This window comes from Perca fluviatilis, chromosome 4 (assembly GCF_010015445.1).
Source record: "Perca fluviatilis chromosome 4, GENO_Pfluv_1.0, whole genome shotgun sequence".
In the NCBI taxonomy this organism is placed as follows: Eukaryota; Metazoa; Chordata; class Actinopteri; order Perciformes; family Percidae; genus Perca; species Perca fluviatilis.
In genome coordinates, this window is record NC_053115.1 from 17,168,005 (window position 1) to 17,278,004 (window position 110,000).

The 110,000-nt window shown below is 40.4% G+C and overlaps 11 protein-coding genes and 1 long non-coding RNA gene across 20 annotated transcripts in view; 6 read left to right on the plus strand and 6 right to left on the minus strand.

Annotated features, from left to right (window-relative positions):
• The window catches only part of strip1 (striatin interacting protein 1), a 10,386-nt gene extending 9,989 nt beyond the window's left edge, over positions 1–397 (minus strand). The window contains 1 exon segment of the mRNA XM_039798078.1: positions 251–397. Coding sequence (XP_039654012.1) covers positions 251–358 — 108 coding nt within the window. The 5' untranslated portion in view covers positions 359–397.
• A 3,856-nt stretch (positions 398–4,253) lies between these two features.
• LOC120557589 (S-adenosylhomocysteine hydrolase-like protein 1) lies at positions 4,254–18,952 on the minus strand. The gene is made up of 17 exons (XM_039798080.1): positions 18,468–18,952; positions 15,433–15,544; positions 14,695–14,838; positions 14,198–14,298; positions 12,153–12,255; positions 11,210–11,304; positions 10,234–10,340; positions 10,025–10,141; positions 8,954–9,017; positions 8,489–8,577; positions 7,569–7,639; positions 6,983–7,077; positions 6,729–6,827; positions 5,151–5,219; positions 4,900–4,978; positions 4,575–4,695; positions 4,254–4,455 (listed from the first exon to the last, which is right to left on the minus strand). The coding sequence occupies exons 1-17, from the start codon at positions 18,645–18,647 to the stop codon at positions 4,449–4,451; spliced, it is 1,653 nt and encodes a 550-aa protein (XP_039654014.1). The 5' UTR covers positions 18,648–18,952; the 3' UTR covers positions 4,254–4,448.
• A 6,194-nt stretch (positions 18,953–25,146) lies between these two features.
• On the plus strand, positions 25,147–29,745 carry srsf3b (serine and arginine rich splicing factor 3b). 3 transcript variants are annotated; one of them, XM_039798081.1, is made up of 6 exons: positions 25,147–25,298; positions 26,565–26,775; positions 26,881–27,021; positions 28,757–28,795; positions 29,073–29,159; positions 29,647–29,745. In XM_039798081.1, the coding sequence occupies exons 2-6, from the start codon at positions 26,573–26,575 to the stop codon at positions 29,672–29,674; spliced, it is 498 nt and encodes a 165-aa protein (XP_039654015.1). In that variant the 5' UTR covers positions 25,147–25,298; positions 26,565–26,572; the 3' UTR covers positions 29,675–29,745. The 3 variants fall into 3 exon arrangements, with proteins under 3 accessions (XP_039654015.1, XP_039654017.1, XP_039654016.1); XM_039798082.1 differs by having other exon boundaries at positions 25,148–25,279; XM_039798083.1 differs by lacking the exons at positions 28,757–28,795; positions 29,073–29,159; positions 29,647–29,745 and adding an exon at positions 27,582–28,036.
• Positions 29,746–35,646: 5,901 nt separating this feature from the next.
• On the plus strand, positions 35,647–40,655 carry cdkn1a (cyclin-dependent kinase inhibitor 1A). 2 transcript variants are annotated; one of them, XM_039798085.1, is made up of 3 exons: positions 35,647–35,950; positions 38,612–39,059; positions 39,174–40,655. In XM_039798085.1, the coding sequence occupies exons 2-3, from the start codon at positions 38,621–38,623 to the stop codon at positions 39,227–39,229; spliced, it is 495 nt and encodes a 164-aa protein (XP_039654019.1). In that variant the 5' UTR covers positions 35,647–35,950; positions 38,612–38,620; the 3' UTR covers positions 39,230–40,655. The 2 variants fall into 2 exon arrangements, with proteins under 2 accessions (XP_039654019.1, XP_039654018.1); XM_039798084.1 differs by lacking the exon at positions 35,647–35,950 and adding an exon at positions 38,145–38,225.
• Positions 40,656–41,895: 1,240 nt separating this feature from the next.
• Positions 41,896–48,153, plus strand: tmcc2 (transmembrane and coiled-coil domain family 2). 4 transcript variants are annotated; one of them, XM_039798113.1, is made up of 5 exons: positions 41,896–42,551; positions 44,238–44,648; positions 44,971–45,593; positions 46,242–46,377; positions 46,667–48,153. In XM_039798113.1, the coding sequence occupies exons 2-5, from the start codon at positions 44,355–44,357 to the stop codon at positions 46,964–46,966; spliced, it is 1,353 nt and encodes a 450-aa protein (XP_039654047.1). In that variant the 5' UTR covers positions 41,896–42,551; positions 44,238–44,354; the 3' UTR covers positions 46,967–48,153. The 4 variants fall into 4 exon arrangements, with proteins under 4 accessions (XP_039654047.1, XP_039654046.1, XP_039654048.1 ...); XM_039798112.1 differs by having other exon boundaries at positions 41,896–42,274; XM_039798114.1 differs by having other exon boundaries at positions 41,896–42,269.
• Positions 48,154–49,258: 1,105 nt separating this feature from the next.
• On the minus strand, positions 49,259–57,543 carry usp49 (ubiquitin specific peptidase 49). The gene is made up of 7 exons (XM_039798106.1): positions 57,317–57,543; positions 54,789–54,902; positions 53,188–54,659; positions 52,507–52,714; positions 51,410–51,518; positions 51,023–51,228; positions 49,259–50,936 (listed from the first exon to the last, which is right to left on the minus strand). The coding sequence occupies exons 3-7, from the start codon at positions 54,592–54,594 to the stop codon at positions 50,833–50,835; spliced, it is 2,034 nt and encodes a 677-aa protein (XP_039654040.1). The 5' UTR covers positions 54,595–54,659; positions 54,789–54,902; positions 57,317–57,543; the 3' UTR covers positions 49,259–50,832.
• Positions 57,544–58,321: 778 nt separating this feature from the next.
• med20 (mediator complex subunit 20) lies at positions 58,322–61,523 on the minus strand. 3 transcript variants are annotated; one of them, XM_039798151.1, is made up of 5 exons: positions 61,363–61,523; positions 61,143–61,219; positions 60,908–61,053; positions 58,942–59,195; positions 58,327–58,856 (listed from the first exon to the last, which is right to left on the minus strand). In XM_039798151.1, exons 3-5 carry the CDS (start codon positions 60,996–60,998, stop codon positions 58,635–58,637), a joined length of 567 nt encoding a protein of 188 aa, XP_039654085.1. In that variant the 5' UTR covers positions 60,999–61,053; positions 61,143–61,219; positions 61,363–61,523; the 3' UTR covers positions 58,327–58,634. The 3 variants fall into 3 exon arrangements, with proteins under 3 accessions (XP_039654084.1, XP_039654085.1, XP_039654083.1); XM_039798150.1 differs by lacking the exon at positions 61,363–61,523 and having other exon boundaries at positions 58,322–58,856; positions 61,143–61,356; XM_039798149.1 differs by lacking the exon at positions 61,143–61,219.
• Positions 61,524–61,635: 112 nt separating this feature from the next.
• On the plus strand, positions 61,636–66,754 carry bysl (bystin-like). The gene is made up of 7 exons (XM_039798122.1): positions 61,636–62,036; positions 62,524–62,680; positions 62,809–62,947; positions 63,060–63,193; positions 63,278–63,438; positions 65,824–65,926; positions 66,107–66,754. The coding sequence occupies exons 1-7, from the start codon at positions 61,769–61,771 to the stop codon at positions 66,459–66,461; spliced, it is 1,317 nt and encodes a 438-aa protein (XP_039654056.1). The 5' UTR covers positions 61,636–61,768; the 3' UTR covers positions 66,462–66,754.
• Positions 66,755–67,215: 461 nt separating this feature from the next.
• Positions 67,216–71,900, plus strand: ccnd3 (cyclin D3). Its single transcript, XM_039798139.1, has 5 exons — positions 67,216–67,798; positions 67,870–68,085; positions 69,717–69,879; positions 70,755–70,897; positions 71,160–71,900. The coding sequence occupies exons 1-5, from the start codon at positions 67,580–67,582 to the stop codon at positions 71,355–71,357; spliced, it is 939 nt and encodes a 312-aa protein (XP_039654073.1). The 5' UTR covers positions 67,216–67,579; the 3' UTR covers positions 71,358–71,900.
• A 7-nt stretch (positions 71,901–71,907) lies between these two features.
• On the minus strand, positions 71,908–83,011 carry nuak2 (NUAK family, SNF1-like kinase, 2). The gene is made up of 6 exons (XM_039798111.1): positions 82,470–83,011; positions 77,765–77,885; positions 77,034–77,185; positions 75,776–75,841; positions 75,173–75,425; positions 71,908–75,036 (listed from the first exon to the last, which is right to left on the minus strand). Exons 1-6 carry the CDS (start codon positions 82,704–82,706, stop codon positions 73,991–73,993), a joined length of 1,875 nt encoding a protein of 624 aa, XP_039654045.1. The 5' UTR covers positions 82,707–83,011; the 3' UTR covers positions 71,908–73,990.
• Positions 83,012–85,137: 2,126 nt separating this feature from the next.
• On the minus strand, positions 85,138–88,351 carry LOC120557638. Its single transcript, XR_005638987.1, has 5 exons — positions 88,163–88,351; positions 86,935–86,998; positions 86,670–86,743; positions 86,405–86,554; positions 85,138–86,020 (listed from the first exon to the last, which is right to left on the minus strand). It is a non-coding gene; the product is annotated as an uncharacterized LOC120557638 (long non-coding RNA).
• Positions 88,352–90,186: 1,835 nt separating this feature from the next.
• Positions 90,187–110,000, plus strand: part of dstyk (dual serine/threonine and tyrosine protein kinase) — a 26,102-nt gene continuing 6,288 nt past the window's right edge. The window contains exons 1-7 of the mRNA XM_039798096.1: positions 90,187–91,449; positions 93,243–93,652; positions 99,185–99,694; positions 99,862–100,057; positions 103,663–103,901; positions 104,303–104,386; positions 104,482–104,658. Coding sequence (XP_039654030.1) covers positions 91,233–91,449; positions 93,243–93,652; positions 99,185–99,694; positions 99,862–100,057; positions 103,663–103,901; positions 104,303–104,386; positions 104,482–104,658 — 1,833 coding nt within the window. The 5' untranslated portion in view covers positions 90,187–91,232. The remainder of the gene's footprint in view (positions 91,450–93,242; positions 93,653–99,184; positions 99,695–99,861; positions 100,058–103,662; positions 103,902–104,302; positions 104,387–104,481; positions 104,659–110,000) is intronic.

Here is a 110,000-nt window from a genome sequence, read left to right on the forward strand (position 1 = left end):
CAAGTAATTACATTACATCAGCACAGCTATAGAAAAGAAAGAAATATAGGTTAATCACTTTAACCCTTTTTAAGAACCTCAGCTGCTGCGGTTAGTTAACGTCGCCGAGTAATGTCAGAAATAATAGTTAAGCTAGCCTGACAGAGCTAGCTAGCTAACGTTATGTGTTAACGTACAGCAGCAGCAGAGAAGACCTCGTCAGTGTATGACTGGTCGGCTGAAAAGTAATAACAAACTTCTGTTTACGTACCTCTGAATCTTTTCTTGGGTTTCGGGTAAATTCGACCCTGCTTTTGTTAGGCAACATAGCTCTCTGTTTATTGTTTACAGGAAGCCCACTGTTCCCACCGACTTCCATTTTTTGGGCGCAGTGTCCTCTCGCGAGACTAGTTGATCTACGAGAGTTGGACTGTATTCTGTCGGTATTCTGTCATACTTCATCACAATGTAACTACTGCTTTAAATAGGATGGAAACGTGATATATGCCCTCTATTTTATTTGGTATTCAATTCAATTCAATGTGAATTGAGGGTTTTAGGGGCCCCTGGGGGTCTGAGGCCCTGGAGCAGTTGCCCACATTGCCCAGTTGGTGGTATCAAATACTTAGCTATCCCTATGACATGTGTAATGTATCTGTGAAATGATGTATCAGAGCCATTTTCAAATTTAAACAGCAGTTTATTAGGGGAACTGTGCACAGAAATGTAACCGGGTGGTATACTGCTGAAATTATGTTCTTCAAACTAAACTACAAAGTGTTGAAAATAGGCCTACTTTATAGCTAATCATTTACAGAACTTTGTCTCCACATCAAAAACATAAAACCAGCAACAGTGTACAACTGCCAAATCACAGTGGTATTCTTATTTATTTCAATTTGACATAAGTAAAACTGTTTGCTCCAGTAATAACACATTCATTTGTCTCTATATTAGAGTTAAAATAAGGGTAAAATTACTTATCTCTTAAAACAAAAGAAATTCAAAAGTGCTATTATAAAAAGGACCACTGTAAGTAATTTAAATGTCTGATTGTTACAAGAAATTAAACTGGGATGAAACATATACATTAAAATCGATGCAAAAAGTACAACAGAATGTAAAAACGTTACCCACTAATAAGTTAGTTATTCATCATGTTAGTCATCTTACAGTAATGCATATTTTTTGAGTAATGTAAAAAGCACTGATTTTACAACTCTCCACCATTGCAGGAATAAAATACAGAAGAAAATTGAGTGTGTTTTGCTGCATAGCTATCACTGGATATTGCAGAATAACAACCATGTTTCAAAAACCATAATGGGAGAAACACAGTTGTACATGTGAATATAAATAACTAAGTGAGTCACAAGGCACTGTCCATTGACCAATAACCATGGTTACAGCGCTCTTTTTTTGCTGACAATGACGCCCTCACTGAATCTGTGCAGTGCAAATATGAAAGCACTTCATAGTAGCATCCTGTAGACTACTATACAATTAAACAGCAGGAGTAAGTGACACAAATCTAAAAAATATAAATTGAAATTACTGCAAAAATGAAATACAGGAATTACCTGTGGCTCTGCAGATTAAGTTTGACGTTTTGTGAAGGGTGATGCAACAGGATACTGAGTAAATACATGTGGAGCAACACTTCAACAAGGTAAAAGGTGCCGAACCCTCTACAGGGACAGAACCGCTGTCAAATGTTTGGAGCATGATATACAGCATGTTAAAATGTGTTGATAAGCCTTAAATTCAGCAAGATACAACTACTAACTGCACATTATATAGTTTGTATTACAAAAGAATACAGAGAAGTAAAGGTGGCATAATAAGTTGTGCATTTAGCCTCATAAAACTGTGCTAAAACCTTTTGAGCAATGAAAAGCGAAACAAAACACAATATTGTGTTATTAGAATAGCTATAATAATGGCAATAATAAAGAAGTTAAAACACGTGTCGAGGCAAATGTGTTGACAACAAAGCTTATCCATGCCTGAGCCCAGAGCATTTGTGGATTTAAGTTTACTTTTCTGTTGAAAAAGACATGCTCTAGTTAACACAAGATCAAAGTCCTGTGACAAATCAAACAGTAAACTCAATGTTGCACATTAGCAAATACCATAATGAGATTGGCTGATCATTATATACAGCATATACAGCATAAACATACTTTATGGAACACTGTACAACATGTAGTCTGTGACTTGTGTTAGCTTTACACAGAGCATACATAGCTGCAATAGTAAATTAACTCTGAACATTGAGTATCAAAATCTCTAAACCTATTTTACAGTTCTACTGTAAGTAATAATTTCATGAGGACAGTGAGACTAGACGTGGACACTAAGGTCAAACAGTGCTGATCTGGTAAAAATACATTTACAAATAATTTCAGATATTCGAATGCCCTGAGGTGCAGATACTATTCTTATCAGACACCAACAACTCATTAATTGGCTTGGTTTTTTTTTTTCAAGATAATAAATGCCAAGCTCTCATCCTATGTTTGCTATAGTTGCCCAGATGTGCTGATGTTTAGCAGTAATGTGGATGACACTACAGAGAACAGGACCTTTCTTTTGTATGTTGTGGATGGAATGTATGAAGTAAGCAAGCGCTGCCACATCGAAACAGAGAGAAAACTTTAAAGCTTTTAAAGTTTTTTGACCACTGGGAGGCAAAAACAAATTCTTAAAAAGTTCCCAGTCGAAAATTTCAACTGGAACGCCCCCTGAAGTCAGATTTCAGACTCGGAAAGTCGAGAGAACCTCAACAACCCCGACATCACAATTCAACATGGCTGCTCTGTGCATCATCAGTAGTGAAAGCTCTATGAATATACAATATACGTCGTTCACACAGTACTGTGCATCTTCTATCTGTGGACATATTGCTACCATGTTTGTACAACCCAAATACCACATAGTGTGTTATCAACTGGTATTGCTAACAATGGCTAACCTGGTTTGAGTCACCCCACCCCATTAAACATAATGGTTTTCCGACTTGTTACTGGAACGCGGTCAACTCGGGTGAGACGTCATTCCCAGCTCCGACTTCCGAGGTAAATGGAATGCAGCAACAGCCTGATTTACAATCAGATTAGCACTTTGTTATGGCTCATTTGTCAGAAAATAATTGCCTACTTAAACATCCAGCAGACACACAGTAAAACCTAAATGGGAATCAAATTTCTGGCCACCTGGTCAATTTAAGCTGATTTGGTTCACATACTGCAGAGAGAAATATTTGGAACTTGACTTTCTTCACCAGCCAGGAGTTTACATGAAGCGCGCTGATGTTTTATGTAAGGCTAGGCTTGTATAAGCATTTTTTTCTGGAAATGGCCAGTTTCATACGGGAGGTTGATGAGAGAGCCAAAACAAGGAGCTAACAGCAGCTAAAAAGTTCAGTGAGCTTTAGTTTTATGGGTTTGGAATTTCAAGCATTAACTGAAGGAATTGAATACGTTTATATCAAATGTATCGCTTAGTGCAGGTTTAACTGATTTCACAACTAACCATTAACATTTCACAACAACTGTAACCCTATCCCATCACAAACATTTGGCACAATATTTTGAAATATTATTACATTTTTCTATCAGAACTCTGAAATAACCTATGAGCCAGCAGGTATGGAAACAGATGAACCAGAAAATAATCTCACAGAACAGCAGATATAGGTGTTGTGGTCACACTGATGTTTCATAGCCTGCTGGGTGCCATGTGCAGTTCTGTAGAAAGCAGCAAGTGAAGCTAAACTAGCTGTGGTCAGTGAAATACAACTAAATATAAGCTGTGTATCCTCTGAAGCACGTGTCAAACTCAAGGCCCGCGGGCCAAATCGAGGCCCCTCGCTAATTCTGATCCGGCCCGCATATCAATCTAGGTTCACAATATATTTTGGCCCATTCTAGTTGTGCACCAAACCAAAAACATGGGAAACTGTTTTTCAACTTACAATTACGCGACACTTTGCCGACTTTGAGAGTCAGAAATTCCCACGGAACCAGAGTTTGTATATTCCTGCTGTGAAAAAGCTTGTTGTGAGTCAGCTGTGTGGTAGCCTACTTCAAAAATGTAATCGTTTTTGCTTGATTTGCTCAATTCCAGGATGGCTTTGGAACTTTTTTGCTCACTTTTTCAGGGCTTTATGTGGACCAAACTCTAAGTGAGAAGACTATATGAGACATGCAACAATTGAGTCAAAGATATTTGACTCTTTCGATGAAATAAAAGCATGTCAATAAACTATACGTGTCTGGCCCTTGATGAGATTCTCGTTTTCCAGTGTGGCCCTTAGCGAAATTGAGTTTGACACCCCTGCTCTGAAGAGTATAAAATACAATATAGCCATAATATATACAGTACATCAATCTTTCGTTTGTCTTAGGAATAGGTGATGTTTGGTAGCGTTCACATTTAGGTGTGCTGAGGTGTGGTTCCCCTGCAGGCTAATACCTGTGGATACCAAGAACAGGTTTAGTTAGGAAATGCTTAATAGCAAAATGTCAACAGCGATTGCTATACTTATTTTATAGATTTTAGTTTCATAGTTGCAACATATTACAGAATTGTACCTGTAGTAGTTGGGTTTAAAAGGGCCATTCTTATTCAGGCCCAGGTATTTTGCCTGCTCATCAGAAAGCTCTGTCAGGTGGGCATCAAAAGTGGTCAGATGCAGACTCGCAACATATTCATCTGAAATACACGAAAATGGTTCAGTAAGAAAGAGATACATACACATGCACAAGACTCACATGTACTCTCACAATTGAAATTCAAAGCAGACGGACATATAGATTAATTCACTCCAGTGCTACAGCCCAGCCACGAGTAATGTTACTTTTAAATTTTAAACACTTCAATACTGCAGGTCAGGGTTATGTATCTATATATTCTCACCCATCTTCTTGGGAAGCAAGTAAACATCCTGCTTGTATCGTCCCTCAGGAGCGTTGTACAACTCTATAAGGGCCAGTGCCTGAACACAAACATGGATTAATAAGACTGTTGAAAATGGATGCACATTGTGAATTGAATGAAGAGCAATAAATGTAACCATTAACTTTTGAGTGGACGGCAGCAATAACTACTGTGTGTCTTTAGCTGATGTATAGCTTATTGCAGGCTGTCTGGTAGTATCAACATGTTACCTGAGTGGTGGCTGTGATGGACAAGACAAAGGTAGGGACAGTAGAGCAGCTGAGGTTAAGGAGACGTCCCTGTGGAAGAAAACACCATGTGATCAAGAACATAGGTTTTACAAAACAATTAAGTTTAAGAATATTGCTGCGCCAACATTATGAAACCTTCCATATCAGCTTGGGTTGTCACCATTCTCCAAATACACGATTCGTTTTTGACGTTCGATTTAAGGAAGGATACTTTCCAACAATAGTTTGAGTTTCTCAGTTTACAAGGTGCAATTGAATGCACCATTAGTTTAACAAGGTGAACCTGAATGCACAATGGAGTCCCCTGGGAGCCAACATGCTTTACCATTGTTGTTTGTTACATACCTCGCTCATAGGGAAGGCAAAATATTGCCACACCGATGGCTTCTCCAACTCCGGCAGTGGCCATGGTGTCTGGAAAGGTCAAGCTGCAGTCTACCGGTAAACTAGTCTGGATCAACAGAATTACATTTCCTGGATAATTGCCTGACATATGATGTCCCTCCCTTCCGCTCTCTGTGTTGCCGTTCTCAAATTCTGTTCGCTTCAGGAAACAACAAAACTTCGAGCTAGCAGGCTACACGCTGAAAATGGCAAGATTGCTAGGGATTGCTGTGGACAAAGTACACACGGAAATACACTGGTAAAAGCAAATGAGGTTTGACCATGTATCCAGCTAATTTAAATAGCCCACGTTACTGTATTGTGTGAACAGTTAACTTAATTTAATAACGTATGTGGCATTTTTTTTGCGGGGTGCAAATGTTCCACCAAAACAAGGTCCTTTTCCAGAGACCATTTTGCAGAGCCATAGTTGCTGCGTCCAGATCTTAGCGCCACCCAAGAGGATTGTGATTGGTTTAAAAAAATGCTAATAACCCAGAGCGTTGTTTTTCTCCTATCCCAGAATGTATGTGTTATGTAGCCAGACCTTACTCCACAGTGCTAGGGAGATAGGTGGCAATGCAAGACTACCAGTAAGATAACGTTACACGTGTCTTTAGCTGCTACCAGCCGGTAAACTACACTGTGTCTGTTGTATTTTTCTTCGAACGAGCGTAAGTAGGCAGGGGTGAAGAGAGAAAAAAATACTGGGGGAATCGCCAATCCTACCTTTGATTTCAATAGTTGAAAACCAAAGCTAATTTCAACTGATTTTCAATTCAAAATCAACATGTTGCTGTGTTCTTGACAAGCCAGAAATTGAGACTGATCAGTCACTGCAAAAGACTTCAATAGGTCTGTAGTGGGTAATATGGATGGGTCCTTGGAACTTTTTCTACAAACTGGGGGTCACTGTATGTTGTATAAATAGTGTCTCTGTCTATATCATAATACATTATATATTATGCGTTATATTCATTGTTGTTTTTGTGTTTCAGTTGCTTAGAATTGCTATTACATCAAGCAAAATAATATACAGTATGTTCTCCACAAATGAGACTAACACAGATTAATGAGGAAGTTTAAAACATGAAATCACATTCATCACATGCCATGTATGTATGTCTGTATTTATCACATATGGTTGCATGACGTCCAGGTATAGCCAATTACCTCAGCCAAAAGAATGACTCTCTTGCCATCAGGCCAAATGACGTGATCCACCTGAGAGCGCACTCTCTCCCAGGTCAGCTCAGGGGTCCGAAGACTTGCCTGCAAGGGATGAGAATATCAGTCACCCTTAAGTTCTTTATGATAGTTCAACACGACGTGACTGACCCACCTCTTCGGACACTTAGATTTATGCAAATATACATTAACCCAGACTGTAGGATAGATTTAAACTTTTATCATAAGCACTAGTTTACCACATCAATCTCAGTATTGGAGTGGCCCATGTTGCAGACAATAGAGCCATTTTTCATTCGGTCCAGCTGGTCTCTGGTCACCACATTCTTGTTCCCTACAGAAAAACACAATAAGTGTTTTTACTTTCAAAGCAGTAATTGGGGTATTACCCAGTTATTATGGAATAACCGGGTAATGCCAGTTTTCCCCGTACACATGAGCGGGAAAGAATGGGAAGAATTACGAGAGTAACTCTACCTCCGTTACAGTAGGTGGCACTCTGCCAACGTACAACTGGTCAGAATAAGGCTTTTTCTTGGCCACTTTTTCTTCCGCTGGCCCACTGCTGATTCGGCCAACGCTGTTTTGTTTCTTAGGGGTTAGGTGTTTACATGGCGTTTGAGAAACCGGGGTATTGCCTTAACCCAATATAATTATTTTTTAAACTGCATGTAAACGCACACATTCACCTTTAATCCGTGTACATCGTCTGCCCCACAGGACAAAATTAGCACACGAACAGTGCAAAAGAACCATGAAACAAAAGGCATTTATTATGTCATCAGACAGGTATAGATTGAAAGGCTATAAAAATGAAGGAGTTACCAGTGCATGTGATGATGACATCAACCTGGCGAATGACCTCATTCAGCTTAACCACCCTGAATCCATCCATGCTGATAAAGAAAGAAGAGCTTCAGCATTCAGCCTCAGTGAGGAAACTATCTATTATTTACTGAAAAACAATTCAATTCAGCTGAAGGGCTGGAGTCCCTGTTAGGTCAAAGTAGTGTTTAATTTAAGCTAAACATTAGTCATCTCACAATATGTTTGTTAAATAAATAACAAAACATTATCATTCCATCCCCTTTTTCTAGAGGGTTAGGGGTGGTGGACAGGGGATGTTTACGGGCTGATAGCAGGTCGCAGAAGATTCCACATAGAAGTGGTATACAGCATTTGAAAGCTGGGAACCAGCAAATAAAAATTACTTGACTAATGAATTAAATACTTAAAATAAATTGTGAAAGTGTATTGGGTTTTAGTACATTATGACATGAGTTTATGATGGCCATTCTCATGCTCACTTATGTCACATAAGTGGTTGCAGCAGTTTTTGGTTTGATACTATTTGTTAAACAGATTTTTAGCACAATTTACCCATTTTCGACCACTCAAGAATTGATACAAATTGTCAAAAATACCATATTAAGACCCCAAAGCCTAACTTTGGAGCATTATTTTGCCACCTTCCTGACATAGCTAGCATGGTTGGTACCACTGGATTCTTTAGAGATCGTCTTGTTTCATATGATACCAATATCTTCAAACTAGCTCCAAATCTGAGCCTGCTACAGCCTCCAGAAGACAAAAAGTCGGCTAGGGCCTTCTGGCAGGCTGTTGGAATGGCAAGGGGTTGGCTCGCTATGCTAGGTTATGTTATCCATACCGCTGTCTGTTCTATTCATATATTTTTGACATTCAACACATTCAGTTTGCATAATCATTCCACTTGTTTTCCTCACCAGGCCTGCAGGGCACAGATGGGATCAATCTCTGTAATAGAGACGACGGCTCCCAGAGCTTTCAGAGCAGCACAACAACCTTTTCCAACCTGCAAAGACAAGATGTTATACAGCGTGACCAGCAGAGTTACATATGCCAATTATTACCATGACCTTAATAAAGAAATTACACTTGCATGTATCAGTATTTAAACACAAGCCATCTTAGTACAAAACCAGGCTCTAGATATTTAACATGACAAGCCTACTAATCTCCTAGTCCTGCAGACTTTGATTCTCTAACATCATCTAGACTCAGTCAGACACGTAAACACTGTCCAATGAAATGTGATGAGCTGTTGTGTGAGGAGTCCATGGCCTGTGGTGTCTGAGGTTTTAGCATTGCAATGTATCATCATGAATGTTTTCACCGCTACATGATAAAGATTAGTATGTGGCATGTTAACGTTAACGGAAGTATCTCACCTCACCGTACCCACAAACGACCATCTGTTTGCCTCCAAACATGACATCTGTGGTTCTCTTCAAGCTAGAGAGGTTTGAGGCACACAGTTAGCACTTTTATGTGGAATTGAGAAACTGCCAATATGTATTTGCACGACTCCAAAATCTTTATACTGATGATATACAGTTAAAAGTTGTGTGACAGTTTAACTTTCTACAGTTCTGGATAATATGAAGTTTGTTTGAATAAAAGCTCTTTACAAAACAGATCATTGGTTTCCATCCCAGTGCAATAAATCTAAAGGTCTGATGATGCCGATATGTAGTGTCACAACTCGCAATGAAACACTTGCTCCAAGACATCAGTGTACCTTGTAGATTATTAATCAGAAGGAACCAGAAAAAGCGCCAACAAAGAGTCAATGAAAGAGTAGCGTAATAAGAATTAGTTTACCTGCAGTTTCGTGTTGAGCAGAGTCATCAGAAGAGCATTACAAGGGCAACAGCTGATCAAAAAAAGCTATTGAGGTAATATGCAAATTTGTTCTCTATCGACCAGGTGATGGCAGCAATGTTTCCTGACCTTTACGTCACTCCAGTGTTACAGTAATGAAAGGTCTGACGTGGCAGCTGACGACACACTCAGGAGTGAAGGAAAAGTAATGTGCCGTTTTCTTTGAACAGCTGAACTAGACTGTGGATTGCAAAACCGGTTTGTTTTGCATGCTTAAGAATTTACTGTAATGACATAACAAAGTAATTGATGCAAACTGATGAGCTTTTCTCATTTATCACTCGGGGGAAAAAACGCTACTACGACTTGAATGGGTTGGCGAGTTCACAGCTGAGCCGATGTTTCCCAGTCGGAGGGAGTAGGCAGGCATTGTTTGATTTGAACCCTCATCTCATCGTTTTTTGAGTGTATTAAACTCCAGATTGTTTTCACTATACAAACAAGGCCCTTCGTTGTGATGTATTTCTTTCCAACCCAAAATCAAGCTATCCAATGAACAAACTGCACTAGTGTTTCAACAACAGTTTGACTTATTCAGTCTTGCAACAACCAAACACCTCAAAGTCAAGCTTACTCACCCATCCAGGATTGACTCTCTGCAGCAGTACAGGTTGTCGAACTTCTGCTTCGTCACGGAGTCATTTACATTCATAGCCGGTACACACAGCTTCCCAGCTTTAGACAGCTGATACAACCTAGAGAGAGGCAAGAGTAAGGTAGTTGTGTGTTGCTGTGGGTGTGTCACGAAATATTTTAAAGGAAACCTATCTATTAAGCATTAAATCACCTGTGAACCCCAGTGACACTCTCCTCTACAATGCCCCTGATCTTCTTGAATACATTGGGGTATTTCTTGTACATCCAGTGTGTCAAGTCTCCTCCATCATCAAGGATCTAACGGATAAGAAAAAGCTGAATAAATGAATTGCGAGGCAAATATTTACACATAAATAGCTATTAATTGAAATAACGTGAAAATAATAGCTGCTCCTGTGGCGGTTTTAACATATTCAGCAAAATTAATGGACAAAGCGATGTCGTTAGACTTCCACAGAGACCAGTGAAGTCTATTAGAAGCACTTTTCCGGGGATGGCTGAGCATTACTGCTCAGATGTGACGTGTGCAACCTGTCTGAAAGTTGTAAGTCTTCTGGTAGCTGTGCCAAGAGAAATCTCAATCATTCCGAATCTTGCAGAGACGGAGAGCGTAGGTATATGTAAGGAAATAACATGGGCACAGGCTAATTATTGCTAACTAAAATGCTAGATACCATTAGTAATTAAACTTAAACAGCTAATGTAAGTCAAAACTGCCTGCGAGCTTTTCCTGACTATACGGTAATTTGTCTACTATGCCACAGAAAGTTGCGTGGTTATGACACAATCGTTAGCCTATTTTTACAAAAATGGCTGCTACGGGGCCATAACGTGAGAAACAAGGTAATGGAGTCTTTTATACATTGTCGTGTTTCTTTAGAATTTAAACAATGGACAAACAGAGTCTTTAAACGCTTCAGATGTAAAGTTATTCGCTGTCAAAGTGACGCCAAAATGAATGGCAGTCAATGGAATGCTAATGGCAGATGATGGCTTGTTAGCATCAAAATGGCTCCATAGGAGGTACGCTTTGCAGATGCTCGCTTACCCCCTTGGTTTTTAATGGCTATTTGAGGCATTTGTTTGTATAGATCATTCACATAACAGTCTACTGCTACATAAACTATCCCCTTCACAAAAGGTAGAAAACAAGCTTTTCCTTGTACCATGTTAGGCTGCCAACCCTCATTGTTGACACAGCGGTCAATGCACCACCAGAAGTCATCCTCAGACTCCCCTTTCCAGGCAAACACAGCCACACCTGAAACATAACAGATGAGGCACATCTTGAAGAATCTTACATCAACGATCCTGTGTGTGGCTATAAGCTGCCATCAAACAAACATTTTCTCAAGCTGCACATATGGCAGCGAATGAGGGCAAAGTTACAGTATTGACTCTGTGAGGGTGAATTATATAGAACCTAATTATTTAATAATTAATTATCAGCACCTAATAATTCTGCATTACATATTGGTCATTTCTTATAGCTACAAAGAGACGATGTGAATATCATTATTGGGTGTAAGAGCAAGCTGGAGAACTGTTCAACAGAGGCAGACCTTTACGCTTTCTAATTGCCCTATAGCTGAATGAAAATGTAGGTTTTTTTCCACATAAAAACAGCACAGCATGCAGTAGCCTATGTACAGCAATAACTTACTGAACACATACTCAACCCCCATGATCCTGCATGATCTCCACTGAGTGCCTCCTAAATCTGTTGTAAACCCCCCCTCCTAAATCTGTTGTAACCCCCCCCACACACACACACACACACACTTAAACTACTTAAACCATCACATAGCAACTGCAGATAAAGGGCTTTACCAAATGGCAAATCTTAAGTGTTCCCATTATCTCTGCAGGGCTGATATTTCAAGAGTTAATTAAACAATTCCAAACAGTATCCTTGGTTATAAAAGGTGGCAAAGCACACCTGTGCTCATAAGAAAACACCTTATTGTTTGTAATCGAGTGCAATTTAAACATATGTGATTTTCACACCTCTGTGCTGGCAACTTTATCACCAACACTGATTACGGGTAAAAGTGAATCTGGGTGTTTGAGCTCCAAAACGAAATGTTCTTCACCTTCTCTACTGCTTACCAGTCTCTGACAGAGCAGCAGCCACTTCATTCTGTGTAGAGTAAATGTTGCATGCAGTCCAGCGGCACTGAGCGCCAAGAGCCACTAGAGTCTCGATCAGGACCTAAAAACAGAGGAAGAAAATGGTCAAATGAGAAAAACTATTACTACTATACTGGTCACAAACACAAACACAACAGACGGCAAATCAATCATTTTATTAGTTTATTTTGTGTATTACTCCATAACAATGAAGGTTACAATGAACCAGGGGGCTTTTGCACAAAACCAGGATAAGGGATTAAGCCGGGATATTCCAGTTATCCTGGAAGAATTTAGGCTTGCCTTGGTTGCACAAAAGCAGAGGCACCTAAGTTAGCATGGAGATTTATTCTGCATTCTGTGCAGCTAGCCTGCTCCTGACCAGGCTAAAAGCCAGGATTTATTAATCCTGGGGACTTTTCTGTTCACTCAGCAGTGGCTTATTATTATTATTAGCCTGCATTAAAATACAACAGGTGCATAATGCTGTTCAGTTAAGCACTGTTATTATTTTAACATTGTGACCATTATTTAAAAAAAATATTCATTGTTATTGTTACTGTTAGATAGATGCTGTTCATATTGTTGTTAGAAGTTTGATGAATATGTTATGGCAGTTGTTGAGATGATTAGAAAAGGCTGATACAGTTGCATATGTGTTTTAAATTAAGTCTGTGATGAAGGATAATATATAAAGTGCTATACATATGTTAGTGGTTCTAACAATGGCAGACTGGTCAGAGACCAATACACCTTTCATTATTTTAGTTGCTTTATTTCTTTTTGTATTCTTTAACAATAAAGGATCATGTATGTTCCTCTTCCATGTGCATTTTATCTGCCATAGCACACACTTTGTGTTCTCTCCAGTAAACTGGGACTATAATTTGGGAGGATTGTACGATTATAAAAACCTATCCTAATTGTACAATCCTCCTTAATTATAGTCTGAGCTCACTTGACCAGTATCTATATCGTGTAGGCTACTGTACATTCATTAAACAACAGGGAGAGGACATCTCAATGGTTTCTGACCTTATATTTAGCTGGGGGGAAATAACTGATGAATACTCGGTTAAGTCATGATTACAGTGTGCATTGGGTTTATTACTTAATTATCTTCATAGTAGTGGCAGAAGCGGACCGACTGAATGATCTAAAAATATACATTTTCGAACAACTGCTCTCAAATGAAACCATTCAAGAAGTTAGGCTAATTATTTCCACAAACTAACTATTGTACACTTTGCTTGAAAAGCCAGCAGTGGAAGTTAATGTTACTTAGGGAATTTATATTTTAGCCCATACAAGAGAGAGGGAGAGACAGAGTGAGAGAGATATTTACGCATCATAGGCCTATTCTAGCATTGTATATTACTGGTTGTAATTGATCTTAATGGTCAATTTCCTGAGTAACATTATGCTGTCTTCTGCTCACTTTTAAAAAGGCAATGACTACGAGTGTTCATTTTCACAACGCGTTTTCTCCATTTTAGCATCAGTAAATCTGTGATCGACCTTGCGGTCTGTTTAAGAAAGCCGTGAACGCGCATCTATCCGAATTACTATCCTGGCTCGAACTAGTCGCTCCTTTTCAGCCTGGCTTGGCCTTCGTGAAACGCACCAAGCCAGGCTGCACAGATTAGACAAGATCAAGCCTCGCTTTATCAGTTATCCTGGATTTATAAATTCTGCTTTTGTGCAATAGCCCTCTGGTCCTTAATATGTCTGCCACCTCGTTGCATACTTTATTTGGCTCAGTGGGATCAGCTGGTTGTTGATAGCTGATGAGTTGTCCATGAAACACAGCCAATTGTGTACTTTATTGAAATACAGAAAACTCCACAGCACTTTATTCATTCAAGACTCCGGTAATACGAGAGTTGGCATTGGTTTTCTAGACAGTTAAGTAGTGCAGAAACTGAATTAAATTGACACAGAACCCTATCTGGATTAAGAGGCATCACACTGCACACACAGCCTTTGCTTGGGCATTGAAGCTCAAAGTCAGAGAGAAATCTTACCGCAGTCTGGGCAGTGATGTGAGTGCAGCCCACAATTTTGGCACCTGCCAACGGTTTCTCACTCTGTGCTCTTTTCCTGAGTGAGATCAGCGCTGACATATCTGAAAACGAGAGAACATAAAAGAAGGATAAGTAGGAACAGCAGATGATCTCCCAAAACTCAAATTCCCAATCTCTATCCATAGAAAATATAGCTGTATAAAGTTTATTACTGTATAACGTAATCTTAAATGTGTGGTGATGTGGTGTAATTGGTAGTCAGGTTTTATTTCTTTAAATAGATCAAATGAAATCAGTCAGATCAGAAAATCTTAAGGGACACTAGCTACTAATCAGTAGACAACATTACAAATTACATTTCTTAAATCTGAATAATGATTGGTTTAACATACCATATCATGACAGATGTCTTTTAGATTAATTAGACAACATTCAAGAATAAAAACAACATTTAAGAATAAAAATGGTGAAGTGACTTTGTCCCTGCTGTGACTTACCTTGTTCTGCGATCTCAATCTCACGTCGGCCAAATTCAGCCTGTTTGATGTTCTTCACACAGAAGTCGCTGCTGCCTTTGGAGTTGACCTGAGTTTTGTCCCGCGGTGAGGACTCGTCGTCAGAGCTATCCGTATAGGACGCAGCTGTAAAGGAAAGGCTTTTAAAGAACTTGCTTAATTAAAGCCACAGAAGGAGTAAAAATCGTTCCATCAATTTAGAGCTCCATATTCACCATCTCCCTTTACCACGCTAAAGTTCAGTAAAAGGTGCTCTAAGCATTTTTGGGCCCCCCCATTTTTTTCACCCCCCCCCCCACCCCCCCCCCCCCCCCCCCCCCCCCCCCCCCCCCACCCCAAAACAAAAAACACGGTCTCTGTAGACAGCCCAGGCTCCACAAACGGCAACAAAAACAAACTGCGCCAACCTGCACCACGAAACATAACAAACAGTCTTCCAGCAAATAACTGACAAGAAGGATTTGGGGGTTGGGGGAGTTGGTGCGCGGAAGCACGGAAGGGGACGGGATGAGGAGGGAGGGGCGAGCTAGCCTCCGTTTTATTTGACAATACTTGAATATAATAATACTGAATGTCAACAAGAAGTGCCGTCACCCAACATCACTTAGAGCACGACAGTTTTGTTTTAATCAAAGACATTCATAAACTCATGCAAAATAATATACTGCAGACAAATAGAACATTGGTGCACACGTGTATCTGGCTGCCTCTCTTTCTTACCGGAGCTGTAGCTGTCTGTGGATGACTGAGAGATGGAGCGGGACAGGGAGCGACGGCCTGCCTTGGTGGGGAACCTGCTGAACTCCTGCTTGTCCTCCACAAACTGGATTTGCTGATATACAATAAAAAATAAATAAAAGTCATGTTACACACTGTATGCTTTCATAGATGTCTGAACTGAAGCTTTTTCAAATGGATACAAATCTAGTCGTAAAACAAATGGAAATGAGAGTTGAACTGTTTTTGTTTGTTGTCTTGGTTGAGGTCTTGTTTATAGCCTTGGCCAGATGTGTATGGAGTGGAATTAAGGAAAATAAAGTTCTTTGCTAAAAAAATAAAAAATAAATAAATAACAATAACTCATGGCAATATGATAAGCCTACTCAAAAACTAGTGAGCTTATTTTGTCGTACTGCCAAAAATAGATGTCTGGCTACAAACCAACAGTCATTGTACCAACAAGACGATGGCCACATCTGACTCATGCTTGTGTAATCATTGTGAATGTTGTGGTTTGAAAGTGATTGGCGTGCGCATCTAAATTCTAACTGTCGATTAATTACAACAATTATTAGACTGGCCTACTACCCTATTTAGATCCAGCTTGTTGCAGTCTCATCTGCTGGTTATAATTTATTTTTCTGCATCCATACGAGTAGTTAATCTATGCTCAGGCAAAGCAGAGTGTGTGTGTGTGTGTGTGTGTGTGTGTGTGTGTGTGTGTGTGTGTGTGTGTGTGTGTGTGTGTGTGTGTGTGTGTGTGTGTGTGTGTGTGTGGAAGTGGGTGAAATTGGTGTTTTTGTTGTGTGTTCCTAGCTTTATGTCTGGTCAGCTAACTTTTTTCCACAGCTCTAACCAGATTTTTTTTTTTTTTGACAGGGATTTTGCATGCATCGAAGCAACATTTGAGAAAAACATCCACTCGGTAACATTATCGAGTCCAGGTATGGAGAAGCGGACAAATGTTTTTGGGTTGTTGTTTTTTTCGCCATGCCAGCTGAGATTGTTAACTCTTTTTTTTTTTGGTCTCAGCAAAAAAAAAAAAAAAAAAAAAAAAAAAAGGTCTGAGATACAAAGAATCAGAGCATGGGGAAAATACCGTTAATAGAGACTACAGTGTGTCCCAGCCTCATTCTTGTCATTGAATGAGAATCAGGTTCTTCATCCTGATACGGTCGGTCTCTAGTTTCTAGGTTTAGGCCTGGTACTGAAAAGCTTCCACATACCATTGAAAATAACATGGCAACAAGGCGACAAGACACTAAATATTTCCCCCCGGACAGGATGGTGTTGGTTACAGGGTCCCAAAGCCTGACTGATACTGACTGATTGATTGTGGCTCCCTCAGATCTAATTATTTAAGAGCCACATTAAAGATTGTCTGTATTCACTGCATTACAAAATGCTTCTTCTAGACTTCAAGGGATGGTGGTGATGTTGTTATAACTACTGATGATTGGGTTGAATTGGCTGGATGTACTATAAGTTTAATGTTATGCTGTCACTTGATGTACATTATTTTATGTGAGCTGGTTTAAGCATTTAACATATTTTTACATTATGTTTTATGTATATACATTATGCTCAATGTATCCTATGTTTAAGTTGATGTGTATTTTATGTTTATGTATGTTTTATGTCACCTGGCTGAAAGAGTTGAAGTTGACTAATCTTCCATCTTATTTCCTTGCATAATCATCTGTAAGCTTGCAACTTAACTTAACCGTCAATACCTAAATATTAACTACAGAACATTAACAGAGGGTACATACAAAATAACATGTGAATTACATTAACTGTATTACCATGACTTGATTTGTTTTATTATTCAACACTGGATCATGCCCGTTGTTACTTGACCTTGTGTTAAAGTTTCCATACCCTATCTACCAAGTGAGCACGACTGATTACATTCCAGCAGTTTAACTAACCTCAACTGTTCCATTTGAGATCTAAAAATGTGCAAGCCAATTTCTGAAACATCAGGTTCCTCCCAGAAAGAGAATGAGGATATGAAACTATTCTATAATGAGGCTGCCAGGCTGACTAGTCAATCTTCAGCGTTGAGTTTTTGCATTTGACAGAGTTATGTGTTATATGTTAGCTCAATGTAAAAACATACATTATAGTTAGCATTTTGTCTATAACTGGTATTCATTTGTCCACTCCAATTTAAATAAGGTGTGCAAATACTTTCCACGCTAAAGTACCCAGGAATTCACGGTGCACCTTTTCTTTGTTCCATGAAAGTGTCAGTTAACATTTTTCTTTTGTGAGTGTTACAATGAGCAAATCATTCAGTTGTTTCCTCGAGTTGGCTGTTGTAAGGAAGTCAAGCAATTCACGTGAAACGTAAGAAAACTGCGAAGACCAAGAAGATGAATTCATCTGGTCCTTTTGTTTAAGAAGCACAATGGTGAGGATTAAAACAAACTTATAGTATACATGTCGACAGTGGTAATATGACAGAGGTGACTTTTCAGTGGCGATCTCCTTTTACTTTATAATACCTTAAAGCACAAACAATCTGCCAAAACTGTCTCGTCTTACTACTTCACAATCTGGGGTAAGAAAATCCAACTTTTAACATCCCATAATGTCTAATGATGTACCACATGTATAAATCACATACAATAGTAATCTGCCTGTTTCTGCAGTGCACCACTTTCTTGTGTAGGTATAGGATTTATTCTGCAACACAGATTTAGAGACAATCCATGTGTGAATCATAATTAGTGTATTTTTTGCTTTAATGTAACATTTCTTGTGTTAAACATGTAATGTAAAATGCATTAACCAAGCAAGTGGAGGGTTAAGATATAGGCTATTCCTTTTATTTACCCAACTACATTTATTCAGTTGGCAGGCAGTATGACCTGCTGTGTGTGAACCCAATTTCTTAAGGTACAACTGACCCTGTGCACCCAAATGATTACCAGTCAAATGAGGTAGCTACATTAGCTACAAATATTTTGACAAAACTGTATAGCTACATTTTTGCCAAACTGTATAGAGGAACGGCTGAACGGTCTTACCTTTTTAACTGGTTTGTGAGTGGGCACAGCGCTGAAGGCGGATGACAGCTCTCCCATGTTCATTTCGCTATTCTTGCTTACGGTCATGGCTGAATATTTTTCCGCTACGTTTTCGCTCTCTTTCACCTCTTTGCTCGCCTGTTTCACTTCCAGCTTCACCTCCCCGGCCGGATCCGACATGTTGACAATGTCTGTCTAAAACGTGACCGGTCACAAATACAACCGTAGAGTCCTCTCTGGCAGTAGTGTCAGAGAAGCTAACGTTAATGATATCGCGCTGCTAGCTAACTACTGTGCAACAACGAGCGTAAGAGAGGCTTTGAAATTACGTACATATAAAAACAGAAAATGAATGTGTGTCCTTCGCAATTATTTGGTGCTGACAGACGTCCTTATGTTGTACGTTATGTTGCGTAGAGTGCAGCCGTAGCGAGTTCCTGCTGGCTCAGCTGTCACCTGGCTGAGTAACTTTGCTATGATGAGGGCGGTAACCGTTCTCACGTAACCAACAGACTGAGGGGGGCGGGGCGTTATATATACATATACAGCTGCGTTCAGGGGGAGTGGGACAAGAAAGATGTTTTATGTAATTTATTGAATATAATGTTTCTGTTTCGGCTAAATTTAACATGCACATTTTCACTCTAGCACCGTATCTCGATTAATGTGAACTGTTCTAAAAGCAGCCATACATATGAAACTTTATTTTAATTGCTTTATCCACTTGCAATCTAATCAGGAAATTTCTAACAATCTCATTTGCATAATATGCTGTTTTGGCAGTTAGTCTACCTACTAGACTGAATAAAAAGATGTACTGTCATTATATATCTTTGGTCATTGACCAGTAGGCTACTAAGTACGTTCCATTTGTACTTGGACGTCGGAAATTAATATTAACAATCAATGGTTCTAAGCACAGACTGTTAATATTAAGGTTCTAAGTCGGACACTCGCCCCCCTGAAGTTGGATTTCCGACTTTTGTCACCAACTATTGCTAACAATGGCTAACCTGGGGCACGTTCAGTCTAAAAACAGTGTGCACCGTTTTGCTACAGGTTCCTGGTTGAATGATATGTTTCCTCGGAACAGTGTGAAATGGTGTGCAACTGCTTTGAGATATGTTTTCTCTCGTTTGGTGGGTGTGTCTCTCGTTTAATGGCTGTGTCACAGACAGGGGCGTTGGACTGGGGGGGGGACTGAGTACCCAGAAAAATGCTAGAATGACTAGCTGTGGATGCGGGGAGGGGCCCATAGAAAATGCCTTTCTACAGGGCCCAGAATTGTGTGCTACGCCCCTGCATGGTCACAGGTGATACCCAATCTGCAAAGACTGTCTGGAAACTCGTGGTAATACGGTTTTTCTCTTGCTAAGACACATTTCTTGAAACCCTCACCCATTTTCTCAAAACTGTAAACACAAAACCAAATTCTCAATTTATATTCACAAAACACCTGACTCTGCTGGCAAAATCAAACAATGCTTTCAGATCAGACACACAGCCAGTCAATAACTATACACTAGGCCTCAGAGCATTCATTAGACATTACCTCAACACAGTGTCCAGGGCATGTTACAGTAAACATGTTTATTTATACAGTAAACACATTTTGAAATGAAAAAAAAAGTATATCACTTGTACAGTGAATATCTTGTACTGCAAGTAGAAGAGTAATACAATATTAAATGTCTGTTTACAGCATTAGGCACTTGTAGAACAGTAGTCCAACTGCAAAAGGCAAATAAAAATATTGGAAAATAAAAACTACTATCACTATGTAACTGTGGAAGTAGATTTATTTTTTCATACACTTGTTTTTAGTGACATTCGTTAACACTGTGGTTTCCGCCCAGTGGGAGTCTTACTCGTCCTTACTGAGCCTCAAAAGCTCTGCAGACCTTGGAAGGAACAAACAGCATGGTGCGCCACTGTATAATACCTGACTGAAAGGAGCATAATGCATGCCAAGGAAAACTCCTCATCCCCATGGATGAATTGAAGTAAATACCTCAAACCAAACTGAAAACAATGCAGACATGTTTAGTGAGCAACATCAGTTGTTTCTGAGGTGCATGAAGTAAAAATGTGTTGCACGAATGTTGCATGGTGCAGCAACCTGCAGCAAACCCAAAAGTGAAAGAGAGTTGGAGTTAGTTGGGCTGACCAAGATAAGCTTGCAAATGAAATTCAGGGTATGATAGGATGAGTAGAAATTACACAGATCATCCTTTATCCTACTCAACTGGCAAAACCACTCAACTCTGGGATGCGTTATTATGGAACCCACGTCACTTCTAGTAAATGCCTCTGGGATGCACTCAACTTACTCAAAACAAGAAGCCCTTACTCATGGAGTGAGGTGAGGACAGGTAAATTTGCATTAACAAACATTGAATTGGTGTGCCTGTTTTGTTTACATCCAAATGCACAAGCACAACCAGGATTTAGCTGTAACATTCCATAACTTTATTCTACATATGCATAGTCAGATTTCAGGGATATACTTACAAGAAGAGCAAAGAATACACCTAACAGAATCAGATTAACAGAATCGGCTTTAATGGCAAAGTAAGAGTGTGCACATCCCTATGGTACACATAAAAGGAATCATCAGCTAAAAACAAGGACAATAAAGATGATCAAGGTAAAATATAAACATTTGACTAATATAAAGCTTTGTAGAAACTCACCAGCTGCTCAGCGGTAATTTAAAATTAGCCCCACCTTTAACAGTGGCAAAATTAAGGTGATGTACAAATAAATAATCAAAAATTATAATCTAATAATATAATATACTGTACAGGCCAAAAGTTTGGACACACCTTCTCATTCAATGCGTTTCCTTTATTTTCATCACTATTTATATTATAGATTCTCTGAGAAAGGTGAACTGTACTCAAAAAGATGCTAGAATGAATAGCTGTGGATGTGGGCAGGGCCCCTAGAGAACGCCTACATACAGGGCCCAGAATGTTGTGCTACTGCCACTCATGGCAACTGTTTGGGTTTGTGAGTAACAGGAAAGTGGAAAAACACGCATACGGTAATCAATCTTATAATTACCCTTAGCTGAGTTTCATATAGCCTACATAAATGTAGGCCTATATCACCAGCAAGAGACTATTCATTCTTTTATCCATGAAGATTGTCAGCATTCAAAACATCCATCTATAAATTGCAGGAAAGTCTGTCTGTCTCTGTGTCTGTGTTTTATGCGCATACTGTATCTCTCGAACCGTGGATGGATTTCAAACTTGACAGGTGTCTTGCTATGGGCACGAGTAAGTGCAGTGGCAGGTCTGACATTGTTAAGATTAGAAATACAAAATATATCGTATATATCGGTAAAAGAAGCACACATTGGCTTTTGCCGCTCTAGCCGTTGGCCACTCCCCCTCTTGCACTGCACACTGAGTGAAGAAAGCAGCGGAGCTTTGGCAGCTAAAATGTGACATACACCTCAGACCCACAAAGGAAGGTAACCTGCACGCCACACACAGACACCACATGCAGGGAGGGGAATAGCTGAAAGGAATAAGTGGAATAAGGAATAAGTGGAATAATAAGTGTGGAATAAGGTTGGCGAAAAAAGGCCCTATGCTTTTCTGTGTCTATTTCTTCGCTAAGAGGAAACTCAAGAAAAAGCCATTTGCCAACACTAAATATCAAACAAAAGCCAGACACTATATAGTATTAAGTTGCTGTGAGCTCTAGCCTACATTCACCACTTCTAAACAGAGGCAGAATATAAAGTAATCTCGGAGATTATTACTTCACAGCGCTGTGCAATGCGAGAAAATCTCAGAGCTGAACCGGACAGACACATCACTTTTCATCAGACTCACCCTGGGTTAATTAAGTCTACTGCTAACTAATAACATTACCGTCGCCAAAATCCCCTCGCGAATCAAATCCCCTACTTCAATGTTAGCTGTCAAGCCACTAGACCTGTATGGAAATGAACACCTCTGCTGAAGTATTAAATTCGTTAACGGTCATAGACAAGAGACAACACCCCCTCTCTCTCTCTCTCTCTCTCTCTCTCTCTCTCTCTCTCTCTCTGTGCACACACAGTCCGGTTCTGGTGTTTGATTAACGCAGATAGGTGGTGATTAGCTCTCATAACGGGCCAGGTGGGTAGCGCACTGCCATGAGTCCATGACACTAATGTCTGATTACTCCACATTTTCAGGTAAATCAGTAAGTTAGTAGTTGTTGTATACAGGGGAGTTGCATATGAAGTGATTTTGGGTCCTTCTGTAAGTCATTTTGGGGTACAATTTGGTTTTGATGACTTCTACAAGCAGCAATAACACAGGCCAAGCAATCAGCCCGTTCCAAACAGGCACATTTTCAATGGGCACTGCACTAGTTGAGACAATTAGCCTATAGCCTACTTGCGCTTAACGTTAATGTGAAAGCTGGATATTAAATGAGTATATTGCTTTTGTTTATTTTTAGTTGTGTTATTTTATCATGTATTCATTTTAGCCTACTTATATCATTTGTTCTAGGCAGTGCCCCTTAGAACCTAGAACCAACTCTCTCCCAAGGGTGCTGGTTCTAGGTAACGTTACATTGCAAAAATGTTATCACAACCTATGTTCTTCTACATATTTCATTCTTATTTTTCTGTACCCCTTTTTTCAAACTTCAACTCCTTCCACATTTTTCAACATATAAACTTCATTCAAACATCAAAACCTTCAGCTTGATTCAGAATGGCCCGCTTCTATACAGAATATTTATAACTTTCATAATTACAAATTTGCCCCATTAGAGTGGATGGACGGAATGTTCAAATTTGACACAAATGCATACATTTTCATACATGTTCAACTGCTATTTACTCATTCATACATTCACCGAGAAACTCCATTCAAACTTTAAAATGTTTCACATCTTTCATACATTTAGGGTAGTATTCAACTTTCAAATCACATCAGTACTTTTAAAAATATTCAACCTTGTTTGAGGCTTAGAAAAAATGCCCTTCTGACATTTTTACATTAGTGTGTATTGGATGGAATGGTCAGATTCAGAGTGCAGAACCCAACTGACAGAGTGACGAGCAGCCGATGCAAAATGCTCTGTACTTTGCCATCCACAATTTTAACTCTTCATACATTAATGTTACATCACAATGTAGGGAATGTTGTGCCCTTTCTAACAATGTACTTAGGGAAGCAAAGAGACTTTCACATGAGGCACAGTGAGCTTCCAAGAAAAGAAGTGTCAAGCAACAGTCGCACTGCCTCCTGTATTAAAAAGGTCTCGCTTTGCCAGACCCTCCTCCAAAGCGCGATGAATGAGGGTCTGGCTACTCCACATAGCATTCGGGGATGGGAGGAAAACGTGCTCTGGTTTAATGGCATTTCTTTAAAATCAGAATCGGCATGGGCGGTGCTAAACTCCGCACAGAGCCGCTGCAAAATTGTCGTGTGAGAGAAAACTCAGATTGGACAGATAGTCTAGCTAGCTGTCTCAGAGATGTGATGAGGAGAAGTCAACAATAGTCCTCATAAATCCACCGAATTTAAAATTCCAACACAAAGAAAGCGGAAGAAAACGGAAAATACATGCATCCGGCGGAATTTCCTGCAGCACCGGAGCAATCCCGGAAGTGAAATGCAAAGGATATAGACTAGTATTAAATCATACCAGAAATACCAGGAGGAGAGCAGAAACAGGCTGTTTTCGGACAGCTACTGTCCTCACATATTTTACCCTACACACCATTCTTGCACAGGATGTTCAGCAGGGTGTCATATCTCTCACAGTATTAAACATTAAGCAATAGGTGTTAGGGTTTTTGAGCTAGAAGCAGGACTATCAAAGATGCACCAGACCCTCGTCTCATTGAGAAGAACCCTCTGAGACAGGTGTCATCATGGCAACCTTTAACTGCACAGTTGGTGATGTGAGCCAGGTACCATTTCATCTGATCCCTGACATGATGACCTGTTGGTGTTGAGGCCTGAAGTCAGTTAGGAGTCAGTTGGTCAGTTAGTCCATCATGAAATCATGTTAACTGACAAATAACTCCTCTCCTCTTCTCCTCCTCCCCTCTTCTCCTCCTCCTCCCTTCTCGTCCTCCTTTCTTCTCTTTCTCTCCTATACTTATGGTCACTTATTCATTATGATTATGAATATTCAACACAGCTGATTGAGATTCCCTAATCTGACACAATTTTCAGACTCATTCATACTCCTTCAGCTGCTTCTTTATCAAAAATGAAGCCAGCAATCCTGTTTATCATCATTTTAAAATTAACTACAAATATGATATCATTATCCCCACATCTTTCAAACATTATGGGTGTTAAATCAATGTTTCAATGCCATTCATACTAATTAAACCCATTCCCACTTTTTCAACTAGCCTATCCTCACTACTTCACCTTCTTCTTAAACAATTCCAGCCAGCAATCGAGTGTAGCGTCGTCAGCCTTTTAACATACAGCATTCACACCGCAAATTCTTCAGAAATTACATTATCTAGCTAGCTAGTTAAATAAATGGTTTCTTTGGGGGGCGCCACAACCCTATAAGCTATGGTCTGTGCGAAAAGAAGGTTCATGCCTAAAATGTTTTAGAAATGCATCGTGAATCAAATAATATGAAGTATTTGCGTTAGGAGACTGTTAAGGTTACGTGAGTGAGAGGGACTGGGAGGCGTAGATGAGAAGGGAGGTCACACAACTTACCCCGCCCTGCCTGGAGCAGGTCACCCTACTGACAAACGTACGCCATTTTCCGTCGACCACCGAGAGGAACAAATCAGCAGAGAAGCGCGGAGAGTCGGAGCTGTGAGTTGCAACGAAAACGGTAGCTAGCTAGCTAGAATGTGAACGAAATGCTTAATTGTGCCGTACTGAAACTGTTTAAGAATACCATGTTTGGGGTGATTCATCGAACTGCCGCATCATTTGTTTCTAATGTTATTGTTTGCACTAGCTATGTGGTTGTTAGCTGATTGCTGCTCCTTAGCACTCACGCTAGGGCTAGGCCTCGGAAAGGCGACAGCCATTTTAGCTATCTTCAAATAGCCATCATGTAGCATTAGCTAGCTAGCTTCGGAGTGTCGAACATCATCTAGCTAATGTCAAATGTGAAACACTGTTTTAAAGGCGGAACGTAGCTAGGTAACCGTGTAAGGTTTGCCGTCCAGTTAATCGAATTAGCTAGCTACTTCAACTTATTAAGAGGTTAGTATTAGCCGGATAAACCAGCGTAAAATACTATTTCTAGTTAATGTTAAGCTAAATTTATCACAACGTTGGACCCTAGGCCAGGCTTCTTTTCGATTGCTAAACGTTTTAAGACTATATTGTAGGTGTGGTTCTTGACTAAATAGTGTTTTTCGTGTCACGTTAAATCAGTAACGTCAACAGAAAACGTTAAACACATTTTCTACATGCGGTGTGATTCTCCAGATTTGTTGCACAAAGCAAATCGGCGTAGCTCATGTAAACTACGGAAATTGGAGCATTAACTTTAATTTGACATCACACCTTCGGTTAAATTTAATCCGGTTTTAATCCTACTGGTCTAATTTTTTCCAATAAGATAACAAAACGGTGGTGGTGTGAGTTACTAGTCCACCACCATACTGACCAAAGTATGGCTGTGGACTGGTAGCTGGAGAGGTGCCAGTTCATCTCCTGGGCACTGCCAAGGTGCTCTTGAGCAAGGCACCGAACCCCCAACTGTTCGGGGCGCCTTCCCATGGGCAGCTCCCACACTCTGACATCTCTCCATTAGTGCATGTATAGGTACTAAGCATGTATGTGTAATTCAGGCCTGTGTGTAATAACAGAGTGAAAACATTGTAATTTCCCCTTGCAGGATTAATAAAGTATACATTATTTTATTATTATTATTATTATTTAGCTATATCTGCTGCAGAAACACCAGGTCCTTATGTGTCCTGTGTGATGCAGGAGGATAACGTTAGTTGTCTTTGTCTCACCCCAGATTGTGAACTAATGTTATAAAGATGTAAAGAGACAGTAACGGATGGGTCCGTGGAAAGGAGAAGCAATGTGTCTGCTGCATTTCTAACCAATTTCTTATCTTTTGATTATTTTTCAGATCCAGTCATGCATCGTGACTGTCCTCTTGACTGCAAGGTCTATGTTGGAAATTTGGGCAACAATGGAAACAAGACAGAGTTAGAGAGGTCATTTGGCTACTATGGTCCTCTCCGCAGTGTGTGGGTGGCCAGGAACCCTCCAGGCTTCGCCTTTGTAGAATTTGAAGATCCCAGAGATGCAACTGATGCAGTGCGTGAGCTTGACGGAAGGTAGGCAGCGAATTTAACTAATTTTGAGATGCAATGGCCAACGTTGGAGAAACGGGACTCATCTTGAAACCGCTCAGTGGTTAATGATGGCTGGTTGTTTTATAGAACATTGTGTGGTTGCCGCGTGCGAGTAGAGCTGTCCAATGGTGAGAAGCGCAGCCGCACCCGTGGCGCTCCCCCTCCGTGGAGTAGGCGTCCTCGAGACCGAGACGACTACAGGCGCCGTAGCCCACCACCCAGACGAAGGTAACATATGTTGTTATTTGACAGTGATAGGCAGACACAGTATATGGTCTATCTTATACTTAAATCCGGCTCTGTGAATTACTGATTCCACTCTCTTACCCACAGTATAAATCCTGGTAATTGCTTACGTTTGTAAGCTTTTCTGCTGATTATACATTTGTGATAGTTTCATCTTCATTGATATTGTTGGTCATTTTATGTAGGGAGCCGAACAGATAGACATTCATAACCAAATAATGAAATATGGCATGGGAATTTCATATTATACTAGGTTATGTATTAAAGTCGTTCTATTCCAAAAAAAATCTGGCCTTCAAAACTTCTAGTTCTGCTTTAGGTACTAATTTGAAGTGTACAATATTTTGTGCACTCTCAAAAAGTTATTGCATTTTTACTGCTTTAAAATGGAAAAATAGGTCTGTGAAATAGGATTAGGCAATTCCTATGTCTAAAAGTATAATATGTTTAAAATTTTGGGGGGGGGATAAAAGTGCCAAATGTGATGCATTTTTTTTCCTTTTGTTTGAGGATGCTTTTTATTTTTCATTTATATTAATAAGAATGAAACCCGTTGCAGAGACGTCACCATGCCTCCTCTCACCATCCTCTGAGTCAATCAACTAGTCCTCTTTCAGCATCATGTGACTGCTGACCATCGTGCACCAATCAGCTTGGCTGGTGCTGTCATATGACCCAGGCATGGCCGGTCGTCAAGTTGCACCAACCCATTGGTTCCTCAGCATGCCGTTCTCAACCTCCTCCTCCTTCAACCTTAATCCAAACGGCAGCGGCCCACCTCACATTCCCGACCAATCAGCGTATTACGTTCCCAAATGTCTACAACCTACCAACAGCAGCCTTCGGCTAACCAATTAAAGCAGGAAAAAAGCCACAGCCAGCCCCCATCTGCCTGCCACCTAATCACCTTGCAGCATCTGGCCAGTCCCATTCAGCCAATTCTACCTACCCAGCCGGCAGTCTGCCTCCCTTTCGTCATATCTAGCTTGTTGAAAACCAAAAATACTAGTAAGTTTTCCTGCTTCATTCAGTACACTGCTGATTACAGTTTTTAAAAGACAAGGTTGAAAAGGTTGTTCTTTTTTTAATTATTTGAATCATAAGTCTGGAACTTCATATTTCCAGAGATTTCGATTATAGACAAACATCTGGTATGTCTTGGGGCTCTGAGCAGAATTATGAAGTGACACAAATCAAAAGTCTCCTCAACCCCCCAATCAATATAAAAAGTTTTTTTTTTTTTTTTTGCTGTATGGTTGGTTTTAGCAGATCTTAGCCTGGTTTCTTCTCCAGACTTATTCCCAGTGACCAGTTTGTTTTTGTTACAGCTTGTTGTAGCTTTCAATTCCTAATTATCTCCTTTAAGTACAGTGGACCAGGAAGGAGCACAACCTTCTCCAAATTAAACGGGAATATAATTCACACAGGTGACTTAATTTAAGGAAGCACAATGCACTGTGGGATAGGAGAGATCATTTTTTAAGCACCTGCCATCTTTATGCATGTGGTCCATTGTCAGTGAGTTATACTTTTTTGATTGAGAGCATTGTGTTCCTGGAAAAACACCCAAGTCTTTTATTTCCATTTTAAGTTACTGAGATAGGCAAAGGGCTGTGTTGAAGGAGGCCCATGTAAGAAAAGGCTAGGAGTAGTGTGGACCTCAACGGGATTGATGCGTCCGTCTGTGTTTGTTAACGCTTGTATTTTCCCTGTGCAGATCCCCACGCAGGAGGAGCTTCAGCCGCAGTCGAAGCAGGTACGTCAGCCTTCAGGAGGTCTTGTATTCAGAGTTCAATCCAAAAGCTTGAATGTTATATGAATCATCAAAACTTGAATGTAATTTAGGTTTGAGAGAGTTCCTGTTTCATAACTATAAAGATGAACTCAACGCATTGATTTGATATGCAACTGGAAACCGTATCCAGAATGGAACCTAACCATACTAGTCATGCACTTAACATAACCGGCAAACAAGATTACTATGTAGAAAATGTGAGTAATGTTGACCTAATGGGATGGTTTGGCTTTTGCAGGTCTTTCTCCAGAGACAGGAGGAGGGAGAGGTCCCTATCCCGGGACAGGAACCACAAACCTTCCAGGTCCTTCTCACGATCAAGGAGGTACTGATATCTTCTGAGATCATTTCTGTCTTGTGTCATAACAGATATTCATAGCAGTTGAGTTTTTTTTTTCTCCAACTACTGTATATGTCTGTAGATGGGTTTTCTCTTGAGACACTGCACCACTGAGAATAACACTCAGAAGCATTTTTCACACGTGCACTGCAAAACTGAAATTACCTAGACATTACCCAGTGGAGCTGTATGTGCGAATGCAAATGTCCAAATCAGTTGGTTCGGACATCAGTCTTTACCCTGCCAGCTCCCTAGTACAAAGTCCAGGGCCTGATTGACTTGATTTTAACAGTCCTGAGTGATCTGATCACAAGTGGACAGCTCTAAGTACGTGTGTTTAAATCTGGCTGTAAAATGTGTCTTCAAATGCGTCTTTAGTGACTTTGTGTGTTCCTGCGATTGCTAACAGTTTGATCAGTAAATCTTGCTAGCATTAACCTTTTTTCTTTTTTTCTTCCATCCTTCTCCATAGCCGCTCCAGGTCGAACGACAGAAAGTAGAAGCACGTCTGTCAAGTGTAAAGGGAGCGGAAGATAAACGGTTGTACAGGCTTGTCCGTTTCAAATGGAAATCAACGTGGCCATGTGGCCATTCTTGAGTTTTTTTTTAAACAATCAAGCATTTTAGTGTCCCCCTTGTAATGGTAATTTTCACATACATTGAGTGGGTGTGTACAGGTGTGATGCCTCACCTAAGTCCACCTGGTCGGCCTGAAACAGTCGTGCCACCCAGCATTCCAGTTCACCAGTTAGTTTTGTTTTTTGTCAATGAATGTAATGTGTAGTTTGACATAGTGAGTAGTTTCTCTTTTTCAACGCCAGCATTTTTTTTGTAAGGATTGGGATGATTATAAGAGAGTCCCTCCTTCTGATTGTCTGTAAAGCCAACCTATTTACAGCGTGCTACTTTCTTACTTCACACTGAAGGTTTCCATCTGTTAATGGTTGTTTGTAGTGAACGCACCCCCACATTTTTCAAAATGCAAAACTATGGCATTGATTTAAGAAAAAATGTAATGAACAAAATGCAGATTTTTGGCTTTGAAGTTTTCCATTATTTTTCTTTTGTTTGATACAATGTGAAATGGTTTCTGAATTAAAGATACCAGTTGATTACAAAAGACCTGAATATTTATTTATTTATTTCCTTCTTGCCTTTCCTCAATATATTGTATACTTTTCCATCCACAAGAGGGCACTCCTACAGCATCAGTCACTTTAATAAGTGGGGTAAGTTGATTCTTGTGTTGCCCATTGGTGCAGGCTGCAATGTATTTGGTTTGAGCTGCACTGCTTTCCCATTTATATGCTAACTTCTATTGTTGGAAGTTTTACAACTGCTAACTTCGGTGTAGTTTTTTCTTGTCAATGATCCGTGTCGACATCACTCGGTGCAGTTGAGATTTTGCCTTGTATACTGGTGTAATTAACAATTATGCATTTCACCATTGATATCTTATAAGGTGACATATTTTCATAATCCAATACAAATGAAATAGTGCATTTTGAGTTGACTCCAGATTTCATTATCCGTAATTGCATTTTCTATAAAATATATTAAGCATAGATATGCTAAAATAAAGATACTGGATATCAATACAAAGGTTGAAACCTATAGCCTAATCACATTTCAGATTGTAAAAACTAAATGGAAGACCTATTTTATAAACTTTTTACCTAAATGAAATGTGGATGTTGAAAGTCTTTCCACAGTAAAGTAGCAGATGGAGATGTTAATGTGACATGTCAGATTGTAGGTCTATGCTATTGGATGCTCCATACCATACAACTCGACATCAAAAGTAACTTAAGCCAACATTTTATATAGATGTCTTATGAGTTTTGACTCATTTGAGATACATAAAAAAAATACAGGGTGCAAGTCAGTGGACTGTGCTGCTGAAAAAGTCAATGTATATGTGGTGTATGTGTGCTGTATAGCCTGCAGTAACTGAGGAGTGAAGTCCTGAAGTTTTTTCAGTAGTGAGATTGAGTCGAGAGAGACATTATTCAACTAATACACCATAAAGAGTTTTACATTGTAATGTGGGCTGTCTGGTGGTGAGACTTTATACGTGTTCATTGTGGTCAAAAAGGTGTTTGCTATATATGAATTTAAAACTGTGGGGCCTTTTCTGATTCCACAAACATTGCAGCTTCTTTCCCACTGCCCACAACTTTTTTTCGGTCACACCAATGCTCCCTGTTCAGCCCATGGATGTAGGATGTATTAAGGGTTCAGTCAGGCAACAAGTTCCTCTTCTACGCGCGCTTTTCCACGTGGTTCAACTTAAGCCCTGATGACATCATCGATGACTCACGGTATCCACGGAGACGGACAGTGAATGAACCGAACCCGCGGGAATCCACCTTCCATCTTCTCTAAATACTTCTCACTTATACGCCGCTATTGTAGCCTAAATATGGACAGCTGTACATGGACATTCCCCATTCACTATTTTTTCCCACTGTGGTCCCACCGAATTTGTTATAATTACTTATTAAAAACTAGCAAGTCCACAACTTTATAACACAGACAAACATCAAGCAGGTGCAACAACACAAGATAAAGCAAGCCAGCTACAGCTAGTCTGCATTGCCAGACCTACCTCCACAGCCGGTGGAAGAGGGTCTGGCTAGTCCACACCAGAGCCGTATATTAGAGAGTGTTTGGCCGTTTGGCCAACTCAAATCATGGGCGCCATATTGGATACGATTGTCAGATGACTACAGTGTAACCCTATATGGGACGAATATGCTATCTTGAAATAAATCCCTTATTTTCACCATAAACAGGCATATACATGTTATTATCAACATTGGTCAATATGTAAAAGGCCCTTACGGAAATATTTCAGTGTATATTTACCTTCTATATCGTAAATGGGCCTATAAAAAAATGCCCATTGTAGTGAGTGACCACGTCACCTAATAAGTCTCTGAGCAGTGTTTACCTTTCTAATGTCTGCTAGCATACATACAGGCTAACTATAGCCAGTTAGCTTTGTGTGTAACATAACAAAAACCCACCCATCTCGTAGGAGCAAGGCTATATTTCATTCAATAAAATTATGGTACAAAAGGAGCACTAACGCAGGTCTTATGTTGACAATGTGGACGCAGATATAGGAAACTCCGAAAGGCAGTCGTAATGGACCTTTTTCACAGCAGACATGTTGACTTGTCATATAGGAAAAGCACAGCTGAAATTGATAACCTTAACGATGGCTCAATTCCATCAAGTGTCCCAGTAAGCTGTTTCAGTGAGTCAGCATGTATAAAACCAGGGCCTCTCCTAAGTGGAATGCAGCCGTCATTAATGGTTTTGAACACACCTGTGCTTTTTCTACTATGACATGTCAACATGTCTGCCGTGAAAAAGCTCTATATTTACCTAGCAGGTTAGATTAACGCTGTTGCGCTAACGTTAGCAAACGTCAGCATAGCGTTAGCTAGCTGTCTAAACTTGTGAAAAGCTGAACAACATCCCCGTCCAAGCTGTGTTTCACTTTCCCACCAGTATTATTATAAACATAATAAAGACACCTGGACTCGGTCAAGACCAAAAGCCATATGACTATGGCAAGATCACAAGCATTTAGGTACATGGAGTGCTAGCGAAAAAGCTAACCCTAGCATAAGGCTAACTTCAAACTTCATTCATTTCTAAAGCAGTGTTAGAACTTTGGTATGGTACACAAACTATGGTATTACTATATTTGTCCTATGTAATTTGTTATCATAAGTCGAAGAGAGAAATTGACATTTAACTCACATAATAATGAGTAGTCACTTAGCCTTCAGGAGGCACTTTTCACCTTCAGCTCCCATACTTACTCGCCTTTTTGGTTCACGGGGGGGACTTGTGAAATCTTTTGCCGCTTCCCTGTCTTTCATTGCAGCCAAACGCGCAACAGTTGGGCATTTTTTCATTGATTTATGTCATTTTTAAAATAATTTATTAAATTTTTCCACTATTCCCTGCACTATGTCAATGAGAATCAGATGAATGTTGGTATCCAACATGAAGCACGAAACACGTGACCACCTCGGAACCAATCGCATAACGGGATACCTCAGAACATTTGATTCCCTAGTTGGCCACACTCTCTACGGATCTGGTCCACACTTCCAGCATGGGAGAAGAACGTGCTCTGGTTTCTTGGCATTTCTTTAAACCAATCACGGTCGTCTTGGGCAGCACTAAGCCCCGGACACGATTTACCCTGGATTTACCCTGCAGAGATCTGAGGAGCAGTTAACCCTAGTCCTCATAAATCGACCAGAGTTTAAAATGCCAACACAAAGAAAGCAGAAGGTGACGGACATCCGGCCTAAAAAGAGGGACATCCAGCGGAATTTCCGGCGGCACCTGAACAATCCCGGAAGTGAAACGTTGTTGATATAGACTACAAGTCAGCTAATATTACTTGCCAGTCCAACAGCAAGATGGCCAGCTCGCCATTTTTCTTGCTGCCTTTTTTTTCTCCGAAGCTCTCGCTAATGACTAAAAGCCTGTCCGAGATTTACTCTTGCTCGTTCACTCTTCTCTTCTTGGCTTCCTCTGTGTCCCCTTCGATTTCTCGCGTCTGCCATGATGTTTGTAGTAGCTGCTGAACCCGGTTCTGTTGCCCGCTCAACCAGCTTCGGTTCTGGCACGACACAGGAGATCCATGCCAGTATCCGTTCAAATCATTACATCATTAGCCTACAACTCTGGGAAATTATCCCAAATTATTTTCCTTTTTCGCTGCAAAAATGAACAGAAATACAGTGCTTCAAAGTAATCCACTAAGAATGTGTGCTGGCATGTATTTGTCTAATTCAGCACTTTACCAGATTATATTCCAGCAAAAATTGAGCATGGTTAAATTTTTATTCTGGACGACCGGCATGCGCATAGATTTTCCTGCTCCCAGCGTCGCTACTTCATGGCTCCTCGAGGTGGCGCTCAACACATGAATGAGGGAAACTTGAACATAAGTTTCGTAAGCTTTTGTGAACAAAAGCCTTTACAATAAAGGATAGTGTAAAGGCTTTTGTTCACAAAAAACATCAGGTAACTTGAGTGTAAAAAGTGTTAAGGTTACATACACGTTATATACCGTAATCATAGTGGCAGGTGATAAGGTTGAAAACCTTGTGAAACTCAATAATTGAGTTGCATAGTATGTGCTTTATATGGCGCCATTTATTGCATCAAACTTGTCACAGTGCAAAACATGGGCCTGAATAAAACGAAGCAGATAATGAGTAAAGATAATTTGATGGGCTCGCAGCATGGCTCGCAGACCCTCTGCACCGTGCAGCTGCCTTTGAGCTGAGAGATAATAAAGTGTCTACTCAGCTGTACAAATGTAGTCACACCACTGCTGCTCAACAACAAACAGTAAGCACTCGTCTCATTGTATCTTTCCATTTAGTTAGTCTAGTAAACTTTATTAATTTCAGTCCACATCAATTCAATTTAATACAACATTATTAATCCCAAAGGCAATTTGGGCAAGTAAAAACATACAGGAAATGGACATACACAGACAGACATTTAGCCTACCATGAAAGGAGCTGTTCAAGGCTGATGGTCCAATTGCTTTTAAAATACTAAAAACCTAAATCACCCCTGAATATAGCTGGACTATTTGGCTTCCAAGTTTGAGTTTGTTTGTTTTGTGTCCTGTCAGTCTCCTACTTAACAAAGGACTCACTGTGATCAGTTGGGCCTTTATACTCTGCATCCTACAGTTAGGGCTCTTGTTGTTGACATGCTGGGAACTAGGTTGATGCTGTTGGGAAGCGTGAGGAGTCTCTTGGCTGACCTGATGCCAGATAAACAAGCCTGGCTTCAACAACAAGAGGACAGAGTACAATATGTAACCAATGTGAAAGCTACAGAGACTTGCAACAGGCTGTAATATGCTGATTATCCTATAATAATAAATAATTTATTAGTTGAGATATATTCTTAATCTGCAAAGTATAAAGCTTACAAATGTAGTGGAGTAAAAAGTACAAAGTTTGCCATGTAACCTTAGTGAAGTAGAAAGTAGCATAAAAAGTCCCTCAGCTTATATGTAACGTTAACATTACAGTAGGACTAGGCTACTAATGGACCATTAAAAAAAAATAGGCCTACCATTAGTAATTGTGGTATTTCTACTTAAAATCAAGTAACACATATACACAATACTTCTCCAATCACTGCTGTCCTGGTTTATGGTTTTCCACCACTTATTTGTGTGATCTGAAACTGAAAATTGCCTGTGCTGATGCGCACTGAGGGACAGAGAGAAAGGGGCCGTGCTGGGTCACCCTGTGCTGGAATTTCCTCCCGACAGCATGCATATATTACTACGGAGCGAGCCAAACTCTCACGTGTGCTCATGTGTTTCACCGGGAAAAATTCCACGTGTGTGCCAGCAGTCCCCGCCCCTGCATGGTAGAGGAAGTCCTCCTTATAGTAGACCCATGGTCCCCACCCACCGGAGTTCATCAAAGTTTAGCCCAGGTCCAGTCTGTGAGAATACTTGGAGAACTTATCAAGGAGTAACGTTAGGCTTAGCTACGTAACTATTTGGTCGCTTAAGTTGTATATCATTTATTGGAGAGGGTGGGTTGGAGAACATCAGCCTCTGGCATTTGTTTTTTACACCAGATCTGCTGTTGTAAAAAAAGAAAGAAAAAAACAAAAAACAAGGAGGCAAATAAACAGACCAGATTTATTCAACAGGGTTGAATAAGAAGGATTTAAGTTGGACTAGACTGCCGTCGACTGATAATGTAAGTAAAATTACTGTGAACTTACATTTTTAAAGTTTATTAGTTTTTTTGTTGTTTGTTTTTTAGCATTGCTGGTGTTTTGTTCGTTTGCAAGCAACTAAACGTCTTGGTTATATGTCTGTAATATATAGCCTATAGCTATATAGTCTTTTTTCATATGTTCAGTCTTACAAATTATATGTTTGGAACAGCTTCCCGCTACTCATAGAACTCAAGTTATATGGTTTTATATTGACATACGTTTTCAGGGGTCAGTTTCAAAACGTGACCAACGATCTTCTAAACCCATACAGGCATCTTATCAGAGTGATTTTAATATCTATGGTTGGTGAGAGAGATCGGTCGGTGACTCAGGCTGCAGTGACAGCCCAGTTTGACTGGTCTGCACGAGCTCCAGCCTCACGTGGAGCAGTGTAGTAACTGGGCTGGGTCTCTGTCTGTCACAGACCGTAAAAATAATGGACGTAACGGCAGTGACGTCACCCATTGGTTTGTGGACTACTGTTTTTGGAGCGTCGAGTTCATGGGTGTCGGCTGTAGGCTGTAGTAAGAACGGGATAGATGGATAGAGGGAGCGAGGCGCAGCGAGGCGGGGCCCCCCCCGTTCATTCCTAGGAGAGTTGCTCAGTGGCGCGAAAACCGCGTATAAAATGACCCGGATGATCGGCACTGCTTCCACTGTGCGTAATGTGCCCAAGGAAACTAGAAACTTTCTTTTTTCCTCGACTGTGCCCAAGGAAGATATAATTCATAGTCAAAGTCATACTTACGTTATTATAATTTGGACTCACATTTTAACTTAACCATGCAAGAAAACACTCCTTTCATTTATTTATTCATTTAATAAATAGTAACAACCCCATACGAATAATATTAATTTGCCATTTCTGTGTCGTTTTTTTTTTTACAGTCTAGCCTATCAGAAACAGATAAAAGATGTGATCTTAAATCAAAAGCTTTTTATTATCAAACTAACTTCTGAAATTTGAAAAATATGAATTTCAATATCAATGCCACAACTCCTTAACAATTTAATGGTAAACTTTGGGAAATGTATGTATGGGGTGTTTCAGTTTATCGGGAATTTGGGATTTGTGTTAAACTGAACATGAATAAACTCAAGTTCATGGGAAAAATGCCACATTCCAAACATCAGAGTAGTGTTAGAATTTCACTAAATGACGTGTTCTTAGATTTCTGAGGACGAAGGAGAGGCTAGGTTCGGATTGAAAGATTAAGCAAGATGGTTTAATAAAACAACATGAAAAAAACGATAGTCAACAGAAAACACAAATGTTACACTGCAGCTGACAGCGGACTGCTCTCATGCTTCTCTTGTGGAGTCACAGAAGAACAGTCCTGAGATCATCTCAGGAGCCCCCATTTATCCTGTCCCTCAGGATAAAGACACACCTGAATTTAGGTTTACTCCAGGTCACAGACTAAGGTTGATTATCATGGAAGTGTTGATTGTATTCAAGTTTACAGAGTTTGCATTTCCTTTGTTCTAACCCAGACTAGAACACCAGGATGGTGGAGACTGAAGGAAGCAGAAGGTTATTTCATGCTGTGTGGCAAAAGGTTTCTCTTAGTTGGGTTTAACCTAATCAATTTAACCAAAGACAGGAAGAGAGGGGGAGAGAAAATCTCTGTCTTTACCTTTTGTTTACAGAGACAAAAAGTGGTGATTGTGATAATCAGGTCAGTCTGAACCTATTCTTTTCAGTCAAATAGTTTTCATTCCTATTTTCCTAACCTGACTGCAGCATACAATTTATTATTTAAAAAATAATACATAAGCAGATGACCATAATGACTTATTATTCTCCTCAGACACATCCGATTCCTTCCTGGAGCTCTTGCAGGAAAGTGGCCATTTAACCCACATTCTTGGAATAGTTTGTATATGAGTTTTGTGTAAATAAAGCACTGAATTAATAATACGATTCTTTAATCTAACCTCTTCTATTATCCTCATCAGTGCTTAGCTGCTCATTGAGGTTTGCAACTTGTTGAGCTGACTGTCTGTAGAAGGTCTGACGGTGCCTCCTAGCGGTGACTCTGTGTGTCTGTAGCGATCACAGCCTAGAGCTGCTGAGGACTTGCCTTTACATGTCTGTCTGAGATTATGTCCAGGCATGTACCAGTGATTCACACAGGAGGGCTCAATGAGTCACTGGCTGCTCATGTTCCTATAAAGAGCTGCCCAGTAACACAGCAGTCTGAGATGCACTGTAGTTCACATTGAGGATACTTTAAACTGGTTAGAGCCATGGTAAGGCCGATTTCTACTTTTTAAAATTGAAGCAGTAACCCAGGGTGGATTTCTAGCATGGATTGGAATTATTTTTTCTCTCCAAATTTTAGAATTAGATTGGTTTCTAAATTAATCTTTTTATTCACTTGGGTGAAACTAATGCATTTTTTATCTCTGAAAATGTATACATTACCGTCAAGTGTCTGTCTGAGAATTAGAGCTGCAGCCATGAATTGATTAATCAATGAATTGGTTTTGGCATATTAGCAGATTCATTGATAATGAAGAGAAAAGTTAAGAGTGATAATCATACAGCTCATCACCACTGTCTAAGGCGTTCGTTGGTGATGTCCAGCAGCGGGGCTTTTCCATCTAACCAGTGGTCTTTTCTCTGTTTCCTGCAGTGTGGAACGATGGATACTCGTAAGCGGATCGGGCATCGGATCGGGAAAGGCCCTGCTCGACGAAACCTGTTTGGCCCAGTCGACAGAGAGCAGCTGCAGGTGGAGTACCAGGCTGCCCTGCAGGAAGACCTGGAGGAGGCTTGCCAGCGATGGGGCTTCGACTTCATCACAGACAAGCCTCTGGAGAGCAGCGATTTCCAGTGGCATGCCATCCCAGCCAACAAGGTGCCGCTGATCTACAGATCCTGTATGCTTGTTCCAGGACGTACAGAAGGTCAGAGGACAGCAGAGGCAGCAGTTAAGCCCAAGGGACAAGGAAGGGTGGAGCCACCACAGAGTGACAAGGAGAACATCCCATGTTCGCCAGAGAGATGTGCGCTCAACCTGGAGAAAACACCAGAGAGAAGAGAGAACACAGGGCTGAAGAGGAAGCAGACAAACATTACAGGTACATATTATATAATAATAATTTAAAATATAGATATTTTAAATGTGAATGAGTAGAGTTGTGATTTCATGTTGGCTTTGCATGAGCTGAATTTCCTGTTCTTTATCCCAACAGATTTCTATCAGGCTAAAAGAAGAGTAGTTTGGATGCCACTCAAATCCGGCGAGTGATTTGCGGTGCAGTATCCTGCAAAAGTTGGCAATATCCCAAGAGAACCACACAAACAGTGCTACACTCAGGAAATCTACAGTCTGCACAGCCACTCGCCAGGAGGTACTGGACCCAGTGAATTATCTGACAACAGAAGAGACCTCAGCTATACATAATTATAATATATTACTGTAAGGTAAATTAGGGTACTGTATTCACTCTAAGGGGGGTTGGTGTTTACCCAGTGGTAAGAAGGGGACATTTGAGCAGAGAAGATTAACGGTAATCTCTCGAATCAGTGGATTTATACTGATTTGGATCATGGGGATGCCAAAGAGTTGAGTGACATTTCCTACTGTACATTCCACAGGTCTGAAAATGCATGTCACCTCTGTACTGTTAGCAGTATGGAGATATGATGATGGACACATTACTGCAGAGACTTGAAACAGATGTCATGTTGGTTATAATCATTGTGACAAGTTGCAGAATAATCTTAAACCCTTTGGTTTCTCTGTTCAGATCCACTCTTTTTTTTTTTTTAAGTGAATCACGAGGGCTAGCAGTTATTTTGTGTGTTGAAATGCTTGAAAGATGTTTGATATCCTGTACATGCAGTTGCTTTGCTTTAGATTTTTAATGTGCCATCATGTCCTCTTTCATTTTTTCCATCGGCTGTAAGTCGATGGATTTATCAAAACAGATCTCCACAAGTGCCCTGTCTGGACTCTGACATTGTAGGTTAGGAGCGTAGCACCATGTCTTAGGAACACTTAAAAACATTTATATTAGGGTTTATATATATATCAGATATTGATCTATAGAGTTTAATACAGCATGGTTATGTAGCACAATTATAAAAATAAAAAAAAAAACCAAAAAACATTGCAGTGTTGCACATACATCTGACGGTGTGTCCAAAGCACCCAGGATCAAGTGCCTTTACGGTATTTGTTCCGGTATTTGAAACTTCGTAAAGGATATTCAGAAGAACGTCCTCTCAGAAGCAAATTAATTTACTAAGGTAAAGCTAACATGCTTTATTCTTTTCTATTTGGAATCATAGTGCAATTTTGACTGACAATGTGTTGTGATCTGCCTCAAAACAAACGTTTGTTCTTGATACTTATTTCGGTCCATGTCCGCAAATCTTGTTGCTATGGTTAATCAGAATGGGTGTCAAACAAGGTCAATGTAATGCTAATCCTTACCAACTGACAGCTTAACATGTTCGCCGCTGCAAATACGGAGCTAAGCAAAGAACAGCATTACCCCACACAATGAATGCACTTCTGTTTGTAGATGCTTGTGCACAGGTCCTACATATTGTTTTGTGTTAAAAACTACAAATGAAAATATCTATCTTTATTTATTGTGAGATATTATGCCTTGTGTTGATTTAGTTTTTGTTTAATTATGAGAATTACAATAAAATTGTGAAACTTTCTTGTGAATGTTGTGTGCTTTTATGTCCCTCGTCATGCGCACACACACACACACACACACACACACACACACACACACACACACACACACACACACACACACACACACACACATTTCACATTTCACATCCAACACATTCAAACATGTCATATTATTTATGATTGTTGTGATCACAGTCCCTGTCTGGGGGGGTTGCAAAGCCCGTGTGTGAAGTACTTGAACTTAACTTAAATGGTTGCACGTTTAATTTCACTACATTTCTTTGACAGCTGCAGGTACAAGTTACTCTGCTGATGAACATACAAAATGTATGATCATTTTATAAAATATGACACAGTATTATAGATTAAACATTACATGTCATTTAGCTAATGCTTTTATTCAAAGTGACTTACAATTGCTATATATGTCAGAGCTCACATGCTGGTTGATGTATCACAATGGGAATCAAACCCCAGTCTCTTACACCAAAGGCATGTGTCATATCCACTGCGCCATCACCACCCATTAAACATAATGCACTCAAAATTAGCTCCAGCTCAACCAGCAGCATCAGTAAAATGCAACATACATTCACATGTATGCATCCGTATTAATAGGGCCCAAGCACTTTTACTTTTGATACTTTACATTTTGATGATTATATACATTTTCTTATATTTGAATGCAGAATTACTACTATGTTTACACTGTGGTATTGCCACAAGTATAACATCTGAACCACTGCACTTGAGTGTGTCTGGATTTGATGCCACACCTTGTCTATGGATGACGTTTTTTTCCTCTTTAAAATGTAGGCCTTATTACATCTTGTTTACCTTTAATTGTATGGTGGGTACCCCCAGCACAGAGTCAGGCTTGAAGTTGGGTGAGTAGAACTTGAAGCAGCCTTGAGTAGCTCAAACAGGCTTCTGTTGTTGTAACACACTTCTTCCTCCTTTGTGAAGGAGGTAAATTAAGAGAGTGAGTCACTGCTCAGGCAGACAATGTGTACTTTGGCACTGCATCACTGCATCCCCACATCAGCGCACACAAGTGTTTGTATTAAGGGTTTATAGGGGATGAAGGGCCCGGAGCAGGCTCTGCTGTGCTCCCTCCTCCCTTCCCCTTCCCCTCCCCGCCTCTCTCCTCTGGCCTCAGCGCAGCGGCACAGAGGCACCTGCACGCCTGCGCTAAGCTCTCCCATCCCCCATTTCCCTCCATCATCTGTCCCTTAGTTACAACATCCATTATAGGGCAGGACAGCTAGCATTTGCATTTAGACTAAAAGAGAGAGACGGCGAGAGGTAAGAGAGCCAGAGGGAGGCGGAGGGAGCTTATGACACAGAGAGAGAGAGAGAGAGAGAGAGAGAGAGAGAGAGAGAGAGAGAGACCAGATCAGAGCATTAGAGAGAGAGGGAGGTAGTGGGAGGCTGCAGTTATCGATGGCATTAACAATGGAGCGTTAGGATCCAGTGAGGTGTTGTAGTCAGCCATACAGCGGCTGGGGGTTAAGATATTTTGAGGAGGGGGGCTCCTCCTCGGTGAGCACAGGGGGAGGAGGAGGAGGAGGTGGGAGGAGGATGGGCCTCGAACACAGACTTGCAATGGCACTGCAAAAATTGGATTAAAGCAGTATGGTAACGTTTCTAATTTAATTTATTGCTGTGCTACTTGTGTCTCATCCTCATGTGTCCCGCATCCACGCTCGTTGACATCCATCAGCCGTCTCTCATGTCACAGTGTGTCCTCCTGCCGAGTGGAGAAGGCATGGGCATGCCCCACGCTCTAGCTCTTTTGATTGTGCCATAGACATCTGCCATCTCCATCCTCATCGCAGCCTTCTCTTCCGACCCACCGGGAGCCTTTTTGACCCATCGCTGGATTCATCCCCGTTAGATTTAGGCATCTGCTCGGGTCCGTGTTGTTGTTTTTTTTTTTCTTGTATTGTATTCACCCATAGCCTATGTGACGCCGGACACTGCCCCTTCCTCGTCTGAGCCATTGCTTATAGTTGCCGCATAAGCATCTCACTTTCTGTGACAAGATCAGGAAATGATTAACCACCAGGGATTGCAGTCATCTGTTTTTTTCCTTCTCTCCATTAGCCTACAATGTGATTGTAACCTACTTTGTCTATAAAAAATCTAATAAAAAAGAAAAATTGACTCGCTTCGCTCCGATTTATAATAGCCTAGCAGGAGCAGCGTGTGCTCATATCCCAGTGTCACGCAAATAGAATACCCGTCTGGAGAAATGAGTTTAGCGATATGAGATGTTTCTAGCCTACTGAGCTCATGTTTGCAGGGTCTGATTAGGCTACACTGTTTTGACGTCAGGAAGAGATTCATCAACAATTCCGCTATCTGCTAAGATATAAACAAATACATACAGACTATAACAGGGCATTCCCTCCTAGATCATTGAGATCAATCAGAATGATCCAGGGCATATTTGGATTTACATATATTGACCTATAGAACATTTAAATATAGACCATCCCATAGCCTACATTTCATCATCTATTATCTGTCTGTCACCATCATGATTTTAAATAGCCTACACCATGCAGCATGCTTTTACCTTCCTATTGCCTCATACAGACCTGATGCATTTTTAAACGAAAGGTGTTTTACTGTAACTTGTTTGTGGCGAAGCTGAGTTTCTGAGGCTGTGCAGAGCAGGAAACAGACTAATTATGTTTCATCTAATTAATGCATGATGGCCTTTCTGTGTACTCTCTGATGCCTCCACTAAATCAATTATGGGCATAACTGACTGACTCTCGTTTCAGAAGCCAAAGTGATTAGGAGATATTTATTTTAAAAGTCTGTAATTCCCTAATTATTTCCAAGACGTTTCCTTCAACAAGATCTGTAATTTGGTGATAATTATAAAGAAAATAGGGACAAAGTTAGCTGAATTTTATTTGTCAGTTTTGTTAAAATTATTATTTCACTTTTTTTTTTTTTTTTTACTTTTTTCACTGAACAAGAAAGACAATGGCAGTTTGTCAGTTGAGTTTATAAGCATTTGGTAATTCTCCAAATGCATTTAATTGGAAGAAAAAAAGCTCTTATTGAGCACAAGTGAATATTTGTTTATTTACTGAAACTTTTATCCTCATATATGTTAAAATGTATGTTTATCTGTAGTTTAATGTTCAGTGCTTGACTAAAGGACTCTGGATTATTAAAATTGTACCAATTGAACACTTTTTCTACAGTATTATGATTAGTTCAAGGACACTTCAAGGATATTATTGAGAAATTACGGAGCCGTAAATGAAGGCCTGACTATTTTTGGAACAGGGAACGCACGTTTGTCTGTTATGGCATCATCAGATAGATACTATTCCATTTAAGTTTAATTTTTACTTTTTTTTAGCTACGCGGGAAAACTTTTTTAAAAAGAAAAGACAAATAATTATAATCAGGATGCAACAATGGATACAATCTTCCTTTGTACTTTGACTTGAGTAGATTTCAGTACATGTCATGTTCCCTGGACTTGAGGAAAGTCATGTCAATCGTACTTCATCTGTAGTAGTTGTAGTACTCTCTCCACCCCTGATTACCTCCCCCTGCCCTCTCGTCCCCTCAGCTGGACAAGAGCGAAGTGACAACTCTAGGCCTACCCTCCACCACCAGCCATGGAGGCTCTGACAGTAACATCAGTGCGGACGGAGCGGCGGCAGCAGCAGCAGCAGCATCGGGGGTCATGGCCTGCGGGGGTGCAGAGGGTTTTGGGGTCGTCGAGCCACAGCGGACACGTGCTGCCTTGGAGCATCTGCAGCAGAAGATCCTGAAGGTCACCGAGCAGATTCGTGTGGAGCAGGAGGCCCGAGACGACAACGTTGCAGAGTACCTGAAGTTGGCCCACAACGCAGACAAACAGCAGGCATCCAGGATCAAGCAGGTGTTTGAGAAGAAGAACCAGAAGTCAGCACAGACCATTGCACATTTGCACAAGAAACTAGAGCACTATCACAAGAAGCTTAAGGAGATAGAACAGGTGGGTGAGGAAGCGTGTTTGCAGTTAGTGCATGAACATCTTGATGTACAGCTGTTTTTGTACTCTGGCTGTTTTGTATAATTACTGTATCTCGTGGCTGACTCAAACAAGTGTTGAACTATCTTTGTGAGGACAGTTGTGTCCAAATATAGACTGATGATTCTCATCTCCTAAACCAATGCATCATCCTGTGTCTCACCTAATTCTCTACAGGGCCTGCTTTCCTCATCTATCTTCCTGCAGTTCTCTCCCTTAACCTAATCTCTCCTACCTTTGAGATCCTCCACTTCTCTGCTTCCTCATTTCTCTTCCCTCTCTACAGAATGGACCGGCCCGGCAGCCCAAAGATGTCCTGCGGGACATGCAGCAGGGATTAAAGGATGTTGGGGCCAATGTTCGTGCTGGGATAAGTGGTTTTGGAGGTGGAGTAGTTGAAGGGGTCAAAGGTGGAGTATCTGCCTTCACTCACACAGCCGTGGTCTCCAAGCCGAGAGAGTTTGCCAGTCTTATCAGGAACAAGTTTGGCAGCGCCGATAACATTGCTCACCTAAAGGACTCACTCGAGGACGGAGTCGGGGGCCACTCTGAGGACACCCCGACACCTCGTGCACTGAGTGGAAGTGCCACTCTGGTCTCCAGCCCAAAATACGGCAGCGACGACGAGTGCTCCAGCGCCACGTCGGGCTCCGGAGTGGGCAGTAATTCTGGTGGGGCAGGGGGAGGAGGAGGAGGAGGACTGTTAGGACCAACCATGGGGAGCCCCAGACTGGACGGGCACCACCACCATCACCATCACATGCACAGCTCTTGGGACTCTCTACTTGAGGGCCTGCAGGAGATCAAAGCCAGCCAGGCGCACATGGAGGATGCCATCGAGGACATGAAGGGCCAGCTGCAGAGTGACTACTCCTACATGACTCAGTGCCTGCAAGAAGAAAGATACAGGTACAAGTCACACTAAGGAACTCTGGTGTTTTCACTACAGTCTTTACAATGTAGTTCACTGGAAGGATAAGGCTGGCAATATTCTGTATTGTTGTTATTGTCAACAAGTCCCATGAAAAGACCAAAATGGACCAACAGCACATCAGTACTTCCGTACCCTGTTACATTACATTTAACTGACACTTTTTATCCAAAGCGACTTACAATTGCTATACTGTATATGTCAGAGGCCGCATGCCTCTGGGTTTAGTGTCTTGCTCTGGGACACATGGGTTGATATATCACAGTAGGAATTGAACCCAGATCTCCTACACCAAAGGTATGTGTCATATCCACTGCGCCATCACCACCCAAACCCTCTAAGCTCATTTGTTTCTACTAAATATATAAATCTTTAAAAAGAGTCAAAAATATATTCTTTCATTAAAAAAAAAAAAAAAAGACTAAATCATTTCCTGTCACATCTGGACAGTCATTTTCAGCAAACGTTACTCAAACAGGAGTAAATAGTGAATTTGTTGGGGGACTATTTTCATTTGTGGATTAATACACATTTGATGCACTAGCTGGTATTTACTACAGCAGGACAATCACAATCTTTTGTATTATTTTGAAGATTCTTGTGTGTGTTTTGTACTGTACATTCAGGTATGAGCGACTTGAAGAACAGCTGAATGACTTAACAGAGCTGCACCAGAATGAGATGACTAACCTTAAACAGGAGCTCGCCAGCATGGAGGAAAAAGTCGCCTACCAGTCCTACGAGAGAGCACGAGACATTCAGGTCTTCACCTCTTGAAACTTGCCTTCAAATCTTCCGTTTTTTTTCTATCATATAAAATATTCTCAGTTGTTCTTAATTAAGAGTAAAACACTGAAAAGCTCCTGATTGGTGCATTGTCACTGTACATGACATCACGCTGTTTCAACTGAGCCCCCAAGGGGAAAAAATAAAGACCTCTTATGTATGTATTTCAAGACCCCATCACTCATAGTAAAAAGCTGATGAGAAATACACTTTCAGGGCCTTTCATACCAGAAAAACTCTGTGGTTACTCTGTGTGTACATACAGGAGGCGGTGGAGTCGTGCCTGACCCGCATCACCAAGCTGGAGCTGCAGCAGCAACAGCAGCAGGTGGTCCAGTTGGAGGGAGTGGAGAACGCCAATGCTCGAGCTCTGCTGGGCAAACTCATCAACATCATCCTGGCGCTCATGGCCGTGCTGCTGGTCTTTGTCTCCACCATGGCCAACTTCATCACCCCGCTGATGAAGACCCGTGCCCGGGTGGCCGCCACCGTCCTGCTGACCTTGCTGCTGTTCGTCCTGTGGAAGCAGTGGGACTTTGTGGAGCCGTGGCTGCTGCCCAGCTGAGCTCCCTGACAGAGAGAGAGAGAGAGAGAGAGAGAGAGAGACACTCCAGTGGGGGCCAGAGCAGAGAATCACAAACTCAGTCACCACCACTGAAGGATTCAGAGGCTGGAATAAAATCAGGGCCACTTTGAGCGTGAAGGTGGAGCATCTGAGGACAAAACATGGCACTTTTAAGACGAGGGAGTGTGACCAGATCTGGCCTGCAGAGTGTTGGGGGGTGTTTACAGTGAAAAAGAACAGAAAGTCTCTGCCTGCCAAGCGAGAAAAGACATCATCTCATCAAATCTGTTGGTGTTGATGACCAATCATCGATTGCATTGCTGTCACCAAAAACTGAGTTTCTTCCAAGAAATCTTTGGATCGTCTTTTTTCTAATGATTTATGATACATGAACTACAAAGACTAGAGAAACGTAATAATGACTTTAAAATGCTGATCATGTTCGCCGTAACCTTCATGTTGAAGCTATAGTATATTTGAGAGGAAAAAGGTTTTTTTCATGAATGTTATGTGCTCATGCATGTGTTTATATGTGCACTAAGATGCATCTAGTTGGCATGAGTTAACATTTCATTAATGACCAAATGAATCTTCTATAACTGCCGTTTTGTTGTCAGAAATACCGTGTAGATATGTTGCATCTCAACTCAGTGTCACTCCTGGTTTGTTTCACATCCTGTTCTGGTGGGGCTTTTAGACGCATTTCTCTCTTTTTGTCTTTTTCTTGAAGTCAAATCAACTGTTTTTTTTTTACGCTGATATCTGCCACAAATTCACCTTAATATTTCAACTATGTAAAATCTGTTCTGTTCTTAAATGCTATTTCATAACCACTATTATAGGACTGCTACTAATCCACAGTGTCAAATTAACTGGCATGTCAAATTGTATTAAAGTTTATATCCAGTTTGCAAAAAATAGTTATTGCTGTTTTAATAAACAATGTAAGAAATACATGATTTCATATATTAGGCTGACCTTGACTATATCCTTATCATCCTTTTGCAGAGACAGAACTTTTTGACTGAAATGTTCTTAGAAATCTTCCATCACGTACGATATAGATATAATGGTACCACCTTCTAATTAAGCATCTTTTGTAACTAAGGGTTCTATTAATAGTTTATAAAATATTTTCTAAAGCTATATAAATCCGTTTTGAGGCTTTAATAAAAGTTTGTGAAAAATCCCTTTGACTGATTACGCAGTTTGGCAACTTACATTTTGAAAAAGGGATGACCAAAAAAACATTTAATAAACTTATTAAGCATTTACTAAAGGATTAGCAACATCTGTAACTGTATTATTACCTGATAGAAAGGATAAACACCAGCCAGAGAGATTTGGCAACCCAACATTCTTTTTATTAATGTCTCAATGTATAAACCCCTTAATAAAGGATCTATTATTAGACAGTGGGACTGAAATAAGTTTAAAAGTTGAAATTCTTAGCATATTCACTTAAACAAATAACTGCTAATGAATACAATAAGGACTATGTTATGTAAGTAATTACATCAGCATGTGACGGCTGACTTTAGTGTGATTGGCAGTTCAGGAAGTGCTCATTGAAATAGAAACAAGTAATTATTCATGTAGGTAAGCTAAATGCTAAACTTCTAATTAGCATTTAGCTAAAATGCTTAGCTATTGGAACAGTAGCAGAGAAGTCATTAAGTCAGCAGAGGCTAAGGGTATTTACCTTTGCTAAAATGATCTAACATTAGCCACCATAACCTGCTGATCACAGCAGACCAAGTGAGGCTGTTAGCAGCGAATCCCGTGTGGATTCAAATGAGCAATGGTGCATTTTATAGCTAATGAAGGCTATGAAATGTTTAATTTGTAAGAGGAACAAAGTGTTAGGTCTTCTCTCAAAAGTGATAGTCCAGCTTTAAAGACAAAAGCAGTCTCATAGTTCACCAACAGAATAAATAAAATATTACAAACAAAACATTGTGTTTTATGTTACATTTTTGTTAGTGAAAAACTAAAAAAATGTTGACGGGTGTAAAAAAACCCATAGTGAAATAAATAGGATAGGGGACCTGTTCATCAGATGCATCTTTGTCTGGACAAGATTACATTTATTCTAGGTTAATAATCTTTAAAGCATTAGAGAAAACGAATGTATGGGATATTTCAGATCTGATGTGTATCTAATATATCTAATGTGTATCAGATGCTTCTGTGGATTATTTCAGTTCTACTTTCCTGTATCGCTTTGTTAAGTACCCTCCTATAATGCTGTTAACATACTGTAGATGTTGCAGGCACTGCGACGACCCAAGAAATGTTTCACATTTGTTTTGTCTTTTTAATAATTACCATCAGGCAAAACCCATGTGACCATTACATTTATGACAGGTATTCTTACAGTACAAGACAGAACTCAAGGGGATCAGAGCCGGTGGCATGGCCACACCTGACCGCTAAAAAGTAAGACATTCATCGTCATTAGATTGTTCCAACTTTTACATAGAGTTCGTTTGACTCTTATCAAACACGTTTTTTTTCTTGATTACCTAGCAAATTCTAAAGACCTTGATAGAAACAGCAGAGTAGAAAAAAAAAAACATTGTATAACAAGCAGAAGAATTCCTGATTTTATGTCCTGTCAAGATGCAAGATGTACAATATATTGCTTTCAGGTGCTCAACTCAAAATGGGTACCCCAACACATTCTTCTGTATCGCAGTCTGCCCTTTAACTCGTTTTTTTCCCCCATCTCCTGCCGACCTGGGCTCAGAATAGTCTAACCGTTACGCAACAGGGGGAGCTGCCATTTAAACAAGATACAGGAGCAAAAAGATGAACAATCACAAAGATAGGACCAACAATATTAGCCCCTCCTCAAAAGTGCAGCTTTCCACCACTCCTCATCAATCAAGTGTCTGAAACTCAAACTTTTTGCTTCTTTTTATGAAAGTGAAACATAGAATGACTACAAAATAAAACTAAAACTAGTCCTGTTCACTGAGAGCAAAGGGTAAAGGCCTCAAGCCTGAGACGCAGTATCCAGTCACAGCAGTACAATTGAGGAGAGGACATGAAGTACAAACGACACAGGGATGAGTATTAAAAGTTTTCAGAACTGACATTTCACGATAATTAAAAAAAGCTGAACAGACGGCGACACAGACTCTGGATTTTATTCACCAGATTCATTTAATTCAAGTGGAACAACACAATAATGTTGAAAGTAGTACCTCTTATAACATTTAGTGCATTGGCTATTAAATGTACGGTTATATATATATATATATATATAAAAGGCACATTAACAACACTATTGTGATTAAAATGCTCTAAAATCCAGAATCCATGTTGCCTTTGAATGTGAAATGCTGTTACAGGAGAGCACCTGGTTGGTTCCAGACTCAGAGACCAGCCTGATTGTTTTTAAAAAAACACGGACACACAACTTGGTGTTCAGCAGGACAGAGTCGGACCTGCTCCCACAGTCTTCGGGCCGTTAACCGGTATGCTGGTCCCACAGGCCGAGAAACCGGTGGCCTCATTTATGAAAAGGTTTTTGATTTATTATTTTTATTTAAAATCAAACGCAATCCAAAGCCACCTATTAGAACATTTAAATTCCAATTATTTTTCTTCAATTACATACTACTACTACAGCATGTATACAATTATCATAATCTTTCTCATCAGGATTATGTTCCTAAAATTTTCACTTTGACTTAAGATTGTGGCTGTCCTACTGCCCCCATGCTATCTTTTTTTTTTTTTTTTTTGTAGTAAATTATTTCAAAATGATTGTTTAATGACATCTGGGGAAAATATCAGAACGTTTTCATAAATGCAGCCTTTAGTTGCCACGTACAGATCGACATCACAGCGAGAGGTACCTAGGCAGACCTCTGGGTATAGAAGAGAATATAGGCCTGAGTGTTGCACACTTCCTCCACACTGCAAACCTTCATCTCAGAGTCATTACAGTGGACCCAGAAACCTGAGGATACAAAGACAAAAACAGGTTAAGAGCAGAGCAACAGGACTTTGTAGGTTGATCTGAATCAAGTCCGGTCTCTTCCTCACCTCCTTCTGTATTGTAGCAGTATGCGGTGTAGTGCCCTGAGCCAAAGCCTTTACCATGATGCATAACGACAGCAGACAGATCGTAGGTGTAGCCTCCTCTGTGGACAGAGTGACCTGAGCCTGTGCAGCAGTATGGTTTGATGTTCAGAACCTGGTCAAAGGCCACATGGACGCCGATTTTCTCCCTATGGTTCCGCCCTGACCATCTGCCATACAACAGGAACCAGTTAGCTCACAAGCACCGTGATAAATATACATTGCTCCTCTACTTTAGCACTTTCATTTTAGCTACAAAAAAAAAAAAAAAATAAAACTGGGTTTTTCAAACTGTTTTAAAGTGATTTAACAGTAAACATTATGTGAAAAATAGCCTGTAGAGAAACTTGCCTGAAGCGTTTGAGGTGCAGCCGTAGAACCTGAGGTAAACGGTAGATCAGAAGCTGCTTACGTGCCTCTGACAGAACTAAGGGTTTGTGGGATGATTTCCGTCTTCTTTCTGACAAACCATGAAACAACGAGATGGTAAGTTACTCTGCAAATCAATTCAAAATGCATATCACTGCGCTTTATTTTTGCGCAGAGGTGACACACTTCCTTGCAGTATATCAGGCTTTGCGAACAGACAAACATTTGTGCAGCTTTCATAAAAGGCTGCCGGCCTTGTTTTCAAGTCACAGCCTCCTCCAAGGCTGTCAACAGCGAGCTAACACAAGTCAGTGTCCTCGCTCTCTGCTCGGTCACTCAGAGAGTGTGTTGGCCCACTGCTGGAGGCGCTGCATCTCAGTCAAAACTGAATTATTTTTAACTCTGAACTCAAAACTATTTTGTACATTTACTTATTCAAGTCAGTTTTTAAAGTTGTAACTCCTGTCATTAAAACTACATTTGTCTCAGCACTAATGTCCTCTGCATTCAAAGTCCAATTTCCTTTTGTGATGCAATGTTATTTGTACAGGTATGTGAAACACTGCATTAACAGCATTAGCATTTTAGATCAAAATATTTTCAAGCCATCCCTTTGTATTGAAATGGAGCAGAGACAGATGGACAGACAGAACACACAATGCGCTGCAATCAGCCGTTTCTCCGCAAAGGCAGAGTCAACTAGACCACACTGCGAGGAGTTGAATCAGGCTCCTTAGATCGAATTTGGTCACCACTACTTATTTTCTTGTCTTTGTTTTAGTAGTTGTGGTGTAGATTCGTCTGCTTTACGCTTACCAGGCAGTCCTAGGAAATTTGTCCATGCTTTGCTAGCAGTGCAGCAGAGCCATGCAATATTTAAATTTAGTGTCACCATATTATAACTCTAGGCACCCCCTAGGGGGCACGTCCCCCAGTTTGGGAACCATTGCATTAGATTATGTTAGTAGTTAAGTAGTAGGCAGGCATCCTGAATTAATTCAGATGTGTCCAACTCCAGCGGTAGATGGAAAAAATCTTAACAGATAAGAAATTTAAATTTTTGTTTGCATTGTACTCACTGTTGCAGTGGTTGCAGGCATAGATGCTGCCTTCGAGAGCCTCCATTTCCGTAAACTTGGACAGCATCTCAGTGAGGGTGCAGCTGCGCTGGTAAGCTGTAGAGCCTGAGCCTTTGTCTATGCTGTGGTATCGCTCTGGAAACTCCAAAGACAAATCCCAGAACGGCTCAACTGTGTTAGACTTGTGCTTACAGGACAGACACGTCACCTAAAAAAGAAAAACACACAGCAAGAAGAGAACAAAAACAGGTGAAGACTCCAGTGGTAAGTAGCTGTGATTAAGTCTAACATTTTAGAAATTAAGTGGACCTCTAAAGAGTTTTTAAAAAGCATCACAAAATATTAGAATCTAAGAGTGTCTTAAAAATCTGTTTATGTAGGGACAGAAAAAATGTATCGGTGTTATTAGCCCATATAGGTCAGTTGAACATATTGTTTGGTATTAAAACTGCCGTAGTTTTATATCAAGGACCCTGAAAGTCTTTTTTGAGTGATATTCAAAATTAAAAAAATTAATGACTTATTTTTTTAACAATCATATCTCATTTATAAGGATGAGTTGTCGTGTATTCCTTTTCAAATGACTTGGCCTCACTCTTTCAGTGTTTCTTTTATGAGTTTGAAGGCAGGTTTGGGACAAGGTACTCATACTCTAAAGTGGGCACATATCTGATGTCTCACCTGGCTGAGTAGCTGCCCATGAAAGATGGTGTTGAGAACCTTGAGCACTTGCTTGGATAGTTTCCTCTTTGTGATGGGGATAACTATCCTGCGTTTGGACCCCTCTGTGTCCAGCTCCTGCTGCACCTTGTCCAGCAGCTCACACAAGAACTCCTGGGCGTCCTGCTGGTCGTACCCACGGAAAGCTGGGATGAGGTTCCACACAGAGTGCAGCATGGCGAATGGAGACACTAAAGACCACCGGCCTGACCACATGACCCTGAAAAGTGTATGCAACTCATGGCACAGAGACATCTGCTGGCGGGTGGAGCAGCGAGACTCCTTGGGCTGGACCAACTCCGAAGCCTGTGGGGAAGGCGGGGCACTTTCTTTTTTGCCCACGGGCAAATTCCAACTGCCTGCCTTGCCTATGGGTTCAAGAGGGCCTCCTGACAGTGCTGTGGTACTACTGCTGACGACACTTCCTGTCACACCCTTCATCCCCTGGGAGTGATTGGTCTTGGCCAGCAGCTCCTCAGTCTCACAAAGGTCCAAAGTGAGAAAACACTCCCTGAATTTCTGCAGGTGGCTTAGCACTTGCAATATTGAGTTCATGTAGCATGTGTTCCCCAAATTGCGCAGACCAGTGACACCTGGAGCAAGTCTCCGGCGGGTTACCGTGTGTGTGGAGTAGTACCTCCTCAGTTTAGCAGCTCTGCCATTCGGAGGAGCCTTACGGGACAGGGGGAGAAGGGAAGGCTTCTTGGGGGGAGGAGGTAGGCGTTCTGGAGGGTCGCGAAATTTGCGAGGAATGAGTGTGATGGTTGAACGTGGCGCCTGAGTAAGAAGCCTAGCACTCTTTCTGGGCGGGACATTGCCAAGCTCTTCCATGAGTCTCCTTTTCACCTCTTTTTTTTGTCTTCTGGCTTCCTCAAGTTTCTCTTTACGCCGATTCTGCAGCTCTTGATGTTTACAGATCCACATTTGAAGCATCTTCCCCAGAAGTGCTTTCCTCCTGTGACGCGAGGCCAGCTGCATGGGGGGCTGTGGCCCACAGTCCCCAACCCAGGGGGGGCACTCTCCCCCAGTCGAGGAGCGTAGTGAGCGTCTACCTGGGCTGCGAACAGTAGAGAGTGCCCCTCTGAGGAGTTTGAGGTCTCCCTCTGCGTTATCATTGAGTACATAGTCTCCACAGGCAAAACAGAACACATCCAGCTCACGCACCTCCATAGCCAGTGGGTGGTGTGACTCCTGAAAGTGTTTGAGCGAGTGCTCCTCTATGAAACGTCCACAGGCCACGTGGGAGCACTTGAGGCAGGCCCACACTGAATCGGTGGTGCTGCAGTCCACACAGTGCCATTTTTGTGGATTGAGGATGGAATGGTCGTGACCCAGACGCAGGCGTCCCACGTGCTTACAACGATCCATCTCTCACGATGCACATGTGGCCTCAGTGATAGGACACACGTCCTGTAACCAAGCAGCACCTCATTCTGGAGGTAAGATTTACAGAAAAAAATAAAATAAAGTGAGATTAAGGTCATCTGGCCATACAATCCAGTAAAAGGACATATCCAGTCTGAATCATTCACATTAATGAGAAAATGAAAAGGTTTACTTACTGTAAAAGTAGTTTGCTTGATCAGGTTTGGGACAATACATCACAACATCTGCAGAGAACTCAACAGCAACGTTCAGCTCAATCACCCATGTCCATGGTCACCAACAGGAGTATTCTGAGAAACCGGGATGAAATCAAATTAGTAGTGCATAGTTGCATCAGGACTAATGATTACACCAAAAGACCAAAGTCTCTTTTACTAACAAATTTTAAATTAAATAATGAGAAAATGCACCAAAACTAGGAACATCAATAACTACAAAATAACAATTTACACAAAATACAAAGAAGGCATTTCCTGAGAGGACTTGTCACCACTAAACAACATCTTTCCATTTCAAGGACACCCAGCATTTAAGATGTATTCAAAAGCACACACTTTAAGTCATCCACTAGTGTGGGATAATATTAGATACAGTTGTGCTCATAAGTTTACATACCCATGACAAAGTTGACTAAAGAGGAATAAAAAAAACGTCTTTTGGAAATTGATCTTAATGCCTTAATTTAAAAAAAATTAGGAAAAATCCAACCTTTAAAAAGGACACCAATTTTCTTTGTGAATGAATAATATATTGTAAACTTAAAAACGTTTTCTTCCTTAAAACACAGGGGGCACAAATATACACACCCCTATGTTAAATTCCCATAGAGGCAGGCAGATGTTTATTTTAAAGGCCAGTTATTTCATGGATCCAGGATACTATGCATCCTGATAAAGTTCCCTTGGCCTTTGGAATTAAAATAGCCCCACATCATCACATGCTCAACTTTATCGGGATGCATAGTATCCTGGATCCATGAAATAACTGGCCTTTAAAATAAAACTGCCTCTATGGGAATTTAACATAGGGGTGTGTATACTTGTGGCCCCTGTATTTTTTAAAATTAAGGCATTAAGATCAATTTCCAAAAGATGTTTTTTTATTCCTCTTTTTAGTCAACAATTAGCATGGGTATGTAAACTTATGAGCACAACTGTAATTTGCAGTAGTGCGTATATAGAATGGTTTAAGTTTACAACATCTATTAAAATGTGGCTTTCAAATAGAATCTTCTCCAACATGGTTTGAAAATCTACTATTTACAAACATTTCATAATCTGAACAACTTATTAAAAACGATACCAGACACTGAGAAGTGATTACTACTGAAAAACTCCTACACAAAACAGATTTTGCAGTGACATGCAAAACAGGATAAACACTATGTGTAAAAACCACTTGATGAATGCGGGACTTGGAACAGACTGTTTTATAAAATACCTTTCTTCTCTTATGTGCTTAAGTGTTTTCCTTGACTTCACAGAGAGCTTGTGCTGAGTGTTACACCATTAATATTGTGGGCCTGTAACACCCATTGAGACATGATATGTAATATTGAGCTTTACAAATAAACTTGACCTGACATTAACTAGGGTTATTAGTCAGATCATTGGCAACCTTTGGAGTTGAAATAAAAATAAAAAAAATAAATACAGTATATGTATTGTTATTTGTTGTATGTGTGCTGGTAATGATTAACGTTACGTCTGATGTTTATTGGAAATATGCCCATCTCATTAAAAACACAATATATGGGGCTCATTTACATAGACAATATTTAAAGCTCCTAAACGGCCATATTTACAGGCAGAAAAATTGACATGAAGGAGAATGGCTGTCTGTCCATTTAAATAGTGTTAATCCATGTATTTCTGTAACGTTACCTCAGCGCTGTGCTACACCATTCTTCTTGCTTTTCATTTTGTGTAAATCATTCCCCTACTTTTATAACTACGATTGTAACCAAAGGACACGATTTACTTGCAAGTCGGTGCAACTGGTTTCTAGTTGGTTGAGTACCCAAATTGTGCTATGTTGTGCTGTACTATTGGAAGTGCCTATTATTAACGCATGTGACGCTGATATTCACAAATGTTACAATACCCCAACTGTAACGTAATCTGTCCGTGTTTTAAAGCCTAACGTCTGGGTGAGCCTGGCTGGCTCTTAACGCCATGCTAAGCTACCCCACCATCACCATGTTCAACCAGAACAAAGAGCAGTCAGAGAGCCACTCTCCAGGAACATCCAACAACTTTGTGGGTCTGAGGCAGCTCAGCCAGCCATAAGTTAGCAACACCGCTAACCGCTAGCTACTGCAGCTCTGCACAGGGTTAGCGTTGTCTAGCCTTCTGCGATCTATCTATAATTATGTACTTTGTTAAAAACAGATGATTCGCTTGGCACCGAATAGCTAACATTTATGTAATTAGCTTGCCATAGTAGCTACCGTTAGCTGAACGGCTAGCGCGTTTGCGGAGGACAATCGAAGTTAACCTCACGGTTGTTGTTGGTCGCTAACGTTGACTAAGTATTAACACTGTGCGGCTTAGCTCGCTAACGAACTGCGCCGTTAACCGTTAAAGAACTCCCGGGTGACTTTTATCACAGAACGCCGGTTAATGGAGTGCACATTAACACTGGGCCTCATCTGTGTTCGTTACTACATTTTACATCTGATAACGGAAAAGCTGGGTAACATTACCATCACCAACATCCATCCATCCGGTACACTCAGAGGTGGTTGTTGTCCTGCTCTTCACAGATTGAACAACCCAACTCTCGAGCTGATCCCAGACCCCGCTGCTCTCATTGGACTGGGACTGAGCGGCAGCCGGGCTCTCATTGGCGGAATGACTGAACAACAGGCAGCAGGATGGACCGGCCGTCCGTCCGTCCACCCACCGAGGCCACATGGAACAATAACCGAGCCTAGACCGCACACCAGGCAAAGAGGACAACTGCTACTGAGCGCAATGTTACACGAAAGCCCCGTGTTTGCCATGTATAAACTGGTTTGTGCTAATCTGATTTAAAAAAAAAAAAAATGCATTAGAGGATGTGTAGCTTTTAACGTTAGTATTAGCTGAATCTGGTGTTGAGGCATTAGGAAGGGACCTGATTAAAATTTTTTGACTTGGGGCCTCTCATATGATTGTGATGCAAGTTAACAGTGTTAAACGGGTTGAAGTAACAAGACATTCTAAACATACTTTATGTAAAAGTTAGTCTTATTATTAATGTATTAAAATCAAAGCAGCATTTTAAATACCCTGAACATCCACGAATCAGCCCCACAGGTGCTTTTTATTTTTGCCCAATTACACAAATTCTCAGGACTATGTGGTTGTGCACAGACTTGACATGATTGACAGCTTATTCATTCTTTTTCACATATGACATTTTGAAATGTCACAGTAGGTTATTAGTATCACCTATGTGTTGTGCATGCTGATCACTATTTAATAGTATATACTTTACTAGGCAATTTAAACTGAACAGTGACTTAATTCATGTATCTCCAAGTCAAAATCTACACCACAAAAAAAAAAAAAGTCTATTGAATATACACCATTGAAATGCCATCTAGCATTTCTTCTTACTAAACATAAGCCTTTAGCCATCACCCATTGCAAGAAATCTAATAAGATAACCCAATAGAAAAGTAATAGCCCACTACAGGAAATCGAATAAGATAAACCAATAGAAAAACAATTAATTATGTGTCATTTTACTTTCAGCAACAAAAAAAAGTCTCTCTAGAGAAAGTTACAACCCCAGCAATAGGACATTAGAAGTAATTAGTCAGAAACACAGGTCCTAGCTACTCTAGCCTTTCAGTAAGTATCTTTAATACAAGATGCTTTCATCAAACAGGTGTAATGCAATGTTGAGGCTTCAGAAATGGAAATATAAAACCCCAGGCTCTGACAAAGGCCTGGATAACATGCTGATCCACTGGACCAGAATTAAAGCAACATCAATACAAACAAAGAAAATGTCTCTCCATTGCCGTTGACAACTCAACGCACGTTACTTCCTGGCATTTGCATTTTACGAAGTTTGTTGAACAACTCCAAGTATTGAGTCATCGTGTCAACGCAGTCTGATGGTGCGAAGAGTCCTTCAGGCTTGGCAGCAAAGACAGACGGCAGTTCGGGGACGCTGGGGCCAAGAAAGGACTGCATGAATTCCTTTGTGAGATTCCAGCAGTCCCCTGGAACCACACAAGGGCAGTACTCCACCTGAGGAAACGCACAGAGAGTTAATGAAGTCACATTGGGAAAATTTCATGATTCCACTTAAAATAATATGTATTTAACTACATACCTCTACTGATATCCCTCTGGCACTGGAGCTCATTGTCACAGTACCAACTTTTATTAAGAAGTCACAGTAGCGGTATCTAGAACCACGGCACTCCACCTTGTGCGCCTTGGCATTCTGGAAGTGACTTTTTAGTTTCACCATGAGAACGTCAAAGTTTGTGTCAGCTATCAGGCACGGCCCGCCTTCAAACAGAGCAATGCAGCTCAGGGGAGTTTCAGAATTGTGCATCAAGTATAAGAGCTTGGAGGGCTGACCTGTAACAGACGGAAGAGACTGGCTGTCAGAGGTATCAAGTAAAGAAGTTCATTCAGTTTGTAGACGTATTGGCACTACACTAAATATTTTCACTTTGTGAGATACCTTTACTTTATCACAATGCAATTTGTACATTTTGTAATTTGTTATTTCTATGCCATTACATGTATCTGATTACCTTAGAGCAGTTACCTACAGGATAAGGCTGTCCATGCAAAAATACAACAAACTATTATATGATTCATTGTTACAGTTTAAAACAGTCTGTTGAGTTTCAAAAAACGTGTTACAATAATACTATATACTAGTACTATAAGAAAGTGAAAAAACATTCTTTCACTATTTCTTACAAATATGCTGTAAATATTATTCTTGAATGCAGGGTCTCTGTATTTAAGGGATAACTGTTTCATTTTGGTATAGATATTAGCACTCCATCTATTTTAACCATAACATCCTCTGTGCAGCTCTGGAGGGGGCTTTCTAAAGAGAAAATAACCAACCCACCTTGGGCTTGAGACGTACATTTTTGTAACGGAAACCCTGCGTTACAAATTGATGGCATTAAAGAGAGGACTTTGAAAGATGTGAGGCTTTGTCAGACAGGGGGGTCAAAAGAATGTCGCTATTGAGTGGCATTGTGGGGAATGTAGGATTCTGGTTTTTTTTAAGATTATTTTTTGGGGCTTTTCAGCCTTTACTGGACAGGACAGATGAGAAAGGGGGGAGATAGGGTGAAGACATGCAGGAAATCGTCACAGGTCGGAGTCGAACCCTAGACCTCTGCGTCGAGGAATAAACCTCTAAATATATGTGCGCCTGCTCTACCCACTGAATTTACCCAGCCACATGCTTTTTTTTTATGATCAACTTTTTATTATTTTTATATTTTGAACACACAACATACAGAACAAACAAATACAATCGAACAGGAACCAAAACCCTCACCCACCCTCTGCGGTCTCGAGGAAAACAAAACAAAAATCACATCTTGCCTAATCACTCTCCTCTAATTCTTGTGATGCTGAGGTCATTAGGCCTGATACTTGTGCTGCTGCATTTTTCCATAGGTCTATAGTAGATGACTTGGCTTTGTTAATCCTTGCTGTAGAGAGCTCGAGCATAACTATGTCCAGAAAATACGCCAACCACTTTTATACAAAGCGCTGAGCTATCATTTTCTTGGTCGCAGTTGAGCCGGCTAGCCAAATTTTCTTCTGCCTCCCAAGCAGGTGTAATTTAGAGTCATCATTAAGTAACAAAACAATCGGGTCAGTAGGAAGTCGACATCCTATCACATCAGATATTATTGATGTTATTTTATTCCAGAACTCGTGCACCTGTTCACACTCCCAGACCTCGTGTAGGAAAGTTCCAGTTTGTTCAGGTTGACAGAACGTGCAATAGGGAGTAGGAATGGCTTTAGAGACGTATCTCTTCTGAGGAGTCCATTATGTCTTATGGCATATGTTGAAGTGGATCTGGCTTCTGGGTTTTTTGAGCAATATTATGGACTAAAAGTCAGGATTTCTTGGCTTCAGCTGCTTGGACTTCATAGAAGTGCAATACTAAATCTCAGGAATATCCCCTATCGCTCCTAAGTACAATGAGGGTGAGGGTAATGCTAATGCTTCTAATGTACTTAGACAATCTAGCAGATCAATTAGGTTAAATCTGATACTCAAAGAAAAAGTATAGAATTAAATATTACCGCTGACATTTCCTGTTGGATGGTATGTCTCGCAGTCTACCCAGAAGCTGCCCTGCTTCACAGCACCCAGCTGCTCCAGTTTCTTGTGCATGGTATCCACTGTCTGCTGCACACTCTTCCCCTCTGCCACAGGCACCTGGCACACACTGCAGGGGAAAAAGAAGCACCACATCATGTTATAAAACATGACCAGCGTAATCTGTAAGGAAGGACTGAGTAGTCAAGTAACACCTGCCTTTTTAGTTGTCATGTTCATGTAAGAACTAAACAAGATCTGCTCCCTCGGTGTGAATGAGAGTGAGCGATGTAGCGCTGCCAATTGACAAAAGGTATGTGCGATAGCTGAGGCGACAAACTGAAGATGTAGCTAATATATATGTGTGAATTAAGGACATAGTATTTCAAACATCGTTACCACTTTTCATATAGCTAAAACCATAATGTAATCATCTCACCAAGTGACCCCCATTGATGTTTTGCCTCCAAATGTTTTTCTAGGCTTTCGGTTGAATACTTCCGGGTGAAAAGTTATCCATCCGGTAAAGTTAAATAAGAGTATTTAAGATTTTACAGCCAAGAAGCATTCCTGACAATTCATTATGCTGGATAGTCATATAACGTCGACAATAAACAGTGGTGCCAACAAAAACAGCTAAGATGACCGCATTCTTTCTAGGTTAAGGGTTAGTTAAAGACGTTTCGATGCTACGTGACGTAAATGACGTCACTTCCCCCATGTAATGGACATCCGCACGTGTTGAACAAGTGACTGTTTACAGTACTTGTTAATTCTAGACTTTAGGTAGCACACGCCAACAACAAACGCGCCAATATCGTAGCAACTTCTGTCAAACTACAGCGATGCCGAAAGTGAAGCGATCCAAAGGCGGAGGAGGAGGAGAGACGAGCGGAGGAGCGGTGGCGCTGGCTGACCAGATCATGCAGGCGGACACGGTGCGAGCCCGAGGCCGGGTGAAGAGCAGAGACAGCCGGGCAGAAAACGAAGACAAGTACGTAGACGAGCGTCTGTCGCGGAAGATCTTGCATCAGGCACGAATTCAGCAAGAGGAGCTTCAGACCGAATATGGACTGGCACCAGAAAAGAAGAAAACTCCAGTCACTGTTCTCGGTAACGTTGGAGCTCTGTCCTCTTCAAGATGAACTGCATCCGCATTGTTGAAAATCTCTTAATGTTTTACATGAAATGCATTCAGTTGACGGGTATTTGAATGGAGTCTGGTGTGACCGGACTAGACTAGTATAGTATAAGTGTCCATATAAGGCCCACTTCTTGAGAATTTAGTTAATCGGAAAGTTAACACTCTTGTGAGTTATATGTTGTTAAAATGTTCCGCATTAATTATATTTTAACATTACATACTAAAATAAATACTATGTGAAGGAAATGTATATAAATCAGTAATATTTGATCAAAGGAAAAATCTCGACACATCACACAAATCATTTGTAGTGTACATGTTGAACATTTTTGATAGTGTAAAGCTCCTTCAGATGATTGACTTAATCAAGGAACATCACTTAAATATGAAGTGCACATCCTAAACGGTACAGTACGAGATCTTATTAACCATATTTGTCTTGTAATCACATCTTAGGGCCTGACACTCAGGATGCGGACTCGGATGAAGAGTGGCCAGCGCTGGGACAAGCAGGTGCTGATGATGGCGATGTTGTGTGTGACACGGAAGTCGTTGTGGACCCTGACGACGAGAAGGCCATGGAAATGTTCATGAATAAAAACCCTCCGATGAGGCAAGATGCAACATAATGCTGGCTTTATCTTGAAACAAGCTGTAGAGATTTAATTTAAATGGCACACACCATGAGCTAAATTTCTACTTCAAATGCTTAGCTGTGTTTTCTCTTTGTGTTCTTTGTAGACGGACCTTAGCTGATATTATCATGGAGAAGATTACAGAGAAGCAGACTGAGGTAGGGACAGTGATGTCAGAGGTGTCAGGGCGTCCAATGCCCCAACTTGACCCGAGGGTAACCGAAGTGTACAAAGGTGTCAATAAGGTGAGTTACGTCGTCCTTGTATTAAAGTGAGGCAGGTGTCATGATTGTAAATGTGAAGATCTCCTCGTAAGCAGTTAAATGATATAATGTAATTTCTGTTCTTTTGCTTCAGGTTCTGTCAAAATATCGCAGCGGTAAATTGCCAAAGGCTTTTAAAATAGTCCCAGCACTTTCAAACTGGGAGCAGATTCTTTATTTGACTGAGCCTGAGACCTGGACAGCAGCTGCCATGTACCAAGCAACAAGGTGAGTCCCCAGAGTTATGTACTGTATGTACCGCAGATATTTTAACATGGTACAATGATTTTATTTTTCATGCTTTTGTTATAGAATCTTCTCGTCCAATCTGAAAGAGCGGATGGCCCAGAGGTTTTACAACTTGGTGCTGCTGCCCCGAGTACGGGATGATATTGCAGAGTACAAGCGACTTAACTTTCATCTCTACAGTGCTCTGAAGAAGGCCTTGTTCAAACCAGGAGCATGGTTTAAAGGTGAGACCATTTTATGGATATTTCTTTTTTCTTTTTTAAGAGTGAGAAGACAAGGGGCACCCTGGTAGCTCACCAGGTAAAGCATGTACCATTAACTGTACCTTTCTGCGGCGGCCCAGGTTTGAGTCCGGCACAGGGCCTTTTGCTGCATGTCATCCCCTCTTTCTACCTGGCCTGTTGTGTCTTTCTCTCTTATTTAAAAAATAAAGCAGAAATGCCAAAATTATCGACCACTATTTCTATTTGTCAAGCCCCAAATGTTTTGGCTCCAGGTTCTTAAACGTGATCATTTATTTTTACTTGCCCTACATTATAATAAACTGAATATCTTTTAGGTTTTGAACTGGGTAACACTTGACGACCACCATGGGCTCTAAGATATTGTAATAGACATTTTTCAATTTCCTGATGTTTTATAGACCAATCAATGAATCAAGAAAGTAATCGGCAGATTAATCGATAGTGACTAAAATCGTTAGTTGCAGCCCTAATTGATATTATTTCCTCGTCTGTTAAACGGTAAGTTAACCATCACTTTAACATCACTGCTGACTGAAAAGTATCTTAGTTTATAATAAGGTTTACAGGATATGCCAGTGTTATGCTAATGCATTTCTCTGACCTGATTCTCTGTTATGTAACCTATTTTTAGCATCTCCCAGTCGGGGTGCAAATTTTGATTATTACCAGATAGATTTTGTTGATCAACAGCGATGTAAAGGTGCCTGGAAAGCTACAAAGTGTGTAGACAATTTACTCCATTTAACATTTGTATTAAATTGTTAAAGACTGAATTCATTAGTACCACTCTTCTATCTGTTACCAAAAGTCTAAATTTGGCTGTTAGATACATTAATGATGTAGTAGAGGGCAAGCTTAGAGTAAAATCAAAATAGTGTTAAAGTAAATTAGTTCATGATATGTTTTGCATAAACCGTAGCCATCATTACTAGTTACTGTTTCATGAAATGCCCAGAGAATGCTGCACTAAGCTCTGGTCATGTGTGACCCTTGAAAATGAAAAGAGGGTAAAGTGAGTGAAAGAGAGGATTTGACAGCTTGTTGCAAAGAACAAAAGCTTTCTGGTGTCCCATTTCTAATTTCTGCTCTAAATTTAGAAATTTTATTCTGAGGACACTGTCGGAGGATTAGTTTGTGTCCATGGGGTAAATGACACCATTGGTTCTGGAAGCTTAGTAATTAACGCACTCAAATCATCCTTCATATGTCTAGAATTTGTTTGGTCAATGATTGTTGATGTCTTTTTTTTTTTCTTCTTCTTCTTTAATCCTGTCTGTCCTGTGTGTTCACAAACTGTCCCAGTTTAATGTGACTATTTACCCCCAAACATCACGTGACCCATATTTACAAAACCACCAGTATGAGACACTACCACTAAGTGGCAGTGTTGCTAAAAAAATACACTAAACTGTATACCACACAGTGTAAATGAGCGAACTAATGACCACTAGTGACAGTCTTGACTGTGTGCTTTTGAATTAGAATAGCTTATTGTAACCCAAACAGCTGTTGATATGTGAATTAAAGTACCTGTAAAGGTTTATATTAAAGGAGCAGTCTGTCATAGTATATATGTGAAAGCTGCAATATATCTTACTTGGTGCATAGAACTACAGAAGTACCTGAAAATGAAACAAACATGGATGCCTTCACATGGGTCAAAGCCTGTCAATAAGGTGATTAAACCCATATTTAATGGATAAAGGCGTTTGGACTGACGCGTTGTTCACAATTACATAGGCCCTCTGCTGGCTGCCTGCACATAACAAGGCGTTTGCTATGGAACATAGCGCAGGGTAGAGCTGGGCAATATATCGATATTATATCGGTATTGTGATATGAGACTAGATATCGTCTTAGATTTTGGATATCGTAATATTGTGATATGGCACAAGTGTTGTCTTTTCCTGGTTTTAAAGGCTGCATTACAGTAAAGTGATGTCATTTTATGAACTTACCAGACGGTTGTAACTGTTCTATTATTTGCCTTTACCCACTTGGTCATTATATCCACATTACTGGTGATTATTTATCAAATATCTCATTGTGTAAATATGTTGTGAAAGCACAACAATACTACAATACTATCGATACCGCAGCGATATTGTATTGTTGACTATAATAGTCAACAATACAATATCGCTGCGGTATCGATATCGAGGTATTTGGTCAAAAATATTGTGATATTTGATTTTCTCCATATCGCCCAGCCCTAGCGCAGGTAACGTTAGCCTAAACTGGCAGCTAGCACAGTCAGGTTTATCGCAGCCTCGTCTGCATCTGTCTCTTGCAGGTTTCCCACCTTATGGAAGTGCTGGAGTAATCTTTCAATATCTTTGTCTCTGTGCCTCTTTTGTCACACAGGTATACTGATTCCTCTGTGTGAATCTGGTACATGTACTCTGAGGGAAGCCATCATCATCGGAAGCATACTCACAAAGTGCTCAATCCCTGTGCTCCATTCTAGGTAATGTTTCCCTTCACTGACACACACCTGCAGACACATGTCAGCATTTTATCGTTAGATGTAGGATTCAGCAAGGTGTCCTTGAATACTTTTTATTGTGTGATGTTGGCAAGATAAGTGAGGTCAATGTTGCATAACATGGAAGGTTGTATAACATTCAGAATCGTTCTTGTCTTTCAGCGCTGCAATGCTGAAGTTGGCAGAGATGGAGTACAACGGTGCCAACAGCATTTTTCTGCGGCTCTTGCTTGACAAGAAATACGCCCTGCCTTTCCGTGTCCTAGATGCCTTGGTGGCCCACTTCCTGTCCTTCCGCAGTGAAAAACGTGTGCTTCCTGTGCTGTGGCATCAGAGTTTACTCACCATGGCTCAGCGCTACAAGGCTGACCTGGCCTCCGAACAGAAGACAGCACTGCTGGAGCTGCTCAAGATACAAACACACCCTCAGATCTCTGCAGAGATTCGCAGAGAACTGCAAAACTCAGAGTCCAGGGATCTTGAAATTGGGCTCCCTGTTACAGTTGAAATGGACTGAGGATTCAGTCTGGTCTGGCGCTTCCTCCTCGGATGCAAATGATTTATGGTTTCTTCAGCAAGAAGAAAATTGTGTTAAATCTAACTTCATTAAGGACAGATTAAAAATGGATGTGTCTCATTACAGTGTCGTCGGAGCCACAATTCTGTTCCCTGAGTGGATGAGTTTGCACATTTAAAAATGCACATCAGTAGTGATGTAGATGTTGTTATTTCATATCAGGAATCTGATATTTACTTTACCTGCCTTAGTATCTTCAAACAGGAAATAAAATTGGATACTGTTGGGACATATTTAGCCGTCTACATATTTTTTGGAACATATTTAGCCGTCTCTGACCTGTACATTTTTTGTGTGTTGAGTTTCTGTGTTAAATTGTATCTGCAAACATACAGACTCATTCATCATTAATTCATTCATTGAACACACAAACATTTTTAAATTAGTAATAAAATTACTAATATTAAACAATAACGGCAAAAATATTTAGTAAATAGTCGATTTCTAAAAAATAAACTAAACTATTAGCTACATAATTGTAATGTTTAATGTGAAATTTACCCTTAAAAAATATGGTAATAAAAGCCAATAAATTACTGTTGCGTTAATAACAATAATAAAAATAATATATATATATATATATATATATATATATATATATATATATATATATATATATATATATATATATATCACTTTACCAAAATTGCAAGAGAATGGCAATTTTCATTTACATTGACCGATTCAGGCTTCAATGACCTGAGGCTAGCTAGCTACATAGCCGCGGATCCTAGCTACACCATTAGGTTCACAGTTCTGACAAATTCCAGATTTTTCTTATAGACCAGGATGGAATTGATGCAATTTTCTGTAAAATACTAATCTGACGCCCAGTTGAGCAGTTTATAAGGACGCCTTAAAACAAGGTGGCGGTTTGTGAACGTTACAGGAGAGGTAACTAGCATAGCTAGCCAACATTAGCTAACTAAAATAACGGTTAACCGCTAGCTAGCTTAACTGCATAATGTTATAAATACGGTATATTGATATGTTAATGATTAGTGGAAGCCATACTGAATGCTACTCTCTATAACTTCGTCGAATGGATCTTTGTGAGGATGGACGGCTTTAGTGCATCCGGAGATATAAATGCCGGTGAAACGGGACACGGTGTGGTTCTCCGGGCGGGCAGCGACCATCCCGTGACCAGCGACCTCAGAACACTGCACAACCTGACGGCCCTGGAGAAGACCTGCCGGGTGTCTCCTTACTTTGGCGTAGTCCAGACAGACATCCAGCCACACATGCGAAGGATACTGGCAGTATGGATGTTTCAGGTATGCATATCAGTCAAACGTATATAAATACCGTTAGCTGACTTAAAATATAACACATGACTCTTTTGCAGGTGTGTGAGGAGCAGAAATGTGAGGAGGAGGTGTTTCCACTGGCAGCGCATTACCTGGACTGCTACCTGAGCCATTTCGCCATTGAAAAGTTCAACCTGCAGCTTTTAGGTTGTGTTTGCATGTTCCTGGCCTCCAAAATGAGAGAGACCGTCCATCTGACTGCCAGCAAGCTTTGTATCTACACAGACAACTCAATTTCAGTCTCAGACATTCTGGTAACTTTATTTTGTATAGAAACTATACATTGTATTTGGGATTGTAAGAAGTGCAGATATTCAGGAAGTGGAGTTAAAGACTATCTGTATAGAATGGTCCTGTACATCTCCCACTCACAACTAATTTAACCACCATTGAGCAATAATATGGGGCTTTAATAAATGTTCAGACCTACCAGTCACCTGGTATCCCAAAAACATTGGGTCATACACAAATGTACAATTAATTTCACTGTCCAGGAAGGACAGTTCCCTCAGATGGTAGACATAGCTTCATTTTAAAGGTCCCATGACATGGTGCTCTTTGGATGCTTTTATATAGACCTTAGTGGTCCGCTAATACTGTATCTGAAGTCTCTTTCCCGAAATTCAGCCTTCGTGCAGAATTACAGCCACTAGAGCCAGTCCCACAATGAGCTTTCCTTAGGATGTACCATTTCTGTGTCTGTAGCTATTGAGGAGGAGGAGAGGGGTGCAAGGTGGAGGGTGGGGGTGTGGCCTTGACCAACTGCCACTTTGCTCGTTTGAAAGCCACAATAGGCTCGTTCGAGATGAACTGCGCCTCGCCTGTAAAGTAGACGAGAGCAGGCGGCAGCAGCCGGGGGCGGGGACAAAAATCCGCTCTCAAGTCGGACAGTTTTCCAGCTGACTCCAGCAGCCTTCAGGCTGAACAGGAAGTGACAGACTGTGGTCCGATTCCGATTTAATAAAATGTTATCAGACCCATATATCAGCTCCTACACAGTCTCCAGCTGTTTTTATTATGACAGAGTAGCTGTCAAATGCTACGTGCGATCTGTTGCTGATTTTAATTAACAACAGACTGTAGATGATCCGTAATCTGAACAGATTTAGTCTCTCTGACTTCTAAACAATAACTATCAGTCACACAACACGTGTTCTGTACAGAATAAGCCTTTAAATCAGACAAATCACAGTTAAAATCCCTCCGATTCCAAATCAATAAAAAGTTTATATAAAACGTCATGTTGAGTCGATTCTGAACCAGTCTGCTGTTCGTTCGGCTGAGAGACCGGCGTTTCCCAGCATGCACTGGGTCCGCCTGCGTCCGCCTGGCTCTTGCAGTTGGTGAAAAGCAACTGCGCTACCTGCGTCTCAGAAATGCGGCCGCCTTGGTCTCGTGAGATTATCGTTGCCCACGTGTGCATGACATCAGAGCAAGTCGGGATCAAGTCGGACACAAATCTAACCGGCATGCAACGGGCGGCGATCGCCGGTGATCGATTCTGCGCAGATCTGGCTCATCTCGAACCAGCCTAATGTCTCTCTTTCATGGGTGGGCCAAATTCTCTGAGCGGGCAAAGCAGAGAAAGGGGAGGTAACCTTGCTCCTTATGACCTCATAAGGAGAAGATTCCAGATCGGCCCATCTGAGCTTTCATGTTCTCAAAGGCAGAGCAGGATACCCAGGGCTCGGTTTACACCTATCGGCATTTCTAGCCACTGGGGGACTATAGGCAGGCTGGGGGAACTCATATTAATGTTAAAAAACCTCATAAAGGGAAATTTTCATGCCATGGGACCTTTTAAGGGTTCATAATTAAAAGTTTTCATGCAGTGGCATTTTGATGGTGGATTGGTTAGAGGAATGTGTGTGTTTGTGTGTTGCAGCAGTGGGAGGTAGCAGTGGTGTCCAGGTTAGACTGGTGTCTGGCGTCTGTGGTACCCTCTGACTTCCTGGAGCCAGTTCTTCATGCTCTCCCCTTGGTTCGGCCCCACCACCTTCCTAACATGCGCAGGCATGTTCACTCTTACATTGCTGTGGCAGCCACTGGTAAGTTATATAACTGAATTAACAACACACAAAATGTTCCTTCCCCCCCGCCCCCTCAAATAAAATACAGCAGAAAATATGCATCAGCACTTGATAAAAGTATGTAAAAAGTGTTTACATACTTTGTTTTACCCTATTTTTTTCTAATGTTAAATCTTTTCCATGCTCAATTGCAAAGCAATTTTATCACTCCAGTGCAATTAAAATCAGCTGCTTTATATCCCTTGTGATTTAATATGTGGTAAATGTAACAGTGGAATTAATTGACTTTCCACGTGGTTAACAATGGACACAAAGCAGCCATAACTTTGATTACGACGTGTCAGCAGTTCATTTTGGAAACAGAGAGCTGAGTTTGTGTAATCCTGTATTGTCTGCTGTGAAAGACCTGCGTCAGACTATTCAGCTGGCTGATTTCCCACGAATCTCTGTGGTGCTGCCTGAGGCAAAAGGGCATAGGGTTACAGTCAGTCAGTGTTGTTTTAGTCAGACTATGACATTACAGACCATAAAATTAAGACAATTCCTGGCTTCCGACATTGTATCCCATTCAAAAAGGAGTCTGAGTGTGGATTGAATGTCTGTCTTTTTGTCTCAGCGTGTCTCTCCTGCCTGTAGCAATTGGGATATTGTATGAGATGATATGGTTTTGGGAAATGTCTGCTTTTGAGTACTTGCTTTTGTCTATCAGGGTGTGTCTATAATGGTGGCATCCGTTTAATTGTCTCCATCTAGCCTTTTACATCTAGCCTTTACTGACTTTCTCACTGTTGCAATAGTCTACAAGAACTTTAAGCAAACTACTTCTCCAAGTGTCCATCTTAATTAGGAAATACATTTTTTTAGAGTAAGTAATCTTTCTTTCTTATCGTCAGACTGCAGGTTTTCAGTGTTCTTGCCCTCCACTGTTGCATGTGCCTGCGTGAGCATTGCCACGCAGAGGCTGAAGTTAGTGGACGCTGCTGTCTCCTCTGATTCAGTGATGACGTTTTTGGCCAACCTTTTGGTCATTGATCTGGTAAGGGTAATGTTTAACTACCATTTTTAGGTAATTTCTCTTTTGACTTTGCCCTATTGTCAACATTGACTGGCATGTTTGAGATCATTTTAGAAAGTACAGCCATCTTGAGAAAAAGTACAAACGCACTGTTAGATGTACAGTATGTTGAGAAGAGCAACCATGCACATGTAGCATTAGTCAAGATCCAATAGAAAAAGTCTGCCCATGACCCACTGATGAACTTATGGTTGTTTTTTTCTTTTAATTTGACACTGAACAGAGCACGGTCATTCTCTGCTATGACCAGCTAGGGAGTGTGTTGGAGCGCAGCCTGCCCTCTTGTTTCCAGGCTAGTGTTTGCAGATCAGGAGCTCACAGCTCAGAGATCAGCTACACCCCTGCTGACTTTCAGGATGTTGTATTGACACCAGTGGCATCAACCCAGGAAATCAAGCTAAAGCACACCTCCCTGACATGAATGGCTAGAATGAATTGTAAATTCACTGCCATGAAGCACAACAAGAAGCCTAAATACCAGGCAAAATGTGTCTTAAGGCCATTTCTCCTTAATCTTAATTGTTCTTTTGCAAGTTGATTGTTTTGGAGATCCCTCTGTGACGTGAAGAGCTGTCACTGTTTAACATTTGTTTGTCCAACCTGTTGCTGCTCGTTTTAAAATATTTTGCAATTGCCAAAGCAGCTTTGAAAGATGGAATATTTCAGATTCATGATACATTAACGTTGTGATATTGACAGTTGAATTGCACTGAATCCTAATAGCAATGTTTGCACATTTTAAATGTATTATCCTCTATTCATATGTATTCGTATATATTAGCACTTACCTGGATCCATTGATATTTTAATATAAGGTTTTTATCTGGACAGTTTCGATAAGTTTAAATAGATGTTTCTGCATGGTTTCAAAAGAGTAATGAATTCCTTTGTGGCTATAAATCAATACTGTCATGACATAAAAGACAATACAAAACATTTGTATGTAGGTCACTAACGACATTAACCAGCACTTGAGTTCTGTTTTTTAAATTTATTTTCTCATCCCGGTCATAACAGCATGGCAGATCACACAGTCATATACATAAGCCCAGTAACTTTGGCAAACATGTTTTTTGTTGAAAATATATAAGCAGAGCCTGCAACATCTTTGACAAGGGGGAGAGAAAAACATGACCATGATGTAATGAAATGCACTTAAATGTACAAAAAAAATGAAACGCGCCATCTTAGGCCCGTCTTCCTCTGTCACACAGCAATAACAAGTGATCAGTTGCCTGTGACAGATTAGAAATGAATAACAAGAACTTCCAGTTGAAATTAGGCAATGCCTGGTTGACTATTGTATAGGCTTTAAATTCCAGATGAGCCTAGTAGTGTTGAGAAAGATTAACCATAAATAACTGACAAAACAGTTTTTACAATTCCAGTTTCTGAACAATAGCATGGTTTTGCAGCCTCTGGGTACTGCCTTGTGCAATTTGTATTACCAGAGCTCAATACTTCAACGATAGCTGATAAATAAATTGTATGGTCAATCAGGTTGCGATGGTCTGATAAAGTGCCGTTCCAGGCGCTGGCTTGATGTTCTAATAATTTAATGCCAGCATGTCAATCCAATTAAGTAACTCCAGTGTGCAGCATGACATTTCCTACAGAAACAAATGCAACGGTGGACATTCCTCTGACTACCAGGAGGTATTTAATAAAGCAGAAGTAGGAACCAGATATCCTATCAAGCTTAATCAATTTTCATCATCAGCATGCGTAATTCATGATTTTACTTTTAAACCTGGTATTCAAGTTAGTTTTACCATTTGAGTCGCCAGGATAAAACTTTTACTTTTTTTTTTTACAGTTAAACGGCTGAACTTCTAGTTCGAAATACTGTACCACCCCAGGTGTTCAGATATTTTAAATTAAAATGCTCAATTCAGTACACCTGAGCTCCATGACTGATCTGTAAACTTCAGTTGCAAGGTTACCCATTTTACACAGCATATAGTAGTTAGCTAGGGCTTAAGGTTTCACTTTTTAAACACACGTTACCATTTTCCTAAATTTGTGACCTTGAAAAAAACAAAAACAAAAAAGGCGTGACTGAATGAGCCACACCTTTCCTGTCAAACTGCCACCTTCACACAGAGTGAATGGCCACCTGTGCAACAGGTTCTACTGGTTACGCACGATGGGAGTCATATGTCATGATTATTTTTCAAGTCATTATCCAAAATTAGAGTCATTTCAAGAGCAAGACACAACAAAAAAAAAAAAAGCTCTCAGATCTGAAGTCCCTGTTACAAACAGACATCCTCTTGGCACTTTTTGCTGGTGCTTTAAATAAAGAAACAAAAAAAGTCCAATGACATTAGCAAATTTGCTCTTTGGTATCCATGAAATGTCATTCCCCCCATATCCTCAAGCACAGTAAAATCTGTAGTATACCCTATACCCATCCTAACATTGAACCTGTGTGTTGTTATTGTTGTTCTCTTAGATACATATAAGGTTGAGAGATGATCATCTAAATCACACAGCTAGAATCCAACAGAGCTAAGTCAAACACTTTCTCAAAATGTCCTGTCGACACTGAAAGACACTGACTTTGTGGCTTAAATAATAATCGAGCAACAGTCCTATTGGGACTGTAAATGTCAGTTTCTTTTTTTGACATTGAAGACCAGTGTTTTGGTTGGACTTTCTGCATTAACTACACTTTGATAGTAAGCCCTCATGTTGAAAATTACAGCAACCGCAGCTCTCTTCTACTGAGGATCTTTGAAATGACATTTAACTATTAACTGCAGCTTAATTTTTTGTAAAATACTGTTTTACTCAAATTTAAAATTACAAGCTATTTATAAACACATTTACCAATCACCATCTAAAATACAATCTGATGTTTAACAAGAAGCCTCCTGCCTTTTTGGTACTGTGCAATTCATGAAGTTAGCCAAAATGGTTATCACTACAGTGTGCTGGTAATTTCACTTCATGCACTTTGGCTACCATGTCTTATTCAGTAGTTTGCGGTCAGTTAAACAATCTGAATGATAAACAAGTCTTTAGTCAGTGTCCTTTACCAATTACCGGGCTTCAGCTTGCTGCAGAGCCTCGTATAACCATGGCCTGTTTGTAAGCCTCTGTTACATTATCACAGTCGGTGATAGAAAAGGCACTGTCGGCCACTCCAGACTCGTAGCAGTTCCAGGGCCTCAGCGACCCTTTCTGAAGGATCCCGTCTTCTTTAATGTCCAGCAGGTTGTCAGCAGACACACATCCTCTCATGATACCTTTGGCTGGTTTATTCATTTGTGTTGGAGGACCTACGCAGTCTGGCAGATCCAGCTGGTCAAAGGACTCCGAAGACAGAATGCTGTCCTCGCTGATGGCCCCATTCGGTCTCGACCTTGCGCTGCCGTGGGGTAAAGAAGCCGCCAGCTGGTCCAGAGAGCCAAACTCCTGCAGACCACCGGAGGAGAACTTTCCGTTGCGCTTCAAGATGCCTTTCCTATGGGTTGGTGCTGAAGGGCACGCTTTAGTTTGTGGTGCCCAGCCAGAGTCACTGTTGTCAGGAGAGGAGTAGTACCCTGACTCTTGCTCTGTGGGCTTCTTTAGGATACCTTTGCGAGGCAGCAGTGCAGCTGTGGGAGCATTAGCTGGTGCGGACAAACCCAAAACGTTCTGGGGCTCCGCTGAACCTACAGCAGGGGTTTCAGTCATTGCCTTCTGTTTCACACTGTTGCGTCTCTTTAAAATACCCTTAGAGGGGCGACTGTCTGTGCTTACTTCATGAACGGTCTGGGAGACGTTGTTTTCCTTTCGTGACCGTCGCAGTGAGCGCTGCCGGACTACATCCCCTCCACTGCCCTGTGAGCGGAGCAGGCAGCGCATCTTGGAGCCGTTCTCCAGTAACGGTCTGGATGTACGGCGCAGCCAACTAGCCACACTAGCTAGCCCAGCAGGGTGTGATGTTGATGGAGAGACTAGTGAAGTGGTCTGCTCTACTGGACTGCTCTTCGTCTCACCCAGTAATGGCTGCTTGTAGCCCCAGTTTAGCCACCAGTGTCCTGCAATCTCCTCTATTGTGGCTCTGCGCTCAGGATTTACCATCAGCATCCAACGGATAAGCCCACATGCATCTAAGAGTAAGAAATAAAGAAAAAAGAAGTTTATTTTTGTGTTGCACTACAGAAATCCATGACGTTATAAACTAAAGTGCAAAAAGTTTATACACCAAAGTAATGTTTCAACAAAAAGTTAAGCTGAAAGTCTCACCAGAGGGGTTTTTGGGTTTACGATAGTTTCCAGTGCTTATCTGTTGGACCAATGCCTTGTGGTTGTTCCCATCAAATGGCATGGTGCCATGAACCATAGTGTACAACAGCACACCAAGAGACCAAGTGTCAACCTCTGGCCCACGGTATGGCCGTCCATTGACAATCTCTGGGGAAGCATACAGAGGGCTGCCGCAAAAGGTTTGAAGATACTCATCACCATGGTAGAGGTTTGACAGCCCAAAGTCTGCAATCTGCAAGAACAAGTAACCATAAAGCTGAGCAACACTCATATCAGTTATATCATCATCATCATCAGATTACTGTAGAGAAGAACTAACCTCTTCCATACGCATCACTATAAGTCATTGATTATTCGTAACCCGTAACTCCTGATTTTAAAGATTGCATAGTGAATCTCTTCCTTCACAAGAAGTTGTGCAAGAAGTGATGACAGTTTTTTCATATTACCACCATCTCCTGTTATTTATAATCCGAACCCTTACAAAAATCAAATACCCTAAAACTGCAGACTTTTATGCCCATGAGCCCTGTGTGTGAATATATGTGTGCGTGTGTGTTGGAACATGTCCCATATGCATACCTTAACATTGCCGTTGCCATCTATTAAAATATTTTCCAGTTTCAGGTCCCGGTGCACTATTCCATTCTAAGAGAGAGAAAAAAATAGAATCAGTTTTTTTTGCATAACATTTTTTTTTTTTTTAACAACGATAATGTCTCTCCACCCAGGCACGTCACTGGAGGTTGTCTATATTAAATAAAAAAGGATTAGTCTTTACTGGGTCAGAACACATTCTTTTCAGAGTGAAGGTTTGTTTCTGGTACGTCAGCTATGCCTCATTGTCCTGCACTCTGTAGGGGGGCATGCCTTTGGCTCAAGCACAGTTCGAATGTGTTTTGCTTTCAAACATACAGGTCAACTACTTCTTACGTATGGACACCGCTTGTACCAATGGATGCATTGTTTGTAGGTTGGGTTATGTAGCAATCAGTTATTGTTAAGATGCAGTCATGAAGAAACTATTGCGTGCAGTACTTTAGAATTCATCAATGTACTTTACATAACTGATTAAAAAAATTAAAAAGGTGTTTAGATGGCCTTTTCCTGACTGCTTCCAATGTGGAAAATTTAATATTTAACCAGACATCAGCACTCAATAAAAGTGGAATAAGACAGATGGTTAACACAGAATATGACATTCACTCTGTAAATACTGCCCAGCAAACACGTATAAAAGCTCTGCAAAGTGCTGAACAGCTACACTAAAATATAGTGTGCTGTAAATGTTTGTGATTACACAGCAACAACTGATTGTGTGTGTGTGGAGCCCTTCTGTTTCACCATCACACCCTCATTACCAGTGTGAGACCAGGCGTGTGTGTGTGTGTGTGTGTGTGGTGTGTGTGTGTGTGTGTGTGTGTGTGTGTGTGTGTGTGTGTGTGTGTGTGTGTGTGTGTGTGTTTGTGTGTTTGTGTGTGTGTGTCGGGACGGCTGGCCTTTAGCCCTGATGCTAGTTTTTCTGCATCGTTCTCACAGCCTCCCTGTTCAGATCGGCAGGCTCACAGTGAGTAATGCCCATTATGTATACTTAACTTGGGGTTGCCCGTGCCCTGACAAAAAAGAAGCGGAGCAGCTAGTCTGATTGGAGCTCTGTCATATACGGCCATGCTTGATGAGGGCTGCGATACTCAACCATAGCTACAGCTTTAGTTATTCTTCTAGACTTATGAATGCACACATATTGTTAAGCTTCCCATGATTATAAAAAAACCTGTTTGTTTATAAACAACTTTACATGTTCTGTATGAAAGCATTGGATTGAGACAGGCTGCCTTACCTGATGGCAGTAGTGCACAGCTGATACAATTTGTCTGAAGAAGTGCCTGGCCTCCTGTTCAGAGATGTTCCTCTTGTCACAGATGTAGTCGTACAGGTCTCCTCGGCTGGCGTACTCCATCACAATCACAATTTTGTCTTTGTTTTCAAATACTGAAAAGATAAAAAATGCATACAAACTCATTTTAGGCTATTAAAAGGTTTCATATCCAACTCATCACTCAAATGGAACTGAAATTAGATTATCAGGACTGTGCCGAGCCTTTTACAGTACGAACACATATGTATCATGTTTTAAATAAGGACGTGCCTGCATTTAAAACAGATTACAGATCTTCATGTACAACCCCTAGTTCACTGATTAGGATAAAACGGGGCCCCATGATGACTGTATTGCAAACAAATATGCACTGAGGTGGACAAACACTGAACGATGGCCATCTCATCAGGCGTGAGGGAAACTGGAAGACACAGGGCTCTGCACATGATGCTGTAGCGCTGACGTGGTGCGACGGGTTATCGGCGATTATGTAACATAGCATCGGTCTTCAGCACAAAAGGCTTGCGTGACCAAACTCTAAAACTCAAACAGAGAGTGATTGAGGGATGCCTTTTTCCAGGTATCATGTTTCACGCTGCATGTGGGAGATTTCAGTCACCTGCTCTGAAAGGTGAACGATGAAACTAAACCCAAACGCACGAAAAAGAGCACAACATTTTTGAATACTGTACCTTCATATATGGTGATGATGTGCGGTTGGCAGAGTGAGGACATAATCTCAATTTCCCTGCGAATATGAACCAGGTCTTGCTCGTCCTTGATCTTTTCCTTTCTGATCGACTTTATGGCAACCTTAAAAAAGAAAAATAACATTTGACTTTGAGAAATTGATTCCAGAGACTAATCAATAAAAATACAGTTTTACAAAAGGTTAGGAGAGTCAAATAGTTACTTTAAAGCAGTAGTGTAACATTTAATGAACAGCAGACTGTGGCTACATGAAAATGGTTCATATTAAAAGGGTGTAAAAGGACCACATTAGCCAACATAGGCTACTAGTCATACCAGACCAAGTAAGGCTGCAGCAGCAAACCCCTAAAAAAAAAAAAAAAAAAGGTATTGAAATGTACAAAAGGTGTGTTTTATTGCTAATTAATCCAACTTTTAATTTTTTAAGAAGAATAATGTGTATTTTATGGTTTCAAGAGTTACATAATCTTGCTCAAAGAAAACATTAATTCAATGGTCAGCAGATGCACTGCTATTGCAATACAGGTCAAGTTAAATTAATGCAATAGATTAAGCCCATCTATTTAGCAGAACAAAAAAAAAAATTTAAGTTATTTATTAAGAATTGCCTTCCATCTGAAGCTTGTCCTTTTCTGAGAGGAACAACGGGCAGGGAAAACTCTGCTATGTTTCTAACGAGGCAGAGGGAACGCCGGGTCAAGTATTGTCTGCTGTAAAGAAATCTATTGTCTCCGAGACTCAAAGAATAAGGAAATTTAAATCTGAATAGGATCTGTTGGGGACAAATCACATTTAAGCTTTTGAAAAGTCTGTCTTTATGTTTGTCTATTTGAAACTCAGATGCCTGAGATTCCTCTGTGCACCGAGTGCGTCATCAGTCTACCCCAATGTTGAAGGGTGTCATGAGGCACCAGAGGGGCACTGGTGGTGGGGTGTCCTTGTTTCCTCTCCTTTCTAACCATCAAGGTTACAGACGCAGGGGAAGTGAGTAAAGCAGCGACTTGTCATATCCTTCAAAACACAACTGTCTCCCATCATGAGTCACTGTCTGACCTCGCTGCTCCTCCGGGTCAGCACTGTATTCACAACACAAAGACCTTTTTCTTGATTCTGGGAAACTGGTTTCATGCATTTGTTTGCATAGCTTTCAGACGGACTGAACTCGCACCCATGATGAGTTCACACCCCTGTGTGTGTGCGGTTTTTGTTACTGTCAGTTTGTTCCACGCAATAGTCACGGAGGTTAAAATATTTGATATTTAACCCTGAATTCCTGTACCAACAAAACCATACTTCAAAACAGTTTCAGGTGCAACTGTTGCGTAACTGAGCCAACTGACGAATCTAACGTTAGCTTATAATATTTGTGACCCGTTTGGAGTGAAGAGCAAAACTGGCATCTGTCCGGACACATTACATTTAAAAATAAATAAAAAATAACAATGTCAATAACGCTAACCTAAATGACCTTAATTGGAGGTTTCCCACTCCTTCTAAACTTCATGAATACTACTAGCCAACTTTGAAACGTACATATTTTGTCCATGAATTGGCAGTTACGTTTTATGTACGTTTTGATACCCCTAAGAATGTTATTTATGGAAGTTAAAGTTCGTGATGATTTCTTGTTTACATAGTTGAATGCTTTTGATTGGACAGCAGTACAGATTAGAGCTGAAACAACAAATCGGTTAATTGACTGAGAAAATGAATCAGCCACTTCTCCGATAATCTAGGTATCATTGGTCATTTTTTTCTAGTAAAAGTGCCAAACATTTCCTAGTTCCAGGTTCTCACTTTACATGGAGGATTTTCTGCTTTTCTTTCTTTGCGACAGTAAATTGAATATCTTTCAACTTCGAATTTGTGTTTTTTTTTTATGGACGTTTTATAGACCAAAACATTCGATAATGAAGATAAATGTTGGTTGCAACTACCAATGTTTCCTAGGAACCAACACCTTTACGAGCTGAGGCATGTCTTAGATTTTAATAGTGCAACCTGATTTAGTAAATCACAAGTTTAAAACTAGCTAGTTGCCATTAACAACTTAAGGACTTACCCCACAAACTTAGTAATAATGGATTTAACAATGGATTTCTCAATAGCTGAATCAAAGTGTTTAATTGAGGATACATACATGTAATGCACAGAGTGTGAGGTCAACCCTACAATCGATGTGTGCTGAAACCACCCACCTAAATGGGTTATGTAATCAAACATATGCATGGAGATAATGGGAACTGCTGTAGTGCCACATCGCACGCAAGATGAAGCCATGCTTTGTGTTGTGTCACTTCCCGTGTCAAATTACATATCTTTGTCCATTGTGTTGTAAATACTAAGGTATTGAGACAAAAACAAAGCAAACTCATGTTTCTCCTGTTTCCATTATATGCTAACTGCTGAATTCACAAACCTACATTTGGGCTAATCAGTATTTTGACATTTAAACATGGGTTTGCTGCCTGCAGGGAGAAATTTCCGACACCAACTCATATCCTATAAAATCAAAGTGCAGCAGCAGCAAGTCATGTCAGACAGTGTAAGAGCAGAGATGGGTGTGTAATGACAAGGCTGGACTTGTATCACTACTTGTTTAGTGCAGGTACAGAAGGGGGATTCCTGACTCTTACTTCCTTGACTTCTAAGCGATTTCACTAATAACAACTATGACCTTTTAACAAAGAGCATTTCTGACTACCATGACTTGGCTGCTGAGTCAGACTTACTGGCAAAAGAAAGCTCACTCTAGGTCAGGTATCTGTTTTTCTGTTTTTGATTGTTGAGGTGTCACTATATCTGCAGGTATCAGATTGCAAAACAAATGCATTTGCATTCTAGGTGTGCTTTTTGTTTTTGATAATGTGCCTATATTTTGCATTGCCTGATTAAATGTAGGATACATTAGGTTATGGAAACAAAAAATTATCTAGCAGAACGCAAATTATAAAAGTGTATAACAGTTTGGAAAAAGTTACACAAACATACACTCAGTTGCCAGTTTATTAGGTACACCTAGTTAGACCGAATGCAGTCTAATACAAGAGCCATGCAGTAAACTTCCATGAAGGTTACATAGTTTCGTTTTGTTGAAACTGCTTTAGAAAGGTGTTGAGCTTTATGGCCATTTTATAGGCTGTAATGTTTGTGGTGCAGTTAAATTGTATTGCATTATACCGATACCACTATCATTCAAAGAGATATATCCTCTAATTGTGGATGTTTTAATAAAATAAACACGTGAAACTCTAAAAATTCTTACTGGGATACACAATAGAGAAATAATATCTTTCAACAAAAGACATTTGTTTGTCAACTCCTATGTCTATGTCTCTTTTAAAAGGTTTGTCTCAGCCCAGTCTGTTGTAAATACCTCCTATTTCCCCTTAGGAAATTAGGTCACAGGGAACTGGAATCCACCTGGAAGGCTAGTTGCAGTCCCCCTCCGTTCTTTCTTTATCACAGAAAGAAAGTTACCGAACTTTCCTGTTTGAAATTTCCTGCTGAGAAAGTCACTCAGTCTTTCCAACGAAACGCCTTTCCTTTATTCTCTTAATGCCAATAGGAGGCGACTGTGTGAAAAACATCTTGTGTTGTGACAGATTTACAGGAATCAATTTTGGCTTTAGTCTTCGTTGGGTGACCTCAAACAGAAGTACTGCTTTTGTTGTTAAATTAACTACTTTAATACACCACAAATAACTTAAGATATAAGGTTTACATCAGACAGAGCGCAGCTATGTGGTAACTGGTATCATGATGGGAAAATAGTAATAATTATAGAGTGCCATACCCTATTAATTTAGTTCACATAGAGGACTAAAACACTGTATTTTCCAACCCTGTTAGCAAACAGTGTCAGAATAAAATGCTAAGATTGTTATGTATGGTTTGCAATTCACAATACATTAAAACAGCTTATGCAGAGACTTTAAATGCACAGACTGGATGCAGTGTTCAGAATACACTGAAAATTAAGAGCAACCCCCCTAAAACAAACACAATGAAGCCTGAGGCAAATATAAGCTGGTTTGTCAACTAACAAAGACCAGCAGCAGACACAAGAACACATTTATTAGTTTACAATTCAGGCTCACCAATTCTTTACAGGGAGAAACTTAAAGCCAATGCTGAATAGTAAATGTAGCCATGGTGTAGTCTAATGTATTGTAGTGCGTATACTTAACTATATTTTAATTAGCCAGAATCTTTCCTGTATTCGATACACTTTAATGCCCCAATTTACATACCTTTATTTAGCCTATGTGAAAAAGAACACAGATGACAATTCAGAATATATAAAAAATATAATGGAAAGTATGTTGTTGCGTCACGTGTCATTGGTCATTTTTAAGTGTGTATATGGAAATCCTGGAGCTTTCTTAGTGGGTATCCGTATACCTGCGTATCACGTACGCAGGTATACGGATCACGTCTCGTATCACGTACGCGACTACACCACTGATTGAGATGGAGATAAAATCCATGTTGACTACCTGTGTGCAGACAGTAACGCGTCTTCTAAAAATAGCTCTCTATCTCGAAACAACAAGTGGCCGATGGGACAGTAGAGCAAACACAGGCCTAATACTGTCTGCAGATGTGGGCATCGTTGATATAGAGGCATTACAACTAGCTGACATAGTAAGATATAGTGATAAAAGAAGAAATATCAGTCCTTACCAGTCTACCGGATCTTTCCTTGGCTTTCTTTACTTTGCCATATGTTCCTTTCCCGAGGGTCTCCAGAAACTCGTACCTGTGCTTCAGGTTGTGTTTGTGGTGGTGTCTCTTCACGGCTTGTCTTTTCACGGTCACCTGGGACAGAGCTTTCCCAACAGGAGCATTTTCACCGGGTGAAAATGACCCCACAGACGGCCTTCGGTTTGACGAAAGACGGGCAAAATGTAAGCCCTCCATACTGACACAACACTGTTGTCTTTTTCGGCGTATTTTCGGAGGAAGGTAAGTTATCGTTGTTAACTTGCATTCCTCTGTGCGGAGCTCTGTCGTTGTCGGAGCAATAGTTGCTCCCAAAGATGCTCAGGTGCAATTCAGATAAACGTGTAATGAACTTCTCCACCTCCGACTGTGCAGCAGATTACTAGAACTAAATGTTGCAGACACAAAAAAGTGTCTGTCTCCTCTGTAGCGCAGAGACCTACTGACAACAGCGTGCTTCTGCAACACGAGCGGAGCTCCGCCAGCAGCCGGACACGTCAAATAGTCGAGGGGCGTTTCAGGTACACATGGAAGCGTTTGATTTATTACACCAGGCGGTGCCGGTAAGAAATTAAATCAAGTGGGGCAAAATATTGAATACAGCCTTGCTGTGTGTGTGTGTGTGTGTGTGTGTATAGTATATCTATTACAGTATATATTATATAAAAGTGTGTGTGTGTGTGTGTGTGTGTGTGTGTGTGTGTGTGTGTGTGTGTGTATATATATATAACCAGTGGTGATTTATAGTACACTCATGTAGCCTACTGTACTTCGAGATTTGAGGTACTTGTACTTCTATTTCATTAAACTTTCTACTTCTAGTACTCCACTACGATTCAGAAGGAGATATTGTATTTTTTAATCCACTACATTAATTTGACAGCTTTAGTAAGGCTGCTATACCGTACAGGTTAAGATTTTACTTACAAAACGTATGATGAGTTTATAAAATATGATGCTATGAATTAAAATAAGTTAGTAAATAAATACATTAATAAACATTTAACTACCCAACAGTGGCCAATATGAAATAATTTAAATTGCTTCACCTTGACCAACTACAACAGTAATATGCTGTTTACACATTGATTCATTAATAATATAATAGTATAACACCCACAGGGGCAATTAATGTGCATTGTGGGTAGGCCTACTTTTATTTTTGCTTAGGTACTTTTACTTAAATTACATTTTCAATGCTTTTACTTGTAACAGAGTATTTTTACATTGCAGTAGTACTAATTATAACAGTAAACTGAATAAGAGACAATACTGCTGCGATCTAGTATATTAACTTGTTTATCATTTTGGAATTCATTTTATTCCAATTTAAATTTATTTAATCACTTTTTTTGAATCCAACAAACACTGATTAATGAGCCAGTGCTTCCTTTTCCAATTTAAATATCTACTTGTAGATGATTAAGAGCACAGTTACAGTTGCATGCAAAGACTCTCCGAGTCTTTCAAAGAGATCATTGGTATCATCATGTGAAAAAACTATTATATAGCCTAATTTTAATGTAGTTTACACAGAGGACTAACACCCTGTTAAAAAACACAGTATTATCCACATGTTTTATAATCCACTGATAAAGTTTGTGAAAAAAAAAGATAAGATTATTACATAATGGTTGCAGAGAAAATGCATTTTAAATCCTAGATTACTTCCTGGAGATAGAACATGTGTTTGGTTATTACATTTACATTACATTATACATTTGGTTAACTTGATCTAAATAAGCAGGTGAACAGAGAGAAATAAATTATAGAAAAGAGCAAGAGGTTGGATTAGTAGTATCATTACAGATATTGACCACTAGAGATCAGCATGCAGTCACCAATTATAATACTGTGGGTTGACTGGTTTGAACCAGTTGGTTTAAGCCTTAAATTGCAAGTGGCTCTTTGCCAAGTTTACTACATACTAATAAAAAGCTAATAAAACAAATTGTACATTCAATGTGTATACATAAAATGTGCAAAATTAACAACTGACTGTATAGTCTGTGGGAAAACAGAGCACTAGAGTTATTCCACTGCACGGGGCCACAATTAGCCACAGCAGTTATATATACATGCGCACGTATATTGTTCTTTTTCCATACACGCTCATACACTGGGATTAACAACACGTGGTAGCAAATTAGTAATTTCAGGGAACTATAATTCAAGAGTACAGATGATACTAGATAGATAGATAGATAGACTGAAAAAATTCAATCATTGACTTTAATTAAATTTATTAAGGCAACCGGTTCCACGTATTTTTATTCGGTTAGTTAAAAGCAAAAATATTAAGGTCAGTTAATTCAACTAACTTATGTTACAGTAACACAATGATTGTAAATTCAGCTAATTAAAATGTTTTACTTCTGATCAACAAGACATATTTAAGCTTAACCAAATTAAGTCAATTATGTTATATTAACCTAAATAATATATGTACAGGCTACATATTTTACATTTGTCAATTCAGCATATATCTCATTTGTAGTCATTAAATAATCAATTTAAGTTCAGTTAATGATAACTTTAGGTTTTCATCTAATTTAAGTTTTACTATTTACTTTGACATAATTAAAGTTTGTCAACAGGTTCCACACAAATGAATTTGGTACACCCAACATAGTTTTCTTATTTCCTTTATTCATCAACACAGCAGTGATTCAGTAACATTTTGGTGCCATTCTATAAACTAACATTTCAATGCATGTACACATTTGTAACACATGGAATTACAGCTGCAAATATTAGTCGATCGATTGACAGCAAATATATAAATAATTCACACTTTAATAAATAACTCACTTTTTATGGTTTAATAAATAATACTTTTTACAGTTTTCAAATTTGTTTACAAAATAATAGTCTCTCCATCTAACAGCCTTAACATCTAAAATAAAGTTTTCAGTGGCAACACTTTAACAAAGATCTACTCTAAAGTAGGATTTCTTTAACGATGGTTAAGATGGTCTGATGATTGAACTTCCTTGCAGTTGTTTTTGATGCAGCTTAGTGTTAAAACATCCACAAAATAGCCATAGTTATATATCAACCGTTTTTGCGCAGCATGGTCTCTCAATTCTACATCACTTCTCTAGTAGTGCCACTCAACTACCACTTTTCATGTATGATAAGTTTTTCAAAAGTTTGCAAAGAAATTGGTTGTTTTCCTCAAGTGTAGTTTCTCTGCTCTATTTTCAAACAGATAATTTTTTTCAGTTTCGGCCCAAAATATTTCTCCTGTTCGATGAAACATTCAGCATCCAAATCAGTGATTGTCTCATTTGTACAGTTAGTTAATGAGCAGCTGTACCTTGGTTGAGAGTCTGCAAGCATCCATTTGAAAGAAGAACTTTTGAAGTACTTCAAAGAAGGCTTTCAGTCTGTTAGGATAACTCAGGGCACATGCAGAGGCAAAGTCTCTCAAGTCGTGCAGAACTTCAACACCCTGAATCACCTCCCTTAACATCGATGCTGTAGATACCAAAGGTGACTTCTCAAGCTTCCTTTACACAGAAGAAACAGCAAGGAGAAAAACAATTATATTAGAAAATGTTTTACCTACGCAATTTTCATAACACTCACTAATAGATAAACCGGCCTCAATTGTTTGAGTGATCAGTGCTGTATGTTGAGAAGCAAACTTCTGTTTCTCATTCCAAATATCAATACATTTGATCCCTAAACACAGCTACATTGATTGATCTGTGTTTATATTCAGAGGTGGCTGCAAATAAATAATTTGAAAGAAGCACAAGAGGCAACTATCAAAACCCAACTTCATAGCCTACTCTTAAGGGTGCATTCACAGATACTATCTAGTCAGTCAGATTCACTAGTCAACATCAACTTATAATTCCATAATAATTTCTACCAACAGCAAAACATACCTGTGTCATTGGGGCCATAATGATCCTGATTTTCCTCCCTGCATAGCCTCCTTTGTTCAACACTTTAATGAGCTGCTCAGTGCGTTGGTCAAGTTGTGTAAGGAACTTTTAGAGAAGGGGAGTAGTAGTAGTAAGAAATTCTGCCTCCATCTGAAAACATGTCCACAAACACAAATTATATTAATGGTACCTACTAAAACAGTCAACATTCATTATTTTAGTAATACCTTATAAAAAGGTTTTTCTATTTTCTGCCTTAACGTACCACATGAAAGCTCCGCAGTCCAGCTATAACACATCAATACGTAGGGAGTTAACAAAAGCTATCCCAGCCAGGACCTGAAATTCAACAGATTAACAGAAGCCATCAACTACTGAAATGCATTACTTGCATTTAAGAGAGCTCTATACCTTAAAATAAAAAAAAAAAATCTATTCAGAACAAGATAATGAAGCTGTCATCTAATAAATGTTCCTAAAAATATGCAAAAGCCGATTTGCAGTAACTAGGTAGCTAGTTACGATCTTACCTTTTTTTGAGTAGGTCTTATCCAGACAGGAGCACAAATCATCATCGAAGCAATTTTTCAGGATCTGAAATTTTGCAACATAATGATTACTAAAAGAGACAAATAAACCTATAAAGATGTTAACAGATCAATTATTGAGGCACATTTTACATGGTTCTTAAAGCAGCACTATGCAACTTTTAGCTGCAGCTGTAGTTCCAATGAGACAACCAGTAGGGGGAGTGGAGAGTAGCGCGAGCTGTAGTTCTAATGAGACAACCAGTAGGGGCACCGAAGTGGAGGGTAGCACGAGCTGTAGTTCCAATGAGACAACCAGCAGGGGGAGTGGAGAGTAGCGCGAGCTGTAGTTATAATGAGACAACCAGTAGGGGGAGTGGAGGGTAGCGCGAGCTGTAGTTACATAGTGTTGCTGAGCTACAATATGACAAAAAAGTCCTCAAAGCTTGCTTTTACATCATTCCTTAGCATGACTTTCACACACTCACCCTGATTAAAACACAATGAAAAAATAACTAATGATTTGGCTGAGGGGGTTATATATTTTATACTCTAAATACATGTGCAAAGTAAACTTTCAAATTCACCACGAATAAGTGGATGAGTCCTGCCCAACTGCTCTGAAATTAAACATGAGTAACATGCAGTGTTAAAGATAACCATACCTCAGGTCCACAAATGGACACCTTTTCTATTGTTTATCTGTATTAGCTAAATGCAGAAAGTTTAGTGCGCAGTGAGCATGACACAGCCACAACATTCACTTCAGGCTCAAAGGCTAACGTTGGTAGCAGCATGCTGCTTGTGGTGTTGTGGCCTGCAGGAATATCTGTTCTAATAAACCGCGAAAGCTGCGTGGCCACACCACTGTGGATGCGACCCCGAACGTCATTTGTCTGGTTGTTCACCCTCTCCCTCACTCGAGCTGACCGGAGCTAACCGCTAACCTGAGCTAATTACATTGGGCCACCAGCACTAAATTCAAGTTTAGAAACACTACACACGTTAGCTATAGCTAAGCAGTGAGCTGCTGGATAAACAGCCAACCGACATGGGTCATACATATATAGTCTATGGTCATACAGCTAACGTTAGCTAGCTAAGTTTTATAGCAAACATGTCGAAGCCCCACCTGCTTTTACAGCAGTTTGCATCTCAAACACAAAGTACAATCATGCTCAACATGAAAATATTACAAAACAGGTTTGAGTGAAAGAAAATGTCCTCCTACCTTTTCCATATTAGATACCAAACACCAACTGCAACTTTTTTTCCGACAGAATTACCGAAATTAACCGAAGGAGGGTCAGGCGTGGTCCGGTCAGAAATTCAAAACTAGACGCATGCGCAGTCTGAAGCATCTCAGTCTTCTTCTCCTGTTTTGGTTTAAATGGTAGCTGGTGTTTTATACTGCCGTCTTCAGGATGTAACAAGTATTGCAATCCTAATTCACTTAAATTAAATGTTTTGGGATTTATCAACACATTCATATTTTTTACAGGTAACAATAGACACAATTACATTGACTTTATTTGAAATTAACATTTTAACCTAGTAAATACATTTATTTTAAGTAAACTGAACATTAAACAACTATTTAAAGTGCACAACCCCCCTGATTCAATTTTTTGAGTGTAGATAGATAGATAGATAGATAGATACTTGATTGACCCCCAAAGGAAAATTCAAGGTCCCAGTAGCTTAAAGACATCACACACAACATACACATACAGTACATCGGGGTCCGTTTCAGAAAGCAGGTTTAGTGAAAACTCTGGGTTTGTTAACCCTGAGATGAGGGAAAATCTGGGTTTTCTGTTTCAGAAAGAGAGGTTAATCAAACCTGAGAGAGAGAGGGAACTCCAGTCTGTTTCAGAAAGAGAGGTAACTTAACCTCAGAGTCAGTTATGGTAACTGAGTCTGTGAACCTAACCTGGTCAGGAGCAGGTTTTCTTCAAGAAACCTCGAGTTTCTCTCAGTCTCCTCCCTCTGACACAAAAAGGCAGCATTAAATATGGGCATTATAAGGGAATAAGTAGGATAGACACCTATCAACAGTCAATGTTAGAGGTTTGAAGTAATAGGGCTACAGCCATTGTTCAAGTATTAAGTTAGACCTCAGTCCAGGCTGGGGGAAGGAGGGAGGGAGGGGTTAAGAGCATATGGGCTAATATAGCCAGTAAACAGTGTAAAGAGTGTAAGCAGTACCCTAAGATTTACTGCGAGCGGTAATGGAGGCCAATTACTGAGATAGTAAATTAGAGTTAAGGGATACTAAGTCCAAATCTTAAAGGGGCATATACTCACTTTTAGTCCCTATTAGGCAACTACACAGTGTCTTTTGTTCAACCCTTCAGAGCTACAGAAGACATTATACTAGGGTTTTCACAACCTGAGTAGCCTACTCTCTTTGTGACATGTAAACTGATCTTCATCTGTAAAATCGGTGGAGTGCCTCTTTAACTTTCTAAATCAGAATTATGAAATATACTAAGTAAAAATCTGATGCTGCTGGCTCATTGCCTGCTGTATGCATTCCCTCTATATTTAACTGATTGTATTTAACTCTGACAATGTTCAACTGTAGGCTATATATTGTCTCTTTTACACTGTACATATTACATAACTGCTTATTATTTATACTGTAACATAACCAGACCGTTCTACACACACTACATATTAGGTTCCGTTCATATAATGCATATCTGTTTTTTTATTTTTATTTTATTTTACAAATACAAACAAAAATCAGACAGAGCAGCAATAGTTTGTATCTTCTACAGGCAACTTATCAGGTTATTCCAAAGAACAAATCAAACAAACTAGAAAGTTAGCAACTATTTCTTTATTTATGTATCTAACAATAAACCACAGTTGTCGGAAAATATAAAAAATGACATACTAAGTTACATTTTTTACTTAATCATTATTATAGCATTTTGATTTATATTAATATATTTATACTGTCTCATAAATGTTATCTATCTCTTAATGTTGCCCCTACCATGGTCATCCTAACATATGTGTTGCCTTTTCCTGGCGGAACTGGGTTTCCATATTAGCTCCTTGTATAGTTTGGGCATTTATTTTGCCATTGCAACCCTTAATACATTCATGATTGCAACCAGTGACATTGCTCTTAAAGCACATACACAGCATTAACTACAAACCATGGATGTAGTTCTCAACTAGACAGTCAGCCGTATACCAAAACCATTATTCCTACATTTCCCAGACTGCAGTGCGTCATCCCGAACCCCGCCCTTTCCTCTCCCAAAGTTTGGTTGTGTCGACTTTCTGTTTTGCATTGATTTGATTGCTTGGGCTCAGCTATGCGAGTTGTTTCGGACGGTGACACACCTCACCCTGCACCACCACTGACTCTCCTCTTCACCTTCGTCAATACCGAACGAGAAAACAGTTCGTTTGGTTGTGTCGCCGTCGCTCTACAGGGTGGAAGATGTCCGCTGGCTTCTCCGGTACAGAGCCAGTTTAGGAAGATCTTTTCCCACGGAGCCTCAACCAGAAAACGCCAACGTTTTTGCCGTGCTTAGGTTGTCATTAGGAGGCAACTCTTAAAGTTGGGCCCCCTCTTTTTAACACGGAGCTGTATGGCTGTGAAGCTGTGTCCTGGACTACTTATGTGGAGTTAAAGGCTATGTCTGTTGTGCCAGGCCAAGACGAGGACGGGCATGAGATGCCTTCTGGCTAGCAGCGCTAACGTTATCTGGACCACAGCTAGGTCGCAAAACACGCATTATATAGCTAACACATTAATCGGCAACACATCATTGTCGTGACTCGTGTTGGTATCTTTTGTTTTTAAGACACTGCTCAGTCTGCAGTCAGACAGTCGGTATTCACTAGAAATATGCCGAAATAGCGGTTACTTGGTTAACGTTAGCTAACCGTTAGAATCAGTCCTCGAACCAACAACCTTAAAGTTATCTGGTACGCGAGGCACGACGTTAAGCTAGCTAGCAGTGTTAGTCAGCTTCAACATCATAACAAAAAAATCCAAATGCCTAGCTAGCCTTTATTCACTGACACAAACACTGCAGGGACTGTTGTCTGTCCAGCACTAATACACTAATGTTATTGATATGTTAAAACGGACTACAAGTGCATCCATTAACGATATTTAACAAAGCATAGCAAGTGGGTGGACAAACATGACTTCTAACTAACTAGCACGTAACGACAAAAGGAGCAGCTCAACTAAGACGTCCAATTTGAGGGTTTGACACCTGCTTAACCTTGTAAATCACAACAAGGAGAACACGAAGCTCAAACTGTTGACCATGGAGGGAAATGCACAACAACAACAACAACAGCAGCAGCAGAAAACAACTCCTTTAGCTCGGGAACTGACAAGGACATTTAACAGCTACAACAAACACACCATACAACTGAAGAAGAACCTGAAAGAGACTAATGCGTTCTTCCGGGAAATTAGGCAAAATTACAGCAATGCTTGTGCGTCGACCATGAGCTCGGAATCAGCTTCTTTTGAGGCAGGTAGGTTGGAACACATGAAGCAGCACCATCTGAACATCCCTGTGGCGCACCTACATGTCACAGCATTTAACCATGTTTAAAGCATCCTATGTTATACTTTTGTATCACAAAGAAAGAACTAACAAGTTTCTGCTGCCAAGTAATTTCTCCACCAACAAGTAGACTGAAATGCATTAATTAGGTGTTAGGGAAAACTAAAGAGATTAAGCCCCCTCTGAAAAGCATGACTAGACTAAGTGCACCAAATATGCTGAGATTTCTGCACTCACTAGCTGGCTGAGAGCCTGGGATATCAGACACCCATTCTTCTATTTTGCATTACAGTGTTTTCCCTAGGTTTGTGGAAAAATTTGGTGGGGGGATTTTGGGGTCCTCCCTCAAGGAAACAGTTACGTTTTTAAATTTTAAAAAAATTTGCAATTTCACATCACTTTGGACCAATATTATTTCCAAATCTGCGTCTAAAACATTGGAAAAGCTAGTGCCGATAATAAATAAATAATCAAAAAGCTTAAAGACCAAACTTGCTAAAGAAGTCCACTGGGACCAACTACAATCATTAGATCTGAGAAAAGTAATTTAGTTGGTATTGATGTAATTTAATTGATTTTACATTCATTTAGCTTAGGTGGTGCCTAAAGTGTTATTATGGTAGGGACAAGTGTGTGTGTGTGTGTGTGTGTGTGTGTGTGTGTGTGTGTGTGTGTGTGTGTGTGTGTGAGTGTGTGTATATATTAAAAAAAAAAAAAAAAAAAAAAAAAGAGAGACTGGTTAGGTTTACTTTTAGGTCATGGACATATTTTAGACCGTATTTGTCCAACTTAAAAATGATCACATACCAAATTTAATTTGCCACATCTGCAGGGGTAGCTTACTCGATCAGAGCTGGTGTCCTTTACACGGAGAAGGTCAAATAATTTTCCTCAATGTTGAATGAATGTTAAGCTGAAGATTAGTCAACAGAAAAAAATGGGACCATAATGCTGCCTTTCATGGGCATAGCTAAACACGTCTTCACCTGCTAAACTAGATTCATCTTGCAAATGTCTTGTTTACACTTATTCATCTGATCAAAAATGTGCTTTACATGATACAGAAGGATCATTCAATAGTCCTTGATCTGATATTTTGGTGGAGGTTAAGCGTAGGTCTGCACTGAATGCCTGTTTAGCCTTTCCACTGCAGGGGTCATGCGGTCAAGTGCTCAGCACAGGTCTGTCCGAAACAAAAGGTTTTAATGCATCATGTTAGGGCAAGGGATGAATACTAGAAGGGGAAGGCTAGATTAGAGTGACCGTTACAGTAAAACCACATGTATGTTAGAAAGTTGGATAAGATAATGCTTTATTGATCCCCAGAGGTTACATTCAGGAATGCACTTGTATATGAATATAAAGTAGGCCATTGCTCTCTATCCTCCCTTTTGTTATACAACTGTTTTAGACTGTGACTCAGCATTTCTAAGGATTATGTCTGATACCCTCAACCCTCTGAATTGGTTGTTCTGTGTGTGCTCTACATTTTAGGGCTGAATCAGGACATAGTAGCCTAAGGAATAATATCAGATTTTAAATCTCTATCTTTGAACAGGGATCTTTTGTATTTTCCGGAAATAACGATCTCATACAATGGATAATGTGTCATTGAGTACTGTATCTCTGCTTACAAAATTGAACAAGAGTTCCTAAAAAGCTCACTAATTCCAGGAGTTGACAGGGTTGCTTTAGGTTACTACTGATAAGGTCCACTTCTCAAAATCCTATACCTCCTTTTTGTTTTGTCTGTTTCCCCAGCCCAGCTCAGCTGCATCTCTTTCCCCAGTCATGAGGAAGAGTTTCTGCGCAGCACTGTTGGCGCTTCCCCGTACATCCTGGTACTGGGCCAGGACTGTGCTGCCCGCTACCAGCTACTCAACTGCCTTCTGGGGGAAAGGCTGCTGCCACTGGGCCCTGAGGCAGGAGAGGCTTGTGAAGGAGTCCAGGGCACTGTCTGCAAGAGGAGGAAGCTGTGTTTCACCCATGGGAGACAGACACGGCTCAGCTTGGCGCTGCCTGGCCAGTATGAGCTGGTGCACCAGCTGGCAGCTAACTGTGGCCGCTGGGACACGGTGCCTCGGGAAGACCTGGAGATCCATGAGGAATGTGAAGACCCGGCTCACAGGCTAGCAGAGCTGGAGATCACTCTGTATCACCAACTGCTACAGGTAAGCTTTAAATTACAGAAACCTGCTAGATCTATAGTACAGTGTCCACTCATAGCCTAAATAAAGAGTTCGATAAGAAACCATTTACATGGTAGTCCTTACTTGCATTACTTAGTTCGCTTTTCATGAACTGACACTTTAACTCAGAGTTTCCAGATACATACAGTAAGTCCAGTTGCCCTTGTATAACTATGACCTGGATGTCTGTGAACATCTCTAGACAAGAACAGAATAATTGACAGAATAATTAGGTCATCCTTTAGAAAATTCATATTGTGATGATCTAATGTAGACTGGGTAAACCCAGCCCGATCTGCCGGTGATTTGATTTCGCCCTGCAGCTCAGGCTGGAAACCTGTACGTTTTTCTGTCCTGCTTCCGTTACAAATCTGCGGGGACCAATCACAAACTGGCTTATCCACCAGGCGCGCTATTGGCGGGTTTAACACGATGATGATAGAGAAGTGACGGTAAAGCAAGCTTTTTGTTTACATTCAACATGACGGCCACCGAAGCGCAGCAACCCGTTGATGCCGCTGTCGCTGCTCTGCAAAGTACGTCACCCGGATCGTTGGTCTGATTGGTTGAAGGACTATCCAATTGCGTACAGAGTCATTCGAACTATGCCCGTTGATCACGCCTCTTGTGCAGTAGAAAATACAGAGCAGACTCCCCAGACTAATGTTCAATCTTAAAAGATTGAGCTTCGTCTGGTAGCCAGACTAGATATAACGTGCAATTCTAATATAGTATTCTTTCAGACAGCTTTTTTAAATTAGTTTTGGAACAGTTTAATGGACACTAATTGAGAAAAGTCATTGTACTCACAGTGCACTTAAAGCACTGCTAGGTTTATATAATCTTTGCAGTTTTATTTGGGAAAAAAAAAAATCAGATTTTCAACTTGTGGTGTAGTGGACATCGATATGAAAAACAGTCCTTTAGCTAGGTCATTGATTTCAATCATATGGCCTAGTCATAACAGTTTGTTTTTTTTGTGTGGTGGCATTTCCTCCTGTAGCATTTTTTTCAAAAAGAAAGATGGATTGATTTTTTTTCCCATCCTTGTTCTGGCTTGAACTAGCCTTTGTATTCACACATGGTTTAGCTCACACATTACTGAGCACAGCGGATCATTTCCCGTGTTGTTCAGTATATTACTTTACCTGATTTGTGCTACTGTTCAGAATTACATTCTTTTCTAGTTGCTCTTCTCCAGTTAAGGGATTGAGCACTTCTTAAAAACAGATTCACAGGTTACTGTGAGGTTACATGGAAAAAGGAAAAATCAGAACAGTCAGTGTGACCTGAAAATCACAATATCTTGAGAGTGAATTGATTTAGCATGGTGTAAGGATTGTAGTCGTTCCTTATCATGTGTGACACGTGGAAATTGGTCTCTAATCCTTTAGACCAAGGCCCCTTAGGAAGCATCACACAGACCCAGAAACTAGGCCTAGCTCTGGCTCAGGACAGCCCACCCGCCCTTACGTAATGCCACTGGTCTGGTGCAATTCACATGACTAGGTTATGTTAAAAATCCCAAACCCTTTGCTGTGATGAAGTTGCCACGGTTACAACTGAATTATGGGAGACTGTTTGTTCACGTCGTTACAAAAAACCTTCTTGTATTTTATTAGTAATAAAAGTAATTATTTTAGTTAGGGTTTAGTTTGAGCTGTGCTAATAGAAAAGATCTATTCACATCAAACATTTCTGCTAAGAAAATCAATTTGTACTAATATTGAAGCACACAAACATTGATTGCATCTTAAAAATATGTGTTTGAGACAAAATAAGTGTGTCTCATTAGTGTTGTGTAATAACTTAATTTGTGAGAACCTTTTATTAGATTTCGTGTTTGACTGTTATATTTTAAAGTGATGGTTCGGAGTAATTCACCCTAGGGTCCTTTGCACCATGACCTCGAGCCAAACACCCCAAAGCTTTTTTCACCTGGGTCGAACATTGGGAGAGTTAGCTAGAGTAGCGTTATCAGCTGAATAGCTTAGCGCGGGGGCTAATGGACCCACGTTTGTATCTTAGTAAGTTACCCAACAAAAAAACCCCAAAAAAAACAACAACCCCCCACAAGTAGTACAAATTGGTTTTTTTCCCAAACCCTGGATTGGAAAGTGTGTATACACCAGAAGTTTAGAAACACTGCACTGTGTCTCTTCAGCTCTCTGTTGCTGCTGCTGCTGCTGCTGCGACCTACAGTTAGAGCGAGTGCTTAGGGACGTCTACAAATTACTACACCGAAAAGAGATACAACAAAAATATTTATTAATTTAATGATTAAATAAGGTAATGTCTCCAAACTTACCTCAATTATTACTTGTCTCCTGCTAGTTATACTACAGCACTTACTTTAAAAAAAAAGTTAAATTAAAAAATATTTTTGTTGCATCTCTTTTCGGTGTTGTAATTTGTAGATGTCCCTAAGCACTCGTCTCACAGCAGCAACAACAACAGCAGAGAGCAGAAGCCAGCAGGCAAGTGTTATTTACATAAACTTCTGGTGTACTTACAAACTTTCCAATCCATCGTTTTATGAGAGCATAACCTATTCGGAGTGTCTATTTGCACCCCCGGTATGAATAGCCTCGGCCACACAGCTGAGCTATTTACACCCTGTGACGTAACAACAAAAAAACGTTCGCGTGCACCGAAATCATGGCGGACGTTCATCTTCCATGACCGCAGAAACTGGCATATTAGGGAAGTTTTGTCTCTAAAGTTTATAACAATTGAATTTCTAGCGGAAAATGGATACTACAGTTGCACTTCAGTGAAAGCATACAACCGTTAGTTTGATAGTTAGTACCTATTTTTTTGTATACAGTATGGTTACCTAGCAACCGAGGCTTGAAGAAAACAAGTGGTAAAAAGTTGTCCAACTTAAATTTGGATTGGATAATTTGCATGCAATTGCGCAAGTCAGGACACGCGAACGCAGGGTGGAAGGAGAAGACTCATGAATATGCCTGCTCTGGTTGGGTTGGGTTGGTTAGGTTTAGGCAAGAGGAGTGGGATGGTTATGGTTAGGGTAAGAATGTCAGGGCGATAATATTCCAAAAAGGTGTAATACATGAGTAGTATGGATAACTGTGTGTAAATATATGCCAAGGTACTGTAAATGCACAGGGGTGCAAATAGCATACATTGATATTTGTACCAGGGGTGCAAATAGCATACACTTCTAATTGTACCAGGGGTGCAAATAGCATACACTTCTAATTGCACCAGGGTACAAATAGCATACTGCTAATTGTACCAGGGGTGCAAATAGCATACACTGCTAATTGTACCAGGGGTGCAAATAGCCTCACCCTAACCTATTTGTACTATTTGTTGTAATGTGGGTCCATTAGCCCCTGCACTAAGCTATTCAGCTGATAACGCTACTCTATGCTAACTCTCCCAATGTTAGACCCAGGTGAAAAAAGCTTCTGGGGGGGTGTTTGGCTCGAGGTCATGGTGCAAAGGACCCTAGGGTGAATTACTCCGAACCATCACTTTAATGAGTTGCATTTGTGATATTTTTTTTTTTTCGTTTTGTTTGGTAAAACCCATAGTATGGAGTTTCCATGACTCTCTCCATTGTCTGTTTATAAGTAATGTGTTGGTAAAATATGGCTATACAAGATCCACCAGTCTTATCTTAAAAACAGAAAAGCGTAATAGATGGAAATAAAATAGTGTGCTGGAAGTAAAACCATTTATTTCACCCCCCCTGTTTTCACATGTGACTGAGAGGCTCAGGTGTGGGATCTGCAGTACCTTATTTGGGTCAAAAAGTTTGTCACTCTTGAGAGGACCCTCAGAGGCTAATAATACAAACTTTATCACAGATGAGAGACAGAATGACCTATTGCATTTCCATGCTCAAATTCAATTAAATAATCTACAATTTAAATTAATATTTGCAATATTATTTTGATAGTTGTGAACATACGTAGGTTTGTCACAAACTAAAGCTGTGTGCCTCTCCTCTTCAGGTTTCTGCTGAATGAATAAGAGATTAATGTGTTCTAAGTTGGAGTAAACGCAGGCACAGAATCTCTCTGCTCACTGTGGTATTCACACACTCCTGCCATAATCACAGCGACCTGCTTTAGAGGCCAACTTGCTAATTATCCTTCTCTTCATCCCAGAGTTAACCCATGCTTTCCCACTTACTGTAATTTAAACACCCAGAGGGCAAAAGGGTGCTATGCTATCGACACGTTTCTAAAATGTATTATGTTCATTGTTCCGTGAATTCACAATAAGCAAGTCTGCTTGCTAACAAAGGCCTGTGATATTAGCACATTAGCAGTCACCCTTAAAATATGCTAAAAGAAGAACATTCTAATTTCTTACATGGCCATTTGTCTTGACCATGTTGCTTTGTAGAACTGGCTCAGATGTAAGCATTGATGCTAACTCATACTGACACTTCTTAAGGACATATGAAAAACAAAATAGTAACTTCAAGAATAGCCCACAGACATTTTCTTCAAGGGCTGTTGTTGAAAACTGACTGCATTAAATGATTTCAAACATTGTATTGGTTTTGATTGGTTGTGAACAAATGTTTGTAGGCTATCTTTGTTCCAAAAAAACTGCTCAGAAGGGCTCTGCTCTTGTTTCTTGGAGACAGGACTGACTGTCTCCTTTGTGTAGCTGTTGGTTATTTTGCCTCTTTTCTCTGGCTGTCTTTCCCTCCGCCATGGTCTCCCTCTCAAGTTCTCTACGCGTAGTTGTTATTTAACAAGGGTTAAGAAAAACATATTTACTTGTGTCCTTTTCCTGCCCTGTCACAGACATTTCCAAGACCACCACAAATATTTATGTACCATTAGGTGTTCAGAAATAGAAGGAACATGTGATGTGTGTGAAAGTTTCTTTTTTTTCCTTTTGCAGTTGAAGTGGTTTAAACAACTTCTGGCCTAAATTGTTTTGAAAACTGCTCCAATTGCCTTGAACACTTTATATAACAGGTTATATTAGTTATATTTCTGCATTTTGTGTCAAAAAGTTAAAAGGTCAGTTCATCTAAATTACATAAAACATGTTAGACATACAGAGAAGTAAACCTGATTATGTTTTCTAATGTTGCTCCACAATGAGGTCTATGGATTATAAATTTTTTCTGACCTGAACATGTTGTTCTTGTGTTTTTTAAACCTGCAATAACTGTTTGGACACTAAGATTTGAAGACCATGGAAATAAGCTTTAAACACACCAGACATTATCACCTTTTTAAAGTGAAATGGCAAACTTGGATCATGGAAGTCGCCTATTTCCATTTTTGGTTCCGTCGTAGATATTACAGCAAAAAGCTGGCAACTAAATCAGTGGTATCCTCCTAGTGGTTTCTCCATGGCTGGATTCCACTTAGAGTAAATGTGAAAAATATGTATTTGTTTTTTTGGGTGAACTGGTCTTTTTCAATGAACCATATTTCTTAATAATTGCCTGTATATACACCATTTTGCTTGAAATTTTTTTTTTTCTTTTCTTTTCTTTTTGTGGTTTGTCATCAGGAAGCAAAGGTCATGGTGGTGCCTTGTCAAAGTGTCCAGCCCATAGAAGAGGCCCTCGAAGACTGCACGGTCCGCAGCATGATCCCCATCATACTCTATGCCATCAACCAGGACTCTCTAAGCACAGACCAGGTGGCTGAGCTCTGGAAGGTCAAAGAGATGCTCTCCTTTCCCATCTGTTTTATTCGTATCCCTGACACCGTGTCAGCAGCCTCCCCAGAACCTGGCCGCCGTGTGGAGAAGGAAAAGGAGAGGGAGAAGAGTGCACTCCATAAGCAGCTGCTCTCCCTCGGCTTTCTCAGTAGCCCGATAGGAAACTGCTCCTGTGGCGCCCCTACACAGATACCCGCCCCGGGTGCCAAGCCCCAGAGTGTGCTGTGTGAAGCTTTCGAAAGGCTGCACCGGTTGTTGGTGCCTTTCGCTCGCCAAGTGCTTCAAAACCAGCAGGTGGAAGCTGCCAACCTCCTTAATGGGGTTCACTGTCGCTGTCTAGATCTTTTCATCAACCAGGTCAGAGGATGATGACACACTTCATCTGTATGTCTGTGATTGTTGTACTGCTTCCTACTCATGACAGTTGTTACTACCTTTGCATTACAGCTTGATCTCAGTCTGCATTGAGCCAGTATGCCCAATGAAAAATCACGACATAACCTTTCTGCTTACCATCCCTGCAGGCCTTTGACATGCAGAGGGACCTGCAGATAACACCCCGCAGGCTGGAGTACACCCGTGACAAAGAGGGTGAACTCTTCACCTCCCTAATGGCCATCGCTAATCGCAAACAGGAAGAAATGAAGGAGATGATTGTGGAAACACTCGGCAGCATGAAAGAGCAGCTGCTGGAGGATGCTGCCAACCTGGAGTTTACAGGTTAGTGAGTGAACACTTTGGTTTTAAAGTCTTATCAAGTGTACGTTCTAGTCCAGATATATACAGTATGATGCACATGTACACACACTGCCACCTACCATTTATGACTTCAGTCTGGAAACATTATGGATAATTATAAAGCAGCCGCCTACAATGTGAGAAGAGCCTTTTAAGGAGGCAAAGAGGGACTACGGGAAGAAAGTGAAACTACCATTCCAGGAGAGCAACCCTAAAAGCATGCGGCAAGGTCAAAAGGCTCCGACACACCAACCCGACAGTCAACTGTCGGCAGAAAAGGCAGTCGGACTGATCAGTCGGCTCCCCGAGGTCAAAAAAGGGCCTCGGAAGTCTGAACACATCGAAGCGACACTGACTTGAGTGTACGTTCTGCGCGTGTGCAAGACGAAATACGTCTCCATAACAGCAGGCAGTGCTAATCCGTATCATCGCCCAAAAAATGAAAACCGTAAATGACGAACGCGTCACGTGGGTCTGGCTTCTCCCGAATTTCAAAGCTGACCATAATGGCGGCTCGTTCGGAATACGATTCGCTAGTCAAGGGCTAGCACACCACCTATCGGATTGGTCATTGAGTCCGACTGCCCACTGGCCGATTCAACAAGTCATATCGGCCCAAATTAAAGCCGACTGCTCCTCTGACTGACAACGGCACGGAACACACCAAACAGACTCGAGTCACCGACCTCGCCAGACTGTCCGACGGCCGATAATCAGGTTCGTGTGTCAGCGCCTCAAGAACTATGACAAATCACAAGCCCACCCCCTCCTCCTTGTCAAGTGGCGTCGCGTCTATAGCAAGTGAGCTTAACGCATTTCATGCTCGCTTTGAGGCCATCGGCAGCCAACAAGCGAAAACGGCTGAAGCAGAGGTTAATGGATGCGCACCACTCACACCTATCTTCCTTTCTGAGCATAACGTCAGGAGGGCTTTTGAGCATGTTAACACAGAGAAAGTAGCAGGACTTGACGGTATCGGTGGGCAGGTCCTCAAACTGTGTGCTTACCAACTTGCACCGGTGTTCACATTGATATTCAACGTCTCACTGGCTCAGTCTGTCATACCCTCATGCTTCAAGAAGTCCACCATCATTCCTGTGCCCAAGAAAACAAGACCAGCCTGCCAGAGTGACTATCCAGTGACACTCACCTCTGTAGCCTCTGTACGCTGTATAGTGTAAACAGTGTGTACAGTTTGCTTTACTTGCAATTGTTTCTCAAAAGCATCATATATCTTACAATTACATACCTGTTCTTTCTCTAACAGAAAGTATTTGGATTAGATTAAAATTAGTTTTACTACTGTTAGTCCGTTCCGCTTTACAGATACCACATATAACTGATGAACAATTCCAGAAACATTTTGCAATGTGCATCTCAGATCACATTTTCACTCATTAAGACCTTTACTTTGTCATTACTAAACATTGTGCCCAAATATGAACAATAACGTTGCCGTCAGTGGGCTTATTTGCTAGCTAACCACCGCCGATTTAAAGAAAAATCCAGCTCTTAGACGTCACCTTAGGATACCGTTACCTGAAACAGGTGATTTAACGTCACCGATTGTTTTACATACAGTTTAGCAACAAAACAAAATACTGAGGGAACATTACTATGTTTTTTTTCTTGTTGGTTTTGAGCGGTATGCATCGCCACTAACCTGGAAGACGTTTTAAACGGTAAGTAAATGACGTTATAGCGTGTCGAGTGAATACAACTTCTCCTGCAGCGGGGAGTCAAAGGCAGAGGGACGGCAAGGTGATGAACAGTAAATTCATCAAATTCAGTGTCCATAACGCTATTTTCCAAGCTACTGTATAACTGTATTGCTTCACCCGCGTGTGCTGCACGGAAATAAACAAAACATGGACCCATACATTAAAAATCACTGCTCAATAGCAAACTCAACAGATTACTTTACGATACTGAGTCAAACTTAATGTACACTCAGTTACCAGTTTATTAGGTACACCTAGCCAAAACTAATTCAGTCTAATACAACAGTCCTGCAATACATCATTCCTGCAGGATGGTTATAATTTTCAGTTTTGACAGGTATTGATTCAACTGTATGGTCAGTTTGGAGTTTGCAGTTTGTGGTGCTGTTGAACTATATTACGTTATACAGAGAGGTTTTTGTCCACCCCTTTTATACAAATGAGAGTTGGCTAAATGTCAGAAACACCTCTCTGTATGCAAAACCACCCAGTGCTATATGTAGCCAACTGGGATAAATAAGTACACAGAATCTACTAGAGGTGTTGAAATTAATCAAATAATCGATGGATCGAATCGTGGACACGGACATCGATAATCTGCTGGGCCATAATCGATTATTTCTGTTTACATATTCTGTTAGGTTTTGCACATTCAGTGCTGTAGTTTTATGTATCCAATTTATTTAGTATTAGAGCACTGCAGAATGTTTAGTTTTTGAAGCTTTAAAAGCTATGAATTAAATATCCTTTTTGGCTTTAATAGTAAAAATGTATTTGACGCATCGTGATGCATCAAGATATCGAATCGAATTGAATCGCTGACATGATAATCGTAATGGAATCAGGAGATCAGTGAAGATTCACACCTCTAGAATCTACCACAACCCTCCAGAGACACTAAAGCCTGTTTTATGGTTCTGCAGAGGCTCCACGCAGAGCTTTTGCCGTAGTCTACATAGGTGTGTGTGTGTGTGTGTGTGTGTGTGTGTGTGTGTGTGTAGGGAGTGGGTGATAGAGCGAGGGATCAGTGAGAGAGTGATGGTGATTAGCTTCGGAGTGAGTACCGACTCTAGAGTCACAGTGAGAGAAACAAAGTGTCTCCCCTGTGCTTTCTGACCAAGGAGGGAAATCTGTAGCAGGAAAAGTTAACTCTCTCCTTGATATCATGTTGTTTATGGAGGAGAACCAGGAAATGAGTCGGCGAAATGCAACGCTACCCAGCCAGGGCCGAGTGACATTTTTCAAGAGGTGCACGTTCGGGGGTACGCCGCCGATTCGACGCAGAAGCATAAAACGGAAAAAGAAGAGAATAAGAGCTCATGATGTTTTCCTCTTGGACAAACATTTGATAAATCTCTTTAACATTAAATTATTTTAATCTATCTTTTTGTGTTTCATTATACAGTCATGACCAGAGTTGCAAAATGCCGGTAAAATTCAAGGTAGAAACTTATCATGGGCATTCACAAGAAATAATGGGAAATAACGGGAATAAAATGGAAATATAGGGGTTATATGCTCAGATTGTGTTAACCATGTCATCCGCAAACAGAAACAAACCTTTTACCATATCATAAGCAGACAGTATCCATTAACTTACCAAATAAAAATAAGTTATGAACTGTGTACTTTACTTTAGGCTTTAAATATAAAATATATTCACTCCAGTAATATAATCAAAACTTACACAAAAGCATGTAGTCCTTTTGACTCAGACAGTGCAGCAGTGTGGGCTGTACATGTGATGGGAGAATGCACGGTGTATGGAGAGGGTTGTAATTAATTTATCCAGATTTCTCTTTGCTTGTTGGTGATATACACCATGTCCACATATTAACTTGACAAACTATTTTCTTTCAACTGCAGATGTTATTGTAACATCTAATGGAGATCCTGTTACATCGAAGGAGATCAAATCTTGCATCCACCAGATCCAGGAGCTGATAGTGGTTCGTTTGAATCAGGCCGTGGCAAATAAGCTCATCAGCTCTGTGGACTATCTGAGGGAGAGCTTTGTAGGAACTCTGGAGCGATGTCTCAACAGTCTGGAGAAGTCGAACATGGAGTCTTCTGTTCACAATATCACTTCCAATCACCTAAAGCAGGTGGGCAGTAGTTTGTGAAAGACAGGAACCTTATATAGTATGCTTGTCATGAAAGTGAAAATGTGAAGATAGTTAAATGTGAGCAGTATGCTTGTAGGACTAGTTTTTGGTTTAGAAATAGATGAAATTGTTGAACATGTTGTCAGACAAATCACCTGTCCTGTTCTCTCATGTTCATTTAACCATTTAAACCTAAGTGTGAACTAACAGAAGAGTGGTTAAAAAAAAAAAAAAGCTAAACAAAAGGGTTCAACAGGGGATCAGAGACACTTATTAGCAGAAGAAATAATGTGGTTTTCCAACAAAGACAAGGGACATTTCATTAGCCTCTGTCGACATTTACTGATATCTCAGGATGTGGATTTTGCTTCATATTTACATCCTCTTCTCATCTGCCACAGTTATTAAATGCTGCCTATCACGTGGAAGTCACCTTTCATTCAGGATCCTCTGTCACAAGACTCTTCTGGGAGCAAATTAAACAGGTGATTTTCTAATGAATTCAGTGAGAAGAGTTTTCACGCCACGTGATGAATGATGACTTCTGAGGAAGTGTTCTTACTCTGTGTTTTGCTCCTAGATAATCCACAGGATAACGTTTGTGAACCCTCCTGCCATCACTCCAGAGTGGAAGCGGAAAGTGGCCCAGGACGCCATAGAAAGTCTGAGTGCCGCCAAACTGGCCAGAAGCATCTGCTCCCAGTTCAGAACCCGCCTCAACAGCTCCCATGAGGCCTTCGCAGCATCTCTGCGCCAGGTGAACTTAATCTCTCTTCTGCCTTTTTCTTTCATTTCTCATCTCTCTCTCTGTCTCTCTCTCTCTCAATGCATGTGCCACTGTGCTCTGTTGCCTTCCTACCTTTGTCTTAAATATATAATTAAAAACAGACCGTCATTTTCACTTACCATATACTTTAAGGCTAAAGTCTCTCGCAGTCTGTTTCTAAACAGAGCTGCCACACCAGCTGAGCTGGTGTGGCTTAAACATTTCTCAGCCAAAGAGTGTGCAGGAGCTGTAAATGATTTTGGCCGTTGAGGCATTTTCGAAAAAACAAACAAAATGGCTGCAGCTGATATAGAACTTTCTGTTAAAGTATTATTTTTAAATTCTGATGGCAAAAACGGCAACACTTGTTCACTGACATATTGATGCTTCACTGTCACAACTCATCTCTGCATGCTGTACTTACATTTGTCCGTCGCTCAGTGCTACATCATATTTTTTGCTGCTGTGTTTGATTGTAGGCATTCTGGTCTACGGCCGTTGGGAATCAAAAATGAATTGAAAGGTCCCAGACTCGAGACTGCATTTGTGATTTGGTCTAGCGATGGCATGCTAGTAAATGAGTGTGACATTAACCACCTGACCAGAAAATAAGAAAAAGAAAATTCTGAATGCACTTTCAAATGACATTTATTGATAAATTCTGTGACAGTAGTATATATATATATATATATATATATATATATTTTCACCGTTTATCACAGTATTTTTCTTTTGCATGACTAGTCCTGGCCTGTCAGGAGTACATAGAATATAAAAAAAAACATTACTCAAAAACTTTGATTACTATATGGTTTGCTTGGCCCCACGAAAATATACAATTATTATTGTGCAAACTGCAACGTAGTGAAAACCAAACAAAAACCAGCCAAAAAATGTAAAATTGCTTCCTTTTCAAAACAAAATGTTTTAAGATAGTTGTATTAACCCTATAAACTGACTTGAACCACAGTCTGTTGTAGAAAAGTGGGAGGCTGTTACATAGCTCCGCTTCCAACTTGCTTTGGTGGTGTTGGTATATGCTAATGTTGGGATAGCAGTTAGTCTGAAGTATTTTCACCCCGGCAAGACATACCTAACCTTATTTGTAAGTTGTTTTTTTTAATTATTATTTTTTTAACACAGAACCATCTGAGTGGCCGTCATTGAAAACTTTTTGGAAAAGGGCAGGCACTTTAAAATAAATGCGTAGCAGTTGTGGCCCACACACACACACACACACACACACACACACACACACACACACACACACACACACACACACACACACACACACACACACACACACACACACATATATACCAGGAGGTCTCTACAAAGTGTTTCAAAGGATTTATTACAGATCAGCTACACTTCTGAGTGAGAGAGAGAGAGAGAAAGAAAGAGAGAAAGAGCCTATGTCTCTCTGTGTGTGTGTGTATGTGTGTGTGTGTCTGAGTTTGTATGATGTGTGCTACCTGACTGTCACCCTCTGGTTAAAAATACATATGAAATACATCATGGTGTAACTGCTGGCCCGGAGCTCTGCATTAACCAGTCTGACAAATGACTACATTGCCACAGAGGTCAAGGCCACTGGCCTGTAGTCACTGAGAACCTGCAGGGCGGTAGTCCTCAGCAGTAGTTTCCATGGCGACGTCGGGCGTTCACTTTCTGACGTTCTAATGATGTGGTTAAAAGGAAAAAGACAAAATTAGATGTAACGGTGGACCAAAAAGATTCAATTCAAACACAGCTTTTAAAGGGTAGTAAGGCATATTATTCTCCAAACTGGTATATCGACTTTAAAGTGCTCATATTATGCTTTTTGGCTTTTCCCTTTCCTTTATTGTGTTCTATATCTTTTCGTGCATGTTATAGGTTGACAAAGTGAAAAAGCCCAAAGTCCACCCAAAGGGACATACCATCTTCCAGAGAAAACACTGTTCACAAACTGCTCCAAACAGCTCTATTGTAGTTCAGGCTTTACTTCCGTGACGAACGCTCGTCACTTTGTAACACACGTTATAATGCTCGACTAGCTGCTAGCATGGCACTCCCCCATACTGTGAAACTGACTGGCTAGTAGTCCTTACCTAGGTACTGCGCATGTGCGACTCCCAACAAACATGGAACAGAAGTGAGATATCTCACTCTGTAGCTAAAACAGAGAGCTCAACACACCGGATGAAAAGAGGAGCTGCAGCAATGTGCAGTACATCAAAAATATATGGTGTTTTCTGAAAATTAAACCACATAAACCCATTCTGGTACACCCTCTAAATACAACTATGAACCTGAAAATGAGCATAATATGAGCACTTAAAAAAAAAAAAAGAAACCTTATTCTACTCCTTTTCAGCATCATATTTGTACTCTTGAGGTCTACTAGAATAGGTTTACATGCTTTGATGTTAAAAAAACAGATTATGTTTCTCATACTGCCCATTACTCTGCCTGAAACACTCTAGCTGAGCTCTTCCCTTCCCAAAAAGCCCAGTCTGCTCTGATTGGTCAGTGTAGAAGAAAATTTTTGGTCTTATTTTATCTTGATATCCTCTTTCCTGCTCACTGATTAAAGTGATGGTTCGGAGTAATTTCACCCTAGGGTCCTTTGCACCATGACCTCGAGCCAAACACCCCCCCAGAAGCTTTTTTCACCTGGGTCGAACGTTGGGAGCGTTAGCGTAGAGTAGCGTTATCAGCTGAATAGCTTAGCGCGGGGCTAATGGATCCAAAGTGTATCTTAACATTACCCCACTAATAATAGGGGTGGGAATCACCAGAGGCCTCACGATACGATATCATCACGATACTTATGTCACGATGCGATATTATTGCGATTTTAAACATATTGCAATATTTTTCGATATATTGCAATGTATTACCTTTTTTCCAACTTCAAATTTTTCCCAATTTCAAATGATGTCCCCAAAGGACAGTTTTGTCAACATCTGTTTTATCTAAAAATATACATGTCTCTGTCTGTTCATCTCACTTCCATTTTATTGCTGCAAAATGGGATTGTCAAGCAGACAAACTGACCAACACATATATAATAAAAGATCGATACTTGGCGTCTGTGTATCGATAAAGTATTGCCACGAAAAATATCGCGATACTACACTGTATCGATTTTTTCCCCCACCCCTAACTAATAATGCCCGAAATGATACAAAACGTCTACAAGTAGTACAAATAGGTATGCTCTCATAAAACGATGGATTGGAAAGTTTGTAAGTACACCAGAAGTTTATGTAAATAACACTTGCCTGCTCTCTTCAGCTCTCTGCTGTTGTTGTTGCTGCTGTAAGACGAGTGCTTAGGGCCGTCTACAAATTACAACACCGAAAAGAGATGCAACAAAAATATTTATTGAAGCCAGCAGGCAAGTGTTCATAAACTTCTGGTGTACTTACAAACTTTACAATCCATCGTTTTATGAGAGCATAACCTATTTGTACTACTGTAGACGTTTGGTATCATTTCGGGCATTATTAGTGGGGTAATGTTAAGAGACACTTCGGATCCATTAGCCCCTGCGCTAAGCTATTCAGCTGATAACGCTACTCTACGCTAACTCTCCCAATGTTCGACCCAGGTGAAAAAAGCTTCTGGTGGAGTGTTTGGCTCGAGGTCATGGTGCAAAGGACCCTAGGGTGAATTACTCCGAACCATCATTTTAAGTTCCTATTATTTTCTCTGAATAACATGTCTTTTAGTGTCTCCTGCGTTATTTAAGTCTGTCTTCCTGTTGTATAGCTTAGTGTTAAAACAAAGCATTGACTTCAGTCACTGTTGGTGAGACCTTTTGTTTTAGGGCCGGAGCCAGACTCCAGCAGAGTTTACACCTTATTTAAATTAAGGACCATCCAAACCTTCTCCAGTGTGTTCACACCTTGTTTGAACAAAGGAACGCTTTTCAATAGTTTGAGCATACTGTATTGGGTCTATGTAAATCTGCTCTGATAGTTTTGTGAATGAATGCCTTTTGATATTCTGTTGCTTTCTGTAACTTTGAATGAGTCTGGTCAGAGAGAATCCTACAGCTACTTGAGTTTCTTGTGAGCTTCTTTCTCCACTGCACAGTGAATAAAACTCATCTGAACCAGCCACTGAATTATGGCGTTTTTCCATTACATGGTACCTACTCTACTCCCCTTGACTCAACGCACTGTGTCCATTTTCCATTGCAGATTTTAGTACCGCCTCAGCGTGGCTGGTCGTCATAGCGGCGCAGCAGTAAACTGCCGTGACCTAACGCGACACACACACAGAACGTTGAAGGTGTGTTGTTGTTGCCACAGCCGGAAGACACATTTTGTTTCAAATGAAGCTGCAGGCAGCAAAAAAAAAACACAGCTGGCTAAACTATTTAAAAATGGCAGGTTTGTTCAGCTATTTACTTACCTAGCTATGCTTATGCTGCCCAGCACTATGAAAGTAACCGCTCCATGACAGTGATAGCTCCTTAATATCTTCAATTACATCTCTATAGACAGCTTTTGGCTCTCAGGCTATGCACAGATCATGGTTCAGCCATTTATTCCTCTTCACTTGAATTACTTTGCCTTTTAAGCCCCTTCATGCGACTCCGTCCACAAAGTCCCTGGCAAATCAGTTCCACTCATATTGCTCTGATGATAATGATCACATGACAGACAGTGTGGGTCAGCTGAGCACAATTTAAACAGCAGTAATGAGAACTCAACCCAGTACTGTCACCCTCTGGTTAAAAATACATATGAAATACATCATGGTGTAACTGCATGCCAGGAACTCTGCATTAACCAGTCTGACAAATGACTACATTGCTACAGAGGTCAAGGCCACTGGCCTGTAGTCACTGAGAACCTGCAGGGTGGTAGTCCTCAGCAGCAGTTTCCATGGCGACGTCACTTTCTGACATCCTAATGATGTGATTAAAAAGAAAAAGACAAAATTAGATGTAACAGTGGACCAAAAACATTAAATTCAAACACAGCTTTTGAAGGTAGTAAGGCATATTAGAGGTTGCTTTGTTTAAAGTGCTCATATTATGCTCATTTTCAGGTTCATAATTGTATTTAGAGGTTGTACCAGAATAGGTTTATGTGGTTTAATTTTCAGATAACACCATATATTTGTTGTACTGCACATTGCTGCAGCTCCACTTTTCACCCTGTGTGTTGAGCTTTCTGTTTTAGCTACAGAGTGAGACATCTCACTTCTGTTCCATGTTTGTTGGGAGTCGCACATGGGTACTGCTAGCTTGTCAGTTGCAGAGCATGAGGGAGTGCCATGCTAGCAGCTAGGCGAGGTGTGTTACAAAGTGATGCATGTTCGTTACGAAAGGC

Bases quoted from the DNA above. Each gene is read 5' to 3' on its own strand.
- bysl (XM_039798122.1), top strand. From the start codon at position 61,769: ATGCCGAAAGTGAAGCGATCCAAAGGCGGAGGAGGAGGAGAGACGAGC. The intron at 62,037-62,523 runs GTAACGTTGGAG...ATCACATCTTAG, and splicing joins AACTCCAGTCACTGTTCTCG to GGCCTGACACTCAGGATGCG. The intron at 62,948-63,059 runs GTGAGTTACGTC...CTTTTGCTTCAG, and splicing joins TGTACAAAGGTGTCAATAAG to GTTCTGTCAAAATATCGCAG.
- cdkn1a (XM_039798084.1), top strand. The intron at 39,060-39,173 runs GTACATATTATA...TTATCCCAACAG, and splicing joins GAAGCAGACAAACATTACAG to ATTTCTATCAGGCTAAAAGA.
- tmcc2 (XM_039798112.1), top strand. The intron at 44,649-44,970 runs GTGGGTGAGGAA...CCCTCTCTACAG, and splicing joins AGCTTAAGGAGATAGAACAG to AATGGACCGGCCCGGCAGCC. The intron at 45,594-46,241 runs GTACAAGTCACA...CTGTACATTCAG, and splicing joins CTGCAAGAAGAAAGATACAG to GTATGAGCGACTTGAAGAAC.
- med20 (XM_039798149.1), bottom strand. The intron at 59,196-60,907 runs GTAATATTTAAT...CGTCTGTTACAG, and splicing joins TCCAACAGGAAATGTCAGCG to GTCAGCCCTCCAAGCTCTTA. The intron at 58,857-58,941 runs GTATGTAGTTAA...GCGTTTCCTCAG, and splicing joins CCAGAGGGATATCAGTAGAG to GTGGAGTACTGCCCTTGTGT.
- usp49 (XM_039798106.1), bottom strand. From the start codon at position 54,594: ATGGATCGTTGTAAGCACGTGGGACGCCTGCGTCTGGGTCACGACCAT. The intron at 52,715-53,187 runs GTGAGACATCAG...TTTCTTTTTTAG, and splicing joins ATGGGCAGCTACTCAGCCAG to GTGACGTGTCTGTCCTGTAA. The intron at 50,937-51,022 runs GTGAGGAAGAGA...TTGTATCCTCAG, and splicing joins CTGCTACAATACAGAAGGAG to GTTTCTGGGTCCACTGTAAT.
- ccnd3 (XM_039798139.1), top strand. From the start codon at position 67,580: ATGGACGGCTTTAGTGCATCCGGAGATATAAATGCCGGTGAAACGGGA. The intron at 67,799-67,869 runs GTATGCATATCA...ACTCTTTTGCAG, and splicing joins TGGCAGTATGGATGTTTCAG to GTGTGTGAGGAGCAGAAATG. The intron at 69,880-70,754 runs GTAAGTTATATA...TCTTATCGTCAG, and splicing joins CATTGCTGTGGCAGCCACTG to ACTGCAGGTTTTCAGTGTTC.
- srsf3b (XM_039798081.1), top strand. From the start codon at position 26,573: ATGCATCGTGACTGTCCTCTTGACTGCAAGGTCTATGTTGGAAATTTG. The intron at 28,796-29,072 runs GTACGTCAGCCT...TGGCTTTTGCAG, and splicing joins TTCAGCCGCAGTCGAAGCAG to GTCTTTCTCCAGAGACAGGA. The intron at 29,160-29,646 runs GTACTGATATCT...CCTTCTCCATAG, and splicing joins TCCTTCTCACGATCAAGGAG to CCGCTCCAGGTCGAACGACA.
- LOC120557589 (XM_039798080.1), bottom strand. From the start codon at position 18,647: ATGTCGGATCCGGCCGGGGAGGTGAAGCTGGAAGTGAAACAGGCGAGC. The intron at 10,142-10,233 runs GTGATTTAATGC...GCCTCTCTCTAG, and splicing joins AGTGTCACTGGGGTTCACAG to GTTGTATCAGCTGTCTAAAG. The intron at 5,220-6,728 runs GTAATTGGCTAT...TTTCTTCCACAG, and splicing joins GAGTCATTCTTTTGGCTGAG to GGACGTCTCCTTAACCTCAG.
- nuak2 (XM_039798111.1), bottom strand. From the start codon at position 82,706: ATGGAGGGCTTACATTTTGCCCGTCTTTCGTCAAACCGAAGGCCGTCT. The intron at 77,186-77,764 runs GTACAGTATTCA...TTATCTTTTCAG, and splicing joins CATCATCACCATATATGAAG to TATTTGAAAACAAAGACAAA. The intron at 75,426-75,775 runs GTATGCATATGG...TTGTTCTTGCAG, and splicing joins ATGGCAACGGCAATGTTAAG to ATTGCAGACTTTGGGCTGTC.